Genomic DNA, 137,309 nt, shown 5'->3' on the forward strand with positions numbered 1-137,309 from the left:
TCCCCGCATGGAGCCTACTTCTTCCTCTGCATGTCTCTCTCTCTCTCTCTGTGTCTCTCATGAATAAATAAATAAAATCTTTAAAAAAAGAAAAAGAAAAAAGAGACTTAAAATACATAAATGAAGTAGAAAATTTCCAAATGTTTGGAAATTTAGAAGCATAGTAGTACTAAATGAGGAGTGTGTTAAGAAAAATCACAGTGAAAATTAGCAAATATTTAAACTGAATTGATAGTGAATATACAGGATACCGAAACTTGTTAACTGGACAAAAGTAATGCTCAGGAGGAAATTTATAGCCTGAAGTGCAAATATTAAAAATGTCTATAATTACTTAAATATCCAAATAACTAAATTTGCGATCTCAAAGGGTTATAAAAAAGAACTGCAAATTAAGTCTGCCGAAACTGGAAAGAAAAAAATAGCAAAGATAAAAGGAGAAATTTATGAAATATAAAGCACATTTATTGTTGAGGGGATCAATTAACTCAAAGGTTGGTTCTTTGAAGGGAATTAATAATACTGATAAAGTCCTGATAAGGTTGATCTAGAGAAAAGAAAGAGGTCATTGATAACATCAGCAATGAAAAGAAAGATGTCACTACAGGTTCTATGAATATTAGAAACATTGTAAGAGGATATTTTAAACAACTTTATGCCAATAAATTTGAAAATTTGTTTGTTTTTTTTAATTTTTTTTTTTATTTATGATAGTCACAGAGAGAGAGAGAGAGAGGCAGAGACACAGGCAGAGGGAGAAGCAGGCTCCATGCACCGGGAGCCCGACGTGGGATTCGATCCCGGGTCTCCAGGATCGCGCCCTGGGCCAAAGGCAGGCGCCGAACCGCTGCGCTACCCAGGGATCCCCTTTTTTTAAAAAATTTTTTATTTATTTAAAATTTGAAAATTTGAATAAAAGAGATGAATTTCTAGAAAATCAAAACTGATTGCAATGCATACAAGAAGAATTAGAGAATACAGATAATCCTATATCTATTTAAGAAATTAGATCTTTGGATCTATGATTAAAATCCTTTCTGCAAAAAAATTAAATTCTAGGCCCATCCATGTTGTCACAAATGGCAAGGTTTCATTCTTTTTGATGGCTGAATAATATTCCATTTTATATTTATACCATATCTTCTTTACTTATTCGCCAGTTGTTGGACATTTGGGCCCTTTCCATGATTTGGCGATCGTAGGCTCTATAATGGCTCTATAAACATCAAGCCATTCATTTCAAAGTTTCACAGAATAGTTATTACTTTCTAAGATGTACACGTTTCCCTGTTTGTTTTGTCTTTCTGCCCATCATAATAGAAATCCTGTGGGCATAAGGACCTTTTAACCTTACTACTGCTACATGTGTCCCTTTTTTATTTTATTTTATTATTATTTTTTAAATTAATTTTTATTGGTGTTCAATTTACCAACATACAGAAAAACACCCAGTGCTCATCCCGTCAAGTGCCCCCCTCAGTGCCCGTCACCCATTCCCCTCCAACACCCACCCTCCTCCCCTTCCACCACCCCTAGTTCGTTTCCCCGAGTTAGGAGTCTTTATGTTCTGTCTCCCTTTCTGATATTTCCCACACATTTCTTTTCCCTTCCTTTATATTCCCTTTCACTATTATTTATATTCCCCAAATGAATGAGAACATACACTGTTTGTCCTTCTCCGATTGACTTATTTCACTCAGCAAATACCCTCCAGTTCCATCCACGTTGAAGCAAATGGTGGGTATTTGTCGTTTCTAATTGCTGAGTAATATTCCATTGTATACATAAACCACATCTTCTTTATCCATTCATCTTTCGATGGACACCGAGGCTCCTTCCACAGTTTGGCTATTGTGGCCATTGCTGATAGAAACATCGGGGTGCAGGTGTCCCCACGTTTCATTGCATCTGAATCTTTGGGGTAAATCCCCAACAGTGCAATTGCTGGGTCATAGGGCAGGTCTATTTTTAACTCTTTGAGGAACCTCCACACAGTTTTCCAGAGTGGCTGCACCAGTTCACATTCCCACCAACAGTGTAAGAGGGTTCCCTTTTCTCCGCATCCTCTCCAACATTTGTGGTTTCCTGCCTTGTTAATTTTCCCCATTCTCACTGGTGTGAGGTGGTATCTCATTGTGGTTTTGATTTGTATTTCCCTGATGGCAAGTGATGCGGAGCATTTTCTCATGTGCGTGTTGGCCATGTCCATGTCTTCCTCTGTGAGATTTCTCTTCATGTCTTTTGCCCATTTCATGATTGGATTGTTTGTTTCTTTGGTGTTGAGTTTAATAAGTTCTTTATAGATCTTGGAAACTAGCCCTTTATCTGATATGTCATTTGCAAATATCTTCTCCCATCTGTAGGTTGTCTTTTAGTTTGGTTGACTGTATCCTTTGCTGTGCAAAAGCTTCTTATCTTGATGAAGTCCCAATAGTTCATTTTTGCTTTTGTTTATTTTGCCTTCGTGGATGTATCTTGCAAGAAGTTACTGTGGCCGAGTTCAAAAAGGGTGTTGCCTGTGTTCTCCTCTAGGATTTTGATGGACTCTTGTCTCACATTTAGATCTCTGATCCATTTTGAGTTTATCTTTGTGTATGGTGAAAGAGAGTGGTCCAGTTTCATTCTTCTGCATGTGGATGTCCAATTTTCCCAGCACCATTTATTGAAGAGACTGTCTTTCTTCCAATGGATAGTCTTTCCTCCTTTATCGAATATTAGATGACCGTACATTTCAGGGTCCACTTCTGGGTTCTCTATTCTGTTCCATTGATCTATGTGTCTGTTTTTGTGCCAGTACCACACTGTCTTGATGACCACAGCTTTGTAGTACAGCCTGAAATCTGGCATTGTGATGCCCCCAGCTATGGTTTTCTTTTTTAAAATTCCCCTGGCTATTCGGGGTCTTTTCTGATTCCACACAAATCTTAAAATAATTCGTTCTAACTCTCTGAAGAAAGTCCATGGTATTTTGATAGGGATTGCATTAAACGTGTAAATTGCCCTGGGTAACATTGACATTTTCACAATATTAATTCTGCCAATCCATGAGCATGGAATATTTTTCCATCTCTTTGTGTCTTCCTCAATTTCTTTCAGAAGTGTTCTATAGTTTTTAGGGTATAGATCTTTTACCTCTTTGGTTAGGTTTATTCCTAGGTATCTTATGCTTTTGGGTGCAATTGTAAATGGGATTGACTCCTTAATTTCTCTTTCTTCAGTCTCATTGTTAGTGTATAGAAATGCCATTGATTTCTGGGCATTGATTTTGTATCCTGCCACGCTACCAAATTGCTGTATGAGTTCTAGCAATCTTGGGGTGGAGGCTTTTGGGTTTTCTATGTAGACTATCATGTCATCGACGAAGAGGGAGAGTTTGACTTCTTCTTTGCCAATTTGAATGCCTTTAATGTCTTGTTGTTGTCTGATTGCTGAGGCGAGGACTTCCAGAACTATGTTGAACAACAGTGGTGAGAGTGGACATCCCTGTCTTGTTCCTGATCTTAGGGGAAAGGCTCCCAGTGCTTCCCCATTGAGAATGATATTTGCTGTGGGCTTTTCGTAAATGGTTTTTAAGATGTCGAGGAAAGTTCCCTCTATCCCAACACTCTGAAGGGTTTTGATCAGGAATGGATGCTGTATTCTGTCAAATGCTTTCTCTGCATCTAATGAGAGTATCATATGGTTCTTGGTTTTTCTCTTGCTGATATGATGAATCACATTGATGGTTTTACGAGTGTTGAACCAGCCTTGTGTCCCGGGGATAAATCCTACTTGGTCATGGTGAATAATTTTCTTAATGTGTTGTTGGATCCTATTGGCTAGTACCTTGTTGAGAATTTTTGCATCCATGTTCATCAGGGATATTGGTCTGTAATTCTCCTTTTTGGTGGGGTCTTTGTCTGGTTTTGGAATTAAGGTGATGCTGGCCTCATAGAATGAATTTGGAAGTACTCCATCTCTTTCTATCTTTCCAAACAGCTTTAGTAGAATAGGTATGATTTCTTCTTTAAACGTTTGATAGAATTCCCCTGGGAAGCCATCTGGCCCTGAACTCTTGTGTCTTGGGAGGTTTTTGATGACTGCTTCAATTTCCTCCCTGGTTATTGGCCTGTTCAGGTTTTCTATTTCTTCCTGCTCCAGTTTTGGTAGTTTGTGGCTTTCCAGGAATGCGTCCATTTCTTCTAGATTTCCTAATTTATTGGCGTACAGCTGTTCATAATATGTTTTTAAAATCGTTTGTATTTCCTTGGTGTTGGTAGTGATCTCTCCTTTCTCATTCATGATTTTATTAATTTGAGTCTTCTCTCTCTTCTTTTTAATAAGGTTGGCTAATGGTTTATCTATCTTATTAATTCTTTCAAAGAACCAACTCCTGGTTCTGTTGATCTGTTCCACAGTTCTTTGGTCTCGATATCATTGAGTTCTGCTCGAATTTTAATTAACTGTCTTCTTCTGCTGGGGGTGGGGTCTATTTGTTGCTTTTTCTCTAGTTCCTTTTTGTGTAAGGTGAGCTTTTGAATTTGAGATCTTTCCAGTTTTTGAATGGATGCTTGTATTGCGATGTATTTCCCCCTCAGGACTGCTTTTGCTGCATCCCAAAGATTTTGAACGGTTGTATCTTCATTCTCATTAGTTTCCATGAATCTTTTTAATTCTTCCTTAATTTCCTGGTTGACCCTTTCATCTTTTAGCAGGATGGTTCTTAACCTCCACGTGTTTGTGGTCCTTCCATACTTCTTGTTGTGATTGAGTTCTAATTTCAAGGCATTATGGTCGGAGAATATACAGGGGACTATCCCGATCTTTTGGTATCGGTTCAGACCCGATTTGTGACCCAGTATGTGGTCTATTCTGGAGAAAGTTCCATGTGCACTTGAGAAGAATGTGTATTCAGTTGAGTTTGGATGTAAAGTTCTGTAGATATCTGTGAAATCCATCTGGTCCAGTGTATCATTTAAAGCTCTCGTTTCTTTGGAGATGTTGTGCTTAGAAGACCTATCTAGTATAGAGAGAGCTAGATTGAAGTCACCAAGTATAAGTGTATTATTATCAAAGTATTTCTTCAGTTTGGTTATTAATTGGTTTAAATATTTGGCAGCTCCCACATTTGGGGCATATATATTGAGGATTGTTAAGTCCTCTTGTTGGATAGATCCTTTGAGTATGAGATAGTGTCCCTCTTCATCTCTCACTATAGTCTTCGGGGTAAATTTTAATTTATCTGATATAAGGATGGCAACCCCTGCTTTCTTTTGAGGACCATTTGAATGGTAAATGGTTCTCCAACCTTTTATTTTCAGGTTGTAGGTGTCCTTCTGTCTAAAATGAGTCTCTTGTAGACAGCAAATAGATGGGTCCTGATTTTTTATCCAGTCTGAAACCCTGTGCCTTTTGATGGGGTCATTAAGCCCGTTCACATTCAGAGTTACTATTGATAAATATGAGTTTAGTGTCAACATATCTATTCAGTCCTTGTTTTTGTGGATTGTTCCACTGAACTTCTTCTTAAAGGGGAATTTTAAGAGTCCCCCTTAAAATTTCTAAAAATATGGAACGCTTCACGAATTTGCGTGTCATCCTTGCGCAGCGGCCATGCTAATCTTCTCTGTATCGTTCCAACTTTAGTATATGTGCTGCCGAAGCGAGCACCCTTTTTTATTTTAATATTTTATTTACTTATTCATGAGAGAGAGAGAGAGAGAGACAGACAGACAGACAGACAGACAGAGACACAGGCAGAGGGAGAAGCAGGCTCCATGCAGGGAGCCCGACGTGGGACTCGATCCCGGGTCTCCAGGATCAGGCCCTGGACCAAAGGCAGGCGCTGGGCCACCCAGGGATCCCGTGTCCCTTCTAATCAGTATTTCTGTATCCATTGGGTAAATAGGTAGTCAAGTAAATGCTGGATCATAGGGTAGCTCTGTTTTCAACTTTGTGAGGAAAAAGTCCGCACTCTTTTCCAGAGTGGCAGCACAGGTTTGCATTCCCACCAACAGTGTGCAGGAGGCCTCCCCTTTCTCTGCATCCTCACCAACACCTATTGTTTCCTGTCTTGCTAATTTTAGCCATTCCGACTGGTGTGAGGTAATATCTCATTATAGTTTTGACTTGTATTTCCCTGGTGATGAGTGATGTGGAGCATCTTTTCTCATGTCTCTTAGCCATCTGTGTGTTTTCTTTGGAAAAACGTCTATTCACGTCTTTCCTCTATTTTTAAACTGGATTATTTGTATTTTGGGTGCTGGGTTTTACAAGTCGTTGTTTGTTTGTTTTTAGGCAGGGGAGGGGCAGAGGAACAGAGAGAGGGGATCTTAAGCAGGCTCCACGCCCACTGCAGAGCCTGACATAGAGCCCAACTTGGGGTTGGATCTCACAACCCTGACATCACGACCTGAGCCAAAATCAAGAGTCAGACACTTAACAGACTCAGCCACCCAAGTGCCCCACGTTTTAGAAGTTCTTTATGGATTTTGGATACTAAGCCTTTATTGTTAGGAGTTAGTCGGATGGTTATATAAGTCAGGCCCGGGGTCCCCAACAAGAAATTATGGAGTCAGGGCAGTTAAAGTAAAACAGCACTGACATCCTGTTTTGCAGCTGAGATAGGACCTCACTGACATTCTACTTTGCCACCTTTGCAGAAATGACTTCCGCAAAACATCCTAGAATAAGACAATAAACCACAAAAGCGTTTGTTAATATCATGGGCAAGGGGCAGCTAAGACCTAAGCCCTGGATATCAGCAAAAAAAGACCATCAGCACATGGCCCTTAGCCTAATAGGTAGACAGACACCTGACCAGAGGCCTGATTAGCACCATTCAGCACACTCTGATTGCTTAAGAGAGTTCTTTAAAAGACCTCACAGAACCCCCTAAACTTAGAAATTCCAGAGGCAATCCACTCACCCCCCTCCCCAAGAGCTTTGTGCTTTCACCCAATAAACTTTGCTTTGCAGCCCACACTCTTCGTCCAGCCTGCCTCTTCAGACCTTGAGGAGGCATGAGCAAGAACCATAGGCACAAGGGAACACAAATCCTCTCACATTATCAGATATGTCATTTGCGAATACCTCTTCCCATTCTGTAGATCACCTGCTAGTTCGCTTGGTCATTTCCTTTGCTGTGCAGAAGCTTTTTATTTTGATGAAGTCCCAACAACAGTTTATTTTTGCTTTCGTTTCCCTTGCTTCCAGAGATGTGTCTAGTAAGAAGTTGCTGTGGCTGAGATCAAAGAGGGTGCTGCCCGTGTCCTCCTACAGGCTTTTGATGGATTCCTGTCTCACATGTAGGTCTTTCATCCATTTTGAACGTGTGTGTGTGTGTGTGTGTGTGTGGTGTCAGAAAGTGGTCCAGTTTCATTCTTCTGCATGTGACTGTCCAGTTTCCCCAACACTATTTGTTGAAGAGACTGTCTTTCCATCAGATGTTCTTCCCTGCTTTGTCGAAGATTAACTGGACATATAGTTGTAGGTTCATTTCTGTATTTTTCTATTCTGTTCCATTGATCTATGTGTTTTTGTGCCAGTGCCATACCATCTTGCTCACTACAGCTTTGGAATATAAATTGCAGTCTGGAATTGTGATGCCCCCAGCTTTGCTTTGCTTTTTCAGGGTTGCTTCGTCTACTCAGGGCCTTTTGGATTCCATACAAATTTTAAGATTGTTTGTTCCAGCTTTGGGAAAAATGCTGTTAGTATTTTGATAGGAATTGCATCGTGTAGATTGTGTAGATTGCATTGGGTAATATAGACCAAATCTATATTTCTTAATATGAAGAACAAATAAAAACTTAAGAAGTCAAAATTTCCCAAAGTTCAAAATCTGGTTCAAAGTAATGAATGAGGGGTGTCTGGGTGGCTTAGTTGGGTAAGAATCTGTCTTTAGCTCAGCTCATGATCCCAGGACCCTGGGATTGAGGCCCTCATTGGAGTCCCCACTTAGCAAGGAATCTGCCTCTGCCCCTCGCCTCTGCTCATGTACTCTCTCTCTCTCTCTCAAAAATAAATAAAATATTTTAAAAATAATGAAAGATGTAATCTCTCTCTGTAAAACTATAAAATATTATTGATAATAAAGAAGATATAAATAAATGGAAGAAACACCATATTCATGGTTTGGAAGACTCAACATACTAAATATGCAAAATGCTTCCTAAACTGACCTACAGATTTAACACAATTCCAATGAAAGTCCAAGCAGGTTTTGTGAAAAAATTGGCAGGCTGACTCTAAAATGCATATGGCAATGCAAGGGCCAGGGATGGCTAAGATCATTTTTTTTTTTTTTTTTTTTTGCTAAGATCATCTTGAAGAAAAGGAAAAAACTTGGAACACTTATAATAGTCAATACTGATACTTACTATAATATTGCCATAGCTAAGAATAGACAGTTGACAACCGGAACAGAATCAGGGAATCCAAACAGCTTCACACATACATAGCAAATGGTTTAATGAGAAAAGTGGCTCTGAAAGAAATGAGGAAAGAATATTTTTTACAAATAAATGGTGCTGACTCAATTGGACATCTATATGTAGAAAAAAGGTGAATCTTAATCCCTTTTTAAGACCATATTAAAAGAAATCAGTTCCAGGTAGCTTTAGACCAAATAGGAGACTTAAAAAAAATAATAGTGAGACTTCCAAAAGAATGCATAGGAGACTATCTTCATCAGGTTGGTGTAGGCAATGATTTCTTCAGCATGACGAAAGCATTAACTAGAAAGGAAGAGACTGCCACACTGGGCTGCATTGGACTTTAAAACTTGTTTTCATCCGAAAATATCATCAATACAGCCAATAAAAAGCCACAGAGTAAAGAAAGACTGTATGTAAGGAACTCCTAAAGAAAATTAATGGTAAGACTATCCATTGGAAGAAAGACAGTCTCTTCAATAAGTGGTGCTGGGAAAATTGGACATCCACATGCAGAAGAATGAAACTAGACCACTCTCTTGCACCATACACAAAGATAAACTCAAAATGGATGAAAGATCTAAATGTGAGACAAGATTCCATCAACATCCTAGAGGAGAACACAGGCAACACCCTTTTTGAACTCAGCCACAGTAACTTCTTGCAAGATACATCCACAAATGCAGAAGAAACAAAAGCAAAAATGAACTATTGGGACTTCATCAAGATAAGAAGCTTTTGCACAGCAAAGGATACAGTCAACAAAACTAAAAGACAACCTACAGAATGGGAGAAGAGATTTGCAAATGACGTATCAGATAAAGGGCTAGTTTCCAAAATCTATAAAGAACTTATTAAATTCAACACCAAAGAAACAGACAATCCAATCATGAAATGGGCAAAAGACATGAACAGAAATCTCACAGAGGAAGACATGGACATGGCCAACATGCACATGAGAAAATGCTCTGCATCACTTGCCATCGGGGAAATACAAATCAAAACCACAATGAGATCCCACCTCACACCAGTGAGAATGGGGAAAATTAACAAGGCAGGAAACCACAAATGTTGGAGAGGATGGGGAGAAAGGGGGACTCTCTTACACTGTTGGTGGGAATGTGACCTGGTACAGCCACTCTGGAAAACTGGGTGGAGGTTCCTCAAAGAGTTAAAAATAGACCTGCCCTACGATCCAGCAATTGCACTGTTGGGGATTTACCCCAAAGATTCAGATGTGATGAAACACGGGGACACCTGCACCCCGATGTTTCTAGCAGCAATGTCCACAATAGCCAAACTGTGGAAGGAGCCTCGGTGTCCATCGAAAGATGAATGGATAAAGAAGCTGTGGTCTATGTATATAATGGAATATTCCTCAGCCATTAGAAATGACAAATACCCACCATTTGCTTCAACGTGGATGGAACTGGAGGGTATTATGCTGAGTGAAGTAAGTCAATCGGAGAAGGACAAACAGTGTATGTTCTCATTCATTTGGGGAATATAAATAATAGTGAAAGGGAATATAAGGGAAGGGAGAAGAAATGTGTGGGAAATATCAGAAAGGGAGACAGAACATAGAGACTCCTAACTCTGGGAGTTAGGAGTCTGGGAGAATGGGAGGAGGGCGGGGGGTGGGGGTGAATGGGTGACGGGCACTGAGGGGGGCACTTGACGGGATGAGCACTGGGTGTTATTCTGTATGTTGGCAAATTGAACTCCAATAAAAAATAAATTTATTATAAAAAAAAAGAAAATTAATGGTAAGACAGACAACCCAGTACAAAACTGCTCAAGGAACTTTTAAACAAGCATGTCACAAAAGGCTTTAGGCACATGAGCAGCCAATGTGGGAAAAGGTGTTCAACGTCCATAGCTGTCAAGGAAGGTGTTAACGTGGAGATCTATCCCACTCGGAATGGCTAAATTAAAAAAAGAAGAAACTGTGGATACCAAGTGCAGAGATGTAGAACGACAAGAACTCTCCTACTGCTCATGAGCTACAGAAAACTGGCACAGCCTCTTTGGGAAATTGTGTGGCAGGATGTTCAGAAGCTGTTCACGGGCTTACCCTGTGGCCCAGCAAGTGGCTGTTAGACACACTCCGAACAGAAATGCATACACGTGAGTACAAATCATCACATTATTCACAATGACCCCAACCTGGAGACAACACAAACGCTCCTCAGCATAAGAATGGACACACATAACATGGTATATTCAAGCAATGGAAAAACCCTTTAGCGATGACCATGAACAAACTCCTATTTATTGCAAAACACGAATGAATTTCATTACTGTGAGCGAAAGAATACTGATATCCTCTACCATTCGATATCTATGATGTTTATGATCAGGCCAAGCTACGTGATGGGTTAATCAACAGGCAAGAAAGTGTCAGTTAAGCAAGAGGAATGAGCTCTAGAGGTCTGCTGCAGCGCTGCGTCTGTAGCCAACAAGAGCCACTTAAAATTTAAGAGGCTGTAACTCATGGTGTGTCCTTATCACAATGAAATCCAAGACAAACAAAAGAACTACACTACATGATGATGGTGTCAAAGGTGGGATAGTGGCTCCATTACCGGAGGAGGTAATGCGTAACCCCTGGGATTGGACAGGAGGGGCTTCCCCGACCCTGGTGAGGTTCTTAATCTCATGGCGATTGTTTAAGTGTGTGTTCCTGTCGTGGTAATTCATCAAGCTCCAAGCTTAGGATGCACACTCCTGTATGTCATATATCAACACACTTATGTACATAAAGGAGATCATAAAGCAGCCAACTGTGGTTACGATAGAGGATAAATGAGAGTTTATTGAAGACCTTGCACTTTTAAGTATGTATTCATTTATTTCTCCATCATAAGCTCGTGGAGAATATATTTAATATCTTTATACTGTAGGTGAAAATCCTGAGACTGAGAGGAAGTAAGCAAAGTGTGCAAGGTCTCACAGCTTGCTTTTCTGTCTCTAAAGTTTTTGTTTTTTGCACTATATTTATGTGGCCTCTTGCAGTTTTCTTCAGAATTCACAAATTGCCTTGTCAGAAGACATTTCATTTAAGTAAACCAGATAATTGAATCTAATCACGTAAATTCCAAAGAAAGACAATCCAAACACTGGAACCATTAACAATTAAAAAAAAAAAAAAGGATAATCCGTCATATATAGGAGTCTATCTTTGCTTTCCAGATCATTCCTGGAGAATGTAACACTTCAAGGTCACAGAGAAGTTAGCGGAACCTCATGGTAACGAACCTAGGGTACTTGCTGGAGCCCTGCCAGTTAAATGTAGCTGAAATAGGAAAGTAACCATGATTTACTTCAGCCACTCAAAGTGCAAAAAATAAATAAATAAATAAATAAATAAATAAATAAATAAATTGACTTTTAAACATTTTTTTCTAAATTGGATCAATCTGTTCTCCCATACATCTACTAAGGTTGGAAGAAAATCCAATTTTTATCTGACAGAAAATCTAATTTTACTCGTGGAGTGGGTAGAAGGGTCCCCTTTGCTACCTCAGGATTCTACATGAGGAATCCCAGGGCCTATTGGAAACTTGAGAGGGGCCTCTGACCTGGATCTCAAACGTTCTCTGCCCAAGACGAACAATGTATTCCATGCCAAACACCACGGTTAGGAATCTCACTGTGGCTTGATCATGCAGTGAAAACTGTGAGGCATGTGAACCCCATGTGAGAACTGGGCAGCCCTCCCACCTACAGACTCTTTTCTGCCACCCGCTTCCCTCACGTCCAGGGCACCCTACTCTTTCAACTCTTAGGGCTCTGACCTTTTTAGAACATTCAGTTCCTGGACTGCATGCATTCTAGGACAACTATCAGAGGAACACAAGGGATTTATAGCCTAAATGCCTTGGGCAGCACTTTGAAACATCTCGAAAATGTTTGGGAAATTTCTATGGAAATTTCCAGAAAATAGATGGGTGGGGCCCCAGCCAAAGCAGTACAAGTTTAACTTTATTTTATAGTCACAGACTGGAGTGCCTGGGTGTTCCCTGCAAGGAACAAGACGAGCCTTTAGAATATCTCACAAGCTATGGTTTGGGAAAAGCAGAAACATGCGCTTGGGATGAGGATGGCACTTTGTTGGGGCAGGTCGTCCGTGGTGGAGGAGGATTCTTCGTGGAGACTCCGTAGATGGAGAATAGCTCCATGGATGTGCCTGGGTGCATATGTGTGCGGAAGGCAGAGGTCGTAGGGCTCCCCTCCTTTCTAGACTGTCATACAGCCTGAGTGGTGTTGCAGGGAAGGTCCTAGAAAAACAGGTGGGGGAGGTTGGCATTGAAATAATACGTCCTTAGGAGTAATTCACACCCTTAATTGGTTTTCTCAGGGTTGGTGTGGCCTGAGAAACAAGGCTTATGTGTATGTGGGTCTATGCTAATATAATTGGATCAATAATTATAATAATTACACCAGTCAGTGGGCCTCACCAACATTCCAGCTGCTGTGCTAAGTGCTTTTAGATTCATCATGCTGGTTGCTCTCTTTCCTTGTTACCCTGAAAGTAAGTACTATTTGCCCTATTTCACAGGGCCAGGTAATCCTCAGAATAGTTAATACATGGATTCAAATCCAAGTCTAAATCCAAAGTCTATGTTTTTTTTTTTAATTGGAGTTCAATTTGCCAACATATAGCACATAACACCTAGTGCTCATCCCGCCAAGTACCCCCCTCAGTGCCCGTCACCCAGTCACCCCAACCCCCCGCCCACTTCCCTGACTATATGTTTACCATTATTCCACATTTATCCTTGAGAGTAAAGCCAATGTATATGATATTATTCCCTTCTTACCAAAGCTCTGAGCCCCAAAATAGACAACAGGCTTGTTGGATTTGAATTGCTAGGACCAATGGGGAGAGAAAACAAACCTTATGCAAGCTGGGAAATAAGGAGGTAATTTACTGGCATCAATGAATTTGAATTTTGCTTTTCTTGAGTTAGTAGTGGGTTCCCCCCCCCTTTTTTTTCAATTAAAGTATATTTGACACATGTTATATTAGTTTCCGGTGTATCACATACATGCACTGAAAACCAAGTAGTAAAAAAAAAAAAAAAGTAAGAATCAATTTAACCATCTTACAACTAAAAATTAATGTGAAGTAGAAGCAGTGAAAGGCAACACACAAATATGTTACCTTAGGTAATTCGTTTATGGGCCTTATTAAGTCATAAACAGAATAAGGATTTGGTTACCTGAAGACTAGCAAAAAGTGATCAGTGAAAGGACGCGCTCTCCAGGAGCCCCGCAGGCACTGGCAGGGTGTCCCTTGCCTTTCCCGGGGGGGGGGGGGGGGGACCCCAGAAAGTTCCATATACTCGTGCATTGTTTACCCAATTGCTTGCCTTTTTTTTTTTTTTTAACGTTTCACAACATTCAACCTGTACCCGTGGTTTCAGCTACAGGCTTAAGACTGAGGAGGGGGGCCGGTTGGTCGTGTTTAGAATTCCCTCGGAAATTTCTGGGCCCGTTGGCACGTGCCACGGGGCGTGACCGTCTCCAGCTCCCAGGAGCAAGCTCCTGATGACTGAGTCCTCATACTTTCTTGGGGTTCTCCGCACAGAGTTGACCCGACCCCTTGGCCAGCGCCAGGGCTCACCCCCACGCCCTCTAGACTCACCCCTCTGCTCGCTCCCGGACCATCTGTAGGGAGGGGCTCGTGCAGCACCTGGGCCGCCCGGGGGTCCTGGGGGCGGAGACGGGGGCGGGGGGGGCGTAGCGCAGGTGCAGGCGCAGGTGCAGGTGCGGGTGCGGGTGCAGGTGCAGGCGCAGGTGCGGTTGTAGACGCGAGTGCGGATACAGGCGCGGGTGCAGGCATGGGTGCAGGCGCAGGTGCGGGTGCAGGTGCGGGTGCAGGTACGGGTGCAGGGCAGGCGCAGGTGCAGGCACAGGTGCAGGCGCCGGTGCAAGTGTAGGCACAGGCACAGGTGCAGGTGGGGGGCGGGGCCGCCCTTCAGACCCCAACCCCGAGGGACCATAGCCTGGGCGTCGAGGCGGGCGCAGGCGGGCCGGAAAACCCAAAGTGATGAGCTTCATAAGTGAGTCCTCCCTTCGTCCCCGCTGCAAATGAGAGGGGACTTACCTGTCACTCACATCCCTGCCGAGCTTTATCAGTCACAGACGGGCGTTGACTTGTCAGTCGGGCACTCTTTTCTCCAGTCGTGTGTCTTGTGGGTAGAGGGCGCTCAGATCCCCTCCTGTCGTTTGTCGTGGCTGATTGTACAACTGGACGTTGCCAGGGCTTTGCTGGTATGGAAATACCCCCAAAGGTATGTATTACAACGGTATGTATTTTTTTTTTTTATAAAAGAAAGCTCTAGTAGTGGGATCACTAGGTCAAAAGCGATGACTCTTTTAGGGTTCTTGTTACATGTGGCTGGCAGTAGTAGTGCACCGCCTTAACGCCACGGCCACCTTGGAGTTCACACCGACCTTGCTGGTCGTCATTACCAGCCTCCTCTTGGTGTGTCTGAATGGCTAATGTCAGATGTACTTCACAATTTTGGAAAAGTTCAGCTAGTTTCCCTTATGTCTCCCCAATATGCTAAGAATTTTTCTGTGAGTAAATATTGTAAGGATGGGGTATTGCTAGCTCTCAATTAAACTAAAATGAAATACATTTTTATAACTTTTCTAGTGTTTAAAAAAATAGTAGGTTGGGTGTTTTGTTTTGGTTTGGTTTGGTTTTTACTTTTTTCCCTTGTTTTACCTGTGATACAGTTCTCTCTTTCCTTGTTATAAAGATGTTTATAGGGATGGCTGGGTGGCTCAGCAGTTGAGCATCTGCCTTCAGCCCAGGGCTGGATCCCAGGATCCAGGATTGAGTTCCACATCGGGCTCCTTACAAGGAGCCTGCTTCTCCCTCGGCCTGTGTCTCTGCCTCTCTCTCTCTCTCTCTCTCTCTGTATTTCTCATGAATAAATAAATAAAATCTTAAAAAAAATAAAGATGTTTATAGCATCTGCAAACAATGAAGACAATACTGAAGACTTTCAAAGTATGAGCAAGCATCCTTCTCCCAAAAAATAAAAAAAAAAAAGTATGAGTGTCCCATTTCCAAAATGAGGCTACAAATTGTATAGAAAGTAAATGCCTATCTCTGTTATTTAGCTGTTACTTTCATCTTATGTATTTAAAAACGAATTGGCTTTTAAAAAGTGGAGGGAGGGGGAAGAATGGACTTTTACATTAGGCACCGAGGAGTTTAAGACTCCAGAGGAAATTGTGGCAATCAGGTTATGAGAACCTTGAGGACTAAGACAGTGACTTATTTCTACCTTGAATCTTTCAAAGTAGATAGTAAGTGCTTAACAGGTTCTCATTAAATAACATTAAATTTTCACTTCTGAGCAATTTCCCATGATTCCAGAGAGTAGGAAGAAATTTCAGGTGTTACATAAGATTGGAGCTACCGATTTACTTTGAACTGATGGTTATCAGCCCCAGGGGTTCGGGGCTGTTTTTTTCATGTGTTTATGTCTTCAGAGAGCACAGAGGGAGCTGAAGTCTCTATTCTGCAGGCACTCCATAAAATACGGTGCTCCTCCGTGGTCTGGACGGGTGAACTGCCAACAGGTGACAGAGGTACATTTTGTAGAGCAGTGAGTAGGTAAAAATGATTCATGTGATGGAATCAAGTACTTACACGTGGTAAGAGTATTGCCCACAATGAGGAGGACTGCAAGCTGCAATAAATTATGATGCCCACTGTTCCAAACACAAAGGGATGGAAAACTGCAAAAATCCAGTGCAGGCAAGACTCCTACTGAGAAGCTTCGGGAATGAAGGTTCGGGTCACTGTACCAGGTAAAAGAATCATGACTATAGGTGTTTGCTAACATTTTTTCCGAGTGTATCAAATAATACCAAAGCAGGGGAAGTTGCATTAGAACAGACACATGTGCACCATACTGACAGCATTTTAAATATATCCTCTCTCTTTGGAAAGATCTTTGGTATCATATATTTATGCAGTATTTCCAATTATTTCAGTTGGCTTTAGAAGACACATTTTGGGGATGCCTGGGTGGTTCAGTCAGTTAAGGGTCCCACTCTTGATTTCAGCCCAGGTCAGGGTCTCAGGTGGGCTTGACCTCCATGCTGGGCATGGAGCCTACTTAAGATTCTCTCTCTCCATCTCCCTCTACTTCTTCCTAAAAAAAAAAAAAAAAAAAAAGAAAAGAAAAGAAAAAAAGAAAAAAGAAAAAGAAAAAGAAAAGAAAAGAAAAAAGAAAAAAAGACATGTTTCGTTGGAATTAACCAGACATTTACTAACGGGGCATGGTTTTTGTTTCAAGTTGTAATTGGTTAGTTGGTGGATAATTTATCTCACTATATCATATAAATAGAGCAATTTGGTTTTGAAAACTATCAGATCTAAGCCTGACAGATTTTTTTCCTTTTTTTTTTTTTTTTTTGGAAATGAGAGAAAATGTATGCTTCTGCAAAAGTGAGAATGGGGTAGAGAGAGAGGAAGAGAATCTTAAGCAGGCTCCACACCCAGCCCACACAGGTTGGTTCTATCTGTAATAAAGAATAAGCATCTGCTCTCAAAGTGCAAACTAATAGGCAACATCTTAATAGTATTTATCATCCAACAACAACATAGTTACTAGAAAGTTGCTAGCTCCTATGTGAATTGAACAAAGTTGAAAAGGCATTTAGTTTTGTGTTAGTTTGCTAGGCAAAGGGATAATATAAACAAAATTTCAGAAGGAAACGTTTAACCAACTTTAAGAACTATTTTCAAGTATTACAATAGCTTCCATTCGCATAAAAATAAATGGTGATTAAAAATGAACCGTCTTGGGATCCCTGGGTGGCGCAGCGGTTTGGCGCCTGCCTTTGGCCCAGGGCGCGATCCTGGAGACCCGAGATTGAATCGAATCCCACGTCGGGCTCCCGGTGCATGGAGCCTGCTTCTCCCTCTGCCTGTGTCTCTGCCTCTCTTTCTCTCTCTCTCTGTGACTATCATAAAAAAAAAAAAATGAACCGTCTTTATTCACTAAATCAAGGATGCATTGTTAGAATGAAGAATGAAAAATTACTGTCTTTCTGTAAGGTAATAAAATATTCTTTTAAAAAATCACTAGCTTTTTTTAAATTTTCACTCTACTTCTGAGAGGTGCCGCTGATTACTTGTGATTGTGGTAAAATGAAGCAGAAACTTCGGAGGTCATGTGGTTTGCCTGAGGGCACACAGTGAGCTGCCAAATTAGGACCAAACACCAGATCTCCAGCTCCAAATCTCTGATTCTCATCACCACACAAGTTTTTTTTTTTTTTTTTTTTTTAAACCACTGTCCCTGGCAACACTGCTTCAAGGAGGACACGCTGTTTGCACCATTACCCTTTTAGGAAGTCACGTCAGAAGATTAAATGTGCAAAGGCATAAGGAAATTAGTTCAGTTTAGTTCACCTTGGAGTAGAGGACCTAATATCAACATTTATTTTTCAAAAGAAAAGTGGAAGAAATATTTCTATTTTTCATTGCGAGAGAAATGGTGATTACCCTTCTTGTGATGACGTGAGATGATAGAATGGCAACGTGAGGTGAGGAGAGAAATGAGAGTGACAATGTAGCCATTGTGACATAGCCCTAAGGGACTGTTGACCTTCTGACCCTCCTCTGGAGGATCCTCTGCCTCAGGACCATGGTTGATCTTGAGTAACTGAACCTGGGGAGGGCAAAACCTTGAATAAGGATGGACTTCTGTGCCGGTTACTCTGCTCTATGGAAATAAATTTCAGGTGCTGACCTCTTGCTTGACTCTCGGTAGGCTACATTATAGGCCCTCATGTCGTGTTAAAATCAAACCAACAACAAACAGATAAATAGATAAATCGGTTTACTCTTTGCTGTATGTCTCTGAAAATGTTTTGGATTTTCCTTAGTTTTTTTTTCAAACGTATGAAAAGTTTTATGTTTTTAACAATAATAATATCTGTCCTATAGACATTCTTAATAAGACCATTCTCATATGTGGACATAGTCAACTTTCAGGTGGATATGTCTGGGAGCTAAACCAATTTTTTTTTTTTCTCGATGGGATCATGAGATGGTCATCTGCTGTGTATCAAAGCAGGAAAGGGGTGCAGAACGGATGAGCCAGATCCCCTCCTCACTTTATAGGAAAGAACTCTTAACCCTAGAAAGGTAACAGGACTTGCTAAAATCATTCACAAAGCTGGACTTCTCACTGGAACTTCTATTCCCTGTGGTCCTTTTCTGTCCCTCCATGGAGGCTTTCACCCCAACCCAAGCTACAGCACCATTAACGAGTTTAAGTTCTGGGAGGAAGCAAGTCAATGAGCACCTTTTAAGTAAATGTGCTGCTAATAGGCAAAGGCCTACACATTTTAGAATGGCCAGCTCTGAACTACCAATTTCTACTTCTCTCTTTTTTCCTCTTTCTAGCCAGAATTGACAGTTGGCTGTCAAGGGCCTGAATATAATCAAAGGTAGGGAGGCAACTAATGGCAAAAAGTGGAAGCAAATTCTTTCTTCTTCCACCATGGCTAATTTAGGGGGGAGAAAACCCTCACACAATTATATAATATCATGAAATCTTGTATTTTATTTCTGCTGGGTTTCTTTTTTTTTTTTTTGGATTTTATTTATTTATTCATGAGAGACACACAGAGAGAGAGAGAGAGGCAGAGACATAGGCGGAGGGAGTAGGCTCCATGCAGGAAGCCCGACGTGGGACTTGATTCCGAGTCTCCAGGATCAGGTCCTGGGCTGAAGGTGGCGCTAAAGCACTGAGCCCCTCCCCTCCCCCCCCTCCCCGCCAGGCTGCCCTCTGCTGAGTTTCTAATTCAGTTAGTACTTTAGAGATAAGTGAGATTTGACCTTTTTCCTTGAAATCATTTTATAAATTTTTATTTTTTTATTTTATTTTTTTTTTAATTTTTTTTTATTATTTATTTATGATAGTCATACAGAGAGAGAGAGAGGGGCAGAGACACAGGCGGAGGGAGAAGCAGGCTCCATGCACCGGGAGCCCGACGTGGGATTCGATCCCGGGTCTCCAGGATCGCGCCCTGGGCCAAAGGCAGGCGCCAAACCGCTGCGCCACCCAGGGATCCCCGTAAGCATCAGACTCTTGATTTTGACTCGGGTTGTTATCTCAGGGTCATAAGACTGAGCCCTGCCTTGAGATCTGTGTGGGCTGGGTGTGGAGCCTGCTTAAGATTCTCTCTTCCTCTCTCTCTACCCCATCCTCACTTTTGCAGAAGCATACATTTTCTCTCATTTCCAAAAAAAAAAAAAAAAAAGGAAAAAATCTGTCAGGCTTAGATCTGATAGTTTTCAAAACCAAATTGCTCTATTTATATGATATAGTGAGATAAATTATCCACCAACTAACCAATTACAACTTGAAACAAAAACCATGCCCCGTTAGTAAATGGCTGGTTAATTCCAACGAAACATGTCTTTTTTTTCTTTTTCTTTTTCTTTTTTTTTTTTTTTTTTTTAGGAAGAAGTAGAGGGAGATGGAGAGAGAGAATCTTAAGTAGGCTCCATGCCCAGCATGGAGGTCAAGCCCACCTGAGACCCTGACCTGGGCTGAAATCAAGAGTGGGACCCTTAACTGACTGAACCACCCAGGCATCCCCAAAATGTGTCTTCTAAAGCCAACTGAAATAATTGGAAATACTGCATAAATATATGATACCAAAGATCTTTCCAAAGAGAGAGGATATATTTAAAATGCTGTCAGTATGGTGCACATGTGTCTGTTCTAATGCAACTTCCCCTGCTTTGGTATTATTTGATACACTCGGAAAAAATGTTAGCAAACACCTATAGTCATGATTCTTTTACCTGGTACGGTGACCCGAACCTTCATTCCCGAAGCTTCTCAGTAGGAGTCTTGCCTGCACTGGATTTTTGCAGTTTTCCATCCCTTTGTGTTTGGAACAGTGGGCATCATAATTTATTGCAGCTTGCAGTCCTCCTCATCGTGGGCAATACTCTTACCACGGGTAAGTACTTGATTCCATCACATGAATCATTTTTACCTACTCACTGTTCTACAAAATGTACCTCTGTCACCTGTTGGCAGTTCACCCGTCCAGACCACGGAGGAGCACCGTATTTTATGGAGTGCCTGCAGAATAGAGACTTCAGCTCCCTCTGTGCTCTCTGAAGACATAAACACATGAAAAAAACAGCCCCGAACCCCTGGGGCTGATAACCATCAGTTCTAACTAAATCGGTAGCTCCAATCTTATGTAAACTTTTATGTTGGTTTTTCCACCAAAAGGAGATAAAATTTCATCTGTTGGATTCTTATTTGGTTCCCAGCTTACTGTGTTATAGATCCTCATGGTATTTTAAAACAAAACAAGATACAAAGACTAAAAAGAATTCAGTCCCGCTGAGCACCTCGGTTAGGTGTTAGCTCTCTGGGTGCAAGGGGAGGGGAGGAGAGGAGAAAAAAGTGGCAATGTAAAAAAACCTGGTGGGGCACATAGTCCAGACAGCATCCTGTTCCTGAGGTGCAGGGAACGTCCCTGAGCACCGCCTGGCGCGCAGAGCTGTTCTGCTGTTTATTTTCCAAGGAGACGTTTTCCTAAGAAACCTTAAAGCTTATCTGATGGGCTCCTGAATTTCTTATTTACCTTTCTCCAGGCGGTGATATTTAACTTTTAAGTGAGCAACCACATGGACCATCAGTGTCAGGCAGCTATGGCTGGGTCTCATGTCACTTTATCAGGGTGACCATACACAAAGCACTGGACCAGCTGCGAAGGGCAGGGTGGCCAGCCTTTCACTCCTGGGAGAGAAAACCCAGAAGAAAAACAAACAAACAAACAAACAAACAATATCGGTTTGGAACAACTATTCAATGAGTTGTTATTTGTGATGTACGTACAACAGTGCTTGCCACGTATTAAGTGTTTGGTCAAAGTACAACCAGTTTGGAGGGGACAAGTGAGGCTCCTCGGGGTTTGATCACAAAGAGGTGTGATGGCTGCTGTAGTGGGTCGGATGGTGTACACCCACGATTCATGACCACCCAGAACCTCAAACTGTAATCTTATTGGAATAAGGGTCTTTGCAGATGTGATTAGGGTGAAAGATTGAGATGAAATAGTATTGGATTAGGGTGAACTCTAAGTCCAGTGAAAATTATAAGAGATAGAAGAAGAGAAAATCAGGGAAGAAGAATGCAAGGTTGGGGGAGAGATCGGAGGGTACATCTGCAAGCCAAGGAATGCCAAGAATTGCAGGTGGCCGCCAGAGCTGGGAAAGAGGCCTACCATGGGGTCTCCCTCAGAGCCTCCAGAAAGAACAAACCCCGCTGAGACCTTCATTTTGGACCTTTGGCCACAGAACTGTGAGAGAATAGATTTCCGTTGTTTTAAGACACCCAGTGTGCGGTCGTTTGTTGTGGTGACACAGAAAACGAATGCAGATTTCTATCTTAAGCCTGTGCAAAGTCTAGATTTGTTAGGTAATGGAAGGATGCAGATAGATTTTGTTCTGGAAGGCTAAGCTAGCTGCAAACGTTCTCATGATCTTAACCCACACAAACCTGTATATGCCACGAATGTCAATACAGTGAACACAGAGAGGAGTGTAACAGCACAAGCATTTGGGGGTGGTTTTTTTTCTCTGAAAACCAGTTTCCGTGAACCTGGGCAACCACATTTCTGACCTGTGACCTTGTGTTTCCTCCGCCGGGGATCCCTGACTTCTCAGCCTGAATGAAATCCTTTCCCTGGGACTTTGGAACTAGAATTCAAAGCCATTGGTCAGTTTTTGCTGGTTCTTAAGCGAAGGACACATCAAGTTGGGAGGACTCGGTTGGCCATGAACTGAAGACATGGAGAACCAGCAGAGAGAGAGGGAAAGAAGCAGATGTACAGAGACCAGTTTAAAAGACTGCATAGCCCTAGAGAACAAGGACCAAGGGACTATCGGCCCTAGAGAACGAGGACCAAGGGATCCACGGCCCTAGAGAATGAGGACTAAGGGACTACCACCTTAGAGAATGAGGACCAAGGGATTCATGGCCCCAGAGAATAAGGACCAAGGGATTACCGCCTCAGAGAATGAGGACCAAGGGATTCACGGCCTAGAGAAGGAGGACCAAGGGATTACCAGCCTTATTGCTAATCCAGGTCATCGAGGAGCCCTCTAACTGCTGGTCATCGCTGAGGTAGCCTGGGGGGGGGGAGCGGTGGCAGGGAGTAGAGGCTCTGCAGCCAGATTGCTTAGGGTGAACTACTTGACCTTCTGGTTTCTCACTGTGGCTGGGACTACACAGCAGCACCCCCATCACCTAGCTCTTCCTTGGATTAAATGTAAAAAGCATTTAGGATGAAGTAAGGTAAGTGCATTGATAGGAAACATTTAGAAATATTCCTCAGCCATTAGAAACGACAAATATCCACCATTCGCTTCAACGGGGATGGACCTGGAGGGTATGATGCTGAGTGAAGCTAGTCAATCAGAGAAGGACAAACATTATATGGTCTCATTCATTTGGGGAATATAAAAAAATAATGAAAGGGAATAAAGGGGAAAGGAGAGAAAATGAGTGAAAATATCAGTGAGGGAGACAGAACACGAGAGACTCCCAACTCTGGGAAACGAAAAAGGGGTGGTGGAAGGGGAGGTGGGCGGGGGGTGGGGGTGACTGGGTGACAGGCACTGAGGGGGGCACTTGAGATGAGCACTGGGTGTTAAGCTCTATGTTGGCAAATTTAATTCCAATAAAAAAAAGTTTTAAAAATGCGAAGCAGATGCAATAGGGAGATGTCGGCTGCCAGTTATTATCACCCTGTCGCCTCCAAAATGGCTTTTATTTTTTAAATAGATTTCATTTATTTATTTATTTATGAAAGACACAGAAAGAGGGGCAGAGACACAGGCAGAGGGAGAAGCAGGCTCCATGCAGGGAACCCGATGTGGGACTCGATCCCGGGTCTCCAGGATCACACCCTGGGCCGAAGGCGGGCGCTAACCCGCTGAGCCCCCCAGGGATTCCCTCCAAAGTGGCTTTTAAACTGCGTGGCGCTTCCACCATCGTTCCAGGCTTATGGGTAAGCAGCACATGCAGGGGGCTTTTTCATACACTTAGTACTTTCAGTTTCACTGTAGATTAACCTTTTATAACTAAGGCTAAAATTCAGTCACAGCCCAGGAAGTTTATCTTTTCTCTTCCTGACAAAATTTTAAGTCATCCTATAACACAAAGTGGAGAGTGAAAAGCAACTCAGTTCCTGGGGATATTGAGGGGGGGTGTGTTTGTTCACACCTACGCATTCTCTATGTGCAGAGGTGTAAAAAAATCTTATTTAATTAGATCAATGTGTAAAGCAGGTCATAGTGCCTCCTCTGGTTCAAGCAGATATATTGTGTAAGGAAAAGGGGGGAAAAGTTATTTTAAATGCTTGTTATCCTGGGAGGTGAGCAAGGGTTTGAGCTTGTTAGCTTAGGACAGAGGCAGAACGCCTAACAGAGTTGCACATCTGCTCAGGATGCATCAACAGATTTGGGTCCTCTGGTCAGATTCACGCAAAAGGAGTTTAGTGCTTTGCTATTAAAGAAATGTTTAGTTTCTTTCTTTTTTTTTTTTTTAAGACTTTGTTCATTCATTCATGAGAGACAGAGAGAGAGAGAGAGAGGCAGAGACCCAGGCAGAGGGAGAAGCAGGCTCCCTGTGGGGAGTCCAATGCAGAACTCGATCCCAGGACCCCAGGGTCACGTCCTGAGTCCAAGGCAGACGCTCAACCACTGAGCCACGCAGGAGTCCCAACAATTTTTAGTTTCTTCTTGAGTCAGTGATGAATATCCAAATACTCAGAGAATCCTGGACCAGGGAGGCCTGGCCCCACCTGCGCCTGGTTGGCCCCAGGGGAATCTGCTCGAGGTGATGCAGGTGCTGAGGGCTTAGGGGCCATGAGAGAGCTGTTCTTCTACTGAAAATGACTTACTTCTTTGTGCTTTGCTGTAATTCCGTTTCATTATCCCCAAATCTTCAGTAGATCTGTTCCACATGAGCGTTCAGGCCCACAACGGAGCTGATTAGAGCCAAACGGGGGTGACAGCGGCCCAGCTACACAGGAAGCCAGCTGACAAGGGCCTGAGAGCCTCTCAGTCGGATGTAACAAAGCTGGGGACATCAGGCACATCTGTGCTCGGGGTGCCTTTTTAAGAAACCTGTTTATCTTTTAGAAAAATTGTGCAGAAAAGGGCTACTCTGGTAGTTAAGTGTCCCATAGCCCGTTTGGTGGTGGCAGTCTCACTGTGCTTTACTTCAGGGCAGTAGGAGACCAGATATCCTTGGGTCCAGTGATAACTCTGGCCACTTGAAAAGGGCTAATGACTGGTTTTCCAAACTCTGACCCCTCCATAAGCACAATGGGGTGAACACTGGGGTGATGATGAGGACAATGAGCTCTGTGACAAAAGCTTGGAGACCTTGTCAGAAAATGCCAAGGTTGCCAACATTAGCATTTGAAGGTTATAGTAAATTGGCTTCTACCCAATCCAGGTGTTAGGGAGATAAAACTGCCTTTTAAAAGCAATGATTTTTTTAAAAAATAATTATTGAAACATAGTATAGTGTAATAAACTCCCAAGGACCCCATCAGCCAGCTTCAATAATATCCACGCTGGTCTTATCCCATTCTCTTTCTCCCTTTATAATGTTATCATTTCATTCGTAAATATTTCAGTCTGTCTCTAAAAGACAGTGATTCCATCTTCACACATAACCATAGTATAATGATCACATTGAAAAATACTCGATAGGGCAGCCCGGGTAGCTCAGCAGTCTAAACTGCGCCTGCCTTCAGCCCTGATCCTGGAGACCTGGGATCGAGTCCCACATCAGGCTCCCACAGGGAGCCTGCATCTCCCTCTGCCTGTGTCTCTGCCTCTGTGTGTGTGTGTGTGTGTGTGTGTGTGTGTGTCATGAATAAATAAATAAAATCTTTTTTAAAAATACTTGATAATTTCCTAATATCATCAAATAGTCTATCGGTGTTCAAATTTCACATTTAAAACGTTTGTGTCGGGATCCCTGGGTGGTGCAGCGGTTTGGCGCCTGCCTTTGGCCCAGGGCGCGATCCTGGAGACTCGGGATCGAATCCCACGTCGGGCTCCCAGTGCATGGAGCCTGCTTCTCCCTCTGCCTCTCTCTCTCTCTCTCTCTCTCTCTCTCTCTCTGTGTGACTATCATAAATAAATAAAAGTTAACAAAAAAATTTAAAACATTTGTGTCGATCATTATCAGACATCACACTTCTCAGTTTTGTTTTCCTATGTTTCCTCAGTTTTTGTTTAAGAAACTATCCACGGTGTTTTTAAGAAATTTATTTTCTGCCAGTAATAACACCCTAGGACTTAAAAAGAAGCACAGGACAATTACTGGCAAAGGCACAATTGCTCTTATATCTTTCAGGCTTAAGGTAAATACAATGATAACAGTAACACTGATATCTGTGAGCATCAGTGAACCTCCATCAGTGGCCCTGTGGTCATATCTCTAAGGCTAACAGGCAGGATACGGGAGGGTCTCCACGTTTGTGTTTTGTGCTTCTAATAGATTGCATTTGCAATATTTCTCCTAACCAGGCTCCGGTTCTGGCCCTACAGAGAATCAAGGCAGAGAGTAGTTATTCTCTGATATTCTTTTCTCATGATTTTAAGCATTTGCTTTTCCAAGTTATCAAGGAAATGCATGTTAAACTACAATAGGAAGGAGGGGATGGAGAGGTAGAAACTTCTGGTTGTGGAATAAATAAGTAACAGAAATGGGGGATGCAGCTTGGGGAAGACAGCCTCTAATATTGTGATAATATTGTACGGTGACAGATGGCGATTACACCTACTGCGGTAAACACTGAGGCACGTATAGAATTGTTGAGTCAATCTGTTGTACACCTGAAACTAATATAACATCATGTGTCCATTATACTTCAATAATAATAAACTGCAGTAGGATGGATATACTGTATACCCACGAGAAGACCTAAATTAAGGATTTTTTCATTGGTTTTCATCTGTTCCATGTTCCAAACATTCTTCATATGTTAATAAATTGTGTTTCATTTCCCCTTCTTGTTTTCTAATAGCATCGAACAGATGCCATGCCAATTCTCTCTCCCCACCCTCTTTTGTTTTCTTTCGCATTTCTCATTGTTGTTTGAGTTGGGAATTTCTGGATCATCTATTGTCGAGGGTTCCCTGTAGGTGAGAAGGGGCCAGAAGAGTAATCTAGGCTAAGTCATTTTGAATTTTTTTCTAATGCAATATCTCTCTTTCCTGTAGTCACACAATCAACTGCCTTTCTCCAACCCAGCTGGTCTTCATGATTCTTTGTGGAGGCTTGCCTTTTTCCATTTATGTGAGCGCCTTCTGCCAGCAAATGTCCTATTCCTGAACCTTCTTTAGCAGACAAAGGAAGGATGTGGTTTTGCATTCAAGAGGTATTGCTCACAGTTGGGAAGTAAACATTTTAGTGTGTGTGCTTTATGATATGTATTTGCCCGGGATTCTCTGCTCTCTGCTGTCCCCTTTGGTGTATCCTGAATGATAACTAGGTTTATCATCTGAAGTCAGCAGGTTTAGGTCAGGAAACTACACAGTGCTGTTAGTATTTCTGAGAACAGGGTGCAGAAGAGTTCTAGGAGTGCCAGATGTTAGGCATCGACAGTAAATATTTGCTCCCAAAAGGATGGGGCCCCTCATCGGTGACAGCTGCTGTGATCAAAGAGGGCAGGTGTGATGGGACAGCTGAAGACAAAAGGCTTGGAACATGTTTGGGTGAGGAGTCACACGGAGGTGGCAGATTCAGTGAAATAGCACTTGTAAACGAAAGAGGAGTTGGAAAGGGGCAGTGAGAAGCAGGATCCCCCAGTGACGGCCACCTCTTCACCAGAGGCGGTGAAGATACCTTAGAAGCTTGGAGCTGATGTTAGGAGCCTTTTTGAATCAGGTTAGGATCAGAGATTTAAGTGAGGCTTGGTCCCCAAAGTGGCATTTATCATAGTAATAGGGGAGGGAGCTCTTTAGCTGAGAAACTGGCTCCCTCACTTCAAAAGATCTTCCTTCTAATTGAGAAAATCCAACTCATACAAATATGGTTAGCAAAGTAACTGGGCAACTAGGACTACAGCTAAAGAAAGCTACTCTAGGGAAACAAAGGAGCAAAAAAGAACTGAAAATAGGTACAAAACTTCCCTGCAGACTACAAATACTCATTAGAAAAATATTGCTCCAAAGGGGATCCCTGGGTGGCTCAGCAGTTTAGCGCCTTCCTTTGGCCCAGGGCGCGATCCTGGAGTCTTGGGATCAAGTCCCACGTTGGGCTCCAGGCATGGAGGCTGCTTCTCCCTCCTCCTGTGTCTCTGCCTCTCTCTCTCTCTCTCTGTCTGTCTATCATAAATAAATAAATCTTTAAAAAAGAAAAATATTGCTCCAAGGCAGAGGAACATTCCAACACAACATCCCAACATGAATAAAGAGGGATAAAAATCGTGGTATAATTGCAACCAGGGGCTCCCTGCAGGGAGCCTGCTTCTCCCTCTGCCTGTGTCTCTGCCTCTCTCTCTCTCTCTGTGTCTCTCATGAATAAATAAATAAAATCTTTTAAAAAAATAATAATTGCAACCAGGAAAGAAAACAATAAAAAATAAATAAATACAAGAACTCAGGGAAGACAGGGCCAACAAAGGAAAGGTGATGGTCTATCAATGAAGTATATGAAATGATTAACTAACAAAACTTGGGAAAGAAATAGAAGACACAGACAAAATCATTTTGTAAAGACTATGTTATAAGGAACAAAGGAGGAAATAAATATTATAGAAAATGTAACACAAAACAATATACACACGGGCGAAAGTAAAGAAAGGGGAAAAAAGCTAAGCAAAAACATTTTATCTTTTTATTTTTATCTTATTTTATTTTTTTATTTTAATTTTTTAAAAAGATTTTATTTATTTATTCATGAGAGACCCACACAGACAGAGAGAGAGGTAGAAGGCACAGGCAGAGGGAGAAGCAGGCTCCACGCAGGGAGCGCCATGTGGGACTCGATCCCGGGTCTCCAGGGTTAGGCCGCAGGCTGAAGGTGGCACTGAACCACTGGGCCACCGGGGCTGCCCACAAAAACATTTTTTAAAAGAGAAAGTGAAAGTTATGAAAGATAGGTGAGACTATTCAAAATAAGATTAATTGGAGTTTCCATTGGAGGAAACCAAAACGATAGAGTAAAACAAACATAAAATGTTCTGAAATAAGACTTGAATTATTCAAAGGCACATTCAAGATAGGAGAGAACTGTCCCAGAATGACTGACACCGAGACTTCCTATTGACACTGATCATATAACGTTAGACTTGTCCTATTAACACTAGAAGCAAACTTTGGGCATCTGTGCAAAAACATCGTATCATTTCCAAGTGAGAGAAAGCCAAGTTGGTGCAGCTACAGTCGGTGCTAACAAACGGAACAATACCTGTGAGACACTTAAGGAAAGAAAATTTGAGCCAACGATTTTAAATCCATTCAAGCTGTCAGAGCCACAGGCAAAAATTTCTGCCAATTCAAGAACTCAGGGGATAACTGTCCATATCAGGTCTTAGGGAAGCATCTCCCAAAGAACACAATTCATTCAACCAAAAAAGAATCAGGGAACATCAAAAAGACTGGGGGTGAACATTAGAACGAGGACTAAAACAAGGGCTAACTTAAGCGGTACAAAGTAAAATGTGCATATAAATATATTTATATAAATTTTCAGTGTGGAGGCTATTATTTTTAAAATTATAGTTCTTAATATATTTTTATTTTAGTGACTGCCTTTATAATTAAAATTTTAGAAAAAGATTTGTTTCTATTATTTATTTTAGATAGAGAGGGAGAGTGCACACACAGTGTGGAGGGGCAGAGAGCATCCCAAGTAGACTCCAACTGAGCAGCAGAGCCGGACACAGGGCCCTTCCCTTGACCTGGAGACCACGACCCGAGGCAAAATCAAGAGTCAGATGCCAACTGATTGCTGTGTCACCCTGTGCCCCATCTATAATTTGACTTTTACATAATACCCTAGAACCCTGTTTATTCAGACGTATCTATTGAGAATAGGTTATGAGCATCAAGTGAGTTAACTTGTCAATTCCTCCTACTTACTGTCTTTTCTCTACCTAATTTTAGTCAGTAATATCGTTTGTTATGGGCTAAATTGTGTTCTCCCAGAATTTCTGGGATAGATACTTGATTAGTTTTATAAGAAAATGCCCTACCTTTTCCCAAGTGGTTGTACAACTTTACATTCTCACCAATAATGTGTGAGAGCTTCAGCTGTTTTATCGCCTTGCCAGCATATGATGTCCACAGCTATTTTAATTTTAGCGATTCTGATGAGTATATAGTAAGTGGTATTGCCTTGTGGTCCGAGGCTTGTATTTCTCAAAGATGTTAAGCAAGTTTTGTGCATGTTCCCACGTTTTTCCTCATGATGATGTTTTTTTCTCTAGTACTAAATTGTCCAAGCTCTCAAAATTCTGTTGGGATTATGTCCCAAATTGCTTTAGTCCCTATACAGTGATTTGGGAGGTGTCACAAGCTTAGTCTTTCTCTCCTCTTTCCATTATTCAAATTCATTATTGTATCTTTTTCAGGAAGCATTTTTATTTCATATAGTCTTCAAATTACTTTTGTTAGGGTTATTCCTAGATATTTTATGTATTTGTGGATATTATAAACAAGAAACATATTTTTAATGGTTTCTCTGCTTACTGATTATATATAGGAAAGGTTGGTTTGTAGGTATTTATCCAGCAACATTATTAAACTTTCTTGTAAGTTCTAATAGTTTTTCAGTTCTAGTTATAATTATACCACATTAAGTAAGGCTTTTTAAACAGATAGAGCTGCTTCTCCTTTAGTTTTTCTATTGCATTGTCTAGAATAGTGGTTCTCAAGCAGAGTGACCTTGTCCCTCAGAAGACATTTTTTTTTTTTTTTGAGTTTTGATTGTCACAACTATCTGGTAAATGAAGGTCATGCATGCTACTAGACATCTTACAATATTAGGACCCCTCCCCACAACAAAAAGTCATTTAGCTCAAAATGTCAATACTACTGAGACTGAGAAACTCTGAGAACTTCCAGGAATATACAAAGTAGTGTGGAGTTTAAAGCTAACTCTGGGAAACAAATGAAGAGTTGCAGAAGGGGAAGTCGGGGCGGGGGTGGGGGGTGGGGATGGAGTAACTGGGTGATGGGCTATGAGGAAGGCACTTGATGGGATGAGCGCTGGGTGTTATACTATATGTTGGCAAATCTAATTTAAATTTAAAGAATGTAAAAAAATCCTTTTAAATTTATACACTATATTGGAACTTTTAAGAAAACTTACCACTTATTCTATGTGTTTATTAGTTTTATGAGAATTACCTAAGAATTTGGGAGGCTTTGTTAATCTGAAAATTGATGTGTTTGGAAAAAATATTCAACTTATTAATTAATGCAGTTGAAAATGAAAAAAAAAAGCCATCCTGTCTTATTCCTGATATTAACATGAATGTCTGTCTTTAATAGGTATAAAATCTTACATAAGTTAATAATTATAAACATAAGATTTTATTCAAGAATACTTTGTGAACTAGTAATTCTCTAGTAGAGACAAGCTAATCATGGCAGTGGTTCTCAAGAAGAGGAAGGGTAGAAAAGGTGTGAAGAGGTAGGTAAGGAAGTCTATTATGTGGTTGATTATTCCCAGGGGCATGTTCTTCCTCACTGCAATTACTTTTTTTTTATTTTTTTTTATTTACTTATGATAGTCACAGAGAGAGGGAAAGAGAGAGAGGCAGAGACACAGGCAGAGGGAGAAGCAGGCTCCATGCACCGGGAGCCCGACGTGGGATTGGATCCCGGGTCTCCAGGATCGCGCCCTGGGCCAAAGGCAGGCGCTAAACCGCTGCGCCACCCAGGGATCCCCTCACTGCAATTACTAAAGCATAAAGTACTCTGCAAGATTAGTTACTATTGGGGCACCTGGTGGCTTAGCGGTTGCGCATCTACCTTCAGCCCAGGGTGTGATCCTGGGGACCCGGGATCAAGTCCCATGTCGGGCTCCCTGCATGGAGCCTGCTTCTCCCACTGCCTGTGTCTCTGCCTTTCTTTTGGTGTCTCTCATGAATAAATAAATAAAATCTTTTTTTTTTTTTTTTTTTATAGATTAGTTACCATCAGCTAGATTACACTGGACTTGCAGGCCTCTGTACTCTGCCACTAAAACAATTATCACCCTCAGCGAAGGTTTTCTTTAGGTTAGAATCTTTTTTTTTTTAAGATTTTATTTATTTATTCTTGAGAGACCCAGAGAGAGGCAGAGTCATAGGCAGAGGGAGAAGCAGGCCCTATGCAGGGAGCCTGACGCGGGATTTGATCCCAGGCCCCGGGGATCACAACCCAAGACTAAGGCAAACGCTCAACCGTTGAGCCACCCAGATGTCCCTTTAGGTTAGAATCTTTTGTGAACTCAATATTTTTGTCTGAATAGTTCTGTTCAGCCTCAACTCTTATTTTCCTCATCAGCATTTTGAAGATGTTTTTCAATTTTCTCTTTTCATCTAATATAGATGAGACAGCTGTTATTAATGTCAGTTTTCATTCTTTGTAAGTGATATCCTTTATGGAGATAGCTTTTTTAATTCTCCATGCTCTAAAATTTCACTACAATGGAAATTTTCCCTCAATTTCTCATTCCTTCTGGAGGTCTAATTAGATCTTTTTTGGAACTACATGTCTTAATATCTTAAATATTATTTCTTTGTTCCTTTGGCTAAGAATTTCTTAGCTTACTTTAAAATCACTTAATTAGCTGTGTTTGAATATTCAATCCATTTCTTAGTTTGATTTCTTTTTATCCCGAGGTATCTAGCTGGTTCTTCCTTATGACCACTTTTTCTTGCTTCAAAAAAAAAAAAAAAAACCTTCCCTTTTTGTCTAAGATTAAATGTTTTAAAATTCTGTCTAAATTTTAGTGATTGTTCATTGCAATTGCTTCTATCATATATAGGCTTTCCTCAAGTTTAAAAATTGGCACTATTTTACAAATTAATAGGATACATAATCTAGTAGGTATTTTCTAGATATTTTACATATTAGTTTATTTAATCTTGTTAACTATGAACTAAATACTATTAAGCTCACTTTATAGACAACTAGATTGAGTCAATGAGTAAGGTAAAAAAATGTATTCAAGGCCATGAAGCTTGTAAGTTTTAGAAGACACAATCCTGTAGAGTCACCTTTTTTCCCCAGGTCATACTATTTACATGAGACCCTTGGGTCTGAACCAAGCTTGCAGGCTCATTATTTGTTCCTAAAGCAATTACCCTAGTAGCTGCTAGTTGGCCCACAGCGGGTGAGTAAGGGCATCCGCATACTTATCTTCAGTGTCGTAATTGCCTGCGTACCCTCCAGTTCTCTATGTCTACCTCCAGCTTTGAAAGGCACTTGCAGCTGCCTGTCCCCTTGTACACTTTCAGGTGGGAGTCACCCTTTCTAGACCAAGAGCTCTGGTTTTCAAATTTAGCTTTGCATTTAATTAGAAGAAAACTCTGCTACTTAAATTATGTATACAAGCTGGGGGGTGGGGGAAGCTGTGGTAAGACCTAAAGAAATTACTATTTAATTTTTACAATATCCACTTAGGCTGGTTGAATTTATCAAATCCTGACTGTGCAACTGGGTGTTGTTGGACAATAAAGAAAGGTGGGTTCCCCACCACCACCACACCCACCCCTCCCTTATTTTCTTAAGTCTGATGCACCCACTGTCCCTGAGATGCTTTCACCAAACATTGATGGAAATAACTCTTCTGGTATTCCAATAGCAATCTCTTTAACACAAAATTGTAATGCAAAACCAATTTATTTCCATGTACAACAATGAAGATTGGGATACTATTAAAAGTAAAGCAGTCTTCTGTCAAATAGAGATCCAGATTTTTAAGTAGCTGCTTTTGGGAACTACTAGGATGGAAGACTTGCTGTGTTGCCTTCAGATGTTAAGCCTGTCTGTCTGATGCTTCACCAAACTGTTCTGAGATGCCTTCCTTCGAAGTCAGCCTTTCTAATTCCTTCTGATAGCTATGCTGGTATTCCAGATATTTTATGTTCCTCTTCTGTTTACCCACGAACCTTTTCAGGAATTCTAAGAGCTACAATACAAAACACACAAAACCCACAAAAACGAAAACAGGGAAGGACTCATTAAAGACCTTGTCTGCAATGGGAGATGACCTAAGGTCTTGCTACCAGACTTCCAGTGCATGGATCAGCAGTCCTGGGAGCTTGTCAGAAATGCAGACTCTCAGGTCTTACTCAGACCTAAGCAATCAGGTTTTAAGAGGACACTAGGCTATTCATATGCATGCTGAAATTCAAAGAGCACTGATCCAAGACATTCAAGACCTCCAGGTGAATACAAATATCCACTTGCAATGAATATGAGTGTTAGGGCATCTCATCAAAAGTACAGATTAACTTAATTAATGAGCTCCTACTGCGATGGCTTTCCGCCCTGTTTATTTGAATCATATGGAGGTTTTGAGTAGGCACCCAGATCTCATTCCTAAAGTTTCAGATATAAGTGGTCTGGAGTAAGTCATTTCTATCTCTTCAGCACTCCTCAGTGAGTCCAATATCATCTAGGGTAATTTTTACCCATTATCCATCCAAGTCAATTATCTTGATAATTTTTGTATTTGGGACACTTTTCCCCCCCACTAACTCTTAGAAGCTAAGAGGTTGGTAAGAAAGTTACCACCACAAGGTAGAGGGTTCATCATTAACTCCAGAGAAGTGTATAAGATAAGAGGTCACCATTAATATTCAGGTTTTTTTTTTTTTTTTTTTTTTTTTTTTTTTTTTTTTTTTTGGACACTCAAGGATAGTAGTTCTCCAAATATGGCCTCTGGCCAGTAGCATCATCCCCAGGGAACTTGTTAGAAATGTAAATTCCTGAGGCTCCTTGGTGGCTCAGTCGGTTAAGCCTCCACCTTTGATTTAGGTCATGATCCCAGGACCCCTGCATCAGGCTCTCTGTTCTGTGGGGAGTCTGCTTCTCCCTCTGCCTCTGCTCTCCACCCCACTTGTGCTTGCTCATGTTCTCAAATGAATAAATAAAAGCTCAAAAAAAGAAATAAATGCGAATTCTTATATGCCCCTTAAAAGTCAATTGAATTAGGAACTCTGGGGGTAGGGCCCAGCAGTTTCAGTTAGTCCTCCAGGTGATTCTGCTATCCATTAAAATATAAGCGCTTTTGGCCTAGGAGATTTACAAGCCAGCAACAGAAGTTATTTTAATTATCCAGAGTGCATTATTCCCAGAAAGTCTTCTCCATCTTGTGTTGACTTGCATTCCTCCTTGCCAGCACATCTACTCTTCCTACACCAGCCAACTCCCAGGAATAAGTTCATATACTTCCTTGGGGAGGAACAAGCACATATTGGGTCACCTCCTGTTTTGTACCCATTTCTTAGAAGTAAGCTATAATTAGAAGTGAAAGATAACCCTGCTTTCAGAATCAAAGACTTACATCAGTTTCATTCTTCTGAGAAGCCAAGTTCTGCAGGTCTTGCAGGAGCTTGTGTAACGCGTTTTCCAACTCCAGAGCCATCACTATAGCTTGCACGTTCGTTCCCCAGTACTCTCTGTCAAGTCTCTGTTGACGAGAACAAGATGGTCGCTTTTCTACCTTTGTTAAACCCTACACCCTGGGTTGGATTAGGACTAGGTTTGCAATAGGCTTGTAGTTTCCAAACTTTGTGGCACCGTGGAATCAGCACAGCCTCTTAAATACTCACGTCTGGCTTTCAACTACAGAAATTCTGGCTTAATTCATATAGAGTACAAACTAGGTACTAAGATTTTTAAGAGCTCCCCAGGTAATTTTAATGTGTTGCAAAGTGTGATTACTACCAGCGCGGTTACATGCACTATTATGTTAGCTTTGGAATTCGGTAATGGTGGGTTGGTTCTGTTACTACCAGACATTAGGTTTCTTTATAAAACTGGAGTTAAAAGAACCCATCAGGTAACTAAGGGATGTTTCCATATGTAATGTCCCTAATTAAGGTATAGACTGTTTATTTGGAGTGCGTGCCCCATTGAAGAAGAATTTGTTTTACTGCATTGGAGACTTAGCCATGTTAAATACCTGAACATGCATCTGAATTAGACTAAAGATCTAATATAAAATGCTAACACATTTAGGAAGAGGCCGTTAGGGGAGAGCTTCTCAAACTATACAGAGCATTAGAATCACCTGGAAAGCTTGTTAGGCTACCACTCCTTAGGCGCCACCCCTAGAGAATCCGAATCAGTTTGTGCCACTGGTTCCATGAATTTGCGTTTCTATTAAGTCCCCTGCTGATGTTGGTGCTGCTGGTCCATTAAAAACCAACCAACCAACCAACCACAACAACAACAACACAAAACCAAGGGGTGTCTGGCTGGCTCACGCAGAAGTCCATGAGACTTCTGATCTTGGGGTGGTGCACTTGAGCCCCATGTTGGGTGTAGAGATTACTGAAATAAATAAAAACTTAAGAAAGTCCAAACAAGAGAAACCAAATGAACATTTAGTGGCTAGGATTTACTCACAGTACTATGAAGAGGTTTCAAAGAAGATAGACACTTGCCCTCCAAGTCAGTGGCTAGAATTCCATGTAAGAACACAAGTAACCTTACAAGTGAGGTAGTGACTAATCATGGAGTTCTCTAGACCCAGAGAAGGCCCCGTGGAGATCATCAGGACAAAATTTACACAGTCACCTTAACCACTGGAAGGCAGACTTTACTCTTACGCTCCTTCAGGTATCTTATGAACTGCCTTGCGTGTCCTTTCTTCACCTCAACTTGGTCTTGGAAAAAGGGGACATAAACAGGTGCATCCGGGTCTTCATCGAAATAACAGACCTGGAACGAGGGGGGGGGGTGCGGAATGGGAACAGAACGGAGGTGAGAGAAGCTGAATTTCAAGACTGGAAATTTTACACAAGCTCACTTCATTATTTCCGTGGTTGTCTGACAGGAGCCTTCTTTGTTTTGTTTTGTTTTTCCCTTAGTCTGTGCTTTGACTCCCAGAAGAGCCGGGCTCTCTCTCAGAACCCAGGCTACCTCAGAGACAAGCCACCACATTCAAACCTGCTGGTGTCTAGCCTTCGGCCATAATGGCCATTTTAGGGGTCAGATTAGTGAACCTGACACACTCGTACTTGTTTCCAGTCATCATGGGGACTCCTGAAAGTAGTCCAGTATAGACTGACATCTTGAATATCAACCTGTTTCATCAGTCTTCATACATCTACGTTAACTCTGAAGTACTATATGGGTGAAAAATTGCATATTCAGTCTTCCCACACAGTCGATGCCCATGTAGCATTGGGAAATCACTGGAAAGAATGGAGATTCTCCCTATCATCTCCCATAATTTGCATCACAGCCATAGCACAGCAAAACCCCAGTCGCTAAATTAATGTCTCATCCAGTATCAAACCAGAAACATGGCCATAACCACCATCGCTAAGGGTCTAGAAGACGTGTCATCGCTCAGATCAGGGCCGAAAACTCCCTCACAATGCCTCAAATGCTCAGACTAACCATAGATAAATAACCATCACTGACGTTCAGCTCATAAGATGCTATATAATTAATAGCAACCCCACAGGCCTCTGAGAGGGGTCCTTGAGCCTGAGCCTGACCCTGAGCCCGAGCTGGAGCCGGAGGTGAAGCTGAAGCTGAAGCCGGAGCTGGATCCAGAGCCAGAATCGGAGCTGTAGATGCCATCTCAGCTCCAGGAAAAACCAGGCATAAAAAGCACTACCATTAAGGGAGGAGATCTCTTAAATACTAACAGGCAATCTAGCCAGCCCACTTCTAGCCAGCTGACAGCTCGCGGAAATTCCGTTCACCTGAGATTCACAGCTGCAAATCTACCAATGCAGACGTTGTTTCTGTGTGAAAGAACAAATCTGGTCAAAGAAAAATGGGGGGTGGGGGCTTCAGTCCTCCTGACTATCCCAGTGGTGCTCGGCATTCTCCCTCAAGTTCACTCTGACGATGATCTGAGCAAGCCGATACATTTCCTGAATAGGGAGACATGGACACAGTAGCTGCATTACATTTAATTTTTTTCTTTCTTCAAATACTATGTATGGCACATCATGCTAGGTCCCATGGGGACTCCAAGAAGACCTACTAGGGTACATTCTTTGCCTATATACGATATCTCTGTCTCCGACCCCATAAGGCCTCAACACATGTCATTGGTCTTAAGGCAGGATATGGGAGTTCTAAAGTGTCCAAAGCATATTTAGCTGAGAGGATTGGGGCAGATTTTATTCATGAATTGGGATTTGAACTTGGCCTTGGAGGGTGGGTAAGAATATGGAGAAATGGAAATGGAAGCAGGGAGAACAGGCACCCAGAGGCTGTTGGCCAAGATGTAGGAGTGGTTTCTCCAAACTGCAGTCGGACTGCTTTACTTGGGAACCTCTTGGCTCCTTCCTCAACCTGTCTCCCAAAGTCCCTACCGGTCCCATTGTTCATCTTATTCGCCTCCTTTGAGGGCAGAGACCGCTTCGCTTATTTCGGTATTCCCACAGCTCGTAATGGAATATTTTGTAAATAATAGGTACTAAATCAACAGTTACTAAATAGAAGTCTATTTTACATGTGCAGCAGTGTAAAGTTTCCTATAGTCTGGAGGATTCTTAGTTTGAGCCTAAGCCATGTTTAGTTGAACTGGAATAGTAGAGACAGATCACCAAAAGTCTATCTCTCTGAGGCAGTGAGGAGTGAGGGCGTCTCCTGAGGGAGAGCCCTTCCTGAGAGAAGCACCCAAACAATCCAAGTTTGGCCCAGTCACGAAGATAAGGTCATCAAGGGGAGGCATCATTGTAAGAATTCCTCTGATTTGTCACTCCTGTTCCCTGACCCAACATTGCCCTTGTCCCCAGTTGAATTCATGCCTTAACCCCAGGGAGGTGCGTTAAGCAGGTGCTTCTCAAACTGTTACTTGAATACGAATCACCTGGGGTTCTTGTTAAAATGAAGATTCTGATTTAGAGACCTGAGGTTCTGCATTTCTGGTGCATCTGCTGAATGTTGCTGGTCCATGAAGCACATTTTGAGGAGCAAAGGTGTCAAGACATGGAGCACAAAGAGCACTGCTAAGGAGCCCTCTTCTGGGTGTGTGTCTGTTAGGGGTGGGGGGGGCTTGCATGCTGCTTCTCCACACACCTGCACTGCTTCGGCATGTCAGGGTCTCCAAGTCCTCCACGGCAGCAGCCTGCAGCAGAGCCAGGGCACTGGGTGAGACCTGGCCTACAAGGGTTAGAGCTGGGGAAGACGAAGGAAGTGATCGCTGACTAGATGGTTAACTGGTTGTACTCAGAGAATGTGCAAAACATGACCTGAATTCCCAAAAGAATTTGGGGGAACTTCTCGGAAGATGAAGGTCTTGTGTGAGCAGGTGGGGAAAAGCGACGATAAAATCTAGACTCTTAACTATTAATATGACCCATTTACAAAAGAGTAAATTTGGAAGATGAAGATTTTATTTACTGGGAGATAATATGAGAGTTTGATATTTCCGGATGATGTATAAGATCTTTTCATGGAAACGTTCCATGATCTACCATTCCATCTAGGCCAGAACAACTGGATGCATGTGAAGAAAATGTTCCTATTCTTATGGGTTAAAAATTACTAAGAAACATCACCATTTAAACACTTACAAACAATTTCACCAATATATAGAAAAAAAGAGAGGAAAGAAACACATCACCAACGTTAGTAACCATTGTGTGAGTATGGGAGCTTTGTAGGTAATTATTTTCTTTTTTCTATTTTTCATATTCTTTCAAACTTTTATAATCTATATTTAAATTTTTTTTATTTTGAAAAAGAACCTAATAAAACCTTGCTAGAGAATGAACACAATGGAAGATTCAATACACATTTATGAATATATTGTTTTCTAATTATAAATGTAGTGTATGATCAATACAAAGTGCTCCAAAAATTTCAACAATATATAATGTAGAAAGTGAAGTGAAAGCCCATGGGTAATGCCATTGTTCTGGTATATATTTTTAAGTCTAATTTGATCAATAACACCACTATTAAATGTTGGTACTCTGGTGAATTGACTTTTGAATTATGGACTATGATCAGACTGGTCCATGTACTCTCTCCCCTGGAATGTGCTGAAAATACAAAGACATTTTTTTTAATTGTACAATTTCTAAGATTGTTTTAACCTGATCCAAACTTTCTGTCCTTACAGTGTAATTTCACCTTACCATCTCCCTAATGATTAAGGAAGAAGCAAGTATCTCTCTTCTGGACTTAATTCTAACCAAGACATTTTTATATTTAAAAAGAAAATGCTGAAGGCATCTGCCTTCAGCTCAGGGCCTGATCCCGGGATCCTGGGATCAAATTTTGCATTGGGCTCCCCAGCAGGGAGCCTGCTTCTCTCTCTGCCTGTGTCTCTGCCTCTCTCACTCTGTGTCTCTCATGAATAAATGAAAAGAATCTTATAAATAAATTAATAAAATTTTAAAAAAGGAAAAGAAAATGTCTTTAGTGGAACATTTATTATTCTCTTTATTGTGTTGTTTGTGCACATTTCCCCTGTTAATTTATAAACCTCACAAGGAGAGAGCCCACATCTCAGACACTTTTGTATCTCCTGGAGCATTTAATACAGTGCTTTGTCCACAGAAAACACTCCATGAATTATACTGGCTGAAGAATTTGAAAGCAAAAGGGAACCTAAAAGTTTAAAGTCATTGCTTGTCAAGAGAGGAACACTGGGCAGAGCCAAATGAGTACTTTGCACTTTGGAAAAGCAGATTTCAGAAGTTCCCAAAAATCATGTGGGAGGGAGAAAGCAGGGAATTCTGTGTGGTAAGTCTTTGAAAGAAGAGCTGATATTTAACAGTCCCAGGCACTGAGTGGGTCTTTAAAAAATGTTTATGGGGTGGAGGAGTAAATGAATGAGGTAATCAATCGAAATAGGTCAGTAGTAGGCATTGAAAGCTAAGATTAAAACATGAGTCTGGTGAGAAAGAGAGATGACATCTACAGAATCTGTATACCTGCACACATAGCCTGCAGCCTCTACTTCCAGACTTAGCATGGCTGTCGTAGCCTCCAAAACATGTTTTCTGACTTTTACAGTTTGGGTTTCAGCATTCCCACCTTTGTGCATCTTGGTGACAGTGATTCTTTGCACACCTTTGCGACCCCTTGCTTACCTGTATTCTCTTCTAGCGAATGAGCTCCTTGAAGGTAGTCACGTGTGTCATGGCTTGGTATTGCCCTCATCTAGCAAAGACACAGCAGGTGGTCAAGAGGTATCCATTCACTATGAAAGAGTAAGTAAGTGGTCAAATGTTTGAAGGGCAAACACAAAAAGATGGAGGACAAATACATGAGGGGAATGAAAATATAAAAGCAATATCAAGAACTATGAACTCTCTTGGGGGTTGGGGGTCAGGAATATATACACATAATTTTAAAGCTAACACCAACAAATCTCAAGTACTAATAGAGAAATCCAAGTACTATGGCAGGAAAGTAGGAAGTAGGAGGGAAGTCTCAGTAGGGAATAGGAGAGTACCTAGATAATTTAAATCAGGACACCTCCAAATCTAGGTGAACTTTACTCTTTGGATGAAATAATGATTTCTGGAAGTGACTTAGGAAAAGCACTACTGGTAATATTTAAAGAATAATGGAGAGAAACACCAACATACAACTAACGATTTTTACATCTTGGTGGAAAGATGCAAGAATTTGCACTAGATGACAATGTAGGTACTCCGATTAGCATCTGAAAATCTAAGGCAGATGTTTATTGGATTAGGAACAATTTAGCATAAGGCTCTGGTGACATATTCTAAGGCATTATACCTTACCCTATCCTCTTTTCTTTTTAGTTTTAAGTCAGTATTTTGCATGAGTTTAATCAAATTTACACATCATAAGTCTGGAAGGCATAATTAAGCATGCATAATGGCAGATTAAGGGCTCACAGAGGGGATCCCCTGGTGGCTCAGCAGTTTAGCGCCACCTGCAGCCCAGGGCGTGATCCTGGAGACCCTGGATTGAGTCCCAAGACAGGCTCCCAGCATGGAGCCTGCTTCTCCCTCCTCCTGTGTCTCTGCCTCTCTCTCTCTCTCTCTCTCTCTCTCTCTCTATGTCTATCATAAATAAAAAAAAAATAATAAATCTTTTAAAAAAGGCTCACAGAATTCAACAAGTAAAATCGAATTGACTGAAATTAATATAAAATGTAACTAAAGCTGAATTAAAAAAATCCTGTGTATTGGTTCAGTGATTCAATAATTTTAAATGGGAAGAGGGAGAGCTTATTGGGCAGTAGTACATGTAAAAAAAGACTTAGATTTTTATTTGATTGAACACTCACCATGACCACAGGGTTGGCAGAAAACAACCGCAATTCACATTGGCCTCTCAGACAGAGAAGTGTATATTTTATTGAATAATGATGGAGCTATAAAATTCCCAAGGCCACTCTGTAGAGATAAAAGATGGGGAGCTTTAGTTCTTGTCTCGGTCTTGTTCTCTTCCTTGGCCGGAGCCACTCCTCACAGCACTTCCTTGATCTTAGACCTGTGGTCTCGGCCTGGTCAGCCAACAGCCTCTTGCTGCCCTTGTCAGCCCCCAGCTTGTGGGTGCGTTCCGTGAGCATCAGCTTGTTTTTAAACATGTCTCTCTTCACCTTCAGGTTGAGGCTGTGATACACACAGTGTCTTCTTATAGTCACCGTGTCTTCTGAGCAGCCAGCTCTGAATTCTCATCCAGGTTGACTCCTCAGGCATTTGACCACGACCTTTGCATACTTGTGTGCATTCTCCCTGCCTTCACAGCAGGGCAAGGTGTTTCTTCAACCCTGAGTGTGGGAATGGATGGTCACGGGCTTCTGAATGATCAGCCCATCTTTGGTTGGCTTCCAGATCTACTGAAGGGCTTGTTCCCACGACCCTGAGATCATGACCTGAGACAAAATCAAGAGTTGGACACTTAACTGACTAAGCCACCCAGGTGCCCAGTGATGATTTTTTCAACCTGACACCAAAATTAACAGCAAGAAAAGCAAAAAAAAAAAAAAAAAAAAAGACAAATTGACCTGCATTAACTAAAGAGTTCTGCACAGCAAAGGAAACAATTATCAAAAATAAAAAGTCCTATTGAATGAGAGAAAATATTTGCAAATCATATATCTGATAAGGGGTTGATATCCAAAGTATATAAAGAACACATGCAACTCAATGGCAAAAGAAAAATTGATTTAAAAAGTTGTCAGAGGATCTGAATAGTTTTTAAAAGAAGACACACAGATTGCCAACAGGAGCATGAAAAGATTTTCAACATCACTAATCATCAGGGAAATGCAACTCAAAATGACCACGAAATATTGCCTTACACCTGTCAGAATGGCTATTATCAAAGAGACAGGAAATAAGAAATAACAAATGTTGGCAAGGATGGAACCCTTGTGCAATGTTGATGGGAATGTAAATTGGTGCAACCCTATGGAGAGCAGTTTGGAGGTTTCCCAAAAGTTTAAAAATAGAGCTCCCATATGATTCAGCAATTTTCTTCTGGGCATTTACTTGAAGAAAATGAAAACACTAATTTGAAAAGATACACGCTTCCTTTATGTTCACTATGGTGCTACTTATAACTAAAACCAAGATATAGAAACAAACTAAGTGTACATCAGTGGATGAATGAATACAGAAATTGTAGTGTATACATACATTGAAATGTTGTTTGGCCATAAAAAAGAATAAATTTTGCTATTTGTGATGATGTGAATGACCCTCAAGGGTATTGTGCTCAGTTAAAAAAGTCAGCAAATGACAAATACTGTATGATCTCTCCTATGTGTGGAATCTTAAAAAATATCAAGCTCATAGGTGAAGAGAACAGATTGATGGGTGCCAGAGGTAGAGGATGGGGGTGGGAGAAATGGATGAAAGGGTCAAAGGTAATAAACAATAAATAAAACATTTATACAGAAAGCCAAAGGACCTAGCATAGTCAAAGCAATTTTGCAGAGGAAAACAACCTGATTTCAAGACCTACTTTAAAGCTAAAGTAGTCAAACAGCATGGTGTTGACATAAAGGTGGACATCTAGATCAACAGAGCAGAATAGAAAATGTAGAAATAAATCTATCCATGTACGGTCAGTTGATTTGCAGTAAGGTACCCAAGGCATTTCATTACCAATAAAAGCTTCTTAAAAGCACACCTCAAGAAGTTAGAAAAGTTTTCATACGTTAAGTTCTGAGAATCAAAATGAAAACTAATAAACCTGTTGATGTACAGGACTACCAAATCATGATGGAATCATCTAAAGAATCATGGTGAAATTGAATCTAACAAATTCTTGGTAGCATTAGCTTCAAAGGTATTTAGATATAGGGGTGCCCGGGTGGTGTGTCAGTTAAGTGTCTGACTCTTGGTTTTGGCTCAGGTCCTGATCTCAGGGTTGTGAGACAGAGCCCCGTGTTGGCCCTGCCTTAGCTTTTTCTCTCCTTCTCCCTCTGCCCCTCCACTCCCCAGCATGCACACTCTCTCTCTCAAACAAATAAATCACTCTTTTTTTAAAAGCAGTGTTTAGATATACTAAGAGTAAAATCCCATACACTTTTTTTAAAAAGATTTATTTATTTATTTGAGAGAGAAAGAGACTGAGCATATAAGTGGGGGAAGGACAGGGGGAGAGGGAGTTAAGCACATTCGGGCTGGGCAGGGAGCCCAGGCAGGGCTGGATCTAGATCTCAACCAAGAGTTGACACTTGAATCCAAGAGTCAGACACTTAACTGACTGTACCACCCAGGTGCCCCTAATTCCATTCATTTTGATTAAATCAAACATCCAGTCTTCTGCTGTGTGTATAATTGAAGTGATGATAGAGGGACCTATATTTAAGAGAATTATTTTCTTTAATAATTTATTAAAAATATATGATACTTTTGATGTATATTTTTCATCATCTTCATTGTCCCTTTATTACCTCTGATTAATACCAAAGGACTGACAGTAGCATTTAGGGGTGCCTGGGTGGCTCAGTCAGCTAAGCTTCTGCCTTCAGCTCATGTCATGATCCTGGAGTATTGGGATTGAGTTCCACGTAGGCTCCCTATTCAACAGGGAGCCTGCTTCTCCCTCCCTCTCCCTTTGCCCCTCCCCCTATTAATGCTTGCTTGCTCTCTCTCTCTCTCTCTCTCTCTCAAATAAATAAATAAAACCTTAAAAACAATTTTTTTAAAGAAATTTACCACAAAACTCTGGACACCCAGGCTAGTCATATGCCCATAGTAGAGTTGAAGAGGATGGGATGATGAAGTTCACCCAGCACATGACCACAAAGAAATTCACCTACAGCAGGATGGTCTGGGTGACCCTTTTCTCTGAGAGAATTCTTCGGAAGAGGCTGGTATTGTGAGAGTGCTGGGACTGCCTCTGCTACCTGGACGAGGGAATCCCTGCCACGTATGCACTTGCAAGAAGCATGGTTCCTGCAGAGGAGGCATCTCTAAAGTGTAGCCATATGAAAAGCAGATACCAGATGGTGTAGTTTGCGGAGGAAAGTGAGAAGTATTTATTGATATTTCTCAGATTGGTCTTGGTTGGATTGGAAGGCATGGTATAGAGCATGAGGCTACTCCTGAAAGACAACCTGGGGACCCATGAGGAGAAGGAATGGAAGATGTAACTGGTGGATTTCAGTTTAAACATGGCCAACCACGAAGTGCTGGGGATGATGACCATGGCCTGGAGTGCGCTCTAAAGCAGGTGTTGCAGATGGAGAGGCCCTTTCACATGTTGCTCGTGTAGAAAACACCTTACCTTTGAAGCCATTCTGAAAATTCAGTGACTCAAAAGCTCTTGGTGAAGACACCAGTATTGTGAAGAGGATCACTCTGGATGAGGGCCAAGTAGTAGGTGGTCAGGTCGGTGACCTTAGGCCTGAGATCCAGAAGGAGTGGAAGAGAGGTAGGAAAGTGTTGGCTGAATCCAATACTAACTTGAAGAAAAAGGCATTTTTTGTTCATGGTAACATATGTGGAAAGTGACAGTCTGAATGGAAAAGAGGAAACATTCTGTATCTCAGGGAAAAAAAAACAAGATTAACACTGCCATTATCATTTTAATTCTACTTATTTATTCTCAATTAACTCTATCTCATATAAATTCTTAATGCAGACTTGGCATGAGTTTCATCACCATATAATTCATATATTTCAAACACCAACACTCACATAATCATGCCTCTGTGGGGTGCACATTATCTATACTCCTAGAGCACCCGGCTCACTCTTTAGGAAGCATGTCTTTGCTTTCTGAATTCTTTCATTTTGTACTCACGATCCAGTATAGGGTTGCACATGTAAAAGGTAATCATGGGTATTTGTACAAATTAACTCAATACATTCTATGCTAATGGGAAAAGAATCAACACGTATCCCCCCAACATTTTTGAGGGGAAAATAATATTCTGTTGAATCTATCCCGCATCACATCACTATAACACTTCTTTTTTTTTTCTTTGTCCATCCTCCACATGTAAGCACCCTTGTAATTACTTAGGGCTCATCCTGATAATGCAAGATAATCTCCATATCAAGGTTAGCTGATTATTGACCTTGATTCCCTCCTCTCCTTAACTCCCTTTTATTATATTACCATCAAGGGTCTTTGTTTTAGGATGTGGATATCTTTTTACTAATCGTATCTCCTAAAAATGATCCCGGCTCTCTCCTGGTTTAGTTTCTATACCAGAGACCCCTTCATGTAAACTCTCTTCATTTCAGGAGGAGATTGCGAATGCCCTCAATTTTCAAGAGGACAAACAAACAAACACACTTAGTCATACTTATGGACTCTTATGTTGAGAAAATTAAAATATAGTAAATAAAATATAATATTTGATAAATAATAAATAATCCTGTGTACCATATATTTTTTAGTCCTGCAGATATGCTGTGTGTTTTCTAAATTTCTCCCTTTAGGCTGTAACTTTATTACATTTAATTCTAGTAAGAGTATGTGTAATTACAGTTTTCAAAATAAGTTTTTTTTACAACATAAGTTACTGTATACAAACTTAATATTGTAAGGAAAATATAAATCCTCTCTTTTCAACAGGCTCAAGGAATAGCAATAAGCAGGAATTGTAATTTGATATGGTAATGGATACATACATATATATTCTTCATAGAAAACAAAATGCAAAAAAAAAGAAAAAAGAAAATGCATAAGTAATAGAAATACATTAATATTTTCGACTGCTTATTTTCTCTGCAGACATAATCAGAAGTGTCAAAAACTTATATGGACAGTCATGGTAACAGCCACTTCTGTAGCTTTGATTGACAAATGTAGATTTGTGATCCTTAATTTAAATGCATGTTTCTGTGAAAAAATATGAATGATACTTTTAAATAATTCCCCTTGCCCACCAAAAACCAACCTGGCCATCTTCCAATGGAAGGGAAATTGTGATCTCTCAGAGAGATCTTAGGGTTTTTGTTATTTATGAAATCATACTGTAATCACTTCTCTTAAAAGGAAAGTACACCATTGCACGAACCTCTCCACATTGGTTTCACACACACACACACACACACACACACACACACACATACTACATCACCAACACCACCAACCCTACCATCACCACCAGCAGTAAAAACTTCTAATGAGTGATCTGTTGCCTGGACAATACATTTCTTGGTGAGCACTCCTGAACTGCTCAAGCTCCCAGATGGTGGGGGACAAAATGCTGGGGATTTAGTGTGAAAGTCCCAGGTGCCTGATTCTTAGAGGATCAAATGTTTGCTTTGATTTCGGCTTACCATGACTCGGTGGCTGTAACACAACTGCTGATCCAACAGCCAATGCCAACATGTCTTTCAGCCAAGAGAGGGCCATGAGGGATTAGGCTGGGATGTTGGGACAAGGTTTATGGAAGGTGAGTTTTTATCGTCCGTGAAGTTCATTGGCAGGGGCTACATGGTGACTGGCGATGACAGGTATACAATCTTACACCGAGTGGGGAAGAGAACTATTTTAAAACGTTCTTCAGGTCTTTGATCTCTCCCATCTGCCTTTTTTTTTTTTTCTAAGTCATTTAGATTAACTGATGAGATTTTTAAATTAATTTTCATTTTCATGTACTTTTATTATCTTTGTTCTCATAGCCTGGACTCGAATAGGAGATATGAAATTGATGAGAAACATCCCGAGTTGTCTTGTGCCATGGTTGAGAATAAAGTCTTTACCAGTAACAGTGTCTATTTGAATCCTGTCTTTGCCACTTGACTCCGTGAAGAGGCACTTTTCTAGGCACTGGGAATGTAGCAGTAAACAAAAACGACAATATCCCTGCCTTCACAAACAAAATTTAGTAGCTTTAGGACATTAACTACTTTGCAACTCAGCTTCCTCAACGGGAACCATAAAGGAACCCACCTCTTGGGCACATCATTTAAGCCCTAACTGAGTTAATATACACAAAATGCTTAGTCCAGAGTTTAGTACAAAGCATTTAATGAATGTTAACGATTACGTTTAAGGTCTTTTCTTCAGGGGGAGGGGAAGGATGTCGTTAACTTGTATTTTTGTAAAGTGTAACACATACTCTTGGACCCCAGTCTTCTTCCAGGCTCTGCTTTCAGGGGAACCAAAACTGGCACAGCCCTTCATTGATGATGTGTGTTCTAAGTATCTTCCCCAACACTCAGTCGCTTGCATTTCACTTTTTTAATAGGATCTTTTGATGAAAAAAAGTTCTTGATTTTAATGTAGACCAATTCCCCAATCTTATGTTGTGTTTTTTGTGGCCTAGTTATGAAATTCTTCACCACCCTGATATCATAAAGATGTTCTTCTATATTTTCCTCCAAAATGTTATTTATTCTTGGAGTTACAGTCCATCTGGAATTGATTGTGTGTATCATTAGAGGTGAAGGAAGTTTCTTCTTTTTACCTAGGGATGCCTACTTGACTATGGTAGGCAGAACAATGGCATTGTAGAGATGTCCATGTACTATTTGCGGAGATTTCCATGGCAAAGGGGACTTTGCAGATGTGACTGAGATGAGGAGACTATCTTGGGTTTCCTGAGTGGGCTCCATTTAATCAAATGGGTCCTTTAGACAGGAGAACTGTTCCAGGCTGTAGTTGTAGAGAGATGTGAGTAGGGAATAATTCCTTGGAGAGTCATCCACGTTGTTTCATATATAAATACGGTAGTTCACTCCTTTTTATTGCTGACTAGTATTCCATAGTAGAGATACATCACACTTCGTTTAATATTCACACATTGAAGAACCTCTGGATTGTTTCAGTTTATGATTATCGTGGATAAAGCTGCTATGAACATGTATGTATAGGCTTTTGTGCGAATGTAAGTTTCCATTTCTCTGGGATAAATGTCCATGAGTGCAATTGCTGGATCATCTGGTACCTTTATGTCTTAGTTTCATAAGAAACCATCAATCTGTTCCTCAGTGTAGCAGTACCAAAGAGGTTTTTTTTTTTTTTTTGAAGTTTTTTTTTTTTTTAAATCAGGAATAAGTGTTAAAGTTTATTAAATGCTTTTGTCTTCACTTGTTTAGATGATCTTATGGTTTCTCTCCTTTATTATGTTACTGTAGTGAATTATGTTGTTTAATATTTAAATTTAAAGGAATTTTACATTCTCAGCTAAATGTAACTTGTTCAGGATGGATTATCCTTTTTTTAAAAAAGATTTTATTTATTTGAGAGAGACCACAAAAGGGGGGGAGGAGTAGAGGGAGAGGGAGAAGCAGACTCCCCACCGAGCAGGGAGCCTGATGCAGGACTTAATCCTAGGACCCTGGAATCATGACCTGAGCCAAAGGCAGACAATCAACTGAGCCACTCAGGTGCCACTAACAATGAATTATCCTCTTTATGTATTTTTGGACTTTGTTAATGTTTTGCCCAGAAATTTGGCCTCTGTGTTGATTTGTGCAGTTACCTTGAAATTTTCCTTTCTCATGATGTCCTTGCAGGGTTTTGGTATCAGGGTTTTGCTGCCTCATAGAATGAGTCAGGAAATATTTCCACTTTTTGAAAAATTTTCCACATTTTTGAAAAAAACGTGAGATCAGTGTTACTTCTTAAGTACTTGGTAATATTCACTGCTGAAGTCTACTGGGCCTGGAATATTTTGTGGAAAGGTTTTAAATTTTGGATCAAGCAATTAAAGAGATTTATTCCTATTTTTAATTCTTTTGTTGTATTTGGAAAATTGTATTGATTTTGATGTTGTCAATTCCATATAAATGTTCAAATCCATTGGCATAAAAGTGTTCAGAATTTTATAGAACCCTATTTTTATTGTCTGTTTTTAATTCCTTTTATGATCTCTTTGTGTTTTCTATTTTTTCTTTTCTTTTTAAAATTTTATTTATTTATTCATGAGACAGAGAGAGAGAGAGAGAGAGAGAGAGGCAGAGACACAGGCAGAGGGAGAAGTAGGCTCCTTGCAGGAAGCCTGATCCCGGGTCTCCAGGATCACACCCTGGCCTGAAGGCAGCACTAAACCACTGAGCCACCCAGGCTGCCCCTATTTTTTCTTTATCAGTCTCACTAGGGGTTGCTTGTTGTTTTTTTTTTTTTTTTTCAAAGAAACAATTTTGTTCCTGTAAATCTTTTCAGTTGAATTTTGTTTTTTTCTATTTCATATTTTCTTTTCTTTTTATTTTTTTATTTTTATTTTTATTTTTTTTAAATTTTTTTTTTTAAATTTTTTATTTATTTATGATAGTCACAGAGAGAGAGAGAGAGAGGCAGAGACACAGGCGGAGGGAGAAGCAGGCTCCATGCACCGGGAGCCTGATGTGGGATTCGATCCCGGGTCTCCAGGATCGTGCCCTGGGCCAAAGGCAGGCGCCAAACCGCTGCGCCACCCAGGGATCCCTCTTTTCTTTTTAAAGATATTTATTTATTTGAGAGAAAGAGAGCAGCAAGAGAGAGCACGAGGAGAAGGAGGGGCAATGGGAGAAGCCGGGAGCCTGATATAGGGCTTGGTCCCAAGACCCTGGGATCATGACCTTGGTCCCAAGACCCTGGGATCATGACCTGAGCAGCCATTTAACTGACTGAACCACTCAGCTGACCCTATTTCATCATTTTCTGTGCTCATTATGATTTCCTTCCTTTTGCTTTCTCTGGGATTAAGTTGCTTTTTTTCCTCCACTTGTAGACAAGAATGCTTAGATCATTCATTTTCAGCCTGGTTCTTTTCTTATATTTGCATCCGAGGCTATTAAAGTCCACTCTAAGGACCCCTTCAAGTATATCCCATAGATTTGGATATAGCATATTTTCATGTTCTTTCTGTTCAAACTATTCCAGACTGCTATTGTTTTTAATCCTCGGCCTATGAATTATTTAAAAATGAATTACATACCAGGGTGCCTGAGTGACTCTGTCAGTTGAGCATTGGACTCTTGGTTTAGGCTCAGTTCATGATCTCAGGGTCATGAGATAGAGCCCTGCTTTGGGCTCCATGCTAAGCAGGGCATCTGCTAGATATTCTCTCCCTCATCTTCTCCCTCTTCTCTTCCCTCCAACCCCTCTCCTCTCTAAAATAAATAAATAAATGACATTTAAAAAATATTAAAAAGTGGATTACATACCTTTCAAATCCATGATGACTTTATAGTCATTGCTTGTTGTTATTCTCCAGCTCAATTGCATGTGGGCTGCATTTTCTGTGTGATGCCAGTCATTTGAAAGTTTGTGGAGACTTGCTTTTTGGCCCAGGATAATACCAACTTTTGTAAATAAAAACTGTTCACTTGCTTTTCTGTTGTTAAATTCCATGTTTTGTATGTGTGAATTAAATCATGTTTATTAGTCATATTGTTTAAATATTCTTTAACTTTACTAAGTTTTATGTTTGTTCTGTCAGTAACCAGGAGAGGTATACAGCTCTCTCTCTATAGATACATTAGTTTTCCTTGAGAGTCTATTTTCAGCTTTATAAAATGTGATGATATAAGTGCATACAGCTATATTTTTGTAGTAAATTGACTGTTTCATCATTAAAAGTATTTATTTTTAACTTTAGTAATGATTTTGCCTCAAAATCATTTTGTCTGATAACAATTTAGCTCCATAAGGATTTATATGTTATGATTTTATCCATCTTTTAATTTTTTTATATGTTTATAGTTAAGGTCTACAAACTATTAGCCTATAGTTGTGTTTTATTTTTCAAATCAAGTCTGAGGGTCGGCTGCTTGGCTCAGTTGGTAGGGCATGTGACCCTTGACCTTGGGGTCATGAGTTCAAGTCCCACATTCGGTGTGGAGCCTAAAAAAAAAATCTAATTTGAAAATTATTTTTTTCTTTGGGGCATTTGACGTGCATACCAATATATTTGAGTTTAAATCTACTACGTAAGTATTCATTTTTTATTTGTCATAACTGTTTTTTTCTCTCTTTTCTACATTCTTTTGTACTGATTTCATTGTTATTATTCCACTTAATGTCCTATTAGTTAAGGTACACCCAGATTTCTGACCTATAGAAACTGGGATATGATAAATGATGGAGTTTTAAGCCTTTAAATTTGTGGTAATTTGTTATATAGCAATAGAAACTAATACATTCTCTTTCATACTTGAAGGGTATTTTGCTGGATCTAGAATTTTAGATTGGCAATGTATGCTTTTCAGAACTCTGTAAATGATGCCAGTGTGCTTTGGATGTCATTATTTATATTGCTAAATCAGCTTCCAGTTGAACTATTGTTCTTTTGAAGATTATCTCAGTAATTCTTGTTCTTTTTTCAGATTTTTTTGCTTTCATTTTTGTCAATTTGCTTTGATGTGCCTAGATTTTTTTTTTCTTTAATCTTGCAGAGGACTCAAAGGACTTTTGAATTCTTCTTAAGTGGATTTACATTTCTCTGAGGAGTGTCTAGAACTACTGGCAACACAAGTTCACTTTGATATAGTATCAAGGATTAAAATATATGACTAAACTAAATCTTAATCTCTATACTCTCAAAAAATATAATTTCTATACTCTCATGGTTTAACCTTGTGGTATTTACTAGGGCCCTTCCCCTCCCCACCACCATTCCTTGATTAGCCCAATTATCCAGTTTTTGTACTCCCTTCAGATGAAGGTATCAAAACTCTGCTCAACTTTTTATTCATCTCTTCCATAGTTGGTATATACTCTTAGGAGAAAAGTGACCAACTGGCAGCCTCATCTGTATTGTTCTACCTTTATTATTTTCCTTCCTTTCCTCAGTCTTGTCTCTAATGATCCTCACTGCCTAGTTAGCTCTCTAATATCTACAAGTAGATTTTTTGGAAAAAAAGTTTGTCTAGATTTTCTGATTGTTTCGATTTTTTTGAAGAAAGTTTATCTAGATTTTCTGGGAGCAATTGGTCAAAATTATTCTACCTGCCATTACTAGAAGTTGAAAATTCATTATGGATTTTAAGAAACATATCCCATGGCAGCTGTCTTTCAACTTACTGTGGTCCTTATTGTAGGCTACTAGTTCTTAAATCAGTTCCCAAAACTGATTTTGAGGAACTGGCAGTTCCTCAAAAGGTTAAATATAGGGTTACCATATGACCCAGCAATTCTACTCTTAGGTATATACTAAGAAATGAAAATTCATGTCCATAAAAAACTTGTACATGAATGTCCAAAGTAGCATTATTTATAATGTCCCAACAATGGGAACAACACAAATAGCCATCAAGTGATGAATGAATAAATAAAATGTGGTATAGCTACAGAACAGAATACAGCAATAAAATCAGTGAAGTACTAGACATACTACAACATGGGTGAATCTGGAAAATATTATGCTGAGTGAAAAAAGTGAGTTCCAAAGGACCACATATTTTGCAGTTCCATTTAAATGAAATGGTCAGAGTAGGAAAATCTTTGGAAATAGAAATTAGATTCATGGTTGCCTAGGTCAGAGGGGATTGAGGAGAATGAGTAGTTACTGTCATGGGTACAGAGTTTCTTTTTTAGGATCATGAAAATATTCAAAATTGATTATTACAATGATTGCACAACTCTGTGAATATACTAAAAATTTACCCTTTAAATGAGTGAATTTTATAGTATGTGAATTATATCTTAATAAATTAGTCATATATAAAAACCACAAGCAAGTTATTTGTGCTATTGACTCCAAATACAATAGGCATTCAAAAAGTAGGAGAATTTGGTGTTAAAAGGAAAAAAAGCAAGGCGCCTGGGTGGCTTGTTTGATTAAGCATCTGACTCTTGATTTTTGGCTCAGCTCATGAACTGTATGTAAGTCATAGGATGGGAACCCAATGTTCAGAAGGGAGTCTGCTTAAGGAGTCTCTCACTCTCCTTCTGCCCCACCTGTTTTCTCTCCAAAATAAATAAAACCTTAAAAAAGAAAAGAAAAAGCTAAAATCCAGACTGCATTCAATAATCTCTTCTGTTGGTGAAAATGAGTTATTTTCCATATTTGCATCTGTCCATTTTATACTTTGGAGGGAAGGTGATTTGGATGACTTTGGATTTTAACACTGAGTCATTTGCTTACAAGATTTCAAATAGCATTTGAAAATGCCCATGAATAGACTCCCAGGAGAAAAATGAAATTTCAAGGAGAGAGATTTGCTGTAAATTTTTCCTATGAAATGTCAGCCAAACGACTTGACTCCGTGATGCTTTTCTGACCAGAAGTCTGCTGAGAGTTACTGACTGCTTCTGTAGTAGATTTTAAAATATGTAATGGGACCAGACACTGAGTAAAAGAGCATTTGAATAAATGCTCATTTCCTGGTACTCAGATTTTTTCATACTGTAAAACATTTGGTTATGACTTTAGGGTTAGCTTTTCCTCTTAGTAAACTTTAGGGAAAATGAATTCATTTCAAAAAAATTTATGTAGGTAATGGCAAATTCACTTCTTTTGTCTTTTCATATAAGATGTGGAAATTAAGAAACTAAAAGAGAATGTACACCAATAAATCCTGAAACTGCATTCAGTATACCTCTACCTAGATCATCAAGGCTCACCTATAAAAACACTTTTTTTCCAAAAGTGTTTGTTTGCAAACTACTACTCCAGGAAGCCTTTGTAACAAGAAGAGTAATAATGAAGTGAGTTCATTTACTCAGACCAAAGTTAGCAAAGTGCATCTTATTATTTGCAAAATAGCAGTGGGAAGAATTAGAATTGATGAGCTTTTAGAGAATGTTTTGGGAAATTCCATGTTCATTCATGTGAAAAATATTGTCATAAATATGATGATCACATACTCTGAACCTCAAATTTGAACACATTATCTGATAATTTACAGTGTATTTATGAGATAGTTCTGGAAAGCCCAGGGACTGCAGTCACAGTAAAGATGAGCATTATGACACTCTAAATCAGGATCGTGCTACGTATCAGGTGTGCTGTTACTTCTCCCACTTGTACCCATGGCTGCTTAGGCAACTGTGACATTCTTCACTGCTGACTGTGCTGTGGCCACACAACCAGTTAGTTGGAGTTGGCCTTAATCAACAAGAAACCTCTTCACCATCTGGGTTAGAGGTAGTTTTTGACCTCTTGTTCACTTGGCACCATGTAGAAATGATTAAGCCAAGTGGCCAGTGGGGCAAAAAGTTTCTTTGAAAATATGACAAGTATGTGTAAAGATTGCTTAAACCTACCCTTTGCTATTCTTTTTATTTTTTTTTTAATTCACGCGGAAGCAAGCTAGTCACATGAAAGACACTTAAAACTGAATCTTTAGTGAACTTAGAGGTCTGCATGGTTTTCATCTCTTCTTCCATTTGGCCATGGTTCTCATCCTCAGAGAGCTTGTTGTCTAGTAAGATAGAAAAAATTATAAACAAATAACTGTGGTGCAACGTATAATGTGAAAAAATTCTGTGAGAATGATTAGGGTGTTCACAAAGAAGAGCATTTTTCTTCTATTCAAGGTGAACAAGTAAATGCATCTTGCAGTTTGTTTTCTATTTTTTCACCTGGTTTTGTTTCTCTGTTCCTCCTCTTTGTGTTTTTGTTAAACTGGTATTTAGTGATCACATTATTCATCCTTAAATTGTCACAATCTACTAGGAGTTAATATTGGGACACTTCCCGTGAAGTTAAGAACATTACAACAGCAGAATCCCATGTACTTCCTCCCTCATCCTTTGTGTTATTGTTGTCATGTGTTTTATAAACACATGTTAAAAACTGATAGTTTGTTATTTTTGCTTTAAGCAGTTAGTTTCTTTTTTTAAATTAAGAAGTAAAAGTAGTCTTTGCTGGTCTAATAGTGATGATTCTTTTGGCATTTTACTTATCTGAAAATGTTTTTAATTTACCCTCATTTTTAAGGAAGATTTTCATTGGATATGGTCTTCCGGGTTGATAAATTCTTTTTCTTTTGAAACTATAGAATGTAATTTCATTGTCTTAGGGTCTCCATTAGAAGTCAACCATTTTTCATACATTTTTCTTTTTGTATGAAATATGCCTTTTGTCTTTGGTGTCTTTGGAGATCTTCTTTTTAGCTGGTGCTCATTAGTTTGACTACAACATTCCAAAGTATGTTTTCTTTGTTTTTATACTACGTAATGTTTGCTGAGCTTCCTATATTTGTGAACTGATATTTTTCAACAAATTTGGGGAATTTGGGCCATTATTTCCTCAAGTATTTTTTCTGCCCATTTCCTCTCTTCTCCCTCCTCCCCTTCTCTCCCTTTGACTGTAAAGATAAATAGACATCTTTTTTTTTATATATATAGACTTCTTGATATTATCTCACAAATTGAGACTCGCTGAAGCTGTTCATCCATCCAGTCATTTTTTCTTCTCCCTTGTTCAGTTTCTGTTGAATTTGAATTATCAACGAATAATTTCTATTGACATGTCTTCAAGTTAATACAGTTTTTTCTAAAATCTTCTATCAGTTGTTAAGCCCATCCACTTAATTTTTTTAGGCTGGCCTGGATTGAACAAATGCTGATCTGCAGTGATACTTACCCTTGGGCAATGCCATAGAATTTATTATCTACAGATAAAAGATGTTCTTTAACCAGCTAGAGGTGCAAAAGTCATGAGAAACAAACACTGCTCCTGTGAATTTCTAAGGCAAAGAATTCTAAAAATTTTATAACTAAAGGCAAACTATAGTCCTGGGTATTGGTGTCTGATTCATTCTCCACGTTGATTCTTAACAAATCAGTTTTAACTTCCACATTAATGAAAGGTCATCACAGTTATTCCAGAATAAAAAGAAGGGCAGCGGAGATGGGGAAGAAATAAAAGATAAGAGAGCCTGGAATTAGAGTGGATTCTAAAAAAAAAAAAAAAAAAAAGTTGTAAAGATATAGAAAAATTTAACCTCTTTCAAATTTTATTAATTTGGTCTATCAGAGACCCATGTCAGAGAAGAAACTAGCCATCATTTTGAAATAATTCCTATCAGGCACTGTTGTAAACAGCTAACACATCTTATTTCCTTTTATTCATATAAAAACACTGAGAAATCTTTCCTGTTATCTGTACTTTTCAGGTGAAGAACAGAGGTTCAGTGAGATAAATTAAGAATAGAAGTATGATGAACTGAATCAGGTGGGTACACATTTTCTGGACCAGGTAAATTTTGAGTTTGATTTTAAACATAGAAAAGAAGTGTTGTGTGGGGTGTACCGCTTAGAGGGGGCCACCAAATGTGGGGCGTCCCAGTTGGGTGGGGGCCTGTGGCCAGGTGGTGAAGGAATTCATCACAGACCCAAACACTAGTGATGGAAGTTTGTTGAATACATCACTGCAGGGGAGTGGCGGGCAGGACAGGGAAGGAGAGCCTGTCTGCCACAAGCTGAGGGGTCCCAGTTACAGGGTGGAGTGAGGCAGTATGGGATGCTTGGAACTTTCTGTAATCTTCAGAACTGCGCCTGGATATAATTGGGGTCTGTGACGACTTTGAGGGGGGGTCGCTTATTGAGCCCTGTTTGTTTTCCACTGATGGTCCTTGTGGGCCTTCCTGCCTTGCTCTGGTTTCCATTGCTCAAGCCCGTTGCCTAAAAGCAGTCTCGACAGGTGGGAACTGGGTAATGCTTCCCCCATGAATTATCAGGAAATAGCCCTGTTGTTTTCTGTCTAAACTACTGACCTTCACGGTGTCCGGTGGGAAATGCACCTCTATGTCTGACTGGTAAAGACCTTTAATGGGTGATTGATAATGCCAAGGGTGATGATGACTAATGGCTGGGAGGGCTGAAGGTCTCCACTTGAAGGCAGGACTATAATTCAAAGCTTGCTTTGATTCTCTCTAGACAGATAATCAGCTTTGCTCCACCAAACACATTCCAGGCAGGAGCCATCAAAGTTCCAAAGTTTGATCCCTTCCCGTTGGAAATCCTTCTCCGGATCTGAGTTAAACCTTCTCACTCCTCACACATTTCAATTTGTCTTTCTTCTTGACCCACTGACCCAACGCCAAAGAAACCATTAAGAAAATCCTTACCAAACTCTATTTTCTTTTTCTTTTTTTAAAGATTTTATTTACTTATTCATGAGAGACACACAGAGAGAGGCAGAGACACAGGCAGAGAGAGCTTGATGCGGGACTCGATCCCAGGACCCTGGGATCACAACCTGAGCCCAAGGCAGACGCTCCACCACTGAGCCCCCCAGGGGGCCCTCAAACTTTATTTTCTACCACGAATGTGTACAGTACCTTCAGCTTTCTTTCTGTGCATTCCCCCCACCATCATTGCCTTTGCACCCTACTCAAATAATACCTACCTCTCTGGGACTCATTTTTGCCCTCCACCAAATGGAAGAATTGGTTTAATCATACATATCTTTGCTTCTCTAGGTCCTAGAGGTTCAAAGAATCAAGTCACATGATAGAGCGTGGGAAGTATGACAACCAAGAGAGGCACTGCCAACCAGAAACCTCCTTCGATAGAAGCAGCTCTGCTTTCTGTCCACCTAGCAGTTGGACATTCCATTTCAAGGGATCTGATACTGACACAAATTTGAAAGCCATTGGATTTGGTTCTATCTCTAAACAGTCTAAGATAATACCCCATGAGTCTGCAATCTGAACGAGCCTAACAGAAGCAAGAGCTGTTTTATCTACCTAACATTTTGCGTGTTTTCAGACTTAGAATCAGATACGTTTCTTCGAGACCAGATAGAAAGCTTGGCTGAGTGCACAGGCAGGAAGGGACCTTGCAGAGGAGCCCCCAGGGATAAATTCCTTTCTCATGAAATCACCCAGTCACTCCTCAGGTATTAAAGAGTCCAGTAGCTAGTCCTCCCCGCCCCCCCCCCACCCCCAGTGTTGACCCTCCTAATTTGACAGTAGAGAACAGTGGTGGTGAATTCCAGGCAGAGTCAAGAGGGAGCCTGAGCCCCGAGTTCTCCCATTGGCACCCCCTGCTCCCCTGGCAGCTCCACCGACCCTGGCAGGGGACCTGATAAACCAGAAGTTTATTTCTCTTAGGTCAGACCCTGCAACGTTGCCATGTTCCTGGCAATCCACCCCATCATCCACAGGCTCAGCTCGTGGATGCAGAGGTACCCCCTTCTCGGCTGCCAGTGCTGTGGGGAGAGCAGGCCAGTTTTTCCTCGGTGCCTGCACAGCTCCCCTGAGTCCTGTTTGCAGGGTCTGCTGCCTTGAAACTTGGGGTGCCTGCCTACTGGGTGCCGTATATCCTCGGCAGTGCATGCAACTCCTAGGGTGGCGTGGAGGGAGAGTGGTTTATTACAAACTTGGCTCTGTTACAAACAGAAAGGATTTATGTATAAGGTTCAAATTGTTATTTTTAGAGTCAGTAATGTGAACAATCCCAATATTTTCTGGAGACTCTCCCTTAGGGTCAAGGGGAGCAGTGCTGGACTGCCTGAGCCCTCCCACCCAGCGGCCTCCAGCCTCCCCCTCACATTCCACCCCCCACTCTGCTGCTGAGCCAATGATCCCGAATGTAAATCCAATCGTGCCACCTTCTGCCTCCTTCAAAGGATTGCCACCGACCTCTGAATAAAGTACAAGTTCTTTAGCAGAACAGGGAAGGACCAGCCTTATTTTGCTCCATTCATCCTGCACCTTTGGTTCCTGCCTTCCCGTATCACCCAGCTGAGAGTCAGGACCTGAAGTCTCACCCCAGCTGCAGAGTATCAGGAGAAGGGCTATTTTTCTTTTCTTTTTTTTTTTTTTTCTTTAAAGCATAGTCATGTATTTCTCAAATCTTCCCACAACAAAATCAATGAATGTCTTTATTAAAAATAATGCTTGTAATAACAGAGTGAATATTTATTGCCAGGCATTAGGTTGTATGTTCTAAGTTAACTAATTTAATCATTCATTAAAACAATCCTAAAAGGAAAGTGCTCGCTCTTTCTTCTTTCTTTCTTTCTTTCTTTCTTTCTTTCTTTCTTTCTTTCTTTCTTTCTTTCTTTCTTTCTTTCTTTCTTTCTTTCTTCTTTCTTTCTTTTTCTTTCTTTCTTTCTTCTTTCTTTCTTTCTTTCTCTTTCTTTCTTTCTTTCTTTCTTTCTTCTTTCTTTCTCTCTCTGTCTCTTTCTCTTTTTCTTTCTCTTTTCTTTTCCTCTTTTGAGGTAAGTGCTATTTACAACTTCATCTGCTGGATGAGAAACAGCCTATAGGGTAAATAATCATTCGCGTTCACAAGCAGCAAAGGCAGGTTTCAAATCCAGCAGCCACGTTCCACAAGCCACCCTCTTTACCATGCTCCCAGGTAGTCTCTCACTAAAAATGCAGATTCACGGCCCCTCCACAGCCCAAAGGTACATATTTTAAACAAGATTCCAAGGTGATTCTTTTACGCACTGGTTTGACAAACGGTAGTCAATTTTGTTCAAACAGAACATAGTAGATGAGTGTCCTCTAGTGTATCCACAGGAGCATTACACATTTTATCCTTTTGTACAAAATAGCCAAATTTCATGATGTACACATTTTAAGGATTGTATTAGGATAAATTGTTTCCACGTCAATGTCTCTATCAATCAAATTGATAATTTGGTCACAAAAGTATTATATAAATATTGCTGGATAACCGTCTATCTCATCAAACCTTAACAGCTCCTGGGAATTCAATTTAAATATTGAAAGGCTCCAATCCAACAAGTCTGTAGGTGAGGAACGGAGGCTCATATCCTTAGTGCACAGAAGGTACTAAAAGGAAAATACCAAATTCACTCTCTGCAAGGGGCAGATTTTACCCGTCCTATTTGTGGTGGCTTCACTACGTCATCAGTTGTCCTCTGTAGGTCCTACTCAGTTTATTATGTCCGAAGACGATACACTAAGGCCCTTACGCTTTTCTCTTATCCTCTTTAAAGTTGGAAGGGAGGAGAATCCATTCACTCTGTAATGTGATGTGTAAAAATCCCCTATATCACTGTTAGGCTATTGCTTATTCCCAAACAGGGAGCCATCTATGTATATTTTAGGTTAGAGTTAAACGTCTGTAACAAAAAGACCCTAACACATAAAGGTTAAAACAAGATTGACTTTTCATTCTCTCTGATGTTACTGTCCAGAGATGGTGGTCCATATAGTGAAGCTCTGGCACTCACACTCAACACACAGATCCCATTTCTGAGTTCAAAGTGGGTGCTCCACTTGCTGCTCTTGCATCTGTATCGCAGCCCATGGAGAAGAGGCCAGGGGAGAGCACAGCCCTTCCTTCCAAGGGCAAGCCCGGCCACGGCAGACAGCAGCTTTACTCCCAACCCACTGGCCAGAATTGATCATAAGCTTTAAGAGAGGATTGTAGTCCTCAGTGAGGCAGAGACGTGCCCCACCGACCCTGACGTACCATCATCAAAGGACAACAGGGAAAGTGGATCCTTAGTAACTGTCTCTACCACACACCACTGCCTCTATTTGAACATTTCTTATGTGATTCAATAAGTAGCCAGTTAGTCACAAAAACAGTCAAGAAAGTAAATCAGGTATTTCAAGAATGCCAGTTAATAAAATGATAGCATTTTTACAGAGATGCGAGAACCTGAGAACCTTGCTTCCTTTGCCTTATGGTCCCTCATGGTGGATGCTTCTAAATGATCCATCTAGACAAATGGTTTAAAAGTAAATACAGGCTGTCTTTGCACTGCATGCTTTCAATATGCACAAATTACAGCTAGTCACCATGGCTTAGTTAAATATCACCCGCTCCCCTGACAACGCAGTCCAAATTTCAGTTGCCACATTATATAAGGTGGGTAACTGCATCAAGTCCAAACTCTGTGCTAGCTCTTCAGTTCACAGCTAACAGCATAAATAACAGGTGCACATGAGGTTCACTGAGCAATCACGTTATTTCTCTCAAAGTCTGTCGGTGATTGGTCCCTGCATATCTGTTGTTCAGTCTATGCGCAGGAAGCAAAGGGTGTAATTGGCCAACAGAGATGGAAGCGTAGTAAACAAACAAAAGATGGTTTAACACTGGAAGTGAAAATCTAGTTGAATATACATGAAGTTATAGAAGAAATAGCTGACCATGGAAATGTCATTACTGCCACATTTTGAGACAGATACTTAGCTGTAGGAACTGCAGGGTTCTCCAGAGAAACAGAGCCAAGAGAGAGAGAGAGAGAGAGAGAGAGAGAGAGAGAGAGAGAGAAAAGAGAGAGAAGAGAGATTTATTTTAAGGAATTGGCTCACATGATTATGGAGACTGGCAAGTCCAAAATCTGCAGAATGAGCCAGCGGGCTGGAAACCCAGGGAAAAGCTGATGCTGTAGTTTCAGATTTGACCAACATGGCACAGCCAAGTAAACATATAAAATCAAGCATCACAGGAACCTGGTGAAGGCAAACTTATTAATATGAATGAATAAAGTGGTTATGATGAACCAGAAGTGATGCTGGTAAAACAACAACAACTTGACATCAAAGGAACTCTTGGCGGTGGTGGGCGCTGGGCTGGCTCAGTCAGAGGAGCATGTGACTCTTGATCTCAAAGTCATGCGTTCAAGCCCCACATTGGGTGTAGAAGTCACTTAAATAAATAAATAAAAACTTACAGCAAATCTTGGGATATTCCACAACATTGACAGCAGAAAGAATAAAATGCTGGAAGATAATTTAAACTTAGAAAGAGCATGACAGTTCACCCAGGTATAGAAAAGATGCTCACTCCTTGTCAGAGGTCACAGATTAGGAAGGGAAGGCCAGCACTTTTCAAACTATTCTTGGTAAGTACAAAGAAATAAGACACTTTTATTCTGAATGTTTCTAGGCCTTTAAATTGTGGTGCACACCACAAATATTAGTTTTGACATTTTTTTCATTTATAACCTATGGTAACTAAGTTTTTAATGTTTTGACAAAACGTTTTATTTATTTATTTCTTTAAATTTTCTTTATTTATTCATGAGAGACAGAGAGAGAGAGAGAGAGGCAGAGACACAGGCAGAGGTAGAAGCAGGCTCCATGTAGGGAGCCTGATGTGGGACACGATCCCAGGTCCCCAGGATCATGCCCTGGGCTGAAGGTGGCAATAAACTGCTAAGCCACCTGGGCCGCCCTTGACAAAACATTTTAAAGATCAAAGAACAATCATAATTTTTTTCACATTGATTATTAAGATTGACTTGTTTGGCTTCTGCTTGCATGGTGTTTTTTTTTGTTTTGTTTTGTTTTTTTGTTTCTTAAAGGGGGAAGGGGCAGAAGGAGAGGGAAAGAGGGAATCTCAAGCAGACTCCACACTCAGTGCAGAGCCCGACATGGGGTTCCATCTCACAACCTGAGCCCAAATCAAGAGTGGGACACTTAATCAACTGAGCCATCCAGGTGCCCCTTGCACTGTGATTTTTATGGTCTCGAAGTCCCATGCAAAGTGGGGACTGCCTGTATAGTATTTCATTGGAAGAGATAATCTGGTGGCTCAAATGGAATATTTATTTCTGGGAGGATAGGAGGAGGGTGGTAACCTCTTTGTGTCCCTTGAATTTCCTAGTCAGGTATAGATGTCTAGAAAATACTGGGTTTTATTGTTTTGGTGGAAAACGACTCTGGGTCAGATGAACAGTGGAGTCATATTAAGAGGGCATGAGAAACAAGATCCACACTTGGTCTATGCCTGAATCTAAGCTTCAGTTTCCTGATCCATCACCGAAGGGCAGTAAGAGTGTTTCCATCCACTTAATGGGGCTCTTTTGAACCTAGCCCATGAAAGGGCTAAATAAATGTCTACAGAGAGAGAGAGAAAAAAAAATGATCCAGGACTTAGTTTGACCAAGAGTAGTTACCCTACAGAGTTCTCATAACCCTTCAATTATAGTTGAGGCTAGAGCATGAAGGCTGCCTGGGTGCTGGTTAGAGGGAGAGGAAGGGTTGAGGGCAAATGTTTGGAGCAAGGCGGCCAGGTCCCTTGAAGTTACCTATGCCAGGATCAAGAACGTTTCATCCTTTGGCCCAGTCCTCGTTCCCCTGCCCCGTGATCTTTGGGCCATCTGAATGGGGGCTGAATGGTTCAATTTAGGAAAAGAAGCAGAGAAAACAAAGCTTGGTTCGGCCTATTGGTGCATATTTTGCATTTTTAGTTTCTCCCTGTTGCATCACTCCTTTGGGCAAAAAACAAACATAAAACATGCTCCAATTTTCCACTTCAAATAAAAGATTGCTCTTATAATTGCGCACCCTGAGTTACTACCGTTGCGTATATTCTTTCAATCGAGCAGTCACCTCATCCGGTTTTCTGAAGCTCTGTCTCAAAGGCAACCAGTGACCTGATATAAAAAATAGTGAAAGGGAATAAAGGGGAAAGGAGAAAAAATGAGTGGGAAATATCAGAAAGGGAGACAGAACATGAGAGACTCCTAACTCTGGGAAACGAACTAGGGGTGGTGGAAGGGGAGGTAGGCGGGGGGTGGGGGTGACTGGGTGACCGGCACTGAGGGGGGCACTTGATGGGATGAGCACTGGGTGTTACTCTATATGTTGGCAAATTAAACACCGATAAAAAACAAAACAAAACAATAAAAACCTCCAGGCTCTGGTGCTCAGCACTTGTGCTCTCTGAGCAGAGAGGCCAGCTTTCTTCCCTGATGACTTCTCCTTCTCATGCTCCTTTGACACAAAGGCCCTAAAACTTCGTGTTTCCCTTGCCCCCAAATGTGTCTGCTTCCCTGTGTTCTGACTTCGAGCACTTCATCATTTTGTTCCCAAAGTTCTCCCATGAACTTCTTATCAACCCCGCGCTGGGGGTGTCCCATCAGTCTTTATCCTTCCGGCCCTCACTCCCCCAAAACCCTCCCACATTTCCATTTGTAACCCCCCAGAATCTCAGCCTAAGCACCTACTTCAAATGTACCTTTGTCTCCCTTTGCTTTCATTCCAGCCTCATCATTTCTAGAAGCAGGTCCTGGTCCTAGCTAACCAGAAATAGAAGGAAATGTTACTGTAGGTAGAAGCAGAGAACGAAGGGAACTAGATTCTTGACTCCTAAGTTTCAAAAGATGTGGATATGGACTTAAGTTAAAAAGTCTTAGATGTGTGTTTTCCAAGAAAGCACTGGAGCTCACCGGGTGAGGTGACCTCGCCACAACGACGTGAGTGAAAGCAGCTCTGCCTCTCTTGAGCAAATAGCACCAGTTGCAAATGCCATGAGGTCACCATGGAGGCAGATACACCAGAGCAATGGGAAATGTCTTTCCTACTGCTGTCTGATGTCTTATTGCCCCATGCCCATGGCTCCTTGATCGCCAAAAGAAGGGTTACCTGCATAGACCCCAACACTTTCTCCCAACATCTTCCCAAACAATTCTTCATTTTAGTTGACCCAGGGCATTCTTAGGCCTCTGAGAATGGTTGTGGAAAGCACCGCATAGTGAAAGAGTGCGCTTATCAGGAAGCTTCTGTACCTAGCAATTGGAACAGCTGGACACCTTGGCTGAACTGGTAGAAATAACATTTTTTAGAAAAAAGATTATTTATTTGAGAGAAAGAGAGGAGGAGGTGGAGGGAGAGGGAGAGAGAAACTCCCCCCTGAGCATGGATGCTCCCAGGACCCTGAAGTCACGACATGAGCTGGAATCAAGAGCCGCCGCCTAACCGACTAAGCCACCCAGTGTCTTAATAACTGTCTACATTAAACTTACCTCCTATACACCTACACTTGCTAGTTCTTTCTGAATTCCATATTTTTGTTCACCTTAGATTCACAAGCTCCATACCTCAGAATTATCTTCAACAATTTCTCTCTAGAGTGGGCATCAATGGTATTGTCTGGTTATTGTATTCCCCTTTTTTCTAGAAACGATATCCCACACTTAGCATTCCCCCCACTTTTAGTAGGAGGTCATCATGTCCTAGCACGATCCCACCCTCTACACCTGGCTGTTGCCGGTTGGTTCCAGGGTGGACGTCCAAATCAAGATGGAATAATTAGGATGCTAAAAAGACTGAAGCTGACAAACAGCAGGTTAATCAATTTTTTTCTCATATAACAAGAACTCCAGCTCAGGGCTAAATCTGCTCCAGGGTGTAGCGGGACACAGGCTCCTCTATCTCACTGCTCTACACATTTTTTCATGTGATTTTCATAATCTTCATCACAGATGGTTGCTCCAACCCCAGATATATGCATATTTCTGTAGAGAAGGAACGTGGAGGGGCTACTGGCAAGGGACTAAGGGGGGGGCACCATGATTTCTCCCTTTCACAAAAATTTTCTGGAATATTTGAGTGGTGTCTGTACCTCTTCTGAAAAACCAATTTTAAAATTACTTCAGTTAAAAAAAAAACCCAAGTCAGCAACACCAAATTGTATTGCATATTTAACCTATATGTCACTTTAAGAACCAATTGTTTTCATGAAATGTGTAAATACTTGCCTCTAAAGACCTAAGCATTTAAAAAATAAATCTTAAGGAGAAAAATTGAGTAAAAAAAAAATCCAAAAGTCCATTTCTTTGCTAATCTCACTTCCACCACTCCACCACCATCCCCATTAAAATTTTTAATAAATTGGCAGAAGTGCACCAAGGTAAACACATCTGTTTGGCAATACTTTGTTAATAATTAACCTGAGTTCAGACCTCAAAATTAGGGAATTGGTGAAAATACTACAATTTAGTAAAGTTAGTGGGACTTGGGGCAGTTGGGTGGCTCTGATACTGGGGTCCTGGGATGAGTCCCTCTGCCTGTGTCTCTGCCTCTTTCTGTGTGTCTCATGAATAAATAAATAAAATCTTTTATTTTTTTTAAAGCTAGCAGGAATCATGAGTGTATGTGGGTGTAGGTGGGTGGGTGGGTGTGTATGTGTGTGTGTCGTTAGAGAGCAGTAAAGGTGTCAGGGGGATGAAGTTAGAGTCCCTTCTGACTCTCTCTCTAGAAAAAAGCAGGCCTGATATCCATTATTCTCAAGACTTTGGGAACAGAGGAGAGGGAATGTTCATAAGGATTTTGAGAAGCATGTGGAGTTTCAAAAATTACACTTCATATACCTATGTCTCATGAGTTTCAGAATCTATTCAGAATTTTTTTGCTTGGTAGGATCATACAGAACACAAAGCGGTGCAGGCAACTGGACTAAAAGAAAAAAAAAGGGTGAGAACTCTTACCTTAGCCCTTATGTCTTATAAGTTATTGTAAACTTATTATTTGTTCCCACTAGCTTTCCGATGCTTGAAACCGCTTGAATGGGGGATGGTTTTTTGTTTGTTTGTTTTTTAATTCCACACTGAAAAAATGGACTTAAATCCCTTGGAGACAACTTTGTCCCCACAGGAAAATGATTTAAACTCATTAACCAGGCTGTGTGAAATTGAATAAAGGAAACTCAATTTAAAATAGGGCCAGGAAAAAAATAAAAATAAAAATAAAAATAAAATAAAATAAAATAAATAAATAAAATAAAATAAAATAAAATAAAATAAAATAAAATAAAATAAAATAGGGCCAGGAGCAACGAAGGGATGGTGCTCACTCAGTATCAGTCACCGCTTACTTTATATAACCCAGCAGGAAGGAGGAAGATTTTCTCCTCACCCAGCAGTGACCCAGCCAATGAGAAACCATCACAACTGGCAACTCTCCTTCTCCTATGAACTTTCCTCCAAAGCAACCCCTCCCAATTCCCTCCTTTCCTCCATAAAAGCAAGGCCCTCCCCTCTGTTCTTCGTTCCTCTCTCCTTTTTTTTTTTCCTCTCTCCTTCTTGCCTCCAGTGTGCTGTAGTTTGCATGTCCTAAGTTGCAATTCCTCTGCTATTCCCAGATAAACTCATCATCTTTGCTGGTTAAATAACTGGCTATTTTATTTTTAAGGCTGATAGTTGTAAAGATCTTTCTTCAGCAGAGTATAATAAAGTGAGGGTAGGGAGGGCCCTGGAAGTCAGAGGGAATGAGAGCAGCCCTTTGCATGGAGAGGCTAAGGATGAGGAGGGATGGAAACCTGCAAACTAGTACACAGCTGGTTCAAGACCAGACTATCTGACTGGGCCTATGTTCCAAATGGCCTGTGCCTGCTTATCTTTTCCTAGCTTTATGGGTATTCTCAGAATCAGAGCGATGATGATGAAAGGGGGTTCTTACAGGAAGTTGGGCTGGAGAGGTTCTTTGCATGAATGAGGTTCAATCAGTACCCCCAGGCCCAGCCAAACTCCTATCACAGGCATCAGGGAGGAGTGAAAAACCCTTCCTGAAGTGATAGTTCCTATATTCCCTTTCTTCCTGCAACTCAGCCTGCCAGCAAGTCACACTATGGCTAAAAGGCATTGGTTTTCTTCCCCCAAAGTGGTTTGTTCACTTCTCAATGCAAGCCTTTACTTTTCATTGACTCTGCTAGCCAGTCAAGCATGCCTACCCAGTGAACATTACGTCCCAGTGTGAGAGCTGCCAGATGAAGTTGTGGATGGGTAAGATCCGCGGGCTTGATCAGCTGGTCTGACCCATGGCCATGGAAATTCCATCACTGCATCTAGACACTAAGAAAAAACTTGCAGATACTACCACCAGTGGCTTACAGTCTTTCTAACACTTTTGTGTCTAGAAAACATAGCACCGTGCTATGGTTACAGGAACAAGGACAAAAATACATCAAATCTATGTTAGCTTCTTTCCTCTTCTATAGAAAGAGTGTGTGGGCATTTGTGCACTGGGGGGTCGCCGGGAGCAGTGTGAACGTTTGCCCGGCCTAGTTTACAGGAGTTGTTGAAAGTACTACAGGTGAGAAATACTTGGCAGCACCCCACGATTTAGGATTTTAAGTATTTTTAAATCTCTTATCCCTTGGTCATCCAAACACACCAGATCATTAGCTTTATGTTGAGTTAGTAAAAATGATCATGCTCCTTTTCCTAGTTCTAAAATAATCAAGTGGGTAGGGCAGGAGCAAGACCTGGGAAGATCTGAGTGATGAACTGTGTTATGAATTGATCCCAGAAAGTCTTTTTCTAGGATTTTCTTAGGCGCCCTTTACCACCTGGTGGACTCCCTTTAGAAACTGCTGGTAACTTGATGGGATGAGCACTGGGTGTTATACTATGTGTTGGCAAGTCGAACTTCAATAAAAACAAATTAAAAAGAAAATAAAGAAAAAAGAAAATAAAGAAAAAAGAAAAAGAAACTGCTGGTAAGTAAGGAGTCTCCCAGGCTCCGGCCCCAGCCCATCCTGCAGGCTCCGGAAGGTCTCTCGAAGGGGGCTTCTATAGATTCGGGGCCAGGATTTGCAACCCAGGATGAAAATGTGCATGGGGTGGGGGGGGGTCTCTGGCTATACTACTGACCCCTTAGACCTCAGCCTCCAGCCCTAATTTGGCTTCTCCCGGGGTTGATTGGACGGACAGCCGACCAGAAGTGGTACGTGACCAGAAAGCCTCTTATCTCCGCCTTCGCATCCTCAGCACCGGGCTCCCGGGTTTGGGGGCCCGCCCTCCTGGGGAGGCGCACCCTCTTATCTCCCGGACGCGCCCCTGCAGGCGGCGGGCAGCCGGACCGCACCTCCCAGCAGGCGGACCGCAGCTCCCAGGAGCTCCCGCCTCCCATCGGCCTCCCCCGCCTCCCAGCAGCCGGACCACAGCTCCCAGCAGCCCCCGCCTCCCATCGGCCGGACTACAGCTCCCAGCAGCCCCCGCCTCCCATCGGCCTCCCCCGCCTCCCAGCAGCCGCCCACAGCGACCATCGGCCGGACTACAGCTCCCAGCAGGCCCCGCCTCCCATCGGCCGGACTACAGCTCCCAGCAGCCCCCGCCCCCCATCGGCCGCCGGGGCGGGGCGGCGACGGCTCTTCTGCGCCCCAGGTCGCGTCTGCCGGCGCGGGTGCCGACTTGGGCCCCGGCAGCTCGGGGACCGACCCCGGGACGCGGCCGCGGGCAGCATGGCCTTGCGCCTGGGCGGGCTGAGCGCGGGCTCGTGCTGGCGAGCGGCGCGGGGCGGCGGCGGGCTGAGCGCCGGGCCCGGGAGCCGCGCGGCGGGACGCACCTGCCGGCCGCCGGGCGCCGCGGGCCGGGAGCCGAGCCGGGGCCTGGGGCACAGCCCGGCGGCGAGAGGAGGCCCCCGGCCGGGCACCGGGCTGAGCGGGGCGCTGGCCGGGCTGGCGGGGCTGGCGGGGCTGGCGGCCGTCGCCTTCGGGCACGCGGAGCGGGCGGAGGCAGAGCCCAGGAGCCCGGGGGCGCGGAGCCGGTCGCCGGGGAGGCGGCAGGACGACGACGACGACGACGAGCTGGGCCGCCGCTGCCGCTGCTTCATGGCGCCGCCGGTGACCGCCCTGCGCGAGCTGCGGGCCAGGCCGGGCGACATGAAGACCAGGATGGAGCTGCTGGTGCTGGAGACGCAGGCTCAGGTGTGCCGGGCGCTGGCGCAGGTGGACGGCGGCGCCCGCTTCTCGGTGGACCGCTGGGAGAGGAAGGAAGGTGAGCGGCCCGGCGGGGGGCGGCCTGACGCCGCGGTGACACGGGCCGTCCGCCGAGGGTGCGCCAGGCCCTGCGCCCCGTCCCCGCCGCGGTCCCCGCCCCCGTCCGTCCGCGGCTCCGGAGCCCCGCGTTCCCGCCCCCGTCCGTCCGCGGCCCCTGAGCCCCGCGGCCCCGCCCCGGTCCCCGTCCGCGTCCGTCCGCGGCCCCTGAGCCCCGCGTTTCCGTCCGCGTCCGTCCGCGGCCCCTGAGCCCCGCGTTTTCGCCCCCGTCCCCCCGCGGCCCCTGAGCCCCGCGTCCCCGTCCGCGTCCGTCCGCAGCCCCTGAGCCCCGCGTTTTCGTCCCCGTCCCCCCGCGGCCCCTGAGCCCCGCGTTTTCGTCCCCGTCCCCCCGCGGCCCCTGAGCCCCGCGGCCCCGTCCCCCCGCGGCCCCTGAGCCCCGCGTTCCCGTCCCCGTCCCCCCGCGGCCCCTGAGCCCCGCGGCCCCATCCGCGTCCGTCCGCAGCCCCTGTGCCCCGCGTTCCCGTCCCCGTCCCCCCGCGGCCCCTGAGCCCCGCGTCCCCGCCCCGGTCCCTGTCCGCGGCCCCTGAGCCCCGCGGCCCCGTCCGTGTCCCCGTCCGTCCGCAGCCCCTGAGCCCCGCGTCCCCGCCCCGGTCCCTGTCCGCGGCCCCTGAGCCCCGCGTCGCCGTCCCTGTCCCCGTCCGTCCGCAGCCCCTGAGCCCCGCCCCCGGGCGGCCGGTTGACGGCGGTCCCCTCGGAGCCCGAGGGTCCTCTTCAGCCGCGGAGCCTGCGTGTCGGAGTTGTCCTTGAGCAGCGGCCCTCCCCCGACTCCCCCGTCTCCCCCGTCTCCCCCGTCTCCCCCGTCTCCCCCGTCTCCCCCGTTTCCCCCGTTTCTCGGGCGCATTCACCCTTTCTCCTCCCGGAGGAAACGTGAGCTTGCCTCCTGCCCGGCCCGGACTCCAGCCCGCGGCCACCTTGTGTCCCTGCTTCTTGCTCTCAAGGGGCGCGAGGACCGCTTGCGTGTCAGTAGCTCTGCCTGCACCGCCAGGTTTCCTACTGGGAACATCTTTCCTTACAACGGCCAGAAAACTTCAGTATTATAGCCCAGTTGTTCAGAGGAGTGGTTGTCAGCAGGAGGGGGGAGGGGAGCGGGCAGAAAAACCCAGGGGAGCCGGGGGTGCAAACTCTGTTATGAAGTAACTCATGAGAATGTAACGCACAGCTTGGGGGCTATAGTCAAAAATACCGTATTGCGTGTTTTAAGGTTGCTAAGGGAGTAGAGCTTGAAAATTCTTGTTGTAAGGAAAGAATTTTGTAATTCTGTGATGACCTAAGTAGGCTTATTTTGCAACATATACAAACATTTAAATCATTGCATCAAAAAAATAAATCATTGCGTCATACGCCTGACACTAATATATGTCAATAATACTTTAATAAAGAAAACCCCAGTTTTTAGAGAATCATGTATTCATGACCTTGTTATTGCCTGTGGAGTGAAAACCCCACATCTTGGTCATAAATTTGAGGAATTCCTGACTTCTTAGCCAGGAATACTACAGCCACTTCTCCTCAGCAGACTTTGAGCTGTGAAACCGCCACATTTATATTAAACGAGGCTAAATGTGGTCTTCAAAGTGTTTTCCATCCTGTAATGTAATGTCTGAACCAGACAAGCTCAAATACTAGAATAGCTACTGCGGTCTTCAGAAGTTACTGAATTTTTGGTGTGCCTCTGTTTCTCATTAATGAAATGAGATTAGAAATAATATATGAGGGTATTATCAGGTTGGATGTATATGAAGTGCTTAAAATACTGTCTGATGCATAGAAAGACGAATTGTTGGGCCCGCTTGCCAGCTGTGTGATCTTATCTGTGATAAGGTGTTTTATCTTTCTGGACCTCATTTTCTCGTTTGAAATGTGCAGGGGGCGGGTAGTTTGCACTGGGTCATCTTATGTCCCATCCAGCTTTAAAAATTCTTAAAAACAAAACAAGGCAAACAGGTACCTCCATAAAACAGTTGGCTTGATGGTAACTCTAATGTTTAAAAAACAAACTAGCTATTAAGCATAAAGCTCAGATACTTAAATATTAATGTGTGTCTTATTCAGTTTAAGGTTCCCAATTCCTGAAGAGTTCAAATAGCTACTGTTTTTTTTAATTGCCTGTAAGCAGAATTAAATGGTAAACGACACACTGAGAAAAAAAACATTTGAAATGATAGGGAGCTCTTAAATTCTATAATAGAATACTCCTCAAATATACCCATGCCTGTTTTTAACCTCAGCCTCCTGTCATATATCATAACCAGTGCATGCCATTTTGAACAGTAGTTGAAGATATTATGTGATTCTTTTTTTTTTTTTTTTTTTTAAGATTTTATTTATTCACGAGAGACACAGAGAGAGGTGGAGACACGGCAGAGGGAGAAGCAGGCTCCATGCAGGGAGCCGAAGGCAGAGGCTCAACCACTGAGGCACCCAGGCATCCCTTTCCTGTGTTTTATTTTAGTTGTAGAAGAAATCTTCAGTTTAGTGATGTGGGGAAGGTGTAGTTTTTGCCCCCTTTCAGTAGCAGTATCGTGAAGCTAAGCTGATTACCTGATTTTATTGTATTTAAAAATTATACATATACTGATGTTATAGAAGATCTGGAGAAGAGGAAGATAACTCCTCATCCCACCACCTTCATGCAAGGGTTATATTTGATTTTGCTATACCCTTATGCTCTCTCCTTGTTTTCTGTTTCTATACATAGGAGGTGGTGGCATCAGCTGTGTACTTCAAGATGGGCATGTTTTTGAAAAGGCTGGGGTGAGCATTTCTGTTGTTCATGGGAATCTTTCTGAGGAAGCAGCAAAACAAATGAGAAGCCGAGGAAAAAATCTGAAGACTAAAGATGGTAAATCAGTCTCCATAGCCTATCACAGTCCCTACAAACCTTTTTTTTTCCCTTCAGAAGTTTTATTTGTAAAATAAAAGTGCTTCTGTAAAAAACAAAACAAAACAAAAAACCATTTGGGTGCATATACCAGAGAAGCATGTTCACATTTACTTTTTAAAAATTGGTTTTTTAAAAGACATAAAAGCAACTCTTGAAAATTGCTCCAGAAACTATGTTGGAGTTAATCAAGCCTGCTGGTTGAGTGCGGCTCACTTCATGTTTTACTTTCCAGGTAAATTGCCATTTTCAGCTATGGGCGTGAGCTCTGTTATCCACCCCAAGAATCCTCATGCACCTACTATCCATTTCAACTACAGATACTTTGAAGTAGAAGAAGCTGACGGTAAGCATCCCTGGAGCTGTGCAAAATATTATTGTGCAAAATGTGTGTTTTAAAACAAGGCAGAGGGTATAATCTAAATGTGAGAAAGTATATAAATCTTTTTTTTTTTTTTTTTTAAAGATTTTATTTATTCACGAGAGATACAGAAGGAGGGGCAGAGACACAGGCAGAGGGAGAAGTAGGCTCCATGCAGGGAGTCCGATGCGGGACTCAATCCTGGGACCTGAGCAGAATCAGACGTTCCACCACTGAGTCACTAGGTGCCCCAGAATACATAAATCTTAACTAGGTTTTTTAGGAGGCATATGAAGCCCTACTCCTTGGCTAGTGCAATGGATTGTACACTAAAGGTGAAAAGAGAAAATAGTATTGGCTGGGCTGTGACTTCCCCATATTTCCTCCAACACAGAAGGAATGATTTAAGGAACATCAAATTCAGAGTGCACACAGGGTTCTTTGCACAAGAAAAGAAATCCTCAGGAAGTTCAAAGGAAAACCTTATGTACAAGGTTATTTTGAAATGGAGGACTTGCTTTTGGAAAAAGTCTTCCACGTGCGTTGCTTCACTAGTCCCCAGCATACTGTCTATGGGCTTAAGATGGGGTGGAGCCTATTATGGTGCCTATTGTGGACGTGTAGTTCCAGCCCCGGTCTCTCTAGGCTGGGCCAGGTGTTTCCGCCCAGCAGAGCATCCATGCGGTGCCACTCTGGGGCTCTTGGTGTCTCTGCAGTGATGGCATTTAAAGGCCAGGTATTTAACTTGCATTTTGAAGACATTCCGTTCTGTTCAACCTTTTCATGGTAGAAGTCAATCACTGGTACTGGCAGTCTGTCGACCCAGCTGAGCACATGAAATAGTTATTCTCAGATGTCAAGTTGTGTCCGTCTGCAAGTGTTTCCTGGAGTAAGGGGTGGGGCAGTGGTTTTTAATTCAGGCAACAACAGAATCTGTTTTTTATAAACCGTAGATGCTTGGGCCAGAGATTTGCTTGTTTTTTGCTTGTTTGTTCTTTAAATTGTGACCTAGCAGAGGCATTTAACACTCTTCATGTGATTCTGATACGCAGCCAGACTCGAGATCTACTGCCTGGCCCACCCACATGGTTTTCCTCATTCACTGCCATGCATGTCCTTCCCCTGTCTGGTTCTACTCTCTCATTTTTTAATTTCCTACTTCTCTTTCTGCTTTTACCTTTTCTTTCCTGCCTAGGCTTTCCTGGGCACTCAGAGCTAAATTTAGTTAAATACTTTTTGATTGTCCCCCATTTCATGTTTAATAAACAAATCTGATAAACTCACTTTGCAGATACAAGTAGTGTGCTGCCTCTCACAGTCCAACATCTGCATGAGAATCTCATGCCTTGGTTTTGTAGGTAACAAGCAGTGGTGGTTTGGCGGTGGGTGTGACCTTACTCCAACATACTTGAACCAAGAGGATGCTGTCCATTTTCACAGAACTCTGAAGGAGGCCTGTGACCAGCATGGTCCTGATCTCTACCCTAAATTTAAAAAATGGTAGGTAAAGGTATTGTCAATATATCTAAAATACATTTCATTCCTTCCTTTTGTAGATCCTAAAGGCAACTACCGTGTTGCCTTTTTCAACTTATGAAGGTAGATCTGTTTTCTTTGCCCATTTAGAAGTGAGATACCCATTTGAAGCGGTCTTACTAAGTTATTTACTTAGAAATATTTGACTGTCTGTAATAAAAATTGGGTAGCAGCATATTTTTGACTGCAAAATAATTTAGGATAGAAATTTTAACGTGATCTATGCCTGAGAATTAGAGGCTTTTTAATCCTGGGGTAGGATATCTACTCCTCCTCCCAGTTGAGAACTGTTGTTGCCATGGGAACATTAGGACTTGGAGGGGATTGGAGAACTATTAGGGAGCGATGCAAATATACCAGATGCTTTGGGCAAGGAGAAGAGTGGGACTGGACACTGTGTTAAAGAAACTCGAATGATAAAGGAAAGGGAAACAAATGTGTTGTGAGGAGATCCAGGATATCTGGTAGATGTGAAATGGAGTCCAGGCATTAATTGTTTGGAATAAGAGTAAAGTACCCAACCTGCTTAGAGATAATTGGCATTCCTGAAAAAGGAGGGGGAGAAGAGGTTTTGGTGTTTTTTTGTTTGTTTGGGTGGGGGTAGTTTTGCTTTTCTTTTAGAGCTAATAATTGTGGAATCTTGATATTATTTATGTAAGATACAGAGTCCAGCTTTAAGACTCTCAGAAAAGGTATATTCTCTTTTCCATCAATATTACCACTGATAATTGCATAGTGGTGGGAGCATAGAGACATGGTGGAGGGTTGTTTTTTTTTGTTTTGTTTTTTTCTCTCTCACAAATCAGCATCCTTCCAGGAAGAGGACTGGTATGGGTGACATTGGGTGACATTTTTTGGTTTCCTCTTATTGCTATTATTGAGATGATTCCATCTGGGTGATATTAGTTACTAAGATATCGAGGATGCAGGCTAGTTTAAAATAAGCTTTCAGTATAAGTATGTAGCAAATTTCTTAATTTCATAATTTCATGGAGATTTTGAATTAGGGTGATTTGGTTAAAGCTGATTTCACAACCTTACTCAGGATGTACTTCAACTATGTTAATAAGATGTGCATGGAGGGCCACCTGGGTGGCTTAGTGGTTGAGCATCTGCCTTCAGCTCAGGTCGTAATCCCGGGATCTGGGATCGAGTCCCACATTGGGCTCCCCGCAGGGAGCCTGCTTCTCCCTCTTCCTGTGTCTCTGCCTGTCCCTGTGTCTCTCATGAATAAATAAATAAAATCTTGAAAAAAAAAAAAAGATGTACATGGAAAGGAAGGCCAACAAATCAGTCAAGGTGAATCATATCAGTGTATCAGCTCTAGGGATTTGCAGCTACTACCTTTTTTTTTTTTTAAGCTGGAAGGCTATTTTTTTTTTTTTTTTTAGTTAAGGCTATTTTTAATAGAACCTTTTAAATGGCTTTTAGTTTTTGTACAGGTTTTTCTATTTACAGATCATTATTCTTCTAGAGATCATCTAACAAGCTATTTCAACACTGTAAACTATTCTATAAATTTAGCATTTAGGAAATAATTTTTAGGAAACCCGCTCTAGTAGGCACAGTGAGGGGGAAGACTCGACCAGATGGATAGTTTGCTGTGCGGGCTCATGGGGTAACCTTTCATATGTCTGTAGGAGTTCTCTGAACGGCTCCTGTGCCAGCCCCTCCCTCAGTCATGCGTGCTATAGAGCCCTCACTCTATTGCTGAAGAGACCTTAGAGATTATTTACCGTACCTTTCTTTGGTGAATAAAGATCTGACTCAGGAGCCGAAGGGTTGGTTCCCAGACACAGACCTGGTTGGTGGTGTTGGTGGAGGATTCCTGTCCAGCCTCTTGGAGAAGCAGCAGTGCTGCCGAAGGCAGTCACATCATTCGTTTTAAGAAATACACTATTAATACTGGACTCTTTGTTTCTTTTTTATTAAAGTTTTTAGAGTTCCATATCCTCTCCATAGACATGTGTTAAATTCCCTACTTGCATTGCACATAAGAGCACAAGCATTTTCTACATGGGCGCTAACTTGGGGGAAATCTGTCTAAAGCCCTAGTGTCATTTCAGAGTTGGAGGAAAAAGTAAGGCCACCATGTGGGCGCTAGTCAAGGATAGCACCCTAAGCTGGAATGCTCACATTGATCCTTGACATGGCTTTGCTGTGTTTTCCAGGTGTGATGACTACTTTTTTATAGTCCATCGTGGGGAGAGGAGGGGCATCGGGGGCATCTTTTTTGATGACCTTGACTCTCCATCCAAGGAGGAAGTGTTTCGCTTTGTGCAGAGCTGCGCCCAGGCTGTTGTTCCTTCTTATATTCCTCTTGTGAAAAAGCACCACAATGACTCTTTCACGCCCGAGGAGAAGCTATGGCAGCAGCTCCGGAGAGGACGGTGAGTGAGCAACAGGAGAATACATTGTCTCATTGCATGACTGCTGGGGGAAGTGGGGCAGCAGGAGTCATAGTGGCTGGTGTGTTGTCTTGGGCAGTTACTTCATTAGAGGTGTATTAATACTATCCTGAGCTGCTTTTTATAGCTAGATGAATGTTAAATGCACATTAAAAATTGTGTGGAACAGTTTTATAAAAAGGACAAAGTTGGGGCTCCTGGGTGGTTGAGCCTCTGCCTTTGGCTCAAATCATGATCTCGGGGTCCTGGAATTGAGCCCCGACACCTGCATTGGGCTCCCTGCTCAGTGGGGAGTCTGCTTCTCCCTCTGCTCCCCCACTCCCCTGAATGTTCATGTGTGAGCACACACTCTCTCTCAAATAAATAAAACATTAAAAAAAAGGCAAAATTAAAAAAAAAAAAAGGCAAAATTTATTTCATTGTACATTAGAGACTCATAGCAGCCAGGTAGTGGTACTTGCTGAATTTAATTCAGCTGATTCCTTTGGGCCTAGCAGTGCCTTCCAGCCTTATGCCAAGATATGGGCATCATTTAATGTTTTTGCTGCATTGTAAATTTGGATTCCCACACGTTTCTATTCATCTTTAAGATTTCATGGAGGTCATTATAATGGACATAGTCATCTCAGAGATCATTTATACTTAATGGTAAGACTTACTAATTAGGGAGTCCTTTCTATGTGCCAGCCAAAACGTAGACAGTTGGCATCTAGTCTTTACACAGCTGTGAGACGGGTCTGATTGTCATCATTTTACAGATGATAAAATTTATTCTGAGAAAAGTAAGTCTCTTGCCCAAGATAACACAACTAGGAAATAAAAGACCCCAGATGTGGGAGCAGGTCACCGTGACTGGCAGTCTTTCCCATACGTTACACAGCTGAAGCAGGTCTGTATGTCTTACCTTAGCCGCCCTGTTCTGTGTGCTGAGCTTGGTGAGCTAAGTTGGGTGACCACATTGACATCATCTGCACCGGGTATACTTGCGCATCGGCTCCAGGTGAGCCACTCTGCTAGCTCACGTCAGTCCTCATTGCGATCTTACTGCATGTGAGTTCTGGTCCCTAGCTGTAACACAGAGTTTCTCATGTATGTAATTCTGTCTAAGGCAAATAATAGTTCCAGTACTTAAGAAGGTAAGGCTAGTCCCTGAAAAGGCCAACTTAGGTAATGTTTCAAGTTTAAAGGTAAATATTTGTGTTTATTCTTTCTTACAGCTGCCTCTGTTATCTGGTCATTATTTAGAAACTTGGGGAGAATGGCAGTGATTACGTTTTCTTGTTAGAAGTTCTTAATTCATCTGTTTGGGACTTTTTTTTTTTTCTTGTCTCCTGATTTTTCAACTATACCTTTACTATTCCTTCCTTTTTTCACTTGATGTTTATTATACTATCCCTCTAGGTAGGCACTATTCTAGTGACAAAGATGTGCATAACATGCATCTGGAAAAGAAGCTCCCAGTTTAGTGGGGAAGGTGTGCCTGAGAGGATAATTTAAAACTCTGTGCTGTTTTATTTCTTAAATTCCACATGTAAATGAAATCATAGGGTATTTGTCTTTCTCTGACTTACTTCACTTAGCCTTATACCCTGGAGCTTCATCCATGTTGTTACAAATGGCAAGATCTCATTCTTTTTTTATGGCTGAGTAATATGTGCAGTGTAAGAAACAAATGAACAAATAAAAAAGAAACAAAAAAACTAGACTCAAATACATAGAACAAATTAGTGGTTACCAGCCGGGAGGTGGGTGGGAGATGTGAAATAGGGTAAAGGGGATTAAGAGTACACTTTTGGCGATAAGCTCAGAGTAATCTATAGAACTGTTGAATCATCATATTATACACCTGAAACTAATATAACAGTTATACATCATTAAATATCCAATGAAAATCTACAAAAAAAAAAAAAAAACCCTCAGGAAAATGCAGTGTTCTAGTTTTCATAGGATTTCATGTGCAAAGCGGACAGATTCTGTGAATACTAATTAGACGAAGCCTTAAAACTTCTAAGACATAGGAATAACGTTTTGTGTCCTTGCTGGTGTTTGTTATTTTGTGTTGGTTTTGGTCTTGGTGGCTGTTTCCCACAGAGAACCTCCTTCTACCACCTTTATCAGTAGGTTTTAAGAGGGCAGTAAACTCTGGGATTTAAGATAACCCAGCTCTTCACTGCGGTTCTCAGCATTGCCTTCACCTCCTTCCCCGCGGCGCTCAGAGCCCTATCTGTATCTGCGCGGGCTCCGCTGCCTCCTGCCCCAAATAGGAGCTGCCCTTGCCCAGGTCAGGCTGCTTCTCTTTGGACTTCAGTCTCTTACTGGGTAATTTCTTTTAGTCTCTTATCCACTTACTACTGTTCTCTCCCCAGACCTTGAACTTCAGTCTTAGAGTCTTCTTTTCCATAGGAAAACAGAAACTAAGGATTTTTTTTAATTTTAATTTTTTTAAAGTATGTCGATCAATCAGTTGATGAATTGATCTATCTGTTAGTAATCTCTACACCCAACATGGGGCTCAAACTCAAAATCCTTAGGCTGAGTCTACCAACTAAGCCAGCCGGGCACCCCAGAAACTAAAAATCTTTAACTTTGTTGTATTTTAGGAAAGGGAAACAGCATAAAATTTGGGTATCTGTTAAGTTGAAGGGAATGGCTAAGGTTCATGGTTTTCAGGCACCTCAGGATGAAGTGTATCTGGAAGGATCAGAAAGATCAAATCTAAGTGAAACCTAGTAGAAGTCAGAGAGGCATTTTTCACTCAAGAAAGGAAAGCAGTACAGGGATCCTCCCAGAAAATTCATTTAAGGAGTCCCTTGCAAGGGCCTCTGAAGAGACATCCTTACAGACTAGGGTATCACAGCCATCCCTTGAATGTCATGTTTCAGAAAGGCAGCGTCCGGGGTGAACAAGGTGGCCGAGAGACCGAAATTCTTTTCCATGGTCTTAGGAAGAAATTAAGACATTTTGCTTATATTATCTTTCAAAACAAGTAGAAGAAGGTATTAGTTATTGATGCACACAATTCAATCTGTGATGAATCAATACTGAGGACTAGAAAGGGATCCATGGATATAATTTCTTTACATTTCCTCAGGGCTTTTGGCAAGTTTCTACACAGAAGAGTGTTTTCTAAAAATTTAAGTTCTGCGGGATTCTAGATGCTATTTTCCACCAGGTGTCATTAAAGCCTATGCAGTGGGCAAACAGACTGTCTGAGGGAAGTGGAGACCAAGAGAACAGCTTGTGAATGAGTTGAAAAATGATCTGAAAGGGGCACTGTTCACTGAGTTTTCAGGTCTGTGGGTCATTTTACATTTATATGAGTAGTAAAAATTATCTTTGAAGTTTAATGACCTTTTACAAAAAATCCCGTGAGGTCAAAGGCAGTCAGAGATTTTTTTTTTCAATTTTTATTTTTTATTTTTTTATTTATGATAGTCACAGAGAGAGAGAGAGGCAGAGACACAGGCGGAGGAAGAAGCAGGCTCCATGCACCGGGAGCCCGATGTGGGATTCGATCCCGGGTCTCCAGGATCGCGCCCTGGGCCAAAGGCAGGCGCCAAACCGCTGCGCCACCCAGGGATCCCGGCAGTCAGAGATTTTGAAGCCAGACAGAGTTTAGATCTGACACCGTGGCAGTTAATGGAAAATAAATTTATTGAACCAAGTTTTAGGCTAAAACCAAGTTTTAGTTTGAGGCTAAAGACGTCTTTCTTAGCAAAATAAAAGCACTGCAGCTCAACCACTGCTTATTGTTATGGTTGCCACGAATCTGCCGGAAGACTGAATTATATCACTGCTCATCAGCGGTAACGTACTTTAAGAAAGGAAGTATCTAGAATATATTAGTAATTGTTACTCAATTCCTGTCAGCTGTACTTGGCCTTTCGATTACGACAGTTTTTACCATCTTAGTGCGTGGAAGTTACAGGTGGTGAAAAGTCTTCTGAAACATCTCAGACCTTGGGGCAAGACCAGAGACAGCTGTTCTGTCCTGACGGAGGTGCCATTTCTTTCTCTTGATTGTTTTCGTGCTTGGCAGGCGTCAGCCCCGTGTCCACTCTGTTTACTTACTGGAAAACATAACTGCCTTGTTTGGTAACTGCTCTGTGTTGGCGCCGAATCTATATCGTATTGTTTGTTGGGTAGAATGCCTTTATTTATGCCTGTCCACATGGAGAAGGCTTAGCTGGCTGCAGCCTGGGGCTCCTCTGTCTGTTCCAGCGACGGGGAGGAGGACGGCCGGGGGCAGGGGCACCCCCACTCCCTGGGAGTGTCCTGCACGCGCTAATCTGCAGAAGGATTTTACTCAAGTGGCCCTACTGTTATTTGTTGTCTTTGTGGCAGGTATGTAGAATTTAACCTGCTGTATGATCGGGGGACAAAGTTTGGCCTCTTCACTCCGGGATCCAGGATCGAAAGCATCTTGATGTCTTTACCTCTAACCGCGCGGTAAGAATAACTCATCATGATAATTATTCCTCCGGTCTTAGTCGGCTGAGCCCCGCAAAACACAAACACTGACACTGTACACGTCTTACCTAAAGACTTCAGTGGTTTGACTTTGCTGACTTTATGATAAAATCATAGTCATATAATAAGGAAAATAATTTTTTTTTTTTTTTAAAGTCAGGATGGATGATGTGACTTTGTGGGTGACAGCCGGGAAAGGATAGAGGGAGTGAGAACATAAGGTGGATGGCGGCATCTAGGGGCCCAGAGCGACCTTGCTGACCTGGTAATTTTCTAGGAAGAGCTATGGGCAAAGCAAATTTATTCGAGCACATCAGGTTTTTCAACTTTATTTCATTAGAAATTGTTACATTTGTGAGGAAAAGTCTTGCTTTCCAGTGTGAAGCATCAAGCTGATTTGAAAGTATGAGGGAGTGTTGCTTTTGCTTGGCATCCTCTTTGTGCTTTATGTGCTGCTGTGGTGAGCTTCTGTAAAGGCTAACTGAACCTATGGGGGAATTTTTTATTTTTTGACTAGACTTCATGCCCAGTGTGGCACCTGATGTGGGGCTCGAACTCACAACCCTGAGGTCAAGACTGGATCTGAGATCAAGGGTCGGATGCCAAACTGACTGAACCACCCAGGCAGCCCAATGAGGGGAATTTCAAAGACAGATCTATTTATGTTGGTGCTATTGGGTTGACTTTTGGGCTATAAGAACATGAGAATGGGAGCACCTGGGTGACCCAGTTGGCTAAGCAGCTGCCTTGGGCTCAGGTCATGATCCCAGGTCCTGGGATCCAGCCCTGGGACAGGCTCCCTGCTCAGTGGGGAGTCTGTTTCTCCCTCTCTCCTTTCCCCTCCCCCTGCTCCTGCACTCTCTTTCTCTCAAACAAATAAAATCTTAAAAAAAAGATACAGAATGATGTGTGTACACGATGAAATAGAAAAGATCAGGAAAAAAAGGAAAAACTACACAACTTGTTTTATAAGAGCTAGAATCTTCTTTTCTCTGTGAGTGTAAATGTCCAAATAAGAAGACTGCTGGGTGGCACCGAGGAAGGCCTGGCCTCTTTCTGCCACGCAGATCTCTCCTGGTTAGGTTAGCACCCTGTATGGTTGTGCCTGCCTTCAGAATGGAGTTGGCTCTGTCCTCGTATGACTGCTGTTGTTGGGATCACATGTCCTTAGCTGAAAGCTCATGCACATCCCTGCTAGGCGTTCCTGCTTCCCTGGAGACTAGACGTGAATAAAAAGTAGAGATAAGGTTTTAAGGTCTCCAGTTTCCTTCCTGGTTACTACCGGCCCCTACTTATAAGGTATTTTCTTAGCTGCAGGTATGGATGGATTATACATCAATCCCTTGCCCATCTGAACAGTTAACATGACAGGTCACTTTTAGCTTCTTAGAGTCTATAGCAAGGGTGCACAAACTTCAGGCTGCAAGTGAATCCAAGACCACTTGTGATGTGATCTTATTTTACATAATTTACAGACCTTGGGCTAAGAATGAATTTTACGTTTTTAGAAGATTATTAAAAACAGGAAAGACTATGAGAGAGTGCAGCCCCACAAAGCCTAAATTAAAGTCATCTATTTTGTGATCCTGGATAGGACAAGTTTGCTAACCCCTGGTCTAAACCAGTGTCTGCCAGACTTCATTCTACAACTCAGCCATTTCGACTATATTTGTATATTCTCTGAAGTTTTATTTACCTAAATTTTATATCCTTTTTCTGACAGAAATCTTTTTTTAAAGATTTATTTATTTATTTATGATAGAGAGAGAGAGAGAGAGAGGCAGAGGCAGAGACACAGGCAGAGAGAGAAGCAGGCTCCATGCCGGGAGCCCAATGCGGGACTCGATCCCGGGACTCCAGGATCATGCCCTGGGCCAAAGGCAGGTGCCAAACCATTGAGCCACCCAGGGATCCCCATTTCTGACAGAATTTATTTAAAAAGGCAAACCAATATCATTGCCTTAAATAGAAAGTAACACATTAAAATAAATGCATAAGTATTTGCACATGAGTCATCAGAGGTTCTCCATTGTATGAAACTCTGGTTTATGGAAACTCTGGTATTTAGACTCTGGGATATTAATATTAGCCAAAGTATGCTCCGGAATTATTAAAATGCTTTCTTTAACAGCAAATGTTTTTAAAAAGGCTGGTGAGTAAAAGGCATATTAGGTACATTGGAGACAAGGTATAGGAAATTTTTTACTCTTAGAATTTTTTTCATTTATTTTCAGTAAGGAGGTATGTGGATTGCTCATTATAACTTTTATTACTATTATTACATCTTTTGCTTTTGTTTTGGACCTGTTTAGATGGGAGTACATGCATTCACCCCCAGAGAACTCCAAAGAAGCAGAAATTCTAGAAGTTCTGCGCCATCCAAGAGACTGGGTGCATTGATGCATGCAGAGTGGCCTTCCTGGGGCTTGGGGGACACAGAATGTGTGCTGGCGGCGTTGCCACCGTGTGGCAGTTAATAACCTGTGTCCTGGAGCTCTAGTCTTCGCTCCGTGGTCTGCTTCCTGGGCAGATGCTGACATGTGTTTTAAGTACCACAAGTTTCTATTGGAAGCTGCCGGTGACAGGTGGTGAGATGGCAGCTTGTCAGAGTCCGTTGGTTGATACAAAACTCATTTATACTTTTAGGATCATTTTATATGACTAGTTTACAAAATATGAAATTGAGTTTCTAAGTGTTGAGTTAAGGGATTCTAAATATAGTGTCAGGAAACTTCTCATGCTGTTTCCATTTCACGTATTTTTTAAAGGTTTAGTTTCTGCCACAAAAATCTGTTGCAGGATAGATTTTATTTTCCATTCAGTGAAGTTAAGACTTAATAATTTTCGAAAGCAGCTTGAAAGGAAGGTAAAATTTTTACTTTGTTGTGACTGAAGTTTCGTTGAACATGATCTTTATATATCATGATATTGTAAAATGTTCATTTTTATGATATTTAGGAGCACTTGAAATTTTCTTAATCTCTGCATGTGTTACAATTCAGTGATTGTAGTTATTAACTCTGAAGTAATATCACTGTTACTTAAATAAGGGACATCTAAGATGTGGTTCTGAATTTTGAAGAACTATAATTTGTTAATGTTGGATTCTCCGCACTTTTGAATGTGAAAGCTTATAACCCGGGAGTCTGATATTTATAATTTCCTATTCCAGACTTTTCTATATGGAGGTTTAAGAACAATCCTGGGGATATGAGTTAGGAAGTGTTTCTCATTTAGGAAATGAGAATTATTTTCCTTCGTTATTGAAAGTCAACATAACTAGTGTGAGAAGCAGGTAGATGTTTAATAAACATATTTCTTTGTAAGATGGACTAAAATCATCCTCTTTTTAAATTAGAGATTCCATAGCTCTTTGCTCTTAAGAGAAAACCACAACAGAATTCTTAATGGGGCTTCTTTGTTCATCTAATATGAGTGTTGTTGTTGTTGTTTTTTTTTTTAGTGTATCTTATTTTACATAATCTATTGAAATTTAGGAGGAATAGTTTCTTCCTACATATTATTAAGCATTATCTTGGAATATGTTAAATGTATGTGATTTATGTGTGTGAATTTTTAGGGCTGGAAAGTGTATGAACTCTTCAACCTCTTACAACAGATCCTCTGATAAATTTTATTATGAAATATAGCTAAGATATGTTTGTATTTTTAATTTTTTTAAGGATACCTGATGTAAGGAAGTTAAATATTCTTTAGTACTAAAACCATCGTTCCTCATTTTTAGGTATTTTACCCCCAAAAATATGTTTTGCACTCAGATTTCTAGAACAGCTTTACTCACGTTTCCAAAACTTGGAAACAGCAGAAATGCCTATTAGCAGATGACTGGATAAGCAAATGATGATACATCAATATGTGAAAATACTACTCATCGGTGAAAAGCAACAACTACTTGGGCAGACAGCAAGATGGCATTATGCCAAGTGAAAGAAGCCAGACACAAAAGAGAACTCACTGTATGAGTACACTATGTGAAAACCTAGAAAAGCCAAAATTCAAACAAAGTGCGTCAGTGGTTGCCAGGGCTAGAACTGGGGAATTGGTTTTGGAAGGGAACAAGAGAATATTTGAAGGGGATGGAAATGTTCTGTATATTGATTGTGGCAGTGATTACTAGGCTGTTCACGTTTATCAAAACTCATCGACCGTCACACTTGAAATCATGGAATTTTATCGTATGTATGATTTATACTTTAATAAAGCTGATAAATAAAAAAATATAGGCATGTAGGAACAAATGGTCGAATAAACCTGTTTACTTTTTACAACAAAAAGTCTCTTATATAGATCTGCTAGTCTGCTTCATTGTGTGTAGGGCTTTCAGAGTCTGGGCATGAGACTAAGATGAAATTTCAAAATTTCAGAGTATCAGTTTTTCATATCCTTCAATAACCACGTATTTCTCTTACATATAAGACTGCCTGAGAGAAAAAAAACCCAAGAATTGAGTAACTATTAGAAAATAGGTCATTCTGCTATTATTCAAAATGAATTTCTCTCAAGTTCATATTGATGTTTATTCTGAGCCTATTAGGGGCCCAGGGTGTACCTCCACATGGCCTGAACACTTCCTGCCGGTGCTTGTACGTGCATACTAGTGGACGAAGGGATGGGAATTTGGGGAATGGCATGTAAATGCCTTGGAGCAAATGTCTCACCCGTACTTTATATCCATCACTATAGTCTGCTTACCCACCTATTCACCTGAGTGTCTCAGGAGATAAAAACTTCTGCACCCGAAAGAGCACCCTGTTAGGAGTCTGAATAATCAGTTCTTTAGGACTTATCCTTCCATGTGTCTTTCGCTGTTCCGGTTCACGGAGACAGGAATCACCTGACCCCTCTGTGCCTAGGCTGGGACTCGAAGGCTGGGCTCAGCTTGGGCGCAGCTTAGACCACTGCCTTCAGGTGGCTCAGGACACGGATTCCACTGAGCCGAGGCAGAGGCAGCGGCAGCGTGCTTGCCTTCTGAGCTAGCCCCAGAGATCAGTAGCTCTTCCTCCAAACTGCATTGGTTACCAGGGACCCACTAAGGCCAGCTCCAGGTTCCAGGGGAAGGGAATTAGGTCCCCAAACCACAAAGTAAATTTGCCGCTTTCCCTTCAATGTCCTGGTCAGCCTGTTGAGGATCCCTCTGGAAGGTCTGTTGACTTCCTAATCTGTCCACTGCCACCACTCTACTCTGGTCCCATCTTCCCTCTTATTTGAACTTTTGCAATACCCTACCTGTCTTGGTCACTTGGACCTCCATTCTCTCCCTTCAAAATAACTTCCCCCAGTCCCATTATTACTGCCTTCCTCAGATATTCTAAGCATCCCCTCTTCTACAGAAAAGATGCAAAATTCAATCCAACGTTCAAAACAATTCGCTGTTTGACCCTGACCTCTCTTTCCTGCCCTTTCTTCTGTATTCCTCCCCTGTATTTGGGCCTTAGACTTCGTGCCCACCACTCATCACTTTGATGAGCATATCCTGAACCTCTCCCATCTGGCCTGGAGTCAGCCTGCTGCCATCGCTGCTTGGAATCTCTTTCGCTTCCATCCCTCCTTCCATGCCCAGTTCAAACTTCTGAGGAAATTGGATTGGAATCCATGTCTTCTATCCCTTTAACACATTTAATCTTTAATATTGCTCTCCTCACAGTCTGTATGCACACGGTCACTTGTACAGCACCCTTCCTACAAAATGTCTAAGGTGGGTCTCCCTATTTACAATGGCAGCTGCCTTGTGAATGACTTGTTAGCCCTCGTCTTCCAACACTGTTCTGCGGTATGTTATGTAATCAAACTTAGTGTTTGGCTTTTTATTCCTGGTCTGTGAAGACAAAAATTCCTGTATGCATCTTAAAACCCACTTGGAAATGGTTTTCAGGGACGTATTGTATTATCCCTGACACAACTACTGTGTTTCTGAAAATCCCACATTTTGAAAAAATCGATCCTTCTTCCTAAAGGAATGCACATGTAAAATTCCAATTTTGTAATAAACCTAAATTAGTGCCTTTAGGTTAGTGAGGCTTAGACATTTACAGATAGTTCACTAAATTTAGAATTGCTACCTGAAACCAAGTCCTAGGCCATACAGTATAACACCTCACAGACCTGTTTCATACCAGAGACACTAGCAGACCAGCGGAGCAAGGTCATTAAACTGCATTTCATCTTGCAATCAAAGGTGCTTGGTTTTGATTCTAGGAGTTAAACTCATGTACCAGTAATCAGTATTTTGAAGAATGCTTCACCTATTAATTCCATTCATACTTCAAAACATGCTTGAACATAAAAGTTGGCATAGTTTAATCCATCATGGTTTCCATGAGTTGACACAGATACAGTCATTTAGGAAAGCAGATTGGCTTTGTAGTCATTTGGAGTTGCAACATGGGCTCAGTCACGGATGCGTTTGCTTATGAAATGGCTGGGGAGGTATCAAACTAAAGTTTATAAAGTTGAACCAATGGGATGCCTCTGTTTAAGAGTGAGGGAATAATACACCTATAAATTAAAAAATACAGGTCAAGTGACTTTCCGTTTCTGATACGATGAGGCAGTCTGAGGCTTCAGAAGGTTGCATGTCTGCTGTCTGACATCCTTCTAATAAGTTTAATATGTAAAATTTCAACCCAATTTATCAATTTCTTATAAGTTGTTTCTTTAAACATTTCAGTAATCTTTTATTTATTTTTTTTTTATTTTTTAGATTTTTGTCCGAATCTTTTTTATTTTATTTATTTTTTTCTTTTTTTTAAATTGGAGTTCAATGCCAACATATAACACCCAGTGCTCATCCCATTAAGTGCCCCCCTCAGTGCCCATCACCCATTCACCCCCAACCCCCGCCCACCTCCCCTTCCACCACCCCTTGTTCGTTTCCCAGAGTTAGGAGGATCCTAACTCAATAGTCTCTTTTAAGTTATATCAATGCAAATTAGAGACTACTTCTGCTGGAAGTAGTTTTTATTTATGAACTTGATCTTATCAGCTATGTAACACGAGGGAGGTACTTAAAGTGACTATTTCTAGGAAACAAAGACCTGCTTTTCATCTTTACTTCCCTCTCCTCCACTGTTTAGCAATGTGAGGGAACTACGGTATCTTGTAACAGCAAGACAGGCTTCTCGGCTGACGCCCCAACGTGTGAAGCAGAGACAAGCCGACCCTGCTGTGTCATAACTCTTGACTCACAGACTCTGTGAACATAATAAGATGGTGGCTGTTTCACGTTGTTAAATTTGGTGTGACCTGTCCAATAGCAGCGGATGACCGGAACAGGTTCGGTGTCCTTAACAAAAGAGAGGAGAGCAGTTCTGATGAGCTTGACATGCCTGCAAGCTGGTGTTTAGAGATGGGAGTCGAAGGCTCAGGAGAGAAGTTCAGTCTGGAAACAAATACCTACCAATTATTTGTGTAAAGGTAATAATTGAAAAAGTGGAAGAAAGTGAGTCATCCAAGGAAGTGCACGCAGCATAGTAAGAAAGGAAAATCAGGGACTGCCCTGGGGGCAGAGAAATGAGCTTGGGAAGAGGGGGCAGAGGAGGAGGAAAAACAGCTCCCTGAGCCAATGGACTAGGGAAGAAGGAAACCAAAGGCGACAAGTTGGGGAGCACCTGGGTGGCTCAGTCTCTTAAGCAACTGAATCTTGGTTTCATCTCAGGTCAAGATCTCAGGGCCCCAGGACTGAGCCCCATGTCTGGCTCTGCATTCAGCGGAGAGTCAGCTTGAGATTCTCTCTCTCCCTCTCCCTCTGCCCCTTTCCCTGCTCATACACTCTCTCTCTCTAAAATAAATAAATCAATCTTTTTTTAAAAAGGGCCAAGTTGGATATGATTGTAATAAGTTTTAAAACATTAACAACAGCTGTGTTTCTACATATGAGAGGAAATTGAAATAATCCATGTTCCACGTGAATGTGTTTGATAAATCACACATTAAGTGTAGATTTTTAGAAATGAGTCCACAAATTACCATGCTCTTCTGAGGTACTAAAGTTTAGGTGATAAAATCATGTCCATTAACATATCAGAGAGTGTTTGCAGTTTCTCGAATTGTATTTAAACATGAAATTCTTTAAAGAATCAGTAGGTGGAGCACATTTACTGAGGAAAATCTGATCTGGGTTTTGGGGGATTAATATTGGGGAGCAGGAGCAGAGGGAAGAGAAAGTGAAGAGAAGTGAACCAGGAGGGAGAGATGAGGGGAGGGGGAGAGGAGGGACCTGAGAGAGGGAGAATGTGGCCAAAAAGGAGAGGGAGGCAGGAGAGAAGATGAGAACCCTTGGGCTCTCTCCATTCAACCACGGTTCTGTTGGGAAGATGACCCGAACAAGTCATCACATACGTAACCAAGCAGAGTTAGGTGGACCAGCATATTTCTATCTTGGCAAATGGCTTGGTGAGGTTTCATTTTTCTCTTCATTACAGAGAAATTCCAGAGTCGGTAGCGTCTATAATCCCAATAAGGTTGAATTTCTGGCAATTCCTGAGTTGTGATCTGCATGAAATCATGTGAAATGTGTGTATTTTTCTTAGAGTCCATAAAGCTAATTTGAAATCTCAGAAGGATACACGATCCTGAAAAGACTGAGGACTGTTCTTCTAAATCGGGAAAGAGCCTACACTCCAGGAGGTGTGCGTGATGATTCAGTGAAGAAAGGTAAGGAAACATTTTTATCCTTTCAAAAGTTCTTCTTTTGTGTGTACTTAATTGTCTGTCCATGATGAATGAGGACATTCATGCTTGTGTTTAATTTACAAACAAGCAAGGACCTTTGAGCGGGACACAGCTGCATGTGGTAAAAAATTTCAAAATTTGCTTGCCCATCTAAGTGGTGTACATTGTTTATACTTTTAAGGACTAAAAATGAAAGTGGAGGCATCAGAAAGCAGAATATATTGATAAATCGAAGAAAGAAAACATGAAAACAATGCAGCTTGACTTTTGCCTGGAGTTACAAGAGAGGAAATGTGAATATGCTAATTTCTCATAATTTCTCATTGACTTTAGAGGGAACTAATGGATACTGTCTAAAGAAATGAAGAACTAAGACGTTAAACAAAGATGTAATAATAGAGGGATTCACTAGAATAGAAATATAAATACCAGCAAAAAAAAAAAAAGAAATATAAATACCAGAATTATCCACAAAAATCACAAACATAATTGGGAATGAGAAAAGCCCATAGGATGAGATGTATGGTATGATTTTGTTTGCGTAAAATTCAAAAGATACAAAGCTAAACCATAGACTTTTTTCTTATTACTGAAGTGTGGCTGACATGCAATGTTTATGAGTTTCAAGTGTGCAACACTGGGATTCTACAGTTCTGCACGTTATTCAGTGCTCGCCACAAAGGTAGTCACTGTCTGTCACCATATAAATGTAATTACCATACTATTGAGTATATTTTCCCAGGCTGTAATTTTCACATAGACTGTTTGTAGGTGATAAAACTAAGGAAAAACCAATGACAAACACAAATTCAGGTGAGTGGGGAGGATTGAGTGAGGACTTACAGAGGGCTTCCAGGTTCTCAAGTGGCCATTTCAGTATTTCAACATATCTGGGAAATTTCTTAGCATACCACTCATATTTCTAAATGTAAATAAATATTGACTATTTAGTTGTAAATATTTTAACCTGGGAGCCGAGAAACTTTTTGCTCTGAATTCAATATACATGTCTCTTTTTCTTGTTGGCATCTTGATATGTGTATTTAAAAAAAAAAAAAAAGTCCTCCTTTCACCCATATTTAAATTAATCCCTATACTTTGTGGAAATTTTGGAAAATAAAAGTATCAAGAAGGAAATAGCCATCCCATTTTATACACTACTAAGAAATAATCATCACCACTCAATGTTTTGGTGTATTTCTTTCTAAGCTATTTCACACGTTTGAATAATGTAAATCATACTGTGTATGTTATCTTATGTCCTCGTGCTCCCCCTTTCATCTTATATCTTAAGTATTTCCCCCTATTTAAGACTTTCAAAGGCAAAGGACAGGCTGGAACTCAGAATGGGTTTCTTGAAAGCTGCCACTGACTAGGGGCTCAAAACCACTGCTCATACTCTTTCTCTGAGGGAATTTGGCTTCCAGCTGGGGAGGAGATTCAAGGACTATTTTCTAGAAAACTACTTTCTAGAACAGTTCTAAAGAAAAAAAAAAGATACTTTACCACTGGGAGCTTTGGAATTTCCACCACAAAATGATTAGCTCTTTCCTATGTGCACCCCCATCTCTCCACCCCCAGAGCATCCAATCCAGTGTTTTAGTGCCTCCTTAGAGGAGTGGATCATCAGCTACTTGGGGAAACTCTCCAAATATGAGAAAGAGAGAGAAATAAGTGGAGACAACAGACAAGCCCACCTGTAGTATTAATATCCTCAAATAAGAGATTAAATTTATTATTTAGAAATTTGGAGGAAAACGGAAGATTAGACGTGAAAGATTTAAAAGTCATTGCTTTTGGAGAGCAGGGCTAGAGGTGGATAGAAATGGAAGAGAAAATGTCTTTTTCATTATAAGCCTTTATTTGCATTTGCTTTTTTTTAAACTGCAGGTATTTATTTATTAGATTGAAATAAATATTCAAAAAGTAAAAGCCATGGATTTTTTAAGATCTCAAAACATCATTTTCTTTATGCATATTTTTCCATCATGTGGGTGTTTTTTAACGGAAAGAACTTTCCATTCTGTTACATTAATTTTTTTATCCTGAGTTGTCAATACTTTATCAGTGTTTTTAAAGACCTCTTCCTGTTTTTAACCTCACCGTTAAGATTAATTAAAGGCATGTTATGTTCAAAATAGTTGTAATTTTAAGAGATCAGATATGGTAGAAAAAAGATATATTTAACAGTTTCTAACGGTTCTTCAGGATTCATAGAACTTTCTGTGTGGCACTCAAGTTTCTTTTCTATACATGCTAATCAGTAAAATCAGTGTTCATAAAATTCTAACTGTACGGACACAGATTTCCTACCCATCCAGGTAGATGGGGAAGGTATTTCAGAGGGTAGGTGCTGGACAGTGCCCCAGATATATGACCTCTTAAAAGTTTTAGCTTGGGAGTTTAGAAGTTACATTTGAAATTAATGACCATCTAACAACTTGACCACAGTTTCTGGGTTATGTTTTCTTTTCTTTTTTTTTTTTTTTTAAGGTTTTATTTTAGAGAGAGAGTGAGCAGGGGTGGGTTATGTTTTCTCAAGGCAGTAGCCTTCTGGCTCAACCACAAAGCCATCTCATGAGTTGCAGAGGAACTTGAGCATATTTGTATTTGTAAAGATAGAAACCTAATTTTTTTTTCAGTTTTTACATATTTACTTTGTTTTCTTCAAATTATATTTTAGCAAAACTTGAAGGACCTGCTATCAATGGCTGAAAAACCTCAACATAGTTTCCTTGGCAATCACTGGAATGGGGAAATGAAAGGGAAGCTACACAGTTAAAGAACAAAAAGCCACAACCCCTCCCATTCGCTCCCCTTTGATTCCCACCAAATTAGAGGAAGCTGTATGGAGGGAATAAGCCAACCCAGGTCTTAGAGAGACTGTCTGGCCTCCTCCCTGGACTGTCACATAATCAATGGGCAGCAACCACCACGTCATGACTTCATGGTCAGATTGGCATGAGATACAACATGGGTGAGCAAAGAGGTGAGACTGAAGACACCTTCTGTTGAGGAAAAATGAGTTACAAGCTGAAATCGTTAGGCTTCTTTCTGAAATCGTTAGGCTTTCTTTCAATGTTGTTACGTGGCCGCATTTGCACCCTGGCCAGTCTCTTATGTGGGCAGGTGGGGTGGAGTCCTCTCATTCTTATTATACTTCTGTGGTGGGAGATTCTTTCACTGTTGGTTCCTCATAATTTTTCAGTGCTTTGCTATAATTTTACATAAAGTCGTAAATACCATAGACTCCTCTTATTGGCGTAGCGTGAACCTGTACCTGAATTATTTCAAATTCAGAAAAGTGTTAGGAGTATATAGATTTGAAATGCCTATGTACAAAACAACGTATCACAATGTTTTCAATACTCATTTGTCTTTTCCTTGAGCCCTTTGATTTTCTCCCATCATAAAATACTTTTAACTACGTAAATCTTGTAAAAACTTAGCTAGATATATACTAGATATACAAACTCATCTTCCCTTTTTTTTTGTAATTCATCTTTTATTTTTTTTAATGTAGAGTTTTTGGTTCTTTATCACATCTCTGTGGCTTGATGATTTATCCTCTGGATTAATTTCAATACTTTCTTTTCTGTTACTAAAATATTTTCCCTTGCACACACACCTGGACTTTCGCTGAACATCTTCTTAAATTCTGGGCATTTATCATCTGTTTTGCCTCACCATCTTTTCTTTGATGTGGCTAATTCATATGTCCCTTCGTTATATGTAGAAATCGAAATCTAGCTTTACATAATTGCTTCAGATGATAGGAATCTATTTATTTGTATATGCTTCTAACTTATCCTAAAAAAAAATTAAGGGACTATATAATCACACAGAAAATAGGATGGGATTCAATTAAAAGTAAGAAAAGTTAGCAAAGAGAAATGAATGCTGAGAAATTAAGGAGCTGAGAGTGCAGTCAGTACCCGTAGGCTTGCCAAACAGAGCCACAGTTTGGCTTCTTGCTGCTGTAGCCCTGGTTTTTGTTCACCAGCTTCAACTTTCTTTCTTGTGGCCTGAGGATTACAACGCACTTGTATTAATCAGGGCTCCTCAGAGAAATCAAACCAGCAGGTTGTTTATGGGATGTATGCATGTGTATACATGGGCATAGAGGTACAGCCGTATATAAAGAGATCTCTTTTAAGGAATAGCCTCATGTGGCTGTGGAGGCCGGCAAGTCCAAAATCGGCAGTTCGCGTCCTTCATTCCACAGACTGGAGCCCCAGGAGAGAGCCGATGGTATAGTTCAAGTCCAAATGAAGGCCAACTCCTGCAGAATTTCCTCTCCTCCCTCAGGGAGGTGGGTCCTTTGTTCTCTTCAGGCCTTCAGAGGGTTGGAGGAGGCCCACCCCCATTACAGGATGCAATCTGCTTTGCTCAGAGTTCACTGAAATAAATGTTAATGTCCTTGAAAATCACCCTCACAGAAACATCCAGAATAATTTTTGACTACCTCTCTGGGCATTGTGACACAGCCAACTTGATGTATAAAATGAACCATCACACCGCTAAAGCCTGCTCTTTTACCCTCCACTTGCTTTTCATTTCCTCTGTACATGTTCCCTGGCCATTTTTTCTAATCCTTGAAGCTTATCTTAGTCCTTTTCCCCTCTAACATCTCATACTAAAGAGACGCAGAATTCCAAGGGTGCCATTAGGCCACAAGTTCGCATTTCTAGGGTTGGGTGAAGCTCCTTGCCTTTCTGGTGGCCGGGGACTGTGTCTGAATAGGCTCGTGGGGTATCTTGGGCCCCTGCTAACTTCTCCTCCAATGGCCCTGCCCCCGTCACTCGTGTCAAACTTCTTTATGCTGTTCTGGTCTGCCTTGAACCACCGCTTGCGTTAACATACTGGGAAATGGCTCTGTCACCTAGGCCTCGTTTTCTAGGTGCTCCTGAAACCAGGACACAGGGTTGTGGCTTTTACCACCTACTTTAATCCCTAACAAGGATGAAGCAATGGGACAGTTCTGGGAAAAGCTTCTGGGGGGTGGGGAGGAGGGCCCAGAGGTCAACGTGGGCCTCATCTCGCCTCTTGTTCCCCTGAAGAGAGACCCCAGACCACAGTCAGGAGGTCGTGGGAATGAGTTGCTCTCTCTGGCAGGGTTCTGAATAACTCTCTAGTTTTTTTTTTCAGAGGGAAAACAAAAACAAAAACTAAATGAAAGTAAGAGCAGTAAATAGCAACACACACACAAAAAATCTAGGGAGAGACTGAAACCTAAGTCTGTATTTTCTGCCTCCCCCCCTCACCACACATACCCCTTTCCTTGTTTAACCAGACACCACTGATCATTTCTGAAACCTTTTATAATATTCCTGTACTATCCAGACACACAGAGACCAGTCACCCCCCTGTGATCTAGGGAAAGTCACACAGACTCTACTCTTAGCTTACCTCATCTGTAAACTGGAATGAGTAATGTGCCGCTCTCACAATTACTGTGAGATAACGCGTGGGAAAGAGTCTGCAGCCTGCTAAGTGTTGTCTGAACACTAGGGATTTAGTGAATCAATTAAAAGTGTACCAAAGACAGTAGAACAAGCAATCAGAAGACTAGACAAATGAGTAGTTGCTACTTTAAAAGTAAGGAGTAGATGGGTCTTGTCAGGGAGAAAAAGCGAGTCATTTGAAATATGCTGTTGGGAATTATAATATACAGGTATGTTTGCCTGCCACCTGCCAGGGCCTGCCCCTGCCCGGCCTGGCAGCCACGGCCACCAAAACTAACTTGACAAATTCCAGAGCTTTGACCCTATGGGGTCTTAAATAAAAAACCATTTTGGTGTGAAAAAAAAATTAAGTTAAATTAAAAAATTAAACTTGCATCGCTTTTTCGCTCTTTCTGGTCAATGTCAAAAATAATGATAATTTTTAAAGCTAAGAAGTTTGAATCATCTGATGGAGGAATTTTCCTGGAAAAGTGAAAAGACAATTCAGGGATGGGTATTGACGCCTATATCAGAATATCAAATGCAGTTTATATATATATATATTAAATTATATATTATATTATATAAATATAATATATCTATATATTAATTAATATTAAATAAATTATATTTATACATATAAATATATGTATATATGTATATATACATAATCAAGTACTTTAAATATATATATATGGAAATAACAAGTTGCCTCTGCATATCTTAATTGCTTTATATAGTTAACTACCTGTTATTCAACTTTTTAATTCTCTTCTTTGTTTTTCTGTTGTTTCTCCTTGATGGCCATCGCAGACTCGATGACAATATTTGAAAAGTATGCCACATCTAGAGTGGCCAAAAGAATTTGTTTCCTGGCCCTGCAAAAGCTTCCCTCCCACCCCCCCACAATCTGCCCGGGTGCTCCCGGCGTACCCATCTCACCCCACGTTGAACCCAGGAATGCTTGGTGCCTGTAACTCTCATCTGATTCCCACACACTGCTTAGCAGGATCATTTATTTCTTTGTAAATTTAGGTTTACTCTTAAATGCTCTCTTTCTCCTCACACTAGCTAACATGAACAGCTGACCTGATTGGGGATTTACTGCGTGCTGGGCGCTGCTCTAAAGTTACGTGGGTTAACTTGTTCAAGGTTAGAAGTATCGCCAAGTGACAGGTGCCTTATGCCCATTGCACGTATGAACTAAACTGAGTTGTGGGGGGGGGGGGGGGGGGGGGATGAAACATTTGTTCCACAAGAGGGAACCAAGCATCGAGCCACAAGTAGTTGGACTCCGAATCACCAAGTTAGTTAAGGAGAGCTCCTTTGGAGTCAAGACCCTGCGTCTCAGCTCTGAACTTGAGTTGCATTCATCAAAGGACCTGTAACTGTGGGTGCTTGTTGCTCTGTGAAAACAAATCCTCTTGTTATGGAAAAAAATATAAAGAAAAAAAAAAGGAAAACAAGGCTAGGGGACTTTGGATCCTCTAATGCTATTTTTATGGTTTTCTCCTTATCTTTTGTTTTTTTCCTCCATTAAATTAAAAATGTTAGATTAAGCTGACTGAATTCAGAAACAAGGAATGTTAACGTTATTGAGGTTTTTCTGGCACTGATTTTTTCAAATATCAACCTGTGCTTTGGAGATGTAACTAGAAACATGGACAGAAACTCCCTATTATGCAACAAACCACTTCCTGCGTCTGTTTATTCATTTATCTGCAGTGTTTTGGCTAAACTCTCTCCTCTTGTAAAGTCATGTAATTGCAACTGTCTAGCTACAGCATCTCAGCGTGGGAGAGCATAGATTCGGTAGCCAGGCCTTGAGGTTGGGAACTTCGATAATTCTGTGTATATAATACATGCCTCATTATAGGGGTAGAAAGGATTATTCTGCATTAATATATGTGAAGCATTAAAACAGTGCAAGGCCCATAATTAAGTACTTTATATATGTTTATTTACGATTGTCACTGAAACCCCACAATCTTAGGAAATAAGTTTAATCACGCCTTCTGCAATCAGCAGCTTCGGCTCAGTTCAACCTGACGGATAACAAAAGGGAGGCCTCTATTCTGGTAGCAACATCAGAGATTAGACATGAAAGGAACCCAAGGTTGTGCTGCTCACGCTTCTCCAGCATAGGCCCAACAGGTGGCAGTTGCAATCCTGCTTGAACATTTCCAGTGATGGGAAGCTTATAGTACCAGCTTATAGTACCCAAGGTCGGGATACAGCCCCGACCTTGTAACAAACTGAGCCTGGGCTTTCCCAGGGCCATATCCGCATCCCGGTAATTCCTTATAAGTGATCACTCTTGCAGCCCCTGAGGATCTTGCAGCACGGGTGGCCACATCCCCTGTTTTCTTGGTAGGGGATGCTCTGGAAATCCACGGGAGCTGAGTTTCACCAACCCCGAGGTGTTGAGAGGCTGCCCACCCTGAGCCACCCTGGTAACCCCTACCCCCTGTGAATCCTGCCATTCCTGCATGTTCTCAGCCCCCAGACCCCCCACAGGACTCCGTGGCCTCACCATAGGGAGAAATCCACCACAGCAGCTTTTTACTTTGGGGTAATCCTCGTCTCGTGTTAATCCACTTTGGCAGAGTCTGGAGACCTGGACATTAGGGAGACTTCATGGCACTCGGTCCTCCAATTCAGAAAACCCTCTTGTGTTTCTCCTGTTTACCCCTCAGCAACTCTGAGCAGGAGCTAGAGTAAGAAGGCACTTGGCTAAAACGGTATCACCCTTTCTTTATCTGTCCTGTAAATATCTGTGAGGCATATTCTTTAACCAGCTTTAAAAATCATAAATGTAATATATGTGCATAATAACATTTTTTCCCAAACCTTACCTGTATAAGCGTACAGCATAAGACAGAAGGTCACGTCTCCCCACCCGCTGTCGCCTCTGATGCTACTCACTAATAAAACTCCTTATACATTGATGTAGAACTTGTATCCTCTTATGTGTATCATTATGCAAGTCATGCCTATTTTTATGAACATTTTTATGAAAATGCTATTTTCATGAAAATACTCAGGGATTCTTATTACAAACATAAAAAAAATGTATGCTTCAAATTTGGGGCATTTTGTTTCTGTAGCAGCGCCTAGAGGTGGCTGCTGCTTCTTTCTTTGCACAGGTTCTACAACATTTTATTAAGAAATGTTTTTAACTAGCGTCTTATTAAGGGATATGGAGATTCTTTTTTTTGTAGTTAGACTGTGGTAACTAGCCTCCAAGTGACGGCCTCCGGTGAGGCTCATCTGCTGGCATTCATGCCCTTGGGTCTCCCCATCCCTCACTGGGGGTGCTGGCCTGTGTAACAGGAGGGTACTAGGATGCAGTGATGTATGACTTCTAGGGCCCAGGTCCTAAAAAGCATGGGAACTGCTGCCTTGCTCTCTCGTGGGTCCCTCAGCCTGGAGCAAGCCAGTCACCGTGTCATGGGGACACTCCAGACATCTGACAGAGAGGTCTGTGAGGTGAGAAACTGAGGCTTCCTTCAGCTTGCCAGCCACGTGAGCGAGTCACATTGGAAGCCCATCCCCAGGCCCAGCCAGACCTTCGGGAGCCTCCACCCACACCTCACCTGCAGTCTCAGGAAACACCCCCCACCAGAGCACCTCTCCCACTCCCGAGACCCACAAACTGCGTAGGACGATAAGGGTTACCACGACTTGGAGCTGCTTCCTTACGCAGTACCAGGTAACCACAGCACAGAGCCCCAGCAGCCAGCCTCGGCTGCTCACTTCTGTGAGACTGTGAATGTTTCTAAAACAAGTGCCCGGGATGTAAAATTACTGAGTTAGAAAGAATGTGAGTTGTGAATGTCCCTTAATAATGTGAGATTTAATTTAACAACATCCCACAGGGAATGAATGGGCTTCCTGATGTCGACCCCGACATCACAGCCCACACTAGATTTTTACCCTTTTATAGATTTAAAAACATATTTCTATTTTTTTTTAATTTGGATTTCTTAGCTGTGCCTGAGATTGAGCTTGTTTTTCATGTACTTATTAGCCAGTTATGTTTCTGTTGTCGATTCCTGTCTTTTATTTACCTTCATATTAAATCGCTCAGCTTCTTCCCATTAATTTGTTAGAGCTCTTTGTATAAGAAAATCAGCTCTTTTTTATACATGTACATGTTTTCCTCCATTTTGACATCTTAATTTGAACATTACTAACACAATTTTTTTTTCAGAGCAGATTTTTTACTTTTTGTAGTGTATCTTTTAAAAAATATTTTGGATTTTATAAAACACTTTCTCCACCACTTCTGAAATTATTAAAAGAAAATCTTTATATTACCTTCTGCTTCCTCTCACGTATTCCACCCCCCACCCCCACCCCCGCCAAGCAGCAGTGACTGGAAAATTGGGTCTCAAAAAAACAAAAAACAAAAGCTCTGGTTTGTGTATTTGCCAATTACTGAAGTGTAAACGCTCCCAGCATGCCCAATTAAAAGCTATCAACGTGAACTGAACAGGGAGTTAGCTAGGAAAAGATCTGCACAATTGGCTCCTGCCAGCTGGTGTACGCAGGTCTAGCACATCACTGCACCAGAAATGTATTTTGACATAAGGGATGAAAGGGATCCAGGTTCTTTTTTTGTTTTTTTCCATATGTCTTTTTCCCCCCAAAAATGGTAAATCCATTTTTTTATATGCTGAAGTGCTCAACTTTATCATATTCATATTTCTTTTATATGTATTTGGGTTTGTTTCTGTACCCTGTTCTCTTTCATTGATTATCCCAATACGCAAATAGTATAATTACTAGTGTTTTATCGTATCTTTTAATATCTGGCAAGGGTAGTCCTCTTTGATAGTCTTTTACCCCTGCTCTGTTCAGATATTGCTCTTACAGATATGTGATTGATCTAGAAAGGTTTATAGCTTCACATTTGCAAAATTTAGACCCATAAATGCACATCACTAAAAGTATACCAGGATAATGCTAACAAGGTCATGTTCCTGGCAAGACCCAGGAATGCCTTTTGGTGAACGTCTTCTTCACGTGTCAACACTCAAATAAAAGCAACTGAGTACATAAGTTGGTCATATTTACATATTTTCACTTAGACAGTCTTAATGCCTACTGTACATTTTAGATATGTGTCAGACTTTTATATTTTCTCCAAAGAATGCGAGAGAATAGTGCCCTTCAAAAGTTCTGATTCAGTTCAATGGAAATAGTGCAAGTCTGCAAGGTGAGCTCTTTTAAAGAACTGTTTGCAGTTAGTGATTATTATGAATTAGAGTTTTTTCAATGCCATACAAATATATATACATTTTTAGACAAACAGATTAGCTGCTGCCAGTAGCAGTAGCTGCTGCGGTGTGTATAAGACAACACCTTTCATTAAAATAACGAACATTTCATTCTCACATAAATTTCTAACAATGGCATTTTGTTAATATCCTAGCTGTATAAATGTAAGCTTTTATTTCAACCTAAGTTTTGCCTGTTAAAAATGTTTGAAATCCACAAGCCGAGCCTTCTGTGAGATGTGGGGATGGGTGGGCAGAGACTCACTTAACTCACTCCTAGAGTTGCTAGAGTTTCTCTCTCGATATCAATTTCCCAGCCCATGTCACCCCCTATGTCTTAGGAACTAAATGCCCTCATTTACTATGTTTTTTGTTTGTTGTTCTCATGCTCACCTACCTCCGTTAAAAACTGATTTCAGAAGCACAAATAAAGAGATCAGTGGTCTCCAGGAGTTAGAGTGGAGGGAGGGGGGGATGGGCAGTGAAAGGGCTCTGTGTGGTTCGGTCATAGTGGGCACAGGCTCTCCTCCGCACCCCTGAGATATGCAGCACCGAGAGGGATTCCTAATGTAAGCTCTGACTTTGGGGTGATGATGATGCGCTACTGCCCAGTCATCACCTGTGCCGAATGTAGCGCTCTTGCGGGGATGCTGATGGTCAGGGAGGCTGTGCATGTGGGTGGCTGGGAAATCTCTGTGCCCTCCCTTCAATTTTCCTGTGTACCCAGAACTGCTCTAAAAAGTAAAGTTTTACATGAGAGACACCTAACCCTGGGAAATGAACAAGGGGTAGTGGAAAGGGAGGTAGGCGGGGGTTGGGGTGACTGGGTGATGGGCACTGAGGGAGGCACTTGGCGGGATGAGCACTGGGTGTTATGCTATATGTTGGCAAATTGAACTCCAATTTTAAAAATTTAAAAATAATTTTAAAAAATGAAAAGTAACCCAATCTCAGACCCTTTGTCACATTGAAGTGCAAATGAAGGATTAACGTGTCTGTTCCAGGTGGCCCAGAGGTTTAGCGCCTGCCTTAGGCCCAGGGCCTGATCCTGGAGTCCTGGATTCGAGTCCCACGTCAGGCTCCGCGCATGGAGTCTGCTTCTTCCTCTGCCTGGGTCTCTGCCTCTCTCCCTCTGTCTCTCATGAATAAATAAATAAAATCTTAAAAAAAAAAAAGTGTCCCTCTGAGGGCTTCTGCGTTTTAACAGGGAAGGAGCGGAGCTGTGAAGCGGGTGAACTGAAACTTCAGTTCTGGCTGCGGGAACTCAGCGATGTGGGGGCCTCCCAGGGCCTTAGGGAAGGAGGGGAGTAGAGGTGAAAGGCCAGAGGCAAAATCGAAAGAGCAGAAGAACTGAGAGCACAGGATTTGTGCTCTGATTGAGGCTCTGTCATTTCCTGGGTGAGTGATCCCAGGACTCCGGTTTTCTCACCTGAATAAAAAGTTTAATAACAAGAGCATCCTATCAGAGCTTTTTTTTTTTTTAAGATCTATTTATTTATTAGAGCGCGGGCCTGCGTGAGCACTGGGGCAGGGCGGGCGGGGAAAAGCAGAGGAGAGAGAGAGAGAGAGAGAGAGAGAGAGAGAGAGATGCAGGCGCCCCCTCCCCTGCCCTGCCGAGCAGGGCTCAGCCTCAGCCCTGAGATAGTGCCCTGAGCTGGAACCAAGACTCGGCCACTGCACCACCCGGGCCACCAGGCACCCCTGTCAGTGCTTGGAGTGGAGACAGCTTGAGGTAACAGAAGAGAACGTGCTTCCTTAAGTGGAAGGAATGCAAAATGTGGATCGATCACACGGAGGGCGCACCTGCTTTGGAGACACCTGGCCTCCGCACCGCAGCGGGGACCAGCCTGCCTTCATCCCCTCAGGGCTCCCCTCCTCCTGAAGCCCCGGAGCTCAACTTCTCATCTCTAGAGCTCGGATAAGCCGTAGTCCCTTTTCCAGATTGTTTTAAGAATTAAAATAGAGCTGTTGGTAAAGTCGTTGGGCAAGTATCCGCCAGTCCCTCCTCCCACTCGAGTCAAGTGCTCTCCGAGGTGCTGGTGTTGCTGTTTCCGTCCGGAGTCCAAGGGAGAGTGTGTCCATCCGGTGGGTGAGCTCAGTACGAAGCCCAGCACCCCCCCCCCAGGAGAGAAGGAGCCCTGACCTTCCCAGGCCTCCTCTCTGGGCCCTTCCCACCTCCTACCTGCCTCTGCACCTGCTGTACCTGCTCCCGAGCTCAGCCCTCCAGGCTCGGGCTGGGTGCGCGGCCTGGAGCCCCGTGCCTCTATTAAAATCGCACCTGCTTTGGAGGAAGGAAACTAAAGGGTTCTTTGGACAGTTAAAAGCGAAGTGATACTTCAGGGGGGCACAACTCTGAAAACACAGAGATCAATTCTATTCTGACTTCGCCGTCCGCAGTCAGGAGAGCTGGGATCCGTGCTCCTTATTTGTCAGCGCTGATACATATCTGAAAAAGATGTTTACTCTCCTTTTCTTCATTTGTATTTTCAGTTGCCACCTGTCTTCTTAGATAGAAATAACTTCCTTTCTCTAGGGCTGCTGGGTCTGTCTGGCAGCCGGGAGATTCTGAACATTGCGTGTGACGGCCCCACTCATTTTAGTAAAGAGATCAGTCACCAAGCCACCCTCTGCTCTCCAGTGATGGCCACCACCTCTCGTTTTCACAAGAAATGGTGAAGCAGATGAGTCAGCCCCCAGGACCCTTCAAGAATGGCACGCGATGCTCAGGCTAACCTCAGCCTTAGCTGGAGCCCACGAGGTCTCAAAAAAAAAAAAAAAAAAGAAAAAAGAAAAGCCTTCAGAAGCCCTCCTCCCTGAAATACAGGCACACATCTGGTTTCTTCTTTTTTTTTTTTTTCTCTACATTTGTCTCTTATTTGGTTTTCTGGATTTCATTTAACTTTTTAAAAAAACACCAAGGTATGATTTTTTTAAGCTGGAACAAAAGAGCAGTGACATAGTAGCCTGTGATCGTCCCTTTAAGGTAAGACTCTGCATGATTATGTAGAAAGAGGATTATTCTGAATAGCAAAGAAGGGGGGCTGTGCATTCTCCTAAGGATCAGTCACCTCCAAGTCAACAAGTACAGTATTAGAAAAATCTTCTTGCTTGAGCTGCCTTGTGCGTTTCCTTTTCTTCCTGAGATAAATTTGGTTTCAATGACCATTTTCAAAACCAGTCCCATGTTTCCCCCCCCCCCCCCCCGTTGTTTTTCTGACTACAGTAAAAAAAATCACAACAGCGTTTCAGTACTTGCATTGATAGATGCGATGAGATCATTCTTAAATAACGGGAGAAAAACAAAATACGAGGTCGAGGGATTTGAAATGGATCCTAAATCTAAACTGCTTTTTAACTGGCTTTGTAAATAATCGCTTTATAAAGGAGGAGGTAACTTGTGTGGCGAGAGGGGGAAGAAAGATTTTGGCTTCTTTGAACTTTTGTTGCCGTTCCTGTGTGGATGTCCTCTAGAAAGAAAATGGGTAGCATTTGAAAATGGTTTAGTCACCAATCATCGTGTTCCACAAGCGCTCTTTCTTGTTGGCAAGAATTCAAAGTATTATCAGCCTGGGGCGTATCGGACTGGTGTCATCAGACACAAGGACTTTGGGCAGCAGGACAGTGAACAAAGTTGGTAGAAAAGGAAACTTTGATATTAGAGAAGCTCACTTAGTCCCATCCCTGGGATAGAAAAAGTCACCTATTTGACCAAAACATCCCTGTCTTTAAAAAAAGAGAATTCTAATCAGATGAGCAGGTAAGACTTCTGTTGGGATGATTATTTTTGTATCTTTATAAATGTTCCTTATAATCACTCAGGTCAGAGGGTTTGGATTAGGTCGTCATTGTTCTTATGCACTTGAGTACATCAATATCTATAATAAAAACGCCATAAGATCGTAGGAAATGCCAAACTGGGCCAGATCTACGGTCCATATACTTAATCCCACCTGTTGTAGGCTGAGCCAGGGGTGGTGTGTGGGAAGACCTGGTAGTTGCCCTTCAGGTAACGTCTAAAGTTTAGGGAGAGCCTGTGAGCAATGCTGGTTGCCAGCAACTGGCAAACATTCGGCTTGGTAACGCTTAACATCTTTGAACAAATGAAAGGACTATAAAGTGAACCATCCTATAATCATCTCCATTCCCTCAAAGCTAATCTTAGTGGGATGCCTGGGTGGCTCAGCCTTGAGCATCTGCCTGTCGGTCCAGGGCGTGATCCTGGGGTTCTGGGATTAAGTCCCACATCAGGCTCCCCGCAGGGAGCCTGCTTCCTCCTTGGCCTGTGTCTCTGCCTGTGTCTCTCATGAATAAATAAATAAAATCTTTTTTAAAAAAGCTAATCTTAGTTTATATCACCTGTTATATATGGCAAGTCCTTTAAGTGTCTTGCATTACCTTAGAAATTACCTATCTTCAGCACCAAGAAGGGCGGTTTTTTATTTTCTTTTTTCCTTCTCTCCCAAGGGTGGTGTTCCAGGGTCTCCTTTGATTTCCCTTACAGGGGATACAGGGCGGGAAGGCTAGCGGATGCTGCCCCCCACTCAGTTAAATTCCTCTTGCGTTCAGAAGTGGAAGAGTTCTGGTTTAGACAAACCCGTAAGAAAACAAACTGTTGAGCAGAGGCTCCTTGGCATGGCCTCCCTGAAGGGTCAATGTCCCTTAGTGATGATTAACACCGGGGATGTTACAAGATCAACCAGAGCCCATAGGACAGAAGCATCACCCATGCCACCGCCTGCAGAGGGTGGCTTGCGGGGGAGGGAGCGGTTATTGCGTGGGGATGACCTATTGCGATAGACTAAGGAGGCTTTTGTGGTCTCTACTAATACCATCTGAAAGCCTGGAGGGACTAAAAGAGGAAGGATGCAGAAGCTGATCCCTCTGCTTCACAGAGAATTTGTTGACAGAGACACTATTATATTTCACCATTTCCAGGAACTAGAAACCGTTGATGAGTCACAGGTCTTGTGAGTCTGGGAGGGAAAAGTGGAAACCCTTTGCAACCCATGGCCCACCCCAGGGCAAACATTGCCGAAAATCTGGCTTGTGCTCGGGTGTTGCAATGCGACTAAACTCGACCCATCTTGCTCAGGGAGCCCAGGGGATGGATGAGGGAGCAGGACACGGTGTAAGACTCCCCGACTGAGGTGGCTGCAGGGTGGAGCTGTGGAAGGCCCCCCCGGCACCTGGGAGAGGGAGCCGCGCCCCCAGCTTTCAACCTGGGGGTGAGGTTCTTGGGCACACACAGCCCCACCGAGCGCATCCAGAGAAAACCCAGTCTCTCCTTTATTTAACTACGAAGAATAACAAATAGCAACATTTTAGGATTTTTTTTGGCAACCTTTTAATCTCAGGAGGAAGAGCTCATTCTGTGAGTAAGGAGTCCTTGTAGGTTTGCGTACGTACATCTATCCCACACCAAAAAGTCTGCATTGCTTAGAGAGCGCATTGGCACAGAAATTCTCTGCCTCTGGCTTCTTCCCTCAACAAGGATACATTTTTACCAGATTGGGGACATTGTGAGAATTCTTTCAGGAGGCACTCCAACTAGCAAGGATTGAAGTGTTTTCAAAATGCCTCGTATCAGCTTCGAGGGGTTCATTCCCTTGGCTTCCCCTCCATGGCTTCACCCGGGCAGCCCCTCCAGAGAGTTAGGGAGGGCACCTCGACCCTTCCTTTAGGCCTGGCACTTGCTCCCCATCTGCTTCCTTTTGAACCCAGATTCAAGCTCGTGGTTAGCAGCCGTGGGCTACTGGTCTACCCTTTATCATCCTCCGTTAGGCCGCCTGGAGTTACTGTACTTTGGGCAGGCCCTTCCCCCGGGAGCTGGGCGCATCACCTACTAGGAGGAAAGAATACAAGAGGAATGTTCAGTGTGAAGGAAGAGTTTGTATGACCTGAGCGTGAGAGAGGCAAAGACAGAAGGACGGGGACACCCCACTAATTGTCTTAGGGCTTTGGAGGTAAAAGTTGGCGTAGCCTGAAGGGCAGAAAGTGGGCCAGAGGGAGGGAGAGACCCCAAGGCCTCTGCTTGCCTGGTGGGACCCCCTGCCCGGGAATGCCTTGGTCTCTTGCAGTTGCAAGTCTTGCTTCTCTATTTCCATCTAGAAGCGTTTAACACCTCAACTCTTTCCGCAGGAATCCACCGCAGCACCCCTCTACCCTGCCTTTGGCAATGGGTCCATCTTTCAGGGAGCCTTCTTCTTTTTGTTCTTTCTAAAATTAACCTAAAGTGTGAGAGCATTGCAGTATCCATACCCTTCTCCCTTGTGGATAGAGACTCCAAGTCATGGGATTTTCATGTCACAAGGGTGGTTTGAAGCCATGCAGTATGACCTCCTCCCTTTATGCATAGCAAACTGAGGTGGTGAAGGTCCTCATGCAAAGCCCCATAGCTGGTGTTTACTGGGAGTGTCAGATCCCATGAAATTTATAACCCTGTTTTCTTTGGTCTAATCTTTCTGTCCAGAGACTTTGGACTTGACATGTGCCACTACTCAGATTATAGAGGCCTGAGGAGCAAAGGCCTCCCTGGGGTGTTTTGCAGGAAGAATGAAGAGGACAATAGAAAAAAGGGAAAATGTTGTTAACTCCTGTGAGAATTTTCTAAGGTATGCTTGGAGGAATGTGCATTACCAGGAATCTGGTGGCGATCCAGCCACCAAAAATTTCTGTCAAATTTTTTTTTTTTAATTATAAGGAAGACATTTGCAGCAAATAGTCAGGGGTTAGGTCACACCTGAGGCAGGTAGCCCACTTTCTCCCCCTGCTTTGTTTTAGTTGTAGCCTGTAAATGAGGGCACCTGGGTGGCTCAGAGGCGGGCATGTGCAGGGCTGAGTTGGGCTAAAGCTCCCACCTGCTAGTTACAGGGAACAGAATGGAACCAGTAAATGCCGCAGCCTATCTACCACTGGTTGGATCCCAGGGTTTATCCATTAAAATCAGAATTTACAGGCATGCTTCATTTTACTGTGTGCCACTGTATTGCACTTCACAGATGCTTTTTTTTTTCAAACAAATGGAAGGTTTGTGACAACCCTGTGATGAGCAAGCCTCTTGGTGCCATTTTTCCAACACCATTTGTTCACTTTGTGTCTGTGTCACATTTTGCTAATTCTCGCAACATTTCAAACTTTTTCATTATTATTGTAATCATTGTCATGATTTGCAATCGGTGACTACGACTCGCTGAAAGCTTAGGTGATGGTCAGCATTTTTTAGTAATAAAGTATTTTCTAATTGTAGTACGTACATTGTTTTTTAGACATGATGCTATTGCGCACTTGAGAAACTGTCCTACGGTGTAACTGTGGCTTCCAGATGCACTGGGAAACCAAAATACAACGGACTCTCTTTATTGTGATACGTGCTCTATTTCTGTAGTCTGGAACCCAACCGGAGCATCTCTGGGGCCAGCCTGTATTCTTGATGTAATATGGCTGGTTTCTAACACTAGTGGGGTTTTTTTTCTTTTCTTTTAAGATTTTATTTATTCATGAAAGACACAGAGAGGGTGAGGCAGAGACTCAGGCAGAGGGAGAAGCAGGCTCCATGCAGGGGGCCCGAGTGGGACTCGATCCCAGGACCCCAGGATCACACCCTGAGCTGAAGGCAGGCGCTCAACCACTGAGCCCCCCAGGGATCCCCTAGTGTTTTCTTTAGAAATGTGGCAGCTTCAGAAGGAGAATACACCTGTGACCCCTTCGGTACGAGAGGTATCTTCTTAACCATTTGAAATTAAAACTGAGAAGGCTAAGATGGCATTCTTGTCAACTTAATTTTACCTCCTTTGTGTCTTCCTGCCGTGGGCTTCTGTGTAGAACTTCTACCAGCTTCATAGGGGAGCTGTTGAAAGTGCGCAGGAAAGGGCGCAAGAAGGCCGCTTTCAGTAATCGGCATATGTGGAGGGATCTGCCTTCATCCAGTGCATCAGTTTCCCTGCAAACCAGTGGCCTAGGACACCAGAAACGTGTCCCCTTACCATTGTGGGGGCCAGATGTCTGAAAGCTGTCAGCAGGGCCATGCTTCCCCCGAAAGCTTCTAAGGAAGGATCTGCCCTGTTCTCTCTCCCAGTTTCTGGCAGCTTCTGGCATCTCTTGGCTTGCGGATGCCAGCTTCTCCTCGTGTCTCTCCCCAACATGTTCCCTCTGAGTACGTCTGTGTCCAACCCCCCTGGGGCCCGATTGGAGTAGAGCCCACTCTAAAGACCTTGTTTTAACTCGATGACCTCTGGGAAAACCCTGTCTTCACATAAGGTCCCATCTGAAGAGGCCAACAGGTGGGACTCCAACACCTTTTTTGGGGGAGGGAGCTCATCCCACACAATGCAGTGAGCCACAAGTGTGAATGTGCAAGCCACTGAGGCTCCTGTGCCCCTCAGAACCGGACGTCCTCACACCCTGCTGGGTGTGCTCCTCACCGCGACTTCGGGTGCAGCCACGCGTCTACAGCTGGGCTTGGGGTGTGGGCGGGCTGGGCTGGCTCTTTGGGGTTTTTGCTCTGCCCTTTCTGAGGTTCACCTGCGAGGAAGACTTGGCTGAGATGCGATGCCAGCGGCATGCTTGGCTGCTGGGGGCGCTCCGGGCAGAGCTGCGGGGGATGAAAAAGTCACAGGGCAGCAATGCTTGCAGACTGTTAGGGATCGGTTATGAAGGAGGCCACTCTGTGTTTCGCAGTTCTTATTCTTACCCAAAGTTGCTGGGGATGTTCCTTTTCTTTCAGATCAAGCTCTTTCCTTGCTCTAAAAAACTACCTGATGATAACACGGGAGGCAATTCCTGATTATATAATCTTCTAACTCTGGGAGAATGATGTCCAACATTTGCAAAAAAGTATTGCATCTCTAGACAAGAGGGGATTCAAAAATGATAGCATTATTTAAAGGACACTTGGGGCATTTTGATTCGCTTGGCCCTACTCAACGGCACGGAAACGTTTGCTTTTCAGTGCAAAAGTAGAAACACGTGGATTTGCAAAATGACACAGTGTCTCAATGTGTTTAAAACGCTGCCATTTGGCAATGATCACCCAAGCAGCCCCACGACCACTACTTTTACTGCCACCAATGCCGTTGTTACTAATAGCAGCTGATGTTTATTGAGCACATGTTCTGTGCCAGACACTGTTCCCAGTGCTTTGCCGTGGTTTTTGACTAATTTCTCTTCCACCACAACTCAGTGAGGTAGATCCCATTCTCTGTAATGAAAGAAAGAAACTGAGGCACGGAGTCCAAAGTTACACACTGAGTGTCAGAACTGGAATTCAAATCTGGACTCAGACTTCTTAATCTTGCTCTCAAACATCAAAAGAAATTCTAGGGCAATACATTCCAAATTCTGTGCCACAGAACACCAATTTTATTCAAATCTCCTGAAAAAAAAAAGTTTATGTAATTAAATACATTTGGGAACTACTGCAAACTACCACCCCTTCGTGTAGACTCATAATGTATGCTATATTAAAAGTTGTGAGAAATTTCCCAGAAAAGAAACCTATATAACAGCATGTAAAATTGAAATTTCAACTAGGCATCAAGATAAAATAAAGGATAAGTTCCTAAGTGAGTTGCTAAGTCACCATGTGCAGATGCTATCAGCATAATATCTGGGGACCTATTCCACAATTCTTGGATCCTTTCCGAGAATAGAGGTTTTTGTGAGATTTTCTTAGGAAAGACTAGTAGCTGTGCAATGAGGCCCCCATCTTTCACCCTTGGGAGATTGGCTGCCTCCTACACCAAGCCCAGTGGCTCCAGTGGGATGGTTACAGAGATTAATGTGTGTTCCCATATGTCAGGGACACTGCAGACTGAGGCTGATTCTCTCCTTGGAAATGTAGGTGCAGAAGTTGGCTCCTTAGCTTTCTGGTGGCCACTCTAGGAGCTTGCTGCTGCGGGGGGTGGGGGTGGGGTGGGGGCAAAGATGTCTCACTCCTTCCCATAAGACGATGCAGAGGGTGGTACCCATGGGGGAGCCCTGCGGCTGGTGGACTAGGGCCTAAACGGGGGTGGACATCCTGGGGGAATGAGGAGTGCCCCTCAAGACTTGACAGTTGATGCTCGAGGGGTCTCCCAGGATGGAACTCCAAATTGGCACGTACGAGTCACCTTCACCATCTGCTGTGCCCAAGGAACGTGAAGTCACTCAGGAAAATAAGAACTCCGAACCCCCTCCCCGATTTTCCCAGTGCTCACCTAGGGCTGCCGGATGAAATACAGCATGATCCACAAATTGTGAATTTCTGATGAGTGATGAACAATTTTTTATTATAAGTATATCCTATGCAACATTTGGGACATACTTATATTAAAGATTATTTGTTATTCATCTGAAATTCAAATTAACTAGACGCCCTGTATTTTTATCTACAAAATCTGGCAAACTTACCCCTACCCCACCTTTCCCCTAGCAGCTGGTGAGTAGGTGAATGGTGAAGGGAAGGAAAGAACAGAAGTTGCTCTGTTTTCTGAATTAATGCTATTTAAAGAGATCTAAAGATCTTCCCAAAGAATAAGTAGAAAAGTCGATAGACTCGCCAAGGTCCTCAGGCATGGGCAGGGAATCATTGCCCTACTGAATAGATTTGAAAAGAATTGAATGAGGATAAATAAAAATAAATTATATTTCGAATATAGCACAAATCCTTTTTGTAGATGATCCAGGTTTGTCTACTTGACTTTGTCTATTGAGCTGTTCCTCTCTAGGACCATAACTACCAACTTCTCTTGAAAGTTGTGCTCTTCAGAACACAATTTTTTATCATCGTATTTTATTTTAGTTTATTTCATCATGATAATGTACTCTTTAATCTCCATCCCTTTTTTCTCCCATTCCCCCATCACCCAGCTCCCCTCTGATAACCAGCAGTTTGTTCTCTGTAGTTAAAAATCTGTTTCTTGGTTTGTCCCTCTTTTTTTTCTTTGCTTGTTTGTTTCTTAAATTCCACATGTGAGTAATATCATATGCTACTTGTCTTTCTTTGACTGACTTATTTTGTTCAGTATAATACTCTCTAGTTCCATCTATGTCAATACAAATGGCAAGATGTCATCCTTTTTAATGGCTAATATTCTATTATATATATGTACACCACACATCTGCCACATCTCCTTTAACTATTCATCTGTTTTTTTAAATTTAAATTTTATTTTTCTTTTCATTTTTTAAAAAGATCTTATTTATTTATTCATGAGAGACACAGAGAGAGGCAGAGACATAGGCAGAGGGAGAAGCAGGCTCCATGTAGGGAGCCCGATGCGGGACTCGATCCCAGGACCCCAGGATCATCCCCTAAGTCAAAGGCTCAACCGCTGAGCCACCCAGGTGTCCCTCTATTCATCTGTTGATGAACACTTGTGCTGCTTCCATGGTTTGCTATAAAAAATAATGTTGCTACCAACATAGGGGTGCATGTATCCCTTTGAATTTGTGTTTCTGCATTTTTGGGCTGAATACCTAGCAATGTAATTGCTAAATCATTGAGTAGTCCTAGTTTTATTTTTTTTTGAGGAACCTCTATACAGTTTTCCATGGTGGCTGCACCAATTTGCATTCCCACCAACAGAGCAAGAGGGTTCTTTTTCTCCACATCCTCGCCAACACTTGTTTCTTGTCTTTTTTTTTTTTTAATTTTAGCCATACTTCAGAACACATTTTGAGAAATTCTGCTTTGTTTTATAACTTTGTGATATAATTCACTGAGGATTTCATACTGGAGGATTTTGGCTAGTTTTGGCTGGGGGACCTCCGTATTAATATAGGTGGTCCCATAAACTTCACTTAATTCCTCTTTTGAAATTGACTCTTCACTTAATTCCTCATTTGAAAACTGGGTTACATTAGATGATTTTACAACTCTTCTGACAGCAATGTTTGTGCTGTCTTCTATAAAAATTGATATAAATAAGCCTTTAATTTTATCTATCATGCACATTGTGATACGCCTGCATTAAATAGAATATAGTAAACAGTTATGCGTCTGAAATGCAGAGAACTAAATTTTCATTTAAAACTTGGCACATAAACTTAACTGAATTAAGTCTGAATTTAACTCGAACTTTATGTTGAAATTTTCAAATGCACTGTTTCTAGAGACCACGAGGGTTTTTGTTGTTGTTGTTGTTGTTTCTCACTTTCTGTGTTTTACAGTAAAACAAGATTGGGGGCGGGAGGGGAACAACCATTTCACATGCTAACAACCATTAATGCTGTTTTGACCTTAATAAAAAACAGAGAAGTGCAAAAACAGAAATGGCTAAAGAAACATTAGAGTTAGAATGGAAGCCAGTGCATTCACCTGAAGATGGTTGGGGGGCTGAAGTAATTCATTCGTGGCTGCCCTTGATAGGGTCACCCAAGGGTGGAGGAGCCGAGGGGGGAGCAGCCATAGGTCATTTCCTCTCCCACTGGGTCAGGGCCCTCAGGGGCAGAGCTGATGTGTGGTTTGAGAGCAAGAGTCTTCTTGAGAGCTTGGCCTGCCTGCTGTGTCCCTTCCTGAGAAGCTTTCCTGGCCTCCCAGGTCTGGCCAGTCTTCTCAGATTCAAAAAGAAAAAAAAAAAAAAAACGACAAGGAAATAATTTTTTTCCTAAAATGAAGGGAAAAAGTAACAGTCACGACCCTTCTTCCCATTTCTCATCCTCTTCCTTGTCCCTTCTGCTTCCTCACCCAGGCCCTTGCCCCAAAACAGACTTAATTATTCCAGACGGCAGTGTTGTTTGTAGGCACCAGTTACAGGTGGGAAGAAATTACATCTATTTCCTATTTCTTTTTCCTATAAAGAGACAGGCATAAAATGTTTGTGATATCTTGAAGTTTTAGTCTGTCTGAGGAGCATCTAAAATATTTGCAGATCTATTTTTGTAGATTTTTTTTTCTGTACTTTGAGTCATCATCAAAATGTCAAAGCCAAGAAAGGTTTTGACTCAAAGAGAGAACTTTTTGACCATAGCCAATATTTTCTCCTATTTTCAGAGCCAAAAGCTATTCTGATTTGGTAGATCCTTAGGTCCCTCTCTCCTTCTTTATACATAATTTCTGATAGAGTTATAGGTATACACACATCTGCATTAGTTAATCCAGCTGAAAAATCTTACAGAGACCTCTAAGAAAATGCACAGAGTCACAGGGATAAGGACTGATCATCTTACCCCTTTAAAGGTGCTTTCTGTTACTGCACTAATGAGCTAAATAATAAATGTACTATAATGCTTTGAATAAACTAGCTCTCAAATATAATTTATAAGATTTGCCACCCAAAGGCCACAATAAATGTATTGACCATGAATGGGGATCCTGTTTTGGGGGCCTGCATGTTTGGTATGTATACAGTCTGCCTAATATTTAATATTATATATAGTTGACATATACTCCAAGAGCAACTTGATAAATCTTAAGTCTCCACAATTAAATTATTTTAAATTAACATTTTTTAAGGCATATATGCAACTGTGCTTGTGCATCCAGGATTCATACAGAATTTAAAAACAGAACCAATGTTACTCTTACCACCCACATAAATCTACTCCTTTACTTCTCAGCAACTCAAAGAAACACGTTACTCACATTTCATAGGTGAGAAAACAGAGACAGAGAATGTCAATAACTTGTCCAAGATCACACAGACTTCATTAGTGGTTTGTTGTTGTGGTTTCCAACTCATAGCTTGCTGATTCTAAAGCCTTTATGTTTTTCACTACATCTCACTATGTTTTTTTACTCCATTATTTGAAGGCATTGTTCATTTTACTTTTCTAGGGATGTGGGTGAAAGGTTGGAAAGAGTAGAAAGGTGCAAATAGGTGAACTCTAATGATAACTACAATAGTAGCCATCGCTATAGTGCTGGGAATTATTACCTATCACCTGAGGTGTCATCAAGGACTTTCCTTAAGGCAGCAGCTAATCAAGATACTTGTCAGAGGCACACTTCAATCCTCTGCTTACCATATGACTTCAGCAGTATGAAAATGCACAAAGTGCTTGCTATTCCCATGGATAGCCTGCTCCATCTCTGACACATCCGAAAGAAAGTATTTTTCAAAAGGGTTCTTTAACCCAGGAAAATTTACATTCTCTCAGAATTTTTCCTTTCCTTTATATGTTAGTTCAAGTTTGTGGACAAGCAGACCACAGCAGAGGAGTAGGAAAGACATTTGTTGAGAGAAGAAGCTAGAGATGCTGGGGAGAAAGTTTCAGGCTGAAAAGAAGGTCTGACCACTGTGGAAAAAGAGACAAAAGGAAGGTGGGCTGGACAGGTTTCCTCACAGGTTGGTTTATGGATTAAATCAAGTGTGATAACATATGTGAACCATTTAACAGTTCCTTGGTACTAAATGAATACTCCGTAAACATAGATCTCATTCTTAATCTTCATTTTTAAAAATCATTGCAATGAGAACTGTGGATACCTGGTACAAGTCATCTGCCCCGTGCATTTTTCTTGGTAACAGAGCTCTACCGTTACAATGGAAAATTGGTGTTAGGCCAGTGGTTCTCCTTCCTTCAGTCCTTAGTGAACAATGTTTAGACATCCTGAAAGCTAAAAAGGTTTCTAGGTAAATCCAAGTGAGAGAGAAAAACGTTAAAAGTCAACCGTCTTCCTTGTCTGATTGCTCAAATAAAAAAAAAATTGTTAGTTTTATTTTAGAAATCTTTCCCTTGGAAATATTTGCACTTTTTGAGAAATGTGTTGTTTGCAAATATTTTAAAACAGAGCATTTGGAATAAATGGTAAAACTCAGAGTTAACTATTAACCAACCAGTTCTAATTTGCACCTAATTGAAAAGCTGAAATATTTTAAAATAAGATGAAAAAACTGCATCTATACACACAGACTAGCCTGACCTTTGACTTAACGGACAAGCCAATTTAGTAAAAGTAAATTGGAAGCTTTGAATGAAACGATGACTTGCTGTATTTGATATGAGAGCAAATATGATTTGGTTGAGTTTTATTAAGGCTTTGTCCAAAGTTAAATAATCCCAAAGTTTTGGAAATTAAATTTAAACATGAACATGACATTTAAAAAATCTTATTTTGAATTTAGAGGAAGAGGCAAAATTGTGCTAAAATATTAATGCATGCTTTATGCCACATGTGACATTTATCTCAGCATCCTTTATTTTAAAGTTTAAGAAAGAAATACATATTCATTAGGAAAAATGTAAAAAACCCAGAAAGATATTTAAAATTAAAAATTAATTTACCCTTGGTTCTACTACCTAAAACAACTCTTGTTAACATTTTAATAAAAGTCCAAAATAAAGCAAGCAGAGGTAATTATTTTTAAAAATATATGCATTTATAAAATAAATATCAGGTTTAGTACTTGAATACTATGCTCTCTTCTTCTTTTTTTTCAAGATTTTACTTATTTACTCATGAGAGACACAGAGAGAGAGGCAGAGACACAGGCAGAGGGAGAAGCAGGCTCCCTGCAGGGAGCCCGATGCGGGACTCAATCCCAGGACCCCGGGATCACAACCTGAGCTCAAAGCAGATGCTCAGCCGCTAACCACCTGGGTGCCCCTGTGCTCTCTTATTCCTAAAAATTATGTTTCCTTTTCTCCTTAATTGTAGTCATTCGATTATTAACCTTATTGTCATCTTACTTCAGAACATTCTTAACTGCTGCTCCTGAAAATGCTGTATAGAAAATATTATTTCTCACTTAAAGTAAATTTAAATCAAGCTTTTATGTGTTTCAGGCAGTTTATAATGTTCCTCATTTGAAAAGCCCCTATGTTTTTTAAATCTCCATTTGGAAATCCTTATTAATATTAGGGAGTCTTTATACAAAATCATACATACACTTTCTGAAAAGCATAAAGGAGGTTCCTGGAGGACAAGAGTGCTGTCTATTGAAATTCTTCTGCAGGTAGACCAGTGGGTGCAGCTTCTGGTCATAATAAAATGCATTTAATAAGAAAGATGATGAAACTTTAAGTATTTGATACCAGTTTTGATGGCACAGCCCATAGGCACACAGTCTATAGGGGGAGCTTTGGCACTGGATTTATCTTTTCTTCTTGCCATAGGAATGTCGTAAGCAATCCGGGATTAGAAAAAAATTGAGACATAAATAAAATGAGGCTATAATTCTTAACTAGTATGTATGTGCTCTGTAAAAAAAAAAAAAATGTTTTCCTGTGAGGTCACTGTCATAGATGCTACTGTCTTTTAATGTGGGGTTGGTGTGAGAGGGAGTGAAAGAGAGAGCCATCCATTTCCTACGTGCAGCATACATCTGATTGTCTATATAAGATTTTTAGTGACCACTGGAAAGGATAGAAAGTGTCATTTCTGGAGGGTCACAATTAGGGGATCACATCACAGGGAAACTTGTGTTAGAAGAAAATACTATTCTTTTGAGATTGTATTTTCAATAAAGTGGACTTCCTCTTCCTTTGAGCAACATCTTCATTGTGTTAGCCACAAACAGACGAAGGGTTTGGTGATATGAGATATTTGTATCAGAAAAATTAAGAAATAGAGTTTGACCTTGGAAAGTAATTAGAGATAGAAAGGATAAACTAAAGCACAGGAAGGTTGTGGTGTTAACAGAATCTGTTAAAGAATCTGGGGGGAACGCCTGGGTGGCTCAGTGGCTGGGAGTCTGCCTTTGGCTCAGAGTGTGATCCCGGGGTCCCGGGATCAAGTATTACATCAGGCTCCCCACAGGGAGCCTGCTTCTCCCTCTGCCTGTGTGTGTCTCTGCCTCTCTCTTTGTGTCTCTCATGAATAAATAAATACATAGAATCTTAAAAAAAAAAAAAAAAGAAAAGAATCTGGGGATCAGAGGGAAAAAATGTGAAGTGGACAAAGCATGAGCTTTGGGATCCCATAGGCAAGCCTGAGTTTCACTGAAATCAAAGTTTCATTTTTTGTCCAGTTCATTAAGAATTATGTGAAATCTGATTTCTTTGAATCCTGTTTCCTTTATCTATAAAATAGAATTGTCATTCATCAAGCTCTTAATGTGAACCAGATACTGTGCCAAATTCTTTACATTCTCTCTTTAATTAATTGGAGCTGATGTGATCTAAGGCAAGTATAACTGTCCCCATTTTTGGAGAGAAATAGACTCAGGAATATTAGGAAACTTGCTCACTGGGGACGCCTGGGTGGCTCGGTGGTTGGGCGTCTGCCTTCGGCTCAGGGTGTGATCCCGGGGTCCTGGGATCAAGTCCCACATCGGGCTCCCTGTATGGAGCCTGCTTCTCCCTCTGCCTGTGTCTCTGCCTCTCTCGGTGTCTCTCATGAATCAATAAATAAAATCTAAAAATAAATAAATAAATAAATAAACAGGCTCACCTTTCACAGATAACAGATGGGAAATCTGGATCTGTGTTCTTTAGCCACAATGTATACTACCCTCCCTATGGTAGTAGCTATATCATAATGAATATTACAAGCTAATGATTTAAAGGCCTATATCATGGTATTTGAGTTAGCTCTGCTCTTTCCAGGTAGTGCTGGAAACAGACTATTAACTGCTATGGCATTTTTCCTTAGTGTTTAAGGAGTTTATCTCCCAATTTCTTGACCCATAATATTGTTCTCATTTCCTCTCAGAAGTGCAGAGTCATATGCATTATTTACTGTCTAATATGGAATATGGGCTTGGAGTTTGTGAAAAGGCTTACAGTGTCCTGGCAATAGCTGGAGGAACTCTGGAGTATCACATGATTATTACTGTGAATTGCTCTTTTTAAAATTACAAACAGTATTGGGTTTGCACTAAGAAAAGTCTTCCGTTTCGATAGGAAATAAATGTCAACAGAGAGAAAGCACTGACTAGGAATCCAGTAAAAGTTGCTATACCACTTATTTCTCTAATCATGATACAACTAGAATGACCTAAAAACATTAGCTGAGGGGGCAAGATGCGTGTTCCTAAATGAAGTGTGACTGGTAGGGGCTTCGAGGCCCTCACAGTTACAACATATTAGAAGCAAAAGAAGCAAAGCTTAAAAATTGGAATATTCAGCATTTGTAAAAATTCTTCATTTTAATTTTAGCTGAAGGTGTGATGTTTCTAGAATGTTCAGTTTAGTTCCACAGTCATGAGTACCTGATTTGGAACAAGGATGTAGATACAGAGAAATGAAGATACGGCTCTCCCCCTCTCCCTGGGTGGGGGGAACTGTCTCCCCAGCGTGGGGACACACTGCCAATGACTCCATAAGCAGATGGTAATGCTGCTGTGCTATGGCGGGGGCAGGGTCCTGGGAAATGGGGAATGAATGCAGGAATGGTCAACACTTCGTCACCATTTAAAATTTTTAAATGGGTAGCAGCTCTGAAATTGTTGCTCTTAAGGAATCAGGTGCTTGTACAGGTAACAGAAAGGCCCCCCTGAAAAGAATCATCAGAATATTAGGGAAGGGGATCCCTGGGTGGTGCAGCGGTTTGGCACCTGCCTTTGGCCCAGGGCGTGATCCTGGAGACCCGGGATCGAATCCCACATCGGGCGCCCGGTGCATGGAGCCTGCTTCTCCCTCTGCCTGTCTCTCTCTCTGTCTCTCTCTCTCTCTCTCTATCATAAATAAATAAAAATAAAAAAATAAAAATAAAAAAAGAAAGTTATAAAAAAAAGAATATTAGGGAAGGTGTCAAGGCCAATGTAGGGGTTATACTTACTAAGAAACCAGAAATCTAATGAATGAGGAACTGGAGAGTCTGTGATGCCGAATTAATGTTTTTAAATTCAGCTTTTTTTTCCTTACCACAAAATTAATGTGTATTCTTTTTGGAAAATATAAGGAGTAACAAAAATAAAAACCACCTGTTACCTCACCGCATAATGAGGAATAAAGTTAACATTTTGTGTATAGTGATCTGGAATTCCTATATTCTGATATAAATGAAATAGTCACAAATAGGATCATTCTATAGATACTGTTTTGTAGCTTGCTTTTTGTTGTTGTTGTTACTTAATTTCACTTAATTTATTATGAAGGTTTTTTAAGTCAGTACATCGTACAGTACTTCTAAAGGCTATATAGTCCTCCACTGTAAGGATGGGTAGGAACCTTAATTTATTCAGTCAATTCTCTATCAGTGGACATTTAGGTTATTTTCATTTTTTTTTTTACTTTTGCAAACAATGCTGCAATAAAAATGCATGCACATATATCTTTGCACAGGGCCACAATTACATCCACAATTACATTCCATGATTACATTAAGATCCTAGAGGCAGAATTGCTTTTCATTAGATGTTTCTTTTTTTTTTAATTTAATTTTATTTTATTTATGGTAGTCACAGAGAGAGAGAGAGAGGCAGAGACACAGGCAGAGGGAAGAGAAGCAGGCTCCATGCACCGAGAGCCCGACGTGGAATTCGATCCCGGGTCTCCAGGATCGCGCCCTGGGCCAAAGGAAGGCGCCAAACCACTGCGCCACCCAGGGATCCCTCATTAGATGTTTCTAAATTTTTTCTAGCTTAATCAACTGGCACTCAGTCGACAGTCCAGGAAGTCTTGCCCACACCTCACACCTCCAGTTCTGATCAATCTCAGTATTTAACGTTTTAATCTTTGCCAATTTAATAAGTAAAAATCATATTTTGTGATTTTCATGTAGCTGTCTTTAATTGTCATGCTAAATATTTTCGTAAGTTTATTGGTTGTAATTTTTCTTTTTTTTTTTTTTGGTTGTAATTTTTCTGTTTGAATTACAAGATTGAAGTTACTGTTACTTAAAATCCTAAGTACCATATACGTTATGCAGTTCTGCATTTACTTTTTTCTCTTTACTCATTTTCTGATTTTAAACTATTTTTATTAATGCACATGAGTCAAGTCTGCACCACATGACATATTTTTCATTAAAATAGAGTAGCCATCTCCATCAATCTGTAACTGGTCTGAGTTTTTTTCTGTTTTCTTTTACTTTATTTTATTTTATTTTTTTTTTCTTTTACTTTAAACATGAAACCATGGGCCAGGTTTCATTTCTCAGTTGCCACTTCTCCACCTGAGTTGTCAGTTTTGCTTTTGGTCTACAGGAAGGTTAAGTGAGAGGGCATCTTATTAAATCACTGTCTTTGGGTAAGATGTGTATAGAGCTATCTATTTTGCATATCTTATTTTAGTTTGTCATTTGAAAATAAATTTAAACCTAATACTATTTGATATGCATTCTCGTGTTTAAAACAATCATACCTGGGCATCCCCGGTGGCTCAGCGGTTTAGTGCAGCCTTCAGCCAGGGGCGTGATCCTGGAGACCCAGGATCGAGTCCTACATCAGGCTCCCCTGCACGGGGCCTGCTTCTCCCTCTGCCTGTGTCTCTGCCTCTCTGTGTCTCTAATAAATAAATAAAATCTTTAAAAAAATAAAACAATCACACCTGAGAATCTTTATAAACAATGAAGGTATTTTTTCTTTGGGGATGCCAAAATGAACATTTCTTTAAGGAAATATGACAATATTTAGGAAACGACCCTATCAAGATGGCAGTTACATGAAGTGACTTGTATGAGGACTGCTCAGGGGCCTTTTCCTAAATATTGGAAAAGATCAAATCGATTTGTCTTGCGATTTTACAAATTAAATCTAACAAGCTCTTCTGGGGCATTAGTACCTCATTCTTTGGTTCAAAATACAAGTAACTACAGGGGATTATAGATTCCATGAAGAAACAAGTCCTCCTTCTACCTCTTTAAATCCTGCAGAGTCTATTAGTGCTGTATATACACAGTGGATGACTGGGAGCAGACTATTTGTTCAGTCTTTTAATAGGGAATTATAATCCATTTATATTTTTGTTGTGACTGTTGTATATTTACATATGGCTTTTTATTTTGTATTTCCTCTTTACTATGTGTTTTCTCTGCCTAATTTTCTTCTTTCTTGCACTCTGTCAAGTACTTTAGACTGAATGTCAGCAACAAGATTCATTTTGTGTGTGTGTGTGTGTGTGTGTGTGTGTGTGTGTGTGTGTGTGTGTAAAAGAGAGAGAGAAGTCTTTTAGTGACTGCAATGTGCCTGTTTTGGAATCTCTCAGTTATGAAACAAATTTTCGCCTATCATAGTGCGTTGTGTACAATAGACACTTTGCATCAAAAGTTTGATTTTTGAATTATTGACTATTTTCAAAGAATTCCACAAGTCTATGGCATAAAAGGCATAGATTAGGCATAGATTTAAACCACTGACCTATGATGTGATGAGCCATAAATGACCTGTTGGGTGAGGTCAAACATGCAGAATTGACCTTTCAATTCTGCTTTTTTTTTTTTTTTCTACACAGCACGCAGTAGCTCTGAACAGGTTATGCTGTATGAAGTTTATATGAAGTAAATGATATACTGTTCTAGAATTCGAAAATTTAGAGATTTGTTAAAGATTTGCAATACAAAGTTCTTAAATATTTGCTGTACGCTACAAAGAGCAAAGTTGTTTGTTGAAGACTCTGCCTCAGAAAACTTTTTGGAAATTGAAAAGTCTTTAATCACATATATTTTTGGATGCATACTATTTTATTTGATCTAAGAACATCACAAGAATATTTATATCTTCTGCCTTGTGTATAATTAAGGGCAAATAGAAGAGTGGATTTGTACAGTATAGATCATGAAGTGTTCTAGCAGGGAGAGCCGTTTATGTTTCATTGAACTTAAGAGTAATATGGAAATGAAATCTTTCTAATCAGAATTGGTAGGAGCTAGCAGATAAAAATGTTTTGTTCCATCAGAGTTGACATCATGCAGTACTCACAGATGAACCCTAACACTTATAAACACAACGGCAATAGGAAACTAGCTAATATCTTCCTAGGTAGCAAATAAGAAAGCACCAAATGATGTCAGGTTGATGATTACTTTTACTGGGTCTGCAGAGCATTATAAAAATATTACAAACTTTGTATCATAAATTCTCTAAATGGGCGACTTGCTTAAGTTAACTCTAATTTAACTTAATCACATGTGGTCAACTTTAAAAAGCTCCACCATAATTTCAAACTACCTCTGGATTTTAGAAATTTGTTGTTCACATACTTAAATCAATAACTTTTTAGTTTAATAATAATAATGTCTGTCAACTAACAGCATACTTCCCTCCTCCACTTTTAGACTAGTAAATGGATAGTTCATGTGAGTATATATTTTACTATGACTTGACTTACCATAAGAGCCTTCACTTCATTACTAATTTGACACATTGGATATTTATTTATTTATTTATTTATTTATTTATTTATTTATTCGACACATTGGATATTTAAAGTAGGTTTTTTTTTTCTTTTTAATGTTGTAGGATGCAGTCTTAAGATGCATTTTTAAAATACATTTAAGAAGTGTTAACTCTATTGAGGAGATGGTAAAGACAACAAGAAGTGACAAGAGTAACTGATTCTAAAATGGATTTTTGTATCTGCAGTATAAAATCAGGTCATTGTTTTTCCCTGTACACATATGTAAAGTCTAGTCATAATTGTTAACTCAATTAGACTTGATAATTGTTCACTCAATAGACTTGATAAAAACAAAGAGTATTAACTGGGAGAAAATCACTTAAAGCAAGAACTGGCATTTGCAAAGGACAGTCCAATCCGTAACAGTCACTAGGGAGAGCAAAATCCAATAACCATTTGCAAAAATTCTGATGGCTGGAGTTATTCACCTGCTTTTTCTCCCTCTCACGGTGCTGGAGGCCATCATCTTGCTAGCTGGCTATACCAGTGGCTCTTTTACAGGTAAATTTGTCACTCTTTTCACATTGCTTAACTTCTTTGAATGAGCTCTGCAGGAAAACAGGCTTACTGCTGTTTGTGGCACCCACACCTGACAAGTCATTTCTCACTTTTGAGATTGCCAGGGGGTATAAAGGATGATTGGAAGAGTCAAGATGAATCATAGGAGAAGACTTTTTTCACTCAGCTCACCATCATACTTGCATTTCTGCATCTATTTAAACATTAACTTGTGACCCCTAGTAACATTCTACCCTCAGTCACGCACATAGATTTCCTTTAAGACAGCTATTCTCACTAGCATTAGTCTTACTCAGAGGTGACCTGGACTCATTAGAATGGACAATTTATAGGACTCCCAGAACCATGGTTAGTTTTAGCCTTTCAGCATAGCCCCAATGGAGTGAATGTGTGTTTGTGACTATGTGCACCTCAAGAACATCGACTTTAAAATTAATTCTAAGTTATTTGATGACATCTTACACAGACTTTCTTGGAGAGCCTTTCTGTGGTAAGTTCAAGAAAAATTGCTTGAGAAATGTTTGGAGAGATGATAATCATTTTATGTTTGTCATTAAAAACCTGGCAACAGCTTTGGACCATGTAGACAAATGACAACAAATAAATTTAATCAGCAGTGATTTCCTCATTTATTTAAGTCTTATTTTGTTTTTCTAGCTTTAGATATAACTGGTAAGGCATGATTGTTGGGATGTCGGATTAATTTTCTAGAGATTCATGGCAATGTGTGTTGACTTGTTTTAATAATAACATGAAATTACCGCCAAGTAGCCCTAGAGTAGTCTGAGGTAATTAAATCTTGATAAGCTATGTTTCTGCATGTATTTGTATGTATATATGTATATAAATACATTTGTTTATTTTAAAATGTGAAAATATTATAGTTTAAAAATATGTAAAATGAGACTTAACCATATAATTTATTAAACCTTTTGATGCTATTATAATGTAAATTACATTTTTATACCAGAGGAATCCATATATGACATACCAACCTGAATGAAGTTTCGAACGTTTTACTGTCAGAGTTATTCTATCTGTAAAATTATGTCTATTTATCCTTCCATCAATAGAGCATTAAGAATATACAATATGCTAAGATTTTCTAATGCACAAAATTAGCATATGTACTTAAGGTATTAAAAAGTACAACAATATACTTTTCTTCAATGTTATTTTACATATTCTCAGCAAAAACGAAAGGGATGAAACAGAAGTAAGACAGATTCTTAATATTTGTTAAATGAGAGTGATTGTCACTTGATATTCCAGTTTGGATATTTTATTTTAAAGATTTTATTTATTTATTTGAGAGTGAGAAAGAAAGAGAGAGAATGCACACAGGAGAAGGTAGAGGGAAGGGCAGAGAGGGAGGGAGAAGCAGGCTCCCCACTGAGCAGGGAGCCCCAATGCAGGGCTTGATCCCAGGACCCCTAGACCAGGATCTGAGCCGAAGGCAGACACTCAACCAACCGAGCCACCCAGGTGCCCTTCTAGTTTGAAATTTTAAAACAACACGCAATAATTAATAATAGAAACCCAATAGCTTTTAACTAAAAATTTAAAAAAAAACTTTATGAGTCCTATAATATCCTTGAGAATTCTATAGACATAGATATTACCAAATACTCTTAGGTATGAAAGATTAAAATGATTTGGGCAATGGCCATACATAAGGATGAAGCTGAACCTAATAACCCAATTTTTTTTCATTTCCTAACAAATGCTTTACTTGATTGATTGAGCTATTTTCTTTAAAGTAGCATTTCTCAAGGACACTTATTTTCCTGATTAGTAATAGTGCTTTTGCAGATTTGTTTTTAAAAAGGAGATGTCTTCTACTTTCTATATTTTGTTTAACCTTTGGAGACCTATTTAATTGTTTTGAATTCAGTTTTGAAGTTTTCCAAGAAAACTTTTTTCATATGATTTATAGTCCTTTTTTTTCTGTATCTATGACAAAGTATTAAAAGGCTGTTAATATCAATATCAATATTAATGTGTCGATAGCAATTAATACAACATAAAATACCTAAATAATAAAATATTATTTAATAAAAGTTTAAGAGATTCACTGACTAAATTAACTGATTAACTGATTAAATTAACTGACTTATAAAACCAAAAACTGGGATGCCTGGGTGGCTCAGCGGTTGAACATCTGCCTTTGGCCCAGAGCGTGATCCTGGAGTTCTGAAATCGAGTCCCACATCGGGCTTCTGCATGGAGCCTGCTTCTCTCTCTGCCTGTGTCTCTGCCTCTCTCTCTCTCTCTCATGAATAAATAAATAAAATATTCTTTAAAAACCCAAAAACTATATTTTTAACTTCTAAATAGATCATAAAAATATACCCAATATTTGAGATTTCTCTTAATCTGAAAGATACATGGGATGACCTTGAATTACTTAGTCTTTGAAAAAATTCTAAGCTTTCTCTGATTTCCAGACCTAATATTTAGAAGTAAAATAGTAATTCATTTGAGTCAACACTGACGGTCAAAACATAACCCACTTTCTCTTGAATCAAAAGATGTTTACAATAGTATGTTTTCTGCAGCAAAGCCTTTTGTGGTTGCTGCTAATTACATGTATTTCACTTCAAAGTCTTTAATGGGAATATAGGTATAAGTAGACTCAGTAAACATTTATTAGGCAAAAGAATTCAGGAAAGTCTTGGGTTGGAAAAATGTGCATAAAACACCAATGACACCTTCATTATGGATTTTTAACTTCAGCTGGACACAGAGCATCCTGTCTTTCTATACTACTGAATCAGGTCTTGAAATTATATATACCAAGCAAATAATGCTACAGGGAATGTGTAGCACTAACATTTTAATTAAAATACAAAATGATAACCCACATGATGGTGTAGCTAAGCATTTGATGCCCTCCAATTATGTTAGTACTAACATTTTCATTTGATAACTGAATAACTGGGTAATTAAAACCATGTAATTAAAGCAAAGTCATATCCTAATTTATTAAGTCAATGAAAACAAAAGAACATAGTAAAACCCTCTTGAAAAATAGTTACTGTACTATAATAATGAGATACATGTTTACCAATGTATCTTATAAGGAAACTTTGTCCTATGCCCTCTGGTGAATATACTCTAGAAGACCAGACGATAAAGTAACTCCCGAATCATAAACAGAATACAAAGTGATTTTATTCCCATGAGGTTTTTTTTGCCAGTCCAGAGTTATTGTGAATGGCACAGGGTGAAAGATGACACCAGGAGACAGTAAGGAATCAATAAACACACTTTTAAAGATTAAGGCCAGACTCTTACTTTGTTACTCAGTAACAATTCACTACAGGCCACAGGTACAGTTTTTGCTACCTGCGTTGTCACCACAGTTCTCATCAGATGAAAATCGGGAGAATCTTTCAGATGTAGTCCAATAGGAGCCTGATATGAAGGGTGGAGTGGATCAAGGTACCATGGTTCTTGGGAGAGGAAAAGGCCTGAATGTACACAGGCAATTGTGAAAAAAGGAGCTTTCGGTCAGAACTCAAGGACCCTAGGAGTCGTATTTTATGTGTGAATTCGATTGACAAGAGTCAAAGAAGGCCGCTCTAAAAAAAACCCAAACAAAAACCCCAAACCAGCATATGATCCAATTATATCCATGAACACAGGGCTTTTCAGTCATTGCTTTAAAAATGAATCCTTCCCTGTGTTGAGCAGGCAACATGAGTAGCATCAGCAATACTTCCCCCTTTCTTTGTTGCCGATACGAATTAACTGTCCAATCCACCAACAGAGCTTAAATTGTCACAGTCAGCTAGAGTGACACAGACCTCTTCCTCCTTCTGGTAAAATCCTCTACGTGAATGAAGTTGGAGAGAGCCTTAGTGAGGTGACTGTCTAATGTCTCACTGCTGCTCCCAAAGTCATAGTTCTTGATGCAAGGGCACAAGCAGCGCACGATGGCCCGACGGATGTAGCTGTCAAAGACATAGTAAATGACAGGGTTGACACAGCTGTTGGCAAACGCCAAAGGCCCACTCACCTCCATGCCCAGCTGGAGAAAAGCTGAGGAAAAGTAGACTTCCTGCTGCAAGCCAGACACGATGGCCAGGAGCTTGAAAGTATTGAAGGGCAGCCAGGAGAGCACAAAGGCCGCCACGACAATGAAGATGATCTTTATGGATTTCCTCAGCTTTTTGTTGTGTTTTCCCGACTGCTGGTAATGGGCACACAGCTTCCTCACGATGCAACAGTAGCAGGTGACAATGCTCACCAGGGGGACAAAGAAGGTAAAAACGAGGGCCACCAGGGCCCAGGTCAGTTTCGTGGAAGTAGCCCTCTTCTCTGCACAGTATGGCTTTTCTTCGATCAGGGTGAGTTCCCTGGACAGGACGGTGGGCAAGGCCAGCAGGCAGGAGGCCAGCCACACAAGGGCGCAGGCGGCGTGCGCGCAGTCTCTCCGCCGGAGCTTCCTGGACGTGGCGGGCCGCACGATGGCCAGGTAGCGGTCGAGGCTCATGCAGGTGAGCAGGAAGACGCTGCAGTGCATGTTCACGGAGATGGTGTAGGAGCTGCCTTTGCACAGGAAGGCGCCTGTCCTCCACAGCCCGAAGGATGCTTCCTTATCCACCCACAGGGGCAACGTGACAAGGAAGACGAAGTCCGACACCGCCAGGTTGGTGATGAAGATGTCAATCAGTCTTCGGCTGCCCCGCTTGAAGTGCAGGGCAGCGATGAGCACGAGGTTGCCCAGCACTCCGGCCACGAACACGGCCGTGTAGAAGATCGGAAGGAAGACAGACGTGTAGGGACCGTGCGAGTGGGCGTCCTCGACATCAGGATTTTCGCTTGTAGCCTCGAAATAATCCAAATAGACTGGCGTGGCTTCTGGGTCCATCACCAGACAGCAGCAGCCCCAGATCTGCTATTTTCTTATCTAGGAAGTTTTTGTACAATTTTAGAAGAAATCTCAAGGTGGCTTCTTTTTTATACAGTGGCTGCCTCTTCCCCATCACCCTGGCCACCCCACCCCTTAAAAGATCTTGGGACAAGCGTGAAAACAGACATGAAAAAAATGCAGTTTCTACCAATCCTCAGAAGGGGCCTACAAGGAACACCACCCTGATTGGTGTTTGGTGGTTGTGGTTGTGGTTTTCCTTATTTGCATTTGCCCTGGAGACTGGGGTGCTTTTTGACTTCTGTCTTGAAGGTATTGTTTGTTTCTTTAAATCCAGAAATCAAAAAACAAATTAAAATTTCTTCCCCCTGTACCTGCTTTGAAGACATCCTTCCTTCTTTTTTCTTTTTGACACTGAAAATCCTTTTGATCTAACTTTCTGTTACACACACAAGACACCACTTTCTTTCAGAATTTTAAGGTAACGATGACAAAAATACTCCTTGTATTTATATCGAAGTGAGGAAAATAGTCTTTCGCTGCCGAAAGAGTGAATTAATAATTTCCCAAAACATACCAGTCAATGTCTGGAGCAAACATAATGATTCCAATTAGGGTATGAGATTCTTGCCACTTCTTTGGCTTTTTTTTTTTTTTTTTTTCAGTTCACAAACACTTAATTCTGTTTCATTCGATAAGTTTTAAAAAAATCCTCCAGAGACTGGGAACATGTCTCGTGCTGTTGTTATTATTATTTGTAACAATTTCCCACTGTCATTAGTACAGTAACCTGCACATGGTAGGTGCTTTGGAAATGCTAGTTTATTTGAATTAATTAGGAAAACTCTTGGTTTTGTGATCCTGTGTAATTGGCAAGTGTATATTCGTTGAGGTTCAGCTGTAGGCATTTTTGTTATTTGTGTAGCTTATAGGCACAGGTTTAAAAATTACTATTTTTACATTCTGACCTGCTATTGTAATTCAATCAGTGAGGTTCCCTTTGGTGAGGCAACATCCTTGATTAGGAGATTTTCTCCCTACTAATCCTCCAGTAACTATCCTTCAGCAGACTCTAGGTCCCCTCTGATCTCTTCAGCACACCTCGCTACTGTAGCAGTGATTTTTTAGCTTTTGAGCTACTAGGTTTTTTTTTTAAGTACCTCCACACATCAGTGAACTTCACTTTGGGGATTATTGACCTAGCAAGAGACAGACCTCTAGGAAGTGACATTATAATGCAGTTGCTGGTACAGGCGAGATAGAAGAAATATCTTGGGTACCTTCAAAACACTTAAGACCCAGGCCAACATCAGAAGGACCCTAGCCTATTTTTCTCTCACCTATTCTTTTTCCTATTAGGAAAATGACAATGAAAATCTGAAACTGACTCCATCTCCTTCCATCTATCTTTCTTTTCTTTCTTTTCTTTCTTTCCTTCCTTCTTTCTTTCTTTCTTTCTTTCTTTCTTTCTTTCTCTCTCTCTCTCTCTCTCTCTCTCTCTCTCTCTTTCTTTCTTTCTTTCTTTCTTTCTTTCTTTCTTTCTTTCTTTCTTTCCTGGCCAAAGTAGCTCAGGGCTCTTTCCTTCTCTCCTTCCCTCCACCTCATTTCATCGCCAAAGTTCCAGTTTCAGGTTGATATTACTATATTGCATAGAAAAATGCATGCCAGTGGATTAAAAACACGATTGTTAAACATGTAAAACTGTTACATGTAAACACGTAAACTGAATTTTTATTTCTCCCACGATTCATACGTTGAAAACAGTGATCCTGCTCTTTTTTTCCTGATGTGTTCTAAGGTTATCGCGGGCTCAGGTGTGTGTGGTCTAGGGCAGGGAATAATGAGGGTTCCCCAGCTCTGGGGCAGCCGGAGCAAGTCACTTGGAATTTGATTTATGACTTGGCTCTGCCTCCTTTTGTGTCCCTGGAAGCTCTGTGTTGTTCGCGAGGGGGCGTATCCTTCCCTAAGTATAGGCTGCAGATGAGAGAAACTAATTAATGCTTTGACATTTCTGGGATAGGAATCTTTCCCACTGAGTAAGCCTTAAATATTTAATAGAATAATTCATTTTGTCAAATAGTTTGAAGTAGGACAATATTTACATGACAAGGATTGATAGGGTCAACATAGAATATTTAAATACCATATCTACATATGTCTCTAAATATCTGTATCTATTTTTCTCGTGTCTCAAGAATTCCCCACACCAGTGTTTAAAATGGAAAAAAGTTCATGTTCATACCGTAGAGGAAAACATCTGGTCTACACTTATTCTGCAGGCCTTCAATTTTCTTTCAGCATTCAAACGTTGTTGACTTATTGATGTAAACTATCACAAATGAATCTGACTTCCTCACTAAACTTTGAAGCAGCTGTAGACCAAATGTTTTGCTTTACCATAATACAGTCACTCTGGATTATTATGATATGTTGCAATACGAGAATATCTACCATGTATCAAAACTATCCTGGGACCCAAGTCAGAAAACAAATGAAGTGTGTTGAGGCAAAAAAGGGAACAAATAGCCTACTCCTGGGCTTTTAATAACTCAGAGTGCAAAGCTATTATAAGACAGAACCCACAATAAAAGCCAACAAGATAAAGTAGGGGAAGTCATCATTCTAAATAAGCTTGGTGCAACGGTCATTTTTGGAACTTTGAATGCTCTCTGACATAAACATGAGGATACTAACAACAAATAATCAACTACACATAGACCAAAACTCAGAAACCACACCCAGATATCATAAACCTGTGGAAAGGCAGCAAGAACAAGGTGATGACCAAAAAAAAAAAAAAAGAGTAAGGTGTAAATATTTATAACCGAATGACAACACACACACCCACTTTTAAGAATTGTTTTTACAGAAAAAAAAAAGCTCAACTATCCTTTATTTTATATATAAGAATATAAATATACTTTATATTCAATTTTATATGTTATGCTTTCCATCCCTGGCAGGGATAATTGCTTCCACCTTTGTGTTCTCTAAGTACTTTTTACAATACTGCTTATTAAGTCCTTATTAGCTTATTTTACATGGTTAGTTGTTTTGGTGTCTGACCTCTCGAGCTGATCATGAGCAACTTGAAGGGAGAGACCATCTATTACCTCTTCACTGTCTTCTAGCACATGGGAGTTACCCAACTGAAGTCTTTTTTGGACTCCCAGAGCCATTGTTTTGAACCGGTAGGTGCCAGGCCACATTTCCTCATTAGAGTCATCAGGGATGACTCCTAAATTGTAGTTTTCTGAACCCTGTCCCAGCTCTAGTGAGTCAGAATCATTTGGAGTGGACTCCAGCACATTATATTTAACAAGCCTCCAAGGTGATACTTACACACACCAAAGTTTAGAATCACTGTTCTAATTTATGTATGTCAACCAACTTCATATGTTATGCTTTGTTATTATTTTGGCTAACTTTTTTTTTTTTCTCAAATCACCTCTACACTTGAACTTCTTAGCAATTTTCTAGCCTGGAGGTCACAAAACTTTCAGAATTAACTTAGATGTCTGGGCCCTCCTTATTCTGCATCTCAATTCCTGACACATGTTCAGAATTGGGTCAAATGTCAAAGACGGGGAGAGAGTAAGGTGAGATACCTGCTGAAGTGAATGTATTATCGCATGTCGCAGGTCGGCTAAGGTTTTGTGTAAGTACAGCCACCCTAACAGGCATTATTGCATATTACTTCTGTTTTTCCCATCAATCACTCTGATCCCTCCTATTAAGTAGGGATCAATCAGATGATGCAGCAAATAGCACAGCAGAAAGAAAGGATTCATATGCTCTACTAATGTGTTACTGAATAAGTGACAAAGATTATGAAGCAAAGTGTTTTGTTCTTCATTAATCTTCTTGGTCAGAGTGATTCATTTGTTCATTTGTTTGAAATACTCTCTTGTCCATTTCTTTTTTTTTAAGATTTTATTTATTTATTCATAAGAGACACACACAGAGAGGCAGAGACACAGGCAGAGGGAGAAGCAGGCTCCACGCAGTGAGCCCGATGTGGGACTCGATTCCAGGACTCCAGGATCATGCCCTGGGCCGAAGGCAGGATCTTAACCGCTGAGCAACCCAGGCGTCCCTCTCTCGTCCATTTCTTGCTTAAGTATCATAAAGTGTATGACCATTTAAAACAGGCCAGTTTAAGAGATCTGTTTATGTTCTAAGAGTCAGTGATTTTTTTTCTTTGAACAATTACTTGGAGAGTGTAGTATAATGTAATGTAACATATCATGCCAAGTTAAGCGGCACATATTTGCTGTTAACCAGGGTCCTCCCCTCGTTCCCTCACTAGATTATTTCCTTTGGTCCCCCATATTGACATAAACAAAAGTGATGTTCCTATGTTAGGCACATATACTTCAGGCTTCTTCATAATAGTTGGTTTAATCTGGATTTAGGGGGATGTCTGGGTGGCTCAGCGGTTGAGCGTCTGCCTTCGGCCCAGGGCGTGATCCCAGAGTCCTGGGATTGAGTCCCACATCAGGCTCCCTGCATGGAGCCTGCTTCTCCCTCTGCCTGTGTCTCTGCCTCTCTCTGTGTGTCTCTCATGAATAAATAAATAAAATCTTAAAAAAAAAATCTGGATTTAGGTTGTGCATAACAAAAATGGCATTTATTTATATTGGTGTCCTTGGTACCCAGCACAGTGTCTGGCATACGACAGAGAGTCAATATTTGTAGCTCTGGAATGAATCATGCTTGAATTTTGAATTATTCCCAATGAATACGGACTTTTCACAAACTTTTTAGACAACTTCTGTTTTCCATGATTATTGTTGATCATTGAAACAGCAAAGGCCTGTGTGGCTGTATCTTTTCTAATCAGAAGCATAGGCCCTTCCTCTTTTCCTTTATCCATCTGCATTTCCCACAATCTCTGTCTTCTTGTACATCGCTGGAGGTGTAGATACACAAATCTCCCAATGAAACTTTAACATGTGGCTCCATGACAATGATATTTTGGAGTTAAGTTATTCTTCTACCAGCAGAATTATGAATCATAAAATTTTAGAGCTTCAAGTAATTATTACTGATCATCCAGTATATCTATTTTATGAATGAGAACCCTAGGACTCAGAAAGGATCACTTACCAGGACGCCTGGGTGGCTCAGCGGTTGAGCATCTGCCTTTGGCTCAGGGTGTGATCCTGGGGTCTGGGATCGAGTCCTGCATCAGGCTCCCTGCGAGGAGCCTGCTTCTCCCTCTGCTTGTGTCTCTGCATCTCTCTGTGTGTCTCTCATGAATAAATAAATAAAATCTTTTTTTTAAAAGAAAGGATGACATACTAAAGACTCACATTGATTATATTAAAATAGAGAATAATTTAAATTTAAACTTCTCACCTGCATTTGATCCATTCACTGTCCTTCGGAAGCATGGAGATCTAAACTATTGTTGTCTGTGTAGTATTTGACAGAAATTGCTAAAATGAAGGGAATTTTTTTTTTAATGAAGGGAATTTTTGATGCATTTTTCTTTCTGCTTTGTCCTTGGTTAATTTTGCCATTGTCCTATAATGAATTGGTCCAAGGAAATGCAAAGATTGATACATTTTTCTGAGGAAGGCTTTTGACTAGAACCCCACCACTTGCATATATTTCTATTTTTCTGCTTTTTTGCATTCCAAAGTTTATAAGGAAAACAACCAGGACAAAATCATATGCAAAAAAACATAATGTAGGAATATCTTTCTTAAGATAATTTTTAGTTTCAAAAATGTGTGATTAAAAATAATATTTAAGTGTATTAGAGAATTTGGTATTGAAGGGAATTCTCACCTAAGGAGTCATGACATAAACCAATAATATAAATAAGTTATAATATCTGCATATCTAGATTTTCAGTTATTGGATTTATTTAAAATGTAGTGTAACCAGAATACCTTCCTGCTGAAACTAGAACCGTCATTAACAAATTAAGCCAGAGGTCTAGTTCAACTTTATTTTTAGTTACTTATTTTTTAAGAGATTTTATTTATTTATTTGAGAGACAGAGTAAGCAGGGCAAGGGGAAGAGAGAGAGGGAGAGGGAGGGAGAAGAAAAGAATCTCAAGCAGACTTCATGCTGAGCACTAAGCCTTCCTCAGGGCTTGATCCCACAACGGTGAGATCATGACCTGAGTGGAAACCAAGAGTCTGACGCTCAACCAATGGAGCCACTCAGGTGCCCCTCAACTTTATTTTTAAACCTAAATATCATAATCTGTACCTGGTTACACTAAATCATCCTTAACATTTGTGAAAATATGTCAGGCCCGCTACTGTTTCCCAAAGAGCAGAGTTAAGGAATGGAAGCAGAAATTTAATGAACTCCATTAATTTTTAGGGATTTATTTTGCCTAGCCGCATAACAAGCAAGCACCTGAAACAGAAAACATCCAAGATGCAGAGAGAAATGAGAAATATGATTATGTGCTTGGTGGTAATAGTGTCACGAGGCAGTTCAAGTCCTCTGTGCCGAGTGGGCAGGATGGTCGCAACTTCAAACTCACAGACACTTGCAGGTCCATATTAAGTTGTGAGTGAAATGTCCTTGTTCTCTACACATCCTGCAAACTTGATGGATAAAAGTGGCATCTTCCTTTACAGGTTTCCCCAGAAACACCTACCTCCTGAATCATGAAGAGTTATGTATGCTATGAGCCCAGCCTGGGAATCTGGTCGTGGCAAGTCTTTCCTAGTCAACTGCAGTTAGTCCAGAGGTTCAAAAACCTGCTGAAGTGAGCAGAACATGTACCTCTCTTAATGGCTTATTTCCAGCTTCTAGGGAGAATCAGAGGCTTTTAGATGCTGTTTATAATGGCCCTAACCAAACATTATAAATAGTCAACAAATATTTGCAAACACTAAGAATTTAATGATTAAATGGGTTAACTATGCCCCAGGCCCTGGGTTTGGACATTTTATATGCATTTTTTCATTTAATCCTCACCATGGTCACTTGGGAAAGGGGGTATTATCAGCACTCATATTTTGGAGAAAAGAAAATTGAGATTTAAGAGGTTATCTAAGTTGTCTAATGTCACAAACCTAGTCAGTGCACCTCATCATTCAAGTCAGTTATTCACCCTGGGCTCAGCTTCCCTGACTATGAATCGAGGTGTTGTCTTCCTCTTCCTCTTTCAGACTTCCCTTTTACCTGGGTTTATTTACCATGTGATTTCACCAGAGAGATAGTTCTGAAGGTAGGGGATTTCTAATGGAGGCCAATGGACGAAGATATTTCCTGGTATATAAACAAATTTGGGAATCAAATTGCACATAAACACTTTGCCTACGTACCTCCACCACTTTCTCTAGTTGGTGCGTCTGACAAAGTTCTCCTTTGATCAGGCATTCTACATGAAAATCCAGTTATATTTTTATATTGTATTTGGCTATTGCTTTGTTTTATTTATGACCTGGATATGAATATCAGTTTGCCAACTCAGGCAAAAGAAATATAACTCCAGAGAAACAGATACCATCTGTCAGGATGGTAGGAATTTAATATCAACTTTGAGATGAATTGCAAGGCATTTGGGGATGGCTCGGGTCTGAGGGCTTTTCTAGTCCTTGAGTTAGCTGTCTCTGTAGGTATCTGTTGAGAAATCCATCATTTACATGCCCTCGGTCATGTTCAGGGGTCCACACACATTACGGCGAAGATGTCTCTGCTTTCTGTCAATGAATTTCTGTGCAATACTTGGAGGCTTAGAGTCATTCTGTTACCGCCGTGAACGCATGGCCATCTGCAAATTCTGAGGCTGTCCGTGACCTTTTTTTGCTTAAGGCCACATCCCCCCAAATTCAGTCTTTTTCACTCTACCTAAACAATTTCTTAAATTCAGGTATTTTTTGACATATCTGGCATCGTCAGTATTATAACTTAACACTTGAATTTCACTGGGATTGATTTTAAAATGAAACTTTACTACATTAAATAGAAAAACCAGTATCACTTGCCATAAAGAGAAGGCAGCCACTAACGTAAGTCAGGCGAAATCCAAACAATGTCGTTCCATTCTAGACGGGCCCCGTCAAGTCACATCCCTGCCAGTCTACACTTCAGCAGTAAAACCAGAAAGACTATCTGCCTCAACGGGGAGAGAACATAAATAGGCTAATATTTCAAGAGTGTAATCTTATTGCTGTTG

The 137,309-nt window shown here is 41.3% G+C and overlaps 3 protein-coding genes, 2 long non-coding RNA genes and 1 other non-coding gene across 7 annotated transcripts; 1 reads left to right on the forward strand and 5 right to left on the reverse strand.

Annotated features, from left to right (window-relative positions):
* Positions 1–5,542: 5,542 nt before the first annotated feature.
* Positions 5,543–5,649, reverse strand: LOC121474711. The gene has a single exon (XR_005983487.1). It is a non-coding gene; the product is annotated as a U6 spliceosomal RNA (small nuclear RNA).
* Positions 5,650–12,384: 6,735 nt separating this feature from the next.
* Positions 12,385–15,942, reverse strand: LOC121501377. Of its 2 annotated transcripts, none has more exons than XR_005990594.1 (3): positions 15,865–15,942; positions 14,527–14,690; positions 12,385–12,694 (listed from the first exon to the last, which is right to left on the reverse strand). It is a non-coding gene; the product is annotated as an uncharacterized LOC121501377 (long non-coding RNA). The 2 variants fall into 2 exon arrangements; XR_005990593.1 differs by lacking the exon at positions 15,865–15,942 and adding an exon at positions 15,154–15,303.
* Positions 15,943–33,370: 17,428 nt separating this feature from the next.
* LOC121487197 (ferritin heavy chain B-like) lies at positions 33,371–37,275 on the reverse strand. The gene is made up of 4 exons (XM_041748623.1): positions 37,090–37,275; positions 36,262–36,405; positions 35,024–35,149; positions 33,371–33,643 (listed from the first exon to the last, which is right to left on the reverse strand). The coding sequence occupies exons 1-4, from the start codon at positions 37,273–37,275 to the stop codon at positions 33,491–33,493; spliced, it is 609 nt and encodes a 202-aa protein (XP_041604557.1). The 3' UTR covers positions 33,371–33,490.
* A 20,866-nt stretch (positions 37,276–58,141) lies between these two features.
* Positions 58,142–69,103, reverse strand: LOC121493636. The gene is made up of 3 exons (XR_005988516.1): positions 64,891–69,103; positions 64,218–64,306; positions 58,142–62,378 (listed from the first exon to the last, which is right to left on the reverse strand). It is a non-coding gene; the product is annotated as an uncharacterized LOC121493636 (long non-coding RNA).
* Positions 69,104–69,765: 662 nt separating this feature from the next.
* CPOX (coproporphyrinogen oxidase) lies at positions 69,766–86,439 on the forward strand. The gene is made up of 7 exons (XM_041759672.1): positions 69,766–70,429; positions 73,187–73,330; positions 73,605–73,715; positions 75,089–75,230; positions 77,438–77,656; positions 82,019–82,123; positions 84,457–86,439. The coding sequence occupies exons 1-7, from the start codon at positions 69,895–69,897 to the stop codon at positions 84,542–84,544; spliced, it is 1,344 nt and encodes a 447-aa protein (XP_041615606.1). The 5' UTR covers positions 69,766–69,894; the 3' UTR covers positions 84,545–86,439.
* Positions 86,440–126,567: 40,128 nt separating this feature from the next.
* On the reverse strand, positions 126,568–134,322 carry GPR15 (G protein-coupled receptor 15). The gene is made up of 2 exons (XM_041731778.1): positions 134,266–134,322; positions 126,568–129,195 (listed from the first exon to the last, which is right to left on the reverse strand). The coding sequence occupies exon 2, from the start codon at positions 129,154–129,156 to the stop codon at positions 128,074–128,076; it is 1,083 nt and encodes a 360-aa protein (XP_041587712.1). The 5' UTR covers positions 129,157–129,195; positions 134,266–134,322; the 3' UTR covers positions 126,568–128,073.
* Between the last annotated feature and the right edge of the window lie 2,987 nt (positions 134,323–137,309).

Source organism: Vulpes lagopus, chromosome 1 (genome assembly GCF_018345385.1).
Source record: "Vulpes lagopus strain Blue_001 chromosome 1, ASM1834538v1, whole genome shotgun sequence".
NCBI lineage: Eukaryota > Metazoa > Chordata > Mammalia > Carnivora > Canidae > Vulpes > Vulpes lagopus.

Coding starts and splice junctions, on each gene's coding strand:
- LOC121487197 (XM_041748623.1), bottom strand. CDS start 37,275: ATGGCATCTACAGCTCCGATTCTGGCTCTGGATCCAGCTCCGGCTTCA. Junction 35,150..36,261: donor TCTGCCTTCCAGTGGTTAAG/GTGACTGTGTAA, acceptor TCTCGTCAACAG/AGACTTGACAGAGAGTACTG. Junction 33,644..35,023: donor CTCAGAAGAATGAAACTGAT/GTAAGTCTTTGA, acceptor TTTGTATTGTAG/CTCTTAGAATTCCTGAAAAG.
- CPOX (XM_041759672.1), top strand. CDS start 69,895: ATGGCCTTGCGCCTGGGCGGGCTGAGCGCGGGCTCGTGCTGGCGAGCG. Junction 73,716..75,088: donor TGAAGTAGAAGAAGCTGACG/GTAAGCATCCCT, acceptor TTGGTTTTGTAG/GTAACAAGCAGTGGTGGTTT. Junction 82,124..84,456: donor TCTTTACCTCTAACCGCGCG/GTAAGAATAACT, acceptor GGACCTGTTTAG/ATGGGAGTACATGCATTCAC.
- GPR15 (XM_041731778.1), bottom strand. CDS start 129,156: ATGGACCCAGAAGCCACGCCAGTCTATTTGGATTATTTCGAGGCTACA.